The 140,150-nt window shown below is 56.6% G+C and overlaps 6 protein-coding genes across 10 annotated transcripts; 2 read left to right on the top strand and 4 right to left on the bottom strand.

The window, feature by feature from the left end:
• Positions 1 to 6,816: 6,816 nt before the first annotated feature.
• On the bottom strand, positions 6,817 to 19,337 carry ATP6V1F (ATPase H+ transporting V1 subunit F). Its single transcript, XM_009563305.2, has 5 exons — positions 19,060 to 19,337; positions 17,288 to 18,513; positions 14,215 to 14,728; positions 12,838 to 13,962; positions 6,817 to 11,083 (listed from the first exon to the last, which is right to left on the bottom strand). Exons 1-2 carry the CDS (start codon positions 19,215 to 19,217, stop codon positions 18,312 to 18,314), a joined length of 360 nt encoding a protein of 119 aa, XP_009561600.1. The 5' UTR covers positions 19,218 to 19,337; the 3' UTR covers positions 6,817 to 11,083; positions 12,838 to 13,962; positions 14,215 to 14,728; positions 17,288 to 18,311.
• A 904-nt stretch (positions 19,338 to 20,241) lies between these two features.
• Positions 20,242 to 53,552, bottom strand: FLNC (filamin C). 4 transcript variants are annotated; one of them, XM_054083498.1, is made up of 47 exons: positions 52,490 to 53,552; positions 50,287 to 50,535; positions 49,773 to 49,870; positions 48,861 to 49,011; positions 48,180 to 48,298; positions 48,013 to 48,090; positions 47,673 to 47,835; positions 47,107 to 47,307; positions 46,389 to 46,526; positions 44,929 to 45,055; positions 44,088 to 44,224; positions 43,428 to 43,621; positions 43,232 to 43,345; positions 42,519 to 42,662; positions 42,117 to 42,240; positions 41,638 to 41,798; positions 41,224 to 41,314; positions 40,829 to 40,998; positions 40,182 to 40,299; positions 39,525 to 39,787; positions 38,048 to 38,645; positions 37,472 to 37,645; positions 36,688 to 36,850; positions 35,960 to 36,120; positions 35,486 to 35,653; positions 34,890 to 35,013; positions 34,652 to 34,808; positions 34,000 to 34,189; positions 33,252 to 33,275; positions 32,926 to 33,173; positions 32,092 to 32,179; positions 31,856 to 31,996; positions 31,555 to 31,683; positions 31,253 to 31,426; positions 30,641 to 30,802; positions 30,143 to 30,346; positions 29,253 to 29,405; positions 29,006 to 29,128; positions 27,954 to 28,196; positions 25,280 to 25,549; positions 24,737 to 24,874; positions 24,070 to 24,185; positions 23,160 to 23,289; positions 22,559 to 22,735; positions 21,551 to 21,769; positions 20,905 to 21,138; positions 20,242 to 20,504 (listed from the first exon to the last, which is right to left on the bottom strand). In XM_054083498.1, exons 1-47 carry the CDS (start codon positions 52,824 to 52,826, stop codon positions 20,317 to 20,319), a joined length of 8,073 nt encoding a protein of 2,690 aa, XP_053939473.1. In that variant the 5' UTR covers positions 52,827 to 53,552; the 3' UTR covers positions 20,242 to 20,316. The 4 variants fall into 4 exon arrangements, with proteins under 4 accessions (XP_053939473.1, XP_053939487.1, XP_053939478.1 ...); XM_054083512.1 differs by lacking the exon at positions 27,954 to 28,196; XM_054083503.1 differs by lacking the exon at positions 33,252 to 33,275.
• A 7,497-nt stretch (positions 53,553 to 61,049) lies between these two features.
• OPN1SW (opsin 1, short wave sensitive) lies at positions 61,050 to 64,360 on the top strand. Its single transcript, XM_009563300.2, has 5 exons — positions 61,050 to 61,406; positions 61,870 to 62,038; positions 62,467 to 62,632; positions 63,232 to 63,471; positions 64,118 to 64,360. Exons 1-5 carry the CDS (start codon positions 61,061 to 61,063, stop codon positions 64,238 to 64,240), a joined length of 1,044 nt encoding a protein of 347 aa, XP_009561595.1. The 5' UTR covers positions 61,050 to 61,060; the 3' UTR covers positions 64,241 to 64,360.
• A 2,051-nt stretch (positions 64,361 to 66,411) lies between these two features.
• On the bottom strand, positions 66,412 to 83,797 carry CALU (calumenin). Of its 2 annotated transcripts, none has more exons than XM_054076171.1 (7): positions 83,712 to 83,797; positions 77,854 to 78,090; positions 73,545 to 73,738; positions 69,809 to 69,975; positions 69,638 to 69,698; positions 67,936 to 68,135; positions 66,412 to 66,550 (listed from the first exon to the last, which is right to left on the bottom strand). In XM_054076171.1, the coding sequence occupies exons 2-7, from the start codon at positions 78,072 to 78,074 to the stop codon at positions 66,446 to 66,448; spliced, it is 948 nt and encodes a 315-aa protein (XP_053932146.1). In that variant the 5' UTR covers positions 78,075 to 78,090; positions 83,712 to 83,797; the 3' UTR covers positions 66,412 to 66,445. The 2 variants fall into 2 exon arrangements, with proteins under 2 accessions (XP_053932146.1, XP_053932157.1); XM_054076182.1 differs by lacking the exon at positions 73,545 to 73,738 and adding an exon at positions 73,281 to 73,474.
• A 13,590-nt stretch (positions 83,798 to 97,387) lies between these two features.
• On the top strand, positions 97,388 to 102,486 carry IRF5 (interferon regulatory factor 5). Its single transcript, XM_054073654.1, is given in 15 exon segments — positions 97,388 to 97,440; positions 98,250 to 98,408; positions 99,528 to 99,602; positions 99,605 to 99,628; positions 99,631 to 99,672; positions 99,674 to 99,735; positions 99,988 to 100,039; positions 100,140 to 100,170; positions 100,292 to 100,302; positions 100,304 to 100,343; positions 100,346 to 100,561; positions 100,975 to 101,144; positions 101,146 to 101,365; positions 101,807 to 101,925; positions 102,003 to 102,486. Coding segments are annotated over 15 exon segments (1,482 nt in total). The 5' UTR covers positions 97,388 to 97,410; the 3' UTR covers positions 102,234 to 102,486.
• A 623-nt stretch (positions 102,487 to 103,109) lies between these two features.
• On the bottom strand, positions 103,110 to 137,290 carry TNPO3 (transportin 3). The gene is given in 25 exon segments (XM_054073644.1): positions 103,110 to 103,410; positions 103,717 to 103,808; positions 104,786 to 104,898; positions 105,059 to 105,226; positions 105,833 to 105,989; positions 106,162 to 106,256; positions 107,083 to 107,199; positions 108,224 to 108,364; positions 108,821 to 108,881; positions 109,135 to 109,163; positions 109,165 to 109,185; positions 109,187 to 109,213; positions 110,300 to 110,391; positions 111,625 to 111,816; positions 111,918 to 112,057; positions 114,521 to 114,612; positions 114,987 to 115,094; positions 115,657 to 115,803; positions 117,750 to 117,888; positions 121,570 to 121,745; positions 122,499 to 122,642; positions 126,667 to 126,823; positions 128,173 to 128,246; positions 129,080 to 129,280; positions 137,068 to 137,290. Coding segments are annotated over 24 exon segments (2,775 nt in total). The 5' UTR covers positions 137,191 to 137,290; the 3' UTR covers positions 103,110 to 103,410; positions 103,717 to 103,747.
• Between the last annotated feature and the right edge of the window lie 2,860 nt (positions 137,291 to 140,150).

Here is a 140,150-nt window from a genome sequence, read left to right as displayed (position 1 = left end):
TTAGTTCGCACTATCAACATGATTGTGCAGCTTCTCGGTCCTCCTTCATTCGGTCTATTGTGCAGGCCTATGCCTTGCTTGAATGTAGCAATTTTAAAGAGCCATGTCCTTGTTCTTTGAGCCATTCTCCAACAATTCCCCCCCCTTTTTTTTTTTTTTGTACCAAGAATGTTTAATCTGCTGCTTTAACGAGTAGCCGCTTGCAAATACCCATAATACATGTCAAAACAATAGCGCTAACTATCACTATAATAAGCAATATAATTAAAAATTTTAACAGTCCCGAAAGCCACTCAGAGAGATTAAACCAGCTAAAAAACTTGTCCAAACCAAAAAACTCCGTGTCTTCTTATATTCTTTGAGTGCATCCAATTAAGGCTTTTATTTGTTTATGTATGGATTCTGAATGATCTGCCAAATCCATACAACACATGCCTTCAAAACCTTCACACCCATGGCCGTGCTAATACTAAAGATCTATTGCAGCTCTATTTTGTAATGTAACATGCCTAACACTATTAACATCAGCTAACAAGCCACTCAAAGCCATTGAAGTAGCATTGGTCTGCTTACTCAACCAACATCCCAAATTTGTCAGCTTTGTCAAGGCTGCTGCAGTTGCTACCCCAGGAGCTAATGCTGAGGCAGCTACAATTTCTCCAGGTTCCCAGAAAGGTGACTGTAGTCTCACAGTCAGCCCCAAATTGATGGATAGATCATTTATTTTGTTTACTTCATTTCTTGTTATAAATCATAGTGAGATTGGGAGTTAGTAACGTAAGCCATCCAAGGCTACATAGCCTGCAATTAAATTTTGACAATATTCCTCTGCACACTTTACCTCCATTAATCAGACAAAAAATTTCTACAGGCAAAGCAACTGGAAAAGAAAAAGAGCGTGATACTTTAGGAGAGATATGACTACACAAGGCTGTAGCGTTTCTATACACAGGTAAAGTAGCATTTACATTCTGACCCTTTTGAGTGATGTTATAGGTACAATTATACATTACACAAGCATCCATTGTTACTGACCTATTTCGCTGGAACCTATCTTGGACCGCTGTCTGTAATGACACAAACATAACCTCTTCCGGTCATTTTTAGCTCAACAGGTCCTTCCTATTCACCTGAGTCCCAGTCTTTGTATAGTACTTTGATAACTTGCTGGTCCTGGTTATTCAGTCCTGACTCTAGCGATCGGTGATGGATTACAATAGGAGGACTAGTCCTATTTCCAGTTAAATGTAAAAAGTTCAACACATAAGTCGCCTTTGCAATTCTTTCGCTAGGAGGTAACATTTCTTCCCCATTTTTTTTTTTTTTTGCAAAAGTGACTTTAAGGTTGCATGAGAGTGTTCTACAATTGCTTGACTTATTGGTGAATGTGGAATGCCAATAAGGTGTTGCACTCCCATCTGTAAAAACTGTCAGCCCATTTACCGGTGTGGTATTACACTTAGATTTTTCCTCTACACATTCTTGTTGCAAAAAGGTTATCAACCGATGGCCTGGATGATGAATTTTAATTTGTCCACTAAAGTTCGCCAAGGCCACTTGTAATTCTACACTGTTCTGCATACTCCATTGTAAATATCGTTCTGTCATTGGAATGACTATTGTTTCAGGCTCTTTCCCATTCAATTCATCTATCTGATCTTGACCTTTCATGATTAACTGTGCAAACATTTCTACTCTTGTTACAATCGTCTTTGATGGCTGTTTAGATAAGAACTGCCATTATATAATTTTTTAATTTGTCCAAATCGGTTTCAACCCATTGCATTATTAACCCAACAGGCTGAGAAAGCGTTATCGATGATCAAAAAATTGTCAGGCCACCTATATGCTACGTGATGTGCTTGTCTGTTGCTTACTGGATTTTCTTTTTTTTTTTTTAGTTTGGGGAGCTTTACTTTTAAAAGGTACTAATTGTGCTATTAGACCAAATGCCTGACACAGAATAACAAAAACATACATATTGGATGACCATCAAGTCGTCTATGGGGTTTTCTCTGAGTAATGGCTTTTTCAATTTTGCCCAAAGTTTGTTGTGCATCACTCGTAAAAATACGAGGTGCTGTTAAAGCCATGTCCTCCCTTAAGAAGATCAAATAATGGACTTAGTTCTGCATTAGTTATACCCAAATAAGGTTTAACTCGATTGATTGTTCCTAGGAGCTTTTGTAAATTGTTTTAACTACTATTTGCAATTTGGCTTGCTGGGGTTCAATTGTGGCATTCAAAATTTTCCACCCAAGATATTTCCAGGTTTGAATTTTTTCAGGTGCGACGTGAAGGCCTATTTTCTCTAATACAATCTTTGAAATGGTATTAATTGAGCAACACAACTGCTTTGGGTGATATACACAGGTGGGAAAGGAATATAAACCATAGCTTGTATTTGTCCAGTAAAATCAGAATTAATAACACCAGGTTACACAAAAAGAAGCAAGCAGAAGATGACCAGAAGCACAACGTGCAGTATCACTGCTTTTCTGAGCACTCACAAGCTTAGGCAGGTCTGCTGAGCTACAGAAATGTAGAGTGATTTTCCCCGAGTACCAGTACCAGGACAGAGTGTACATGGCCATGTACTCCTTTCTCTGCTGGCTGACCTTTCTTTAGCCTTTTGCTTTCCTTCAACCTTCACTAACAAAAAAAAATTGTTTCTGGAGGAATTCTTACCCCACCCTTACCAATATGTTGCCCGAACGTCCCCCTGCGTGCAACTGTTTGACTGTGTATTTAATGATTAGGAGATTTCTTAAGTCTAGCAACGGACATGGAGCTTTAGAAATGGGCTTTAGCCCAAACTTAGAGTAAACCTTCACTAGGTGACATCTGTAGTAGTAAACATATGGCTCCAGTAGTCAACTGGTACAGTGACACATACCACCGCTGAATCCAGGTGGCTTCACAGAGTGGGTCCTTGGTCCAAGCTACTAGGACTTGTTCCAGGATCAACTTCGCTCCAGAGTAGCAACTGATAGGTCTTTGGGCCAAGAGCCAAAGCACCGATACCAAGGACCAGTCTAACATTACACCTATTTGCAATCTGCCAAGTGGAAAAGTACAGATACCACGTACTAAGTCAGTACGTGGACTTAACACCATACCAGCAAAATAAATTATTCATTTCAGATAGCAGGCTGAATCCTGGTGCCATGTGCAAATAATTCAATAATACATTCACATTTTAGGCCTACGAGCAGCAAAAGATTGTTCAAGCAGTACATCAGCTAACACCTAAAGGAAAAAAAAAATAAAAGAGCAAAAAAAGAGAGAAAGAGCAGCCAATGAGACCTTTCCTGCTGGGAAAGCAGACTGAGAAGGAATTGAAAACTGCAAGCTATGACTTAGTATCATTACCTGCACTGCTCCAGCCCTACAGCTGCTGCCCAAAATTTTCTAGGTGGATTTCTAGGCAGGATATGTATCATCACAAGCAAATTCAGAGCAACTGGAGGGTTTTTTGTTAATCTTTTTGTTTAGATCCAAATTATAAGCTACGAAAGAAAAATCTTTTGGCACAAATTGACTGAAGAAAATATTTCTCTGTGTGTATTTGAGAGACTATGTTATTGCCCAAGTAGTTACTCAGCTATTGCAGAGAAAGTTTTCCTCTGCTGCCAGAGGATGCTTTGCTTAGAGTAAGATAAGGCTTTCTATTTTCTCTTCTGCTGAGCTATCGAATCGCTTCTTTCAGTTAACTCTGCTATATTCCCAAGGGATAAAAATCACATTACCTGAAAAGCATACTGAAGTTAGTCTAAGTCAGAAGAGTTGCACTACAGCTTCATACAAAGATCCCTTTGCAGAGCCTCCCTACCCTCCAGTGGATCCACACTTCCACCCAGCTTAGTGTCATCCGCAAACTTGCTGAAGGTGTACTCAATCCCTTCATCCAGGTCATTGATAAAGACATTGAACAGGGCTGGACCCAGTACTGAGCCCTGAGGAACCCCACTTGTGACTGGCCTCCAGCTGGAGTTAACTCCATTGACCACTGCTCTCTGGGCCATCCAACCAGTTTTCAACCCAGAAGAGTGTGCGCCTGTCCAGGCCAGAGGCAGACAGTTTCTGAAGCAGAATGCTGTGAGAAACTGTGTCAAAGGCTTTACTGAAGCCCAAGAAGACTACATCCGCAGCCTTTCCCTCATCCAGTGGTCGAGTCATTTTGTCGTAGAAGGCAATCAGGTTAGTTTGGCAAGACCTGCCTTTTGTAAACCCATGTTGACTGGGGCTGATCACCCGGTTCTCTTGCATGTGCTGCATGATAGCACTCAAAGTCACCTGTTCCATGACTTTCCCCAGCACTGAGGTCAGACTAACAGGCCTGTAGTTCCCCGGATCCTCCCTGCAACCCTTCTTGTAGATGGGCACAACATTAGCCAGCCTCCAATCTAGTGGAACTTCCCCAGTCACCCAGGACCGCTGGAAGATGATGGAAAGGGCTTTGGAAAGGACATCTGCCAGCAACTTCAATACTCTTGGTTGGATCCCATTCGGCCCCATAGACTTGTGGGTGTCTAGCTGGGCAAGCAAGTCTCTAACCGCCTCCTCTTGGATCATGGGAGCCTCATTCTGCTTCTCTAACTCCTGGGTTTGTACACAGAGGGAACAACATTCCTTGCTATTAAAGACTGAGGCAAAGAAGGCATTAAGTACCTCAGCCTTGTCCTTATCCCCTGTCACTGTTGTTCCTTCTGTATCCAATAGGGACTGAATATTCTCCGTAGTCCTCCTTTTCTTGTTAATGTATTTGTAGAAAGATTTTTTATCATCTTTCACAGACTTAGCCAGTTTGATTTCTAGTTGGGCCTTAGCCCTTCTCCTGATTTTTTTCCCTGCAAAATCTCACTTCCTCCCTGTAGTCAACCCAAGACACCTGCCCCTTCCTCCAAAGCTCATAGACCTTCTTTTTTTTGATGCATCTCAAGATCTCCCTGCTAAACCAAGCTGTTTTTTTCCCCCGCCAGCTCCTTTTATGGAACACAGGGATGGCTTGCTCTTGTGCTGCTAGAATTTCAGTTTTTAATGAAAGTCCTTGTGGGCTCCCTTGCCCTGAAGGACTGTCTCCCATGGGACTTTGCCAACCAACCATCTGAACAGTCCAAAGTCTGCCCTCTGGAAGTTTAATGTGACTGTTTCGCTAATCCTCTTCTTTATCCCACCTAGAACTGAAACCCTATCATCTCATGATCACTTAGTCCCAGGCGTCCTCCAACCATCACATTCCGCCACAAGGAGCTTCTCTACTCACAAACAGCAGGTCAAGGAGGGCACCCTCCCTTGTTGGTTCACTAACCAGTTGTGTGAGGAAGTTGTCTTCCACGCACTCCAGGAACTTCCTAGACTGCTTCCTTTCTGCTGTATCGTACTCCCAGCAGATATCCGGAAGGTTGAAGTCTCCCACGAGGACAAGAGGTAGAGATCTAGAGACTATCCCCAGCTGTTTATAGAAGAGCTCATCAGCTTCTTCTTCTTGGCTGGGTGGTCTGTAGCAAACTCCCATTACAATGTCTGCCTTCTTGCAGGCTCCTCTGATTTTAACCCATGAGCACTCAGTCCCTTCCTTTCCGTAGTCCAGCTCAAGGGTATCAAAGCATTCTTTAACATAGAGGGCTACCCCACCTCCTTTCCTACCCTTCCTGTCCTGCCTGAAGAGTTTATACCCCCCCCCATAGCTGTACTCCAATTATATGAGTCATCCCACCATGTTTCTGTGATGGCAACGACATCATAGTCACCTTGCTCTACAACAGCTTCCAGCTCCTCCTTCTTATTGCCTATGCTGTGTGCATTGGTGTAAATGCACTTCAGCAGGGCTGACGAACCTTCAGCCCTCGTAAAGGGAATAGAGTTCATTCCCAATTGACTGGTCCTTGGAATAACTAACTCCACAGTGCCAGTTTCATTCTTGCGGTCCACAGCTGTACTTGCCCCCTCTTGCTCTGTGGTGGTGTACTGGCAGTCCACTCCAGCACAACAAATCTCAGTCGCTGGAGTCCCACTTCCAGGCTCATTCCCAACTAGCCTGGTCTCCTCCCCTTCCCCCTTCCCATCTAGTTTAAAGCTCTATTTAAGAGCCTAACTAGATTTTTAGAAAGTACTTCAGTCCCCCTTGGAGGCAAGCATGTCCCATCCCTAGTAAGAAAGCCCAGGGGTGCGTGGGTCACTCCATGATCAAAGAATCCAAAGCCTCTCTCCTCACACCAGGCTCGGAGCCAGGCATTAATTAGCTGTTTGTCCTTGACCTCCTGTTCCTTATTTCTTAGTGTTGGGATGGAACTAAACACCACTTGTGCTCCAGAGCCCTCCGTCATTCTCCCTAGAGCCCTGAAGTCTCTTTTGATGGCTTTCAGCTTTCTGCGCTGTAAGTCATCATTGCCTATTTGAAATACTAGCAGGGGATAATAATCCGTTTCCTTCACCAAGGAAGGAAGTTCTCTAGTGACATCCTTCACTGATGCCCCCGGTATATGAATTCAATTATTTTATTTTCATTATGTCAGTAATGATCAGAAAAAAAGCAGTAATGAATTTCAAAGCTTCCAAGTCAGTCAGTTAAGATTTTCTTTTGAAGAGCTTTCAAAATAAGCTTTTTATTTGCTTTTCATAAGTGCTTCAGTGGGTTTTTCTGTGTATTTTAAAGTAAGTTAAAGTAAGAAGTAAAATAAAGACATTGAAAATATAGACAGAAAATATTTTATTTGGTGGTGACATAAGTTTTTAAAACGAGCAATACCATGACTGAAATTGCAAAGTCATATTCATTACTGCATTTAGTTATACACGAGTATTTTATTTATAAAAACATGCTATACAACTAGAAGTGCATAACCACAAAGAGTCTGTCTTTCCATTGGAGTTGTTAACATATTTCAAGTTGTGAACCTTGAACCCTGAGCGAGTATTGATTCAGAAAAACAGTTCATCAGGTCAGAAATAATCAGATGGACCTTTAATTCATGTTTCAGTGCTAGGGGTTTTGTGCACGTATTCACCCCCCCCTCTTCTGTCTTGAAATCTTGAAATCATAGAATGACTAGGTTGGAAGGGACCCACTGGGTCATCGAATCTAACCATTCCTAACACTCCCTAAACCATACCCCTCAGCACCTCATCCACCCTCCCTTAAACATCTCCAGGGAAGCGACTCGACCACCTCCCTGGGCAGCCTGTTCCAGTGCCCAATGACCCTTTCCATGAAAAATTTTTTTCTGATGTCAAGCCTGAACCTCCCCTGGCAGAGCTTCAGGCCATTTCCCCTTGTCCTGTCCCCTGTCACTTGGGAGAAGAGGCCAGCTCCCTCCTCTCCACAACCTCCTTTCAGGTAGTTGAGCCATAAGGTCTCCCCCTCAGCCTCCTCTTCTCCAGGCTAAACAACCCCAGTTCTCTCAGCCGCTCCTCGTAAGACTTGTTCTCCAGCCCCCTCACCAGCTTCGTTGCTCTTCTCTGGACACGCTCCAGAGCCTCAACATCCTTCTTGTGGTGAGGGGCCCAGAACTGAACACGGTACTCAAGGTGCGGTCTCACCAGTGCCGAGTACAGAGAGAGAATAACCTCCCTGGACATGCTGGTCACGCTGTTTCTGATACAAGCCAAGATGCCATTGGCCTTCTTGGCCACCTGGGCACACTGCTGGCTCACGTTCAGTCGGCTGTCAACCAACACCTTCAGGTCCTTCTCCTCTAGGCAGCTTTCTAGCCAGACTTCTCCTAGTCTGTAGCACCGCATAGGGTTGTTGTGCCTCAAGTGCAGGACCCGGCATTTGGCCTTGTTAAACTTCATGCCATTGGCCTCAGCCCAGCTGTCCAGCCTGTTCAGGTCCCTTTGCAGAGCCTCCCTACCCTCCAGCAGATCCACGCTTCCACCCAGCTTAGTGTCATCAGCAGTATTCAGTTATGCCTAAGACACACATATGCTGCCTTTCAGCATCATAAGCCACATCAATAACAGTAGACAAGGAAGGGACAAGGAAGCACTGTCAGAATAATTGCTTTGTACAGTATTCAGCACTCAGATAATTATTACTTTGAGCTGTATTGCACTTCAGGATTATGGGATGCCCTACAGTAAGCTTCCAAAAGAGAACTTCACGCCCAAGCCCTTTAATGCCTGCAATTTAAGTCAAACTGACGAATGCTCAAATACTAAAAAGCCGTAACAATAAAAGGGATAGAAAGGTTATGAAACGCACGGAGCCTTTGTGCACCTTGAGCGGAAAAGGAGTTTGAAACATGCCTAGATCACGCAGACACGTATATTTGGTCAGAGAGGCGGCTCCTTCCCCTCCCAACGGTTTGTATGGTTTCCAGAAGCTCCGCCTTAAAATTGAATTAAGGAAAAAGGAAGCACTTGATATTAATAAAGCCACTGAATTCCAGACTTGAAAATCTGTCATCATTACCGAGAAACTCCTCTTCCTATGGACCGGCAAGCAGAAATTTTGGAATTGGCCTTTCCTCAATGACTAAAGACACAAGACGTAGGCAGATGATCTATATCAGGTCTTAATTATCATTCTTGCTTCTCCCGCTGGTCACTTTCTGATCTTATGATAATCTCTGGCCTCATATCAGTAAAAGGGTCAAGCACAGGAGCAAACTCTCCCCACCTCTCCCCACTGAGGAAAACGGAGCCTATTTAACACATGGTGTTCCCTAGCTCCATGGTAACGTGCTTGCATTATCCATTCCCTCCAGTTATACAATTGTTTCAGTTACTCCCAGTGGGAAATTTTATGTGAGGATGCATGAAATGGACCGCAGGAGCCAGAACCAAACCAACGACATTTTCAATCTGAATTGCAATACACAGTGACTCCAGTGGAAAGAGACAACGTGGATGGGTCTTGCAGTGGCCTCTGCGCTGACTTGCGTAAACCTCACTGCATCATGAGGTGAAAACCAGTTCATCCTGCACAACAGCTACATTAAGTACCTTTACTGAACAGAGATTGCCAGTTGTGTTTAACTGTGCCAAGCCACATCATGGTTTTGGGACAACTTCTAGAAATAGCAGAGACTGAGTTAGGGTTGAGCAATATTTACAGTAAAATTGCAGCAATTTCATTCTGCATCACATTCTGAAATTTCATGTAATGCAATACATAAAACAGATAGCCTAAAAACCATGAAAAAAATACTCAGATTTTTATCCCAAGAGTACTATCAGAAAAGCAATAGAGGAAAGTATTTGGATCAAAGCGTAAACCAAATGATCTGTTTTCCTGAAGTGAATACACATCACAAGAACTGCCGTGATGGAACATGCAGCCGGACACAGCTTGGTGAGGAGGAGCATCTTTCAGTTTCTACTTTCCTCACTTGACCAAAACGCAGTGTTTCTGGACCAGATTCACTCACCCTGTCTGAGCAACCTTAACTCCCCTGCAAGAGCTCACTATTCATTGCTTTTTACACAAGGTTTTCTACATAAAACTATTTGGAACAGTCACCACACAAGTGAAAACATTTTCTAAAAATGAGATAAAAATATTTTTATATATAGGCACTAGATCTAAAATCTCTTACGTTCCCTCTACTCAAAACATTTTCAAGTTCTGAGCAGGAGTTAAACAACAACAGAAAAGCACAAAACAGGGCAGAAATTCCACCCCCCCGCCAATGCTCTCATTCAGTAAGTGCACAGAACTCAACAGTTATACCCATGGTCAAAAAAATCCATACATAGTTTTGGCTAGTGTATAGGAATAGCTTTCTCTTCCTGCTCTTAAGAAAACACCATACAAACAGTAGATAGCGCAGCATCAACCAAATCATACTTACTTACATGGTTGCAGTTTCCATCAAAAAAATGAGAGATGCGTGTGGTAGGATTTCCCCATACAAACACCACACTTATCCATACCCTTTAATTCCATTCTTTGTTACCATTTCTAATAACTTGCCTGGCACAGTTGTCACAGCCTTACTGGTGAATAGTTTACTGACACTACCCTAGGAAAAGTTTTTAAAACCGCTCTCATATTTACCTCCCTGGAGTCCTCAGCTGCTGATGTAGATCAAGCAAAAAAAAAAAATACGCAGCAATATAGGCATCCTAACAGTTTCCTTCAGTATTCCTACAAAAAATTCTGGGCAAACATAATTTTCAACTACTTATGACACAAAACTCAAATTAAATAAACCAGCTCTGGGAAGACCAGTAACACCTATTGCTAAAACTACATTGGAAGTCTCATTTAGGCCATACCTAAATCCTTTGTGTCTCAATATAGCCAAAATAAAAGCTGAAGAATTCCTACTTCTAATAATAAAGAACAATGAAAGACATCATTGACTGCAAATGTTTCTGCTAACACTTCTCTGCCACATTCCAAACCAATTTTACTCTGACTAAAAAGCAAACCCACAAGCAAAATCATTACCTGAAACTCACAGAAGAAACAATGACAGAAGGCTCAAACGCACCTCTAAATCGAGAGGCCTTTTAAGAGACAAATTCTTCACCTGTACCCAATTGCTGACCGCAGGTGTGGCACAGACTTAACCAACCCAACTATTACCTTCAGAGCTTTTTGAACAAGACCCACCCTTTTAATAGCAAAACCAGCATCCCACTTAGGATGGGTAATAAGAAATTATTCCTAAATATAAAATGTTGATGGTTTACTGAAAGTTCAACATAAGACAGCCAGACTTGATTATATAAAATTATCTATGTTATTAAGCCACTAAATGTCAATTATCCTTGTTAAAAACCTGTACAGATTAAAAGATTCCTCCCATGTTCCAGCCGCTGAGATACAGTGCTTTGAGGCATATCGATAACAGTTACATACCATATGCTTTACACAAGCATATTCCCACCCACCATTTAGGTAGAACTGAACTTTTATTAAACTTCCTTGATCTGTCTCGTACAGCAGCAAATTCAGAGACTCCTCCTTCTCAGCAGCCAAACGAGCAGCAAACTCCAAAGGGTGGATTCCACTGTTTCTTGTTGATCCTCTTCTCGCCATTTTTGCAGCAGTCTTCCCATCACATACAGCCATGTCTTATGTGAGTCATAAAGGCTAAAACCGAAGTCCAATAAAAGTGTCATAGAGAATCTAAAAATAAAAGCAGACATAAAAAGAAAGGCTATGAAGCGCCGCCCTCCCCGCGATTCCCCCGGCCTCCGCACGCCGAGCCAACCCCCGCTCTCATGGGGGCACCGGGGGGGAGGGGGCCGCTGTCCCTCGCCCCAGCCTGCATCCCACTGGCCGCAGACGGTGGCGGACGGAGTGGGAGGAAAGGCACCAGAGAGCAGAGCCAAGCCGTGCGAACGGTGGCTGGGCAGAGCCGAGAGAAGCCGAGCCGAGCTTTGAAATGCACCCGCCCGCCGCCCCCCGCCCCTCCCGGCGCTCTGCCGGTGCTGATTGGTCGCCGCTCTCTGATGGATGCGGGGCTCAGCCAATGGGAGCTCTCACTTCAGGACCCGCCCCGCCGGGAGCTCTGCTGTCCACACGCCAATCACATGCTAATCACATGCCAGTAACATGCCAATCACACGCCAATCACATGCCAGCCATATGCCAATACCGTGTCAGTCACACGCCTGTCACAAATCACACACCAATCACACACCAGTCACATGCCAATTACACACCACATATCACACGCCAGTCACACACCAGTCACACACCAGTCACACACCAGTCACAAACCAAACACATGCCAGCCACATGCCAATCACAGACCAATCACACGCCAATTACACACCACACGCCAATCACACACCAGTCACACACAAATGACACACCAGTCATAACCCAATCACATGCCAAGTACATACCACACACCAGCCACATGCCAATCATATGCTGATCACCAATCACACACACCAGTAACAAACTAATCACACATCAATAACAAACGAATCACATGCCAATCACACTCCACATGCCAGTCACACACCAATCACACCAGTCACAAACCAAACACGTCAGTCACATGCCAATCACACACCTGTCACAAACGAATGACACACCAGTCATGTGCCAATCACATGCCAGTTACATGCCAATTAAACACCACACACGCCAGTCACAACCCACACGCCAAACATGAATCATGCTAATCACACGCCAGTCACACAACACACCAGTCACATAACATGCCAAGCACACTGTAGTGACATGCCAGTAACACACCAGTCACATGCCAATCACACACCAGTCACACACCAATTACACTCCAGACACACGCCGATCATACGCCAAACAGCAGTCACACACCAGTCACATGCCAACCACACAGAAATCACATGCCAGTCACACAATTACACCAGTCACATGCCAGTCACATGCCAATTATAGCTCAAGTACACACCAATGACATGCCAATCACAAGTTAATCGCACGCTGCTCACACGCCAGTCACATGCCAATTACGCCACACATGAAAATCACACACCAATGACACTCACTCCACATGCCAATCACACACCAATCACATGTCTGTCACAAACAAATCACACGCCAATCACAGGCCAATCACCCCAGTCACAAACCACATGCCAGTCACAAGCCAATAACACACCAAGCATACATGACTCACTAGTCACACGCTATTCACATGCCAGTCACATGCCAATCACATGCCAGTAATACACTAATTACATACCAATAACATGCTACTCACATGCTAACCACATGCCACTCATGCCACACACAATCACAGAGCAAAAGCCAATCACACGCAAGTCACATGCCAACCACACACAAATCACATGCAAATCACATGCCAGTCACATTCACATGTGTGTGCAGGGTGTGCTCACACCCATGTGTCATGTGGTGCGTGTTCACACGTGTGTACTCACAGGCTGGTGTGGGGCTGCGGCGCCCTTGGCTGGAGCCTTCGGCCTCTTCTTCCTCACCACCACCTCCTTCACCAGCTTCTTCCTCAGCACCCGTGGCCTCACCTGGGGGAGATGGGGGGGAGGTTGGGGGTCATGGGGAGCTGCAGGAGGGATTTGGGGGGGCTGGGGGTCTGAGGAGAGCTAGGGGGAAGGACATTGGGGACCCCTAGCACCCATCACCCCCGGTGTCCCCAGAGCCCCTGGGGCGTCCCTTCGCCAGCACAGACACACGGATGTGCACATGCACATACACATCTGCACACACACACACGTCCACACACAACCTTGCACACTCACATGCAGGCACACACAAGCTGCACAGACACGGCTCTGCACACACACACACACGTGCACACTCGGCCCTGCACACACACAGCCCCAGACACACATTCCTGCACACACTGTGCACACAGAGCTACGCACATGCATTCCTGCATGCACACACACATACGTACACTCAGCCGTGCACACACACACCCTGCGCATACAGAGCCGTGCACACGCATTCCTGCACACACAGGCAGCACACACGTACGCTCAGGCATGCACACACTCATGTACACATTCCTGCACACATCGTGCACACACACACAGCACACACAGACACACACACACATATATACTCAGGCATGCACACACACACACTCGTGCACACACCATGCACACTCAGCCATGCAAACACTCACACTCCCTCTCCGCCCCCAGTCTGTGCCCCCCTTTGCCCCCGCACTCGGGGATGGGGGGGTCTCATCCTGGTTCTTTTGGCGGGGGGGGGCCTGTCCTGGGGCCTTTGGGGGGTCCTGGGGCCTCTCGAAGCCATGTCTTTGGGGGGGTCCCATCCCGGTTGCTTTGGAGGGTCCCGACTCCTCTGGGGGCTCCCGCCATGGTTTGGGGTGTCAGGGGTCCCGTCCCGGTTCTTTCAGGGGTTCCTGGCGTAGCTGGAGGGGTCCCATCCTGGTATCTTTGGGGGTTCCAGCGGTGGTGCCTTTCAGGGGTTCCGGTGTGGCTTTGAAGAAGCCGGGCTGTTCTGAGAGACTTTTGCCAGATTTTCTGTAGCAAGGACATTCTCCAGATTGGCTTTTTTGGCTGTGAGGAGAGAGACAGAGACATGCACAATACGCTAGGAATTTTTAATGCCACCTCAGAATATCATTATGATGCTAACAAAGTCATTTGTCAAGTTACAGGTGACAATCGGAGTTTCAGTACGAAAACAGACAAACCTCTAACGCACGATGAATGATGATGCAGTTAATGACACGACTACACCACTGACCAGGAGTCAGCATCATGTACATCATCGCTCAGAGCCGCAAAGCTGAATATTTCTCCTCTCACCTGAATTTCAACTGCATCCAGTTCACCATAGTTGCCCTCTTTTTCCACCATCAGTGTACAAGAGAGATGGGAAGACTCCATAGTGGTCTGCAAGGACAAGGTACATCTAAGAGGTGTGTCTGCATTTCCCCAAGATACTTGATATATGAATTCTAAAATTAACGTTAGGAATGCGCCAACTGCCCTTCTGAATTTGTTTTACGGGAAATATTTTAACACAAATACTAAAAATAAGTCTAAAAAGATGTTAAGCCTCAAAACATAGGAAAAGGCTAAAGAGATATCCTGTGTAACTGGAAACAGAGAAACTCTAAACTGAGATGGTTTGTAGCAAGTGTAACCAGATGTTGTATTGCTCTAAAACTCTGTGACATGGAAGGGTTTAAAATGCAAAAAATCCTGTTTATAGAAGGGATTTAAAAAAGTTACCTCCCTCCTAATTCTCTCTATACTGACAATATGAAAGCGCTTTCCAAAGCTCCACTTCTCCTTCTTCCTCTTTTCCCCTCCTTTTCTGTAGAAACATTTTATATTAATGAAGGCCACGACGCTCTTGAAGGACCATGAACGGTGCGGTAAGAGGAAACAACGGATAGCAACCGTAAGCTACGGCTGTATGCCCAGAAGCTGAGAGGGAGGTGTTAAGTTAGAAAAGTAGTAATCATGATAACTTAGGGGAAAAGCATGTAAAATATGCAAAGCTAATTACCAAGTAAGCATCTGATCTAGGCGTGCGGACAGTAGCAACTAACCAATAGTAGTATAAACTTATACGCTTGAACAGTTGTTTGTAATCAATCAAACGATGCCAAGTTTTAGATGCAACATAACAATGTGTATATAAGGAGCTCGCTAAGAGCAATAAAGGTCTCCATTTACCACCTCACTAGAGTCCGTCTCGTCACGCATTCCTGCACTTTCCCTCTGCTTCCCCTTCCCCTCCTTCTTTCCACCCCTTTCCCCTCCTTCTCCCCGCCCCCCCCCCCCCCCCCCCCGCCTTTCCTCCTCCATTTTTCCCCTCCCTTTTCCCCTCCCAAGCGGGGATTTCCCCCGCGGGGCCGCACGCAGAGCACAGATACAGCACCGAAGCCCCCGAACGTCCCTGACCCCGAGCCAGCCCCGGGAGGAACGCGAGTCACGGAGAGCGAGCCCGGAGCGGCGCCGTCAATCACAGAGTGCGGGCGCGCGGGCCTAAGGGGCGCGGCCGGCCGTAGAGCGCTCACCCACACCGCTCCCGCCCGCCCTCCCTCCCACTGCCCGCTCAGAACTCGAGCCGCGCCTCTCAGCGCCTCTGATTCATCCGATGCCAGCCCCGTTCCAGCCGTGCATGAGCGGTGCCTGCGCAGCCGCGCCCCAGGTCCCGGCAGGCAGTGGACACGGGCAACGCCCGACCCCCGCTGGAAAAAGAACTCGGCCGCAAGCCGCCGACCGCAGAGCCGCCCCTGGGCCAGGCGAGGCAGGTCTCAGCGCCTCCGGGGCGCGGCCTCCGCTCGGGGCCGGCTCCCGGGACTGAGGTGCCGGTGCTGGCGCCGCCACGTGGCCGCAACGCTGAAATGCAGCCCGCGGGGGGCCGGGAGGGCTGGTACTGCTCGGGGCTGGAGCCGAGCGCAGCCGAGAGGAATCGAGCCGAGCGGAGCCGAACAGAGCCGAGAGGAACGGAGGAGACGAGAAGCAGAAATGAGCAGAAGTCGAACCGAACCAAGCTGAGAGAAGCCGAGCGGAGCCGAACCGAGCCAAGGGACACGGGGCTGTCAAAGGACACGGAGGAACGCGGGGGACACAGGAGACGCGGGGACCCAGGGCAGGGACAGGAGTCACGAGGGGGACACAGGGAGCTGCCTCTCTCCCCCTCCCCGCCCGGATCCCATTGGCCGCAGGCGGGGCGGGGCGGGGCAGGGCCGGCAGAAGGCGGTGCCCCAGTGACTCCTGCCGAGACCCGAGCGGGGCCGATCCCAGCTGATCTTTGAAATCCGGCCCCGCGCCGCTCTCGGCCCCGCCCCCCACTGCAGTACCGCGCTGCGGCTACACGGCGGCAGCACTAAGGTTACAGGTTTCCCGGGCTGGACAACGAAAGTCCGTGAATTGTCCGGAGCAGCAGGAAACACAGCGCTGTTCATGCAACCGTTCAGAGCAAAGCGCGGCCCCGCCCGAGATGGGAGAGGAAGGGGGAAGGGAGTCGCGCATACCCGCGCCTTCGCTGACCCGCTGCGGCGCCGCCCCGAAGCCTCCCAACGGCCGCAGACAGCGGGAGCGCCACACTGCGCATGCACCAACTCCAGGCTGCAGTACCGCATTTCTGTCAACTGGCGGCAGCAGAGAGCAGGTCTGTCGGCTCCACTGCGCATGCGCCAAATCCAGGTGGCAGTGCCCCACCTTGGTCAGTGCAGCAGACAGCAGGGCTGTCCCATTCCACTGCGCGTGCGCATGCTTCAGGCTGCAGTCCCGCTATTCGGTCACCAGGTAGCAACAGAGAGCCGCCTATGCATCCCCCGCGCGCCCCCAGAGTGCTGCAGTACCGCGCTGCGGCCACACGGCGGCAGCACAGAAACCCCGCCCCACTCACACCGGGTTCTCACGCGGGGCACGAACGGGCACCTAATCGGCCGGAGCAGCAGTTCGCACGGCGCTGCCCGCGCAACCCTCACCCGCTGATGGGCTCTGGAGCATTGAAAACCGTGCTTCCCCCCAGGCTGACCCTGACCGAGGCGGATGGAGCGCTCGTGGGAGCATGCCAGCACCCCAAGATGGGGGCCTCGACCCACAGCTGAACCCCCAAACCGTGGAACTCGGCCCCCTCTGACTTTGAGTGCCCACACACCCCCATCCATGCAACCCGGCAAAGCGGGACCCAGCACCCCATGACAGCGGGGCTCCCCCACACCTCTGCCCACAGCGTGTCCTTGTCCCCTCTTGGGCCCCATAGTGTGTTCCTGCCCCCGCACCATGCTCCGTAGCATGTCCCTGTCATCCCCCATGCCCCATAGCATGTCCCTGCCCCTCCCTCCGTGCCCCAGAGCATGTCTATGTCCCCTTCCCATGCCCAACAGCACTTCCCTGTGCCCCCCCCCCTTACCCTACAGCGTGTTCCTGTCCCTCTGTGCCCCATAGCATGTCCCCATTCGATGCCCCTGCCCCACAGATGAGAGCAGCAGCCAGCGGTGACAGTGTCTGTTGGGGACACACATGACACGGGGACACAGGGACACACACCCCAATAAATACCAGTGCCCCCACCCGGATGCTGCTGGGGAGGGGAAAGTGGTGCTGGTGCCACACAGCACTGGGTCCTGGGGGTGCCCTTGGGGGTCCCTAGTACTCCCAGGGCTCCCCTCTGCCCATGCTGGGCAGTAACAGCACTGAGGGGCAGGGTCCAGCAGGGCTGGTGCTGGCTCAGGCCCCGGCAGGATTGGTCACAGTCACTTCCTGTCACGGCCCGCTGAGCAAGCAGCACTGAGTGAACATCACGGGGCCATGGAGGAAGGGGTGCTGGGGCAGAAGGGGCTAAGGGGGGGTCGGTGATCTCTAGGGTGGGATGGGGACCCCCAGCACCACCCCAGGGTGGAACAGGGATCCTTAAGGACACCCAAGGTGGTACTGGTACCCCCCAGCGTTGCCCTGGGATGGAGTCTCCCAGTGATCCCCTAGGATGGGATGGGGACCAACCATCATCACCCTGGGATGGGACAGGGACATCCAAGGACCCCCCTTAGGATGGGACAGGGATCTCTAGGGCAGGATGGGGACCCCCAGCAGCACCCTAAGAAGGAGTGTGGACCCCCAGGGTGAGATGGGGACATCTCAGCATTACCATGGGGTGTGATGGGGACATCCAAGGACCCCCTGGGATGGGATTGGGATTTCTGGGGTTGGATGAGGACCCCTTAGGATGGGATGGAATGTGGACCTTGCAGCATCACCACAGAGTGGGATGGGGACCCCCTGGAATGGGATGAGGACTCCTTGGGATGGGGATCTCTGGGGTGGAATGAGAACTCCTTAGGATGGGGACCTTGCAGAACCACCCTGGGGCAGGATGGAGACCCCTAGGATAGGATGCGGACCCTGTGTGGGCCAGGGACCCCTAGACGGTTTTGGCCCTAGCGGAGGTCATCAGGGGCAAAGAGTCCACGGGCACGGCGCAGGACGGAGTCCTTGGTGGGGTCGTACGGGTGCTCCTTGGAGGGGATCTCCAGCACAGCAGGCAGCGGGCGGGAGTGTGCCTCCACGGCGTGCCGGATCAGCTCCGCCAAGCACTGGCTGATCAGGATGATCCCGATGTCCTCACGTGCCAGGAAGCTCCTGCAGGACAGGGCACTGGAACAAGGGGACATTGGCCCCCCTGGGACCCTCTGGGACCCCACCCCAAGGATCCCCGGCACAGGGAGCCATCGAGACGTCCAACCTTGCTCCAGACCCTCCCGAACCACTAGCACAGGGATGCCATGGGACTCCTTCCCACCAGGATCCCCAGCGCAGGACCCCCTGGACCGCTTCTCGGACTCCTGGTACAGGGACCTCATGGGACTACCCCCCCTCCCGGCCCAGGGTCCCCCGGGGAACCCATCACCACTTTGTTCCGGACTACCCCCCAGGGATCCCCAATTTTCTCCCCTCCACCCTCACTGGACACCCTCAGTGATGTCGTCCCCTCTGCCCCCTGCTCCGAGACCTCCGCCCTCACCCCATGCCCCCCACCACCACCCGAAGGCTTCCTTGATCTCGCTACCCCACGCCCAAGATCCCTCCGTCACCCCGCGAACCCCTGACCCTCGAGACCCTTGGGAGCTTCCCCGCCCGCCCCCTTCCCCCGAAGGCCTCTTCGGCCCCCCGAGTGCCCACACACACCGGAAGGCCTCCTCGATCTCGGCCAGGCTCGTCTCCTTCTCCACCACCAGGAAGTTGGGCCGACGGTGCTTGTCCAGCTCCCCAACACCGCCCAGCAGGAACCCGGTCACCGTGTCTTCGTCCCCCAGCACCGCCAGGAGCTTCCCGCGGCCCGACATCGCGACAGGCGCCCGGCTATCGCGACCGAGACCGCACGAGACCTGCCGAGACCGGTACGGTCTCCGCTGCCGCCGGTCAGGACCCGCTCCCTACCGGCCCCGCCCCCCGACTCCACCAATCCCTTCCGCTGCTCTTGCGCTGCCCACACCCTTCCCAGGACACGCCCCTTCCGCCCCGGCTCCGCCAATCCACACCACTGTTCCTGCGCTGACCCGCCCCACCGCCCCGGATCCACCAATCCCCGCCGTTGCTGCTGCGCTAGCTCCGCCCGCGGGACCCTGCCCTCGCTCTCCCGTGCGCATGCGCAGGGCGCGATGACCTTGATGCGGGGTGGGCGTTTGTGTTTAACCGTGGTTCCGTACAGGTCTCGGCGGTTCTGCCAAAGCGCCCCCAGGGACCTGTCCCAGTGCCCACAGCCCCGCAATTCTCCTAGAGCTTCGCTGTGGGGCCAAGACCCCTTGGGACTCCCAGGACCCCCCCGCCAGCACCCTGGTGCTCTACCCTGGATCCCCCAGGACCTTTTTGAGACCCTCCGGGACCCCCACCTCCTCCTCCTGGTGTCTACAGCCCCCGAAGTATCCCAGTGCTTCACTGTGGGGCTGGGCCTCCTCTGCCCCCTCCTGCTGACCCCTCACCTCCCCATCCAGGACCTCACCCCACAATGACCAGAGCCCCCCAAGTCTGCCAGTGCTTTATTGTGGGGCTTAGGACCCCACAGGACCCTTTTGGGCACCTCCAGCTCCATCCACCAGACCATTTAGAGACTGCCAAGCCCCCCACCCAACAATGACCACAGCCCTCCAAGTCTCCCAGTGCTTCATTGTGGGCCCAGCACCCCTTTGGGACCCCCAGGGCCCCTTTCCACCCCCAGGACCTCTAGCTTACAAAGTCTCCCAGTGCTTCACTGTGAGGCCCAGGACCCCTTTGGGACCTCCAGGACCACAGTATCCAACCTTGGACACCCCCCCTCAGGGTCCCCCAGAACTCCCCAACCTCCCAGTCACACAATGAGTAGAGCCCCTGGAGCCTCCTAGTGCTTTATTGTGGGCCCAGGCCCTCTTTGGGCACTGCAGCCCCAGTTTGGGGGCTTGAGGGGGTTCAGGGGACAGTGACACGGAAGGGGCTGCCGGGGACATTGTCATCACCCCAGCGCAGGATGAGGACATAGTCGCCCTTCTCCTTGACAGTGTAGGTGACATTGTAGATGCGGTTGCCCACATGCTTGACGTACACCTCCTCGCAGGGGGTTTTGGGGCCGTGGACCCCCACCATCAGCATGTTGGTGCCTGGGGGGTACATGGGGCCTCAGCGCCACCCTTGGCACGCTGGAACCCCTCCCAGCTCTAGGACCCTTACTGGAACCCCCAGTGACCCATCACCCATCTCACCAGACCCCCTCCCAGTGACCCATCCCCCAAACCACCAGACCCCCAGGACCACCCAAACCCCACTAGGACAACCAGAACTCCCGAGAGGCCCCCAAGACCCCCTGGAACTCTTGTTAAACCATCCTTTCCCCTCCAAGAGCCCCCCCCCCGGGCCCCACCAATGATCCATCACCTCCTAGACAGGACGTCCAGGGCCCCCCCAATAACCTGTCACAGCCCCCCCAGACCCCCTGATGACCCATTATGTCCCCTCCCAGAGACCCACAAGACCCCCACACCCCTGACCCCCACCACGCACCAGCCTTGCTGCAGTCAACTGTGAAATGGTTCTTCTGGCCTAGGAAGGCAGTTGAAAGCCCGGGCCCGCGGGCTACCACCTTCCCCGCATCCGATGAGAACTTGGGGAGCCCCCCAAAAGCAGGTGTGCCCCGTGATGCCCCCGATGCCGATGACGCTGACGTCCCTCGTGTCACAGTCTCCACCAGCACCGTGGAGGTCTCGTGCAGGCTGTGCCCCCCTGAGAGTCGTGGCCCTGGAGCGGGGGGAACCCATAAGCCCCTCAGAACACCCAGCCCCACCCAGCACTTGGAGACCTTGGGGACCCCCACACTGACCCAAACCCGGGAAACCCTGTCATGTCAGCCTGGGACACCCCTGTGTCACCTTAGGGAACCCCATCACATCACCCCCCCATCTTGTCACCATGGGGATCCTCTACCATGTCACCTTGGGGACCCCCATCACATCACCCCAGGACTCCTCATTCCATCACCTTGGGGACCCTCCACCATGTCACCATGGGGAACCCCATCACATCACCCTAGGGACCCTCCACCATGCCACCATGAGGATCTCCATCACACAACTCTATCGACCCCTCGTCACCCACCTTGGGGCCCCTCTGTCCCACCACCCTGCAGACACAGTGTCCCTCACGTCCATACCGGTGACCTTGGCCTTGAAGGGGCTGCCAACGATATGGTGGGGGCCGCCGTACTTGATGGAGATGAGGTAGTTGCCGGGGGCCATGGGGGTGTAGGTGACACGGTGGCCCTCAGCACACTCCACACAGTCCAGCTTCACCTTGGAGGGGCCATCGATGGTAACGGCCAGCGCACCCGCCCCGGCATTGGCCGTCTTCACCAGGAACTCTGAGCACACGCCTGCGCAGAGGGACATGGGTTGGCAATGCGCCCATGGCCCCACTGCCACCACCCTGAGCCATGGCTCTACTGCCACCACCGTGAGCCATGGCTCTACCCATAACCATGTCCCCATTGCCAGCTCTCCATGGCCACATCTCCACTGCCACCTCAAAGGAATGACGACGTCCCCAGTGCCACCACTCCATGGCCATGATCACATCCCCAACACTGTCCTCTCACAGCCACGGCATTGCCCATGGCCACATCCCCACCACCAGCCTCCCAACATACTGACCACATCCATGTCCAGTACCACCACCTCACAGCTTCATCCCCATGGGCACGTCCCCAGTGCCCCAACCCTATGGCCATGTCACCACCACCACCTTCCCATGGCCATGGTGTCACCCAAGCCCATGTCCCCACCACAGCCATGGTATTGCCCACAGCCATGTCTTCCTGGCTGTGGCTATATCCCCACCACTGCCCTACTACAGCCATGGTGTTGCCCATGACCACATCCCCAGTGCCATCACCCAATGACCACAGCATTGCCCATGGCCACATCCCCAACACTGCCCTCCCACAGCTATGGTGTTGACCACGGTCTTGGCCAGTGCCAACATCTCAGAGCTTTGCTCTCATGGCCCCATGGCCATGTTGCCATCAGCACCTTTTCAAGGCCACGGCATTGCCAACATCCACGTCCCCACCATGGCCACGGTGTTGTTCATATCCACGTTCCCACCACATCCCCATACTCGTGGCCCATCTCCACCCCCTAGTCTTGATCCCCTGCAGTATCACCTGTGAGACCGCCCTCGAGGCCAGGCCCGTAGGCAGTGACAAGCCCTGGGTCACCGGCCTGGCTCTGCTCGCCCACACGGATGTTGAAGGGGCTGCCCGGGACATGGCGCCCGTTGAAGCGCAGGTCAATGGAGTGGACACCATTCTCCCGTGGCAGGAACCCGATTGAGTACTTGTCTGCAGGCACCACAGCGTCACACTGGGGCTCTGTGGCCCCATGCCCCCTGTCCCCGTGTCCCTGTATCCCATGTCCCCATGTCCCACATCCTTGTGTCCCCATTTTTTTGTGTCCCCTTGTCCCTGCATCCCCTGCATCCCATGCCCCCATGCCTCACATACTCATGTACCCATATCCTGGTGTCCCCATGTCCTCGTGTCCCCACACCCCCATGTCCCCATGCCCCATATCCTCATGTACTCATGTCCTGGTGTCCCCATGTCCCTCAGTCCCCACACCCCCATGTCCCCATGCCCCACATCTTCATATCTATGTGTCTCAATGTCCTCATGCCCCCATGCCCCCATATGTTCGTGTCCTGGTGTCCCCATGTCCCTGTGCCCCATGCTGTGTGTCCCATGTCCCTTGTCTATAGTGTCGCACCACTGTCCAGCTCAGACACGTAGCACTCCTCGACGGTGCCGGCGGGCGTGTGCACCTTGGCATCGATGACGCCACGTGCCCCATTCAGCTGCACCGCGAAGGATGCCGGCTGGTTCACCATCACTGTCTCCTGTAGGGAAACCACAGCACTGGCACCACGGAGGACATCAAGGAAACAGGAGTGGCACTGAGAGGGGCATGAGGTGGGAGTCCCAGGGGTGCCACATGGCCTCAAGGTTGCCCAGGAATGACATGAGGTCAGCATAGGGAGCACAGAGGTGGCATCAGAGAGGAGTTCCAAGGATGGCACAGGGGCTCAAGGTGGCCCAGGGGGGACATGGGGACCCAGGGGTGACATGTGGTCAGAATGAGGGGCACAGGGATGGCATGGGGGGAACTGGATCAGCAGGGGGTGAACAGGAGTGGCATCAGATGGGGAGTCCTAAGGTTGCTACATGGGCTCAGGGTGACCCAGGGGTGACACTAAGGGTAGCACAGGGTCAGCATGGAGGGTCCAGGGGTGGCATTCAATGGGGGTCCAAGAATTCCACATGGGGTCAAGGTGGCCCAGGGTGACATGGGGGACTCAGAGGTGACACAGGGTCAGCATGGGGGCCACAGGGGTGGCATCAGAGCAGGTCCCAAGGCTGCCTCAGGGGTTCAGGGTGGCCTGGAGTGACATGGGGGAGACAGAGGTGGCACTGAGGATGGCATGAGGTGGGGGTCCCACTGGTGTCATGGGGCACAAGGTGACCCAGGGGTGGCACAGACTCAGCATGGGGGCGCACAGGGGTGGCATCAGAGGGGAGGTCCAAGGCTGCCATGTGAGCACAAGGTGGCAGGGGTCCTAGGGCTCCCAGGGGTCCTGGGGTGGCAGTGTTGCCCAGGGTGGCAGGGGGTGTCCCCACACCTGCAGGCTGGTGACTGTGAGGCGCCGGGCGTCATCGGAGTGGGAGGCAACGGGGACAATGAAGGGGCTGTCAGGGATGTGCTCGTCATTGAACTTGATGGACACCTCATAGTCACCTGAGGACATGGAGACATGGGGTCACACGGGGGTTTGGGGACATCTCTGTCACAGAGATATGGAGACACAGGGACACCTCTGTCACAGGGACTTGAGGACATACGGACATGGGAACACCCTTGCACAGGGACATGAAGAGACAGGGACAGGAACACCCTCGTGTGGGGACACCCATGTCTGGGGACCCCTTGCACATGGGGACCCCCTTGCACATGGGTCCCACCTTACAAGAGGCTGCACAGAAGACATGGGGTTTGAAGGTTTGGGGGGTTCACGGAGGGGTTCAGGGTTGAGGGGTGCAGGGGGGTCAGGGTTTGGGGGTTCAGGATTTGAGTGTTGGGGGGGGCAGTGTTGGGGGTCCAGTATTCAGGTTCGGGGATTTTGTTTCAGGTTCGGGGGTTCTGGTACAGGGTTTGAGCGTTCAGAGGGGTTTGGTGTTTGGAGGTTCATGTTTGGGGTTCAGGGGGTTTCAGTGGGCTTCAGGTTCAGAGGGGTTGGCTTTGGGGTTCAGGTTTGGGGGTTTGGGGCTCAGGTCAGGGTCCTCCCTTACCGGGCTCCTGCACGAGGTAGGAGACGCCACAGGAGCCATCCTTGTGGTCCTCGAAGCCAATCTCGGCCTTGCTGGGCCCCTCGACCGCGATGGAGAGGCCCCCAGCGCCCGCCTCACGTGTCCAGATGCTGAACTCGGCTGGGGGGCAGCGGTCACCCCAAAACCAGGTTGGCACCCCTTGACTGCACCCACAGCCCTCCTGCACCCCCCAACTGCACCCACAACCCCCTTGCACCCCGCACTGCACCCACAGACACCCCCCCGCACCCAGAGCCCCCCCTACACTCCTCATTGCCCCCCAACTGTACCCACAGCCCCCTTGCACCCCTCAACTTCACCCTCAGCCCCACTTCACCCACAGCCTCTCCATTGCCTCCAAACCCCCCGTTGCCCCATACCCCACCATCCCCTGTACCCCCATTGCCCCCATATTCCCCCACTGTCTCTCATTGCTTCCTCATACACCACTGCCCCTACAACCCCCACTGCCCCACGCCCCTCCATTGTCCCCATTGCCCCCCCGTTACCCCCCTGTCCCCGTACCTGGGATGCCGGCCACAGCACGCTGCAGGCCAGTGCCCCCTGCCCGCACCTTGTGGGCGCCCCCCTCGCCCAGGGGTCCCACAGTGAACTGGAAGGGGCTGCCTGGCACGTGCTGCCCGCGGTATTTAACGCTGACGGTGTGGGGCCCCATCTCCTGGGGCACAAAGCGCACGCTGTATGCTCCTGCGCCTCCCGCCACCACCTCTGCCTCGAAGCGCTGCCCTGAGGGGCTCAGCACCTGCGCTGACAGCTCCTGCGCTGATGCCTCGCCTGCAGGGACATGTGGGCACCCGTCACCACAACACTCTGGAGCCAGGCACCCCAGCACCCTGGCACCAGGACCCCCAGCACCCCAACACCTCTGCACCTGGGCACCCCAGCACTCCAAAACCATGGTACTATGGCACCCCGGCAACCCAACAGCAGGGCACCCCAATACCTTGTACCAGGGCATCCCAACAGCTGGGCACCAGGGCACTCCAGCACCCCGACACCCCGGTGCCAGGGCATCCAAGCACCCTGGCACCAGGGCACGCCACGGGATCATGGTACCAGGGCATCCAAGTACCTCAACACCATGGCACCAGGGTGCCCTGGTACCAGGACATCCCACCACCATGTGTCCATACACCCCAGCAGCAGGGCAGCCCATCATCCTGGTATCGGGGCACCCCACCACCCAGTACCATGCCACCTCATCACTCCATTGCTATGGCATCCTGGTGCCCCAGCACCCTGGCACTGCTGCTCCCTGCTGCTCCCTGCTGCTCCCTGGCACCTTGTCACCAGGGCACTCGAACACCATGGGCATGCTACCAGGCTACCAGGCTACCATGGTACCCCATCACTCCATCACTGTGTAACCATGACAGCCTGGCACCTCAGCATCCTGTCACCTTGTCACCAGGGCACCTCAGCATCCTTGCACTGCATGTCCCTCACTCTGCGGGCAGCCCATCACCATGACACTCTAGCACCCTGTTATCCTGGCACCAGAGCACCCTGGCACCCCGGCACCCCATCACCATGACACCATGGGACCCCGGCACCAGGGGACCCCGTTATCCTGGCACCCCAGCACCCACCAGGGCCCCCTGCACCACCCTGAGGCCATCAGGTCCCACGCACCCTCCCAGTGGGTTCAGCCCCACCCTGTGAGCGTGTACCCTTGTGCAAAGGACATGTGTGTTTTGAACCTTCATGCCTACAAGCACACGCATGCACGCACAGCTCGGAGCATACATACACACTAAGGATATGCGCCCCCTCCATGAGTGTGCATCCTTGTGCGAGGACACGTCTGTGCTCACGAGTGTGTGTTCCCAGCCACACACTCCCATGCCAGCCAGGAGCATGCACACACGCTAAGGACATGTGTACTCCCATGAGTGTGCACACTTGTGCAAGGACTTGCACAAAGGACATGCATGCTTGCACTCATGTACATGCTTGCACACACTTGGAAGCACACATACACACCTGTGAGCTTGCATATGTCTGCTAAGGGCACACACACCTCACAAGCACAACCCCTTGCACACACTTGTACCAAGACCCCCTGTAAGAGCCAGTGCTAATCCCCATTGTGTGTCCCCATGCAAGGGGCACACACCTCTGTCACCACACGTGTGCAAGAGCAGCCCCGTGCAACAGAGCGCATTTCTGAGCTCTGGCACACAGGCACAGGTCCTGGCCTCGTGCAAGGCCATGTGTGAGGGGTGTGCAAGCAGCCCCGCTGGCCGCCGGGATGCACACAGTCTCATGCAAGCACACCTATGGTGCTGTGAGAGCACACACAGCCACATGCAAACATGTCTGTGTGCAAAAGCACACCCAGCCCCTGTGCAAGTACAACCCTAGTGTGAACACACTCCTACGTGCAAGGGCACCCAAGCCTGGTGCATGTGCATTCCATTGCACACATGGCCCCCATGCAAGTGCATGGCCTTTTGCATCCAGCCCTTGTGCAAGCGCAGACCTGGCACATGCATGCTTGCACACCCAGCCCCTGTGCAAATACATCCAGGCCTGTGCAAGTGCACTTCCTAGCACACAGAAGAGCCCCTGTGCTAGAACAACCCTAGTGCAAGCACACTCCTCTGCACACATGTGGCTCCAGTGCAATCGCAGCCCTTTGCACCCCTATCCCCATGAATGCACACTCCCTTGCATGTCCAGAACTTGTGCAAGCACAGCCCCAGTGCACACATGCTCTCTTGCACATGCAGCCCCCCCTGCAAACACACACCCTTGCACCTCTGTCCTTGTGCAAGCACAGACCCGGTGCACGCGTGCTCCCTTGCAGCCCTGTCCCCGTGCACACCCGTCCCCATGCAAGTGTGCTCCCCTTGCACACAAAACATTGGTGCAAGCACAGCCCTGGTGCACAGGTGCTTCCTTGCATGCCCAGACATCCCCCTGTGAGCATGCTTCCCGTGCACGCCCAGCCCTTGTACAAGCACAGCCCTGGTGCATACACACTCCCTTGCACACGTAGCCCCCTGCAAGCGGACTCCCATGTACCCCCATCCCTATGCGAGCGCAGCCCTGGTGCATACACAGTCTCTCGCACATGCAGCCTCCCTCAAGCACACTCCCATGCACCCCCATCCCCGTGCAAGTGCATCACAGGCACACGTGCTCCCTGGCACAAGCACCACAGTGTGACACCCACCCTCCTGGGCGCGGGCGATGGAGCCGAAGGAGCCAAGCCCCTCGCGGGCCAGGAAGCCCCCGAAGACACTGGGGAATGGGTCCCCGCCGACACGCGTGGACTCCTCCACCCGCACCTCACGCGTGGTCTCTCCACCCCGCGTCTTGCTGATCTCGGTGCGCTCAGTGCGTGTGTACGTGTGGCTGCTCCGTGTGAATGTGCGCGTCAGGCGCTCCTGCGCTGACACCATCTGGAACCAGTTCCCTGCCGGCCACACATGGCACGGACACACGGACAGGGGCAGCCAAGAGACATGGCACACGGGATGGACACACGCACAGGAGCACCCATGGGATATGGCACATGGGACCAACACATGGACAGGGCACCCAGGGGGAAGGTGTGGATGGAATCATGGATGGATACAGGGATGGACGGAGGGATGGATAGACACAGGAACGGAAGTAAGGGTGGATGCAGGAGTAGATGGAGACAAGGATGTGTGGAGATAAGGATGGATGGATGGATGGATGGATGGATGGATGGATGGATGGATGAACAGACAGACATAAGGACGGATGGAAACAGGGATGGGTGCAGAGGTGGAAATAAGAGTGGATGCAGGGGTGGAGGGACAAAGGGATGGGCACAGGGATGGGTGAACGCAGGGGTGGAGGGACAAAGGGATGGACACAGGGATGGATGGACACAGGGATGAACACAGGGATTGATGGACATAGGGATGGATGGAGACAAGAATGGATGCAGGGATGGATGCATAGATGGACATAGGGACGGTTGGAGATGGGGATTAATGGACACAGGGATGGATGTGTGGATGGAGACAGGGATGAACGCAGGGATGGAAGCACAGGTGGATGGAGGCATGCCCGGACAGACATGTGGATGGGCACAGGCAGATGCAGATGGACACGAGGACAGACGGGAGAGAAGGAAGAAGGAGACAGAAATCAGAGCTGGAGTGGCTGAGATGTCCCCATCACCAAGCCCCGCGCAGGAGGAGCAGGAGCAGGAGGAGGAGGAGATGGAGGAGGAGGAAGGTCAGGCCCTACCTGGGATTTTGAGGTTGAGGTCACAGGTGCTGCCGATGGTGGCAATGGAGGGTGCCTGGCGCCGGCGTGTGATGCTCTCCTTCATCCGCCCCTCACCTGTCACCTTCACCGTGAATGGGCTTCCTGCAGGTGACAGTCACCTCAGGGACCTGGCCACCACCAGAGGACCCAGGTGTCTGAGCTCCCCAGTGCCACCCCATGTGTCTCCGTCCCCCATGGTTCCCACCCCACATTTCTTGGTCCCCACCTGGAACGTGTTTGTCAGCAAACTTGATGTTGATGATGTAGTTGCCAGGCTCAGTGGGGCAGTAGGTGACCTTGCAGGTGCCATCCTCCACATCCTCGCAGTTGATGTCCACCTTGCTGGGGCCCTCGATGGACAGGCCCAGCCCGCCATAGCCTGGGCAGCCATGGGAGCATGCTTGGAGATGGCCCATGGCTGCTGCCCCCAGTTCTGGCCATGACCAAACCAAGGCCACCCCTCCATCTTGTCTATAGTCATGCCATGGCTACCATCCCATCCTGGCCATGACCACTGTCACCCTCTTGGCTATGGCAGCACCATGGCCATGGTCATCATCCTTTCCTGACCGCAGCCACACCATAGGCATAACCATGGCCACCAGCCCAACCACCATCACCCTCTTGGCTATGGTTGCACTGCAGCCTTGGCCGCCATCCCGTCTTGGCCTTGACTATGCCACCGCCATGGCCACCATTGAGCCTGAGCCATGCAACCAACCATCCTCTCCTGGTCATGGTCATCACCCCATCCAGTGCTGGCCACAGCCATGGCATGGCCTTGGCCACCATCCCATCTCAGCCTTGACCATGCCACCATGCAGCCCCAGCCACAACCATCCCATCTTGCCCATGGTCACTACTCCACCTCATCCACAACCATGGCCACCATCTCATCCTGGCTATAGCCATGGCCTCCACCTCATCCCAACTGTGGCCACCACCCCATCCAGACCATGACCACCATGCCATGCTGGCCATAACGATGACCACCATCTCATCCCACCCATAACTGCCTTCCCATCCTGGCCATGGCTGTGGTCACCACCTCATCCCAGCCATGATCACTCCATGACAATGACCCTCCCACAGCCCTGTCCCCATCCATGGTCTCACCAGCACTGCGTGTGTCCACGATGAACTCTGACACTTCAAAGGTGTGCCCTTCCACCAGCCCCTTGCCCCACACCTTCACCCGGCTGGCATCCCCGATCTCTGACTGCCCCACTAGAATCTTGAAGGGGCTGTTTGTGACGTGCTGTCCACTCTTCTTCACGCTCACCACATGCTCGCCCACCTCCTTGGGCGTGAAGGAGATGCCTGAGGGGGACAGAACACCTTCAGCCACCACCACCACCACCAGCCTTGGCTTACACCACCAGGCCCTGGCCACACAATCCCCCACCCCTTGGTCACCAGCATTGTGTCCTAGCTATGGCCACCAAGCCCTGGGCACTCAGTGCCATTGGACCACCTATCCTTGTGACCAAACACCACTGCTGTCCTCCGTCCCACATCCCCAAGCCCCAAGTCACCCTCTCTGCATGCCCACCACCCTACATCCCATGTGCCACATCCTCCTGGACCCCTGGTGTCCCTGTGTCCCCCAGGCACCGATGTGGCGGTTGGGCAGACGCTTGAGCAGGCAAGGCTCCTCGTTGCCTGACGGTGCACGGATGCTGGCAGTCAGGAGGCTCAGGTCAGTCTCCGTGATCTTCAGCGAGACATCCGTCGAGGTGCCCACGTTGAGTTGGGACGTCCGCATGGAGTCATCCCCTACGGAGATGTCATCAGCTGGAGATGGATGGGGCCTCCACGGCCACATGGACAGGGTTCCCAGGGTCAGGGATGGATGGGCTTCCCATAGGGTCCTCAAGGACATATGGTAAGGTCTCCGTAAGGTCCCCTGGGCCATGTGGTGGGGTCCTGGTGGCCATTCAGAGGTGGACAATGCCATGTGATGGGTCTTGGAGGATGGGAGTGGATGGGGTCCCCATACCAATATTGATGGTGCCCCACGAGGTCCCTATGGCCATGTGGTGGGGTCTTGGTGGCCAAGGATGGACAGGGACACCACAGCTGTGTGATGGATCCCAATAGCCATGCAGGTGTTGCCATGGCTGTGCAGATCCCTTTTTGGCCATGATCATGCAGGAGTCCCCATGGCCATATGCGGGTCTCAAGGGCCACGGTGGGATCCCCAGGACCATGGGCATCCCATCTCACCGGTGATCTTGGCAGTGAAGGGGCTGCCTGGGATGTGCTTGTCATCAAAGCGGACAATGATGTTGTAGTCCCCGGGTGCGGTGGGCAGGTAGGACACTGTGCAGGTCCCATCCTTGTTATCCTGGCAAGTGATCTCTGCCTTGGAAGGACCCTCCACAGCCAATGACAGCCCACCTACAGGACACATAGTGTCAGTCGGAAGCATTGTGGGTCTCCAACCCCTTCCCAACTCCTGTTGGTGGCATTGGAGTGATTTCCAGACCCCTCCTAGACCCCCTTGGTGGCTCCTTGGCACCACTCACCCTCTCCAGCGTCCTTGGTGACAATGGTGAAGGTGCACGGCTTGTTGACCATGCCGTGGCTCAGCCCTGGCCCATAGGCGCTCACATGCCGGGGGTTGATGGCATCCACGTAGAACTGGAGAGGACTCCCTGGGGACATGGGGGGCAATAGTCAGGAACCCCATGGAGACCCCTTGTGCCATGGTGGGCTGCTCAACCCATGGGTGTCCAGACAGGGCAAGGCGGCATCAATATTGCTCAATCACCTCACAGCACCCCCCATTGCCTCCAGGTGCCTCCCAGTGGCCCCCAGTGCCCTCACCAGGGATGTGGTTGCCGTCATAGCGGATGTCCATCTCATGCAGCCCCTTCTCAGTGGGGGCGTAGCGCACCGTTACTGTCCCATCCTTGTTGTCGGTGATGTTGGGTCGCGCTGTCTTCCCCGAAGGCATTCGCACCTCACCTAGGACCACCATGTCAGCCAGGTGCAGCGGGCGGCTGACCCACGCCCCACAGTGCCCCCATGGCCAGGTTCATGTTGCCCCAAACCTCCCGTACCTGTGATCTCGCCCTTCTGCACGGTGAAGGGGATGACCAGGTTGAAGGGCCGGAGGTTCTCAGCAGTGGCAGGGGGCTCGTCTGTGGCCTGACACCATGGGACAGAGTGGGCTTCAGAACCACGGACCCCATTGTGACCCCCCATGGTGACCATCACGCTCTCCAAACCCTATGTGGCCCATCATGGTCTCCCAGCTCTGCCCCATGGCTCCCCATCATGGTCTCCAAACCCCATGGCATCCACCCTGGCCCCAGTTTTCTTCCTCTTGGTGTCCATCACAGTCTCCCAACACCATGGTGCCCACTATGGCCCAACTCTTTGCCCCATGGTGCCCATCATCATGGTCATTTAATCCAGTGATGTCTACCATGACCCCAACCCCATGCTGCCCGCCATGATCTTCCAACTCCATGGTATCCAACCTGACACCAACTCTCTGCCTCTTGGTGTCCATCATGGTCTATCTACTCTATGGTGCCCAATGTGTTGTCCCAATTCTCTGCCCTGTGGTGCCCATCATGGTCTCCCAACTCTACAGTTTACTTCCTGGCCTCCACTCAGTTCCATGGTGCCCATCACAGCCTCCCAACCCAATGGTGCTCACCATGACCCTGACCTCATGGCACACATCATCCAGCCTCATAGTGGCTATCCTGGCCCCAAGTGTCTGTCCCTTGGTGCTCATTGCGATCTCCCCACCCCCTGCTGCCCACCATGCTCTCCCAGCCGCATGGTACCCACCGTGGTCCCAACCCTTGGCACCTCAGTTCCACCACAGCCTCCTGACCCCACCACATCCACCACAGCCCCCATCCTGCCACCAGGAAACCCACCAGGACGTGGAAGGGGCTGTTAGGGACGTGCTCGCCGCCAAAGCGGATGGTGATGACGTATTTGCCAGGCTCAGGTGCAGTGTAGTAGATGTCAAAGGTGCCATCGTGGTTCTCCACCACATCCACGTCCAGCTCAGCCCCGTCAGGTGTGGACACCTTGCAGGTCACCTTGCCCTGCCCAGCGGCCTTGGCATCCACTGTGATCACTGTCTCTTCCCCAATCTGGATGGTGGGGCCCAAGCAGGCGCCTACAGGAGGCGTAGGGCATGGTCAGGGTCTTGGGGACCCCCCGGCGCCCCCCAAGTCCCAGCCCCGGCACCACTTACCCAGTCCGTGACCCCCAATGGAGACTGCGGAGAGAGAGCAGGGAGAGCCATGAGACAGGGTGTGGGCTGGGGTGTGGGGCAGGGGGCCGGAAGGGCCAGGGTACATGTCCTGCTCTGCTCTGGTAGCACCTACACACCCCACTGCACCGTGGGGCAGGGCTGGAGGGCAAAGGGGGTGACAGCAATGGGAAGGGAGGCAGCAGTGGGGCAGTAGGGTGGGATGGGAGGCAGCAGTGGGGCAGGATTGTGGGGGTAGCAGTGAGGTAGGAGGAGCCATGGGGCAGGGGTGTCTGGGGTGGAATAGGATGATGTGGGGCTGCTGTGGGGGAGGATGGGGCAGCAATGATTGCTGTGGGGCAGCAGGGAGATGCTCTGAGGCAGCATAGGGAATCAGTGGGGCAGTGTGGGACAGCGTGGGGCAGCACAGGGATGCCATGGGGCAGTAGGGGAAATGCTGTGAGGCAGCACCAGGATGCCATAGGGCAGCGTAGATGAGCACAGGGACGCTGTGGGGCAGCAGGAAGAGGCCATGGCGCAGGGAGGGAAGGAGTTGGACAGCATAGGGATGCAATGGAGAAGCAGAGGGTCAGTGTGGGGCAGGGAGGTGATGCCAGGGGATGGCCATAGGGCAGCTGTGAGTCACACATGTGACCAGGCACTTGCTGGCATTGCTCGTGAACAGGGTGGGGCAGCAGGGAGGTGCTGTGTGGCAGCAGGGGATGCTATGGGGCAGCCGCGGGGCACACACCTGTGACGAGGCACTTGCTGGCATCGCCGGAGGGCACTGCAAGGCAGCGGAAGGGCGAGCAGGGAATCTCGTCGCCGCCATACTTGATGGTGCTGGTATAGCGCCCTGGCACAGCCGGCACGTAGGCCACAGCGAAGGTGCCGTCCCCATGGTCTCGCAGCACCGTCTCCGTGGGGCGCCCCTCAGGGTCCTGTGGGCAGCATGTGGGGCTCAGCACCTACTGTGGGGCTCAGCACCCCATGGCAGGGGGACAGGGCAAGATACAGGTCACAGCACCCAACGCTGCCGGGGCCAGGTCAACTATGAGGTTCAGCACCCCATGGTAGGGATGCCAAGATGGTGCCTGTTCACCATGTGGGGCTCCGCACCCTGTAGATAAGAGCCAGGGCAGTGTGTGGGCCTCAGAACCCAATGCCATGGGGGCCAGGTCAAGCTATGGGTCGCAGCACCCAAGGTCATCAGTGTCATGGCCACGTATGGAGCTCAGAGATCAACATCATGGGTGCCAGGGTGGTGCCCATGCAATGTGTGGGTCTCAGTGCCCAACACCATGGGTGACAGAGCTACCTATGGGTCTCAGTACTCAGTGCCATAGATGCCAGAGCTACTTATGGGTCTCAAGCCCCCATCCCTTGTTTTCCCCTGGTCTCACCAGGATCTGGACGGTGAGGAGCCCCTCTCCAGCTTCACGGGCATCGATGGTGAACTCGACGGGCAGGCTGGCGGGGATGCCGCTGGCGCTCAGCCCTGGCCCACTCGCCCGCACCTTGCTGGCATCATGGCCTGGCACCACCTTCAACTTGAAGGGGCTGCAGGAGGACATGGGAGTCAGTGGGACCTCCCCAGCTGCAGTGGGTGTCCATCCCATCAAATGGGTGTTGGGGCCTTACCTGCGCGGCACCTCCTGGTCAGCGTATTTGACGGCCAGGGTGTAGGGCCCATCAGTGGCCGGAGTATAGTTAACCTTGTGGGTGCCGTCACCATTGTCACGCACCTCCACCGGCTCTGCCAGGCCTACAGGAAGCTGCCATCAGGGGGGCAGGGCCATCCGTGGGGCAAGGAAGCCCAAGGGGCAGAGCCGCCCATGAGGTGGGACACCCTACAGAGTAGGGGATCCATGTGGCGGGACACTCAATTGAGCACAGGATCTATAGAGTAGGACATTCTGTGGGGCAGGACATCCATGAGCAAGGCACCCCATGGAGCAGAACATCCATGGGGCAAAGGATCTTTGGTGTTGGACACCAAATGGGGCAGGACATGCCCGGGCAAGACCATCCCGTGTGTTGGAGCACTCCATAGAGGAGGACTTGCCATGGCCAGGGCACCTCTTGGAGCAGGACAATCCATGGGGCAAGGCACTCCATGGGACAGGACACCCCATGGAGGAGAACATCCATGGGACAGGGTACCCCACAGGTCAAGGCATCCCACAGGATAGGGTCCCACACCCACCAACAACTCCCCATGGCACATCACCACCTACCAGAGGGTCCCAGCAGGGTGACCTCAAGGGGCGCCAACCCCGCAGCGCTGGCATCCACTGTAAAGGTCTGGGGCACCCGGGCCCTGACGGTGGGTCCCAGCCCTGGGCCTGAGCACTTCACCTTGCTGGGGTCCACCATGTCCTTCACTGGCACCCGAAAGGGGCTCCCTGCAGCAACAGGGGTCACCATGGGGTCAATATGACCAGGGGATCAGCAGGGGGTCAGCACGGGGTTAACATGTCTATGGGGTCAACATGGGCATGGGCACAGCATGAAGTGAACATGTCCGTGGGATCAGCGTGGCCATGGGGTCAGCACGGACAAGGGGCCAGCACAGCCACAGCGTCCCCATGGGATTTGACATAGAGCCAGCAGAAGTCCCTCCATCTGCCAGCACCAAGGACCCCATCTCTGCCCCATGGCCACTCTGGTGGTACCACAGCCTCCCAACTCCCCCCAGCCCCACCACGCACCAGGGATGGGGTGGCCACCGAAGGTGATGTTGACATCGTAGTCCCCAGGAGTGAAGGGGATGTACTCCACTGTGCAGCTTCCATCCTTGTTGTCCTTGCAGGACATCTTGGCCTCGGAGGGGCCCTCGATGGCCAAGCCCAGCCCCCCAGTGCCCGCGCCCCTGGAGACAGGAGACACGTCACAGGAGCTGTCAGGGGTACAGGTGGCATAGCCATGATGGGTGGTAGGTGTCACCTTCATGGTAGGGAGATGCCACCTCCATGGCAGAGGGATAAAGATGTCTCATTGGTGGTAGGGGGACGGAGGTATCACCTCCACAGTAGGTAGAGGGAGTTGCCTCTTCCATGGCAGTGGGGTGGAGATGCCACATTGGTCAGATTGGAAGAGAGGTGCCACCTCCATGTCAGTGCGATGGAGATGCCATGCCGGTGGCAGGGGGGTGAAGGTGGCACACCAATGGCAGGGGGTGGAGATGCCATGTTGGTGGCAAGAGATGGAGGTGCCACATCCACGGCAGTAGGACAAGGATTGGTGGCAAGTGACAGTAGTGGCACACCCAGTGTCAGAGGATAGAGGTGGTACATCCATGGGAGAGGATGGAGGTTGTAGGTTGGTGGACACCTCTGTCCTGTGCCACCTCCATGGAAGGGGATAGATCCCTGAGATCCACAGGAGGGGATGGGGCTGGCAAGGTGCTGGCAGGGGTCAGAGGTGGCCAGGTGCCCACCTGGTCTCCACGGTGAAGCGGTTGGCCTTGCCGACTAGCCCACCTTCCAGGCCAGGCCCATGTGCCCGCACACGACTGGGGTCACAGCCCTCGGCCACTGCCACACGGAAGGGGCTGTTGGGGACTGGCACGTCGTCATAGGTCACCTCTACCTGGTGCATGCCTGGCATAGAGGATATGGCATCACCCCCTCCTGCCATAGGACTGGGGGATCTCAGGGGCTTTGGGGGGACCTCAAGGGGTTTGGGATCCATGGTTGGGGTTTGGAGGGAAACTCAAGGGGTTTGGGATCCATGGTTGGGATTTGGGGGGAAAGTCAAGGGGCTTGGGGGGACCTGAGGGGATTTGGGGTCCCTGGTTGGGGTTTGGAGTGCCCATGTGTTTTGGGGTTCGGGGGGGTGGGAATTAGAATCCCTAGTGGTGTTGGGGTGAGGAGGTTTTGTGGGTCATCGGTTGAATTTGATGGCATCTCAGGGGGGTTGGGGTCCTAAGCTGGTGTTTCATGGCATCTCAGGGTGTATGGGGTCCCAAGGTAGGGTTTGGGGGGATCTCAAGGGGTTTAGGGTCTCAAGTTGGGGTTTGGTTGCATCTCAGGGGGTTTGGGGTCCCAAGGTGAGGTTTGGGGGGGATCTCAAGGGGTTTGGGGTCTCAAGTTGGGGTTTGGTGGCATCTCAAGCGGTTTGGGGTCCAAGGTGAGGTTTGGGGTCCCAAGGTGGGGTTTGGGGGGATCTCAGGGTGTTGGAGTCCCTGATGGGTTTGGGGTCCTCAGGGTGGGAGCGCTCACCCTCCTCGAAGGGCGTGTACTGCACGCGGTAGGTGCCATCGCCACGGTCGGTGATACGAGTGTCAGTGGTGCCACCTGAGGGGTTCAGCACCCGCACCCCCACGTGGGGGCCCCCGGTCCGGGACAGCGCCCGCGTGTCCACCATGAACTCCGTGCCCACCTCACGCAGCACCCCTGGACATGGACACTCAGCACCATCTGGATGGGACCTCAGCCCCCCCCAAACCCTAACATCAGGGGTTCCACCCCCTCTCCACACTGTGCCCCACAGCTAGAGGGGAAGGGTCATGCCCAAAGAGGGAGAATGTGCCCATGGGGAAGAGGTGGGATGTCCATGGGGAGAGGTCCATGGGGTCGTTCATGCAAGTAAAAGGAAGGAGGTGACCATGGGGAGATTCCCAGGGATGGGGATGCCCATAGAGATGAGATGTCCATGGGGAGGAAGATGCCCAAGAGAGTGCCCATGCAAGGTGGAGGTGCCCATGGGGAGGAGGTGCTTGGGATGCCCATGCTGGTGTCCATGGTGAGGAGGTGCCCATGAGGAGGAGATGCCCTCAGATCTGCCCCTGCTCTCACCTCGCGGCTCCACGCCTTGGCCATAGACCTTGACGCCGCTGGTGTCAACCGCAGGATCAACAGTGACGCGGACGGGGAACTTGGGGACAGGGTGGCCACCATACTTTATGGTGATGGTATAGGCACCAGGGCAGGCGGGGGTGTAGGTGATGGCGTAGGTGCCGTCGCGGTTGTTCTGGATGAGCACCTCGGCCTTGACACCTGCCTCTGAGCTGATCTCGATGGTGAGCTCAGCCTCGCCCGCTTGCGAGCAGTCCACCATGAAGGTGGCCACCTCACCGGCTTTGCCGCGCTCCAGCCCGGGCCCGCTAGCTGTCACCTTAGTGGGGTCGAAGACAGGGGTGACCTTGGCCTTGAAGGGGCTGCCGGGGATGTGGCGGTCAGCGAAGAGGATGTTGATGGCATAGTCGCCAGGCTCGGTGGGGAGGTAGGAGACGGCGCAGGAGCCGTCACCGTTGTCCTGGCATTCGATCTTGGCCTCACATGGACCCTCCACCGTCAGTCCCAGCCCCCCGGCGCCCGCGCCCTTTGTGGCAATGGTGAACGGTGCTGGGACCCCCACACGGCCCCCCTGTAGCCCTGGCCCAAAGGCACGAACCTGCGGGACACACGTGTCAGTGCAGGGGAGAGGGGACGGGGGGTCAAGGAGGGAGGGGACATGGGTGCAAGGGAGACAGGGGGGACATAGAGGTCAGAGGGAACATGGGGGTCAGGAAGTTGGGGACACACGTGTCAGTGGGAGCAGGGACACGCATCAGAGCACATGTGCAAGTTAAGCAAGGACACATGCCTGTAAGTGCATCCGGTTTGCACATGTATGAGGGGAGAGGGGGGATATGGGAGTCAGGAGGTTGAGGACATGCGTGTGTCAGGGGAGCGGGGACACACATGTAAGGGGGTCAGGGACATGTGTGTGAGGGGAGGGGAGACACGGGTCAGAGGGGTCATGGTGGGGTTCCAGAGTGGGGGTCTCGAGGTTGGGGGGTCCATGGGGGTTTGAGGGGAGGGGGGGCGGGTCTAACCTTGCTGGGGTCAAGGGGCAGCAACACCAGCTCCCTGGGACAGGGTGGCAGGGGTGGCCATGTGAGGGGCCATGGGGTCCAGGGGAGCCCAGGAGGGTCTCACATTGGGGGGGTTAGGGAGCAGCAACACCTCAACAGCAAAGGGGTTCCTGGGAATGGGATGACAGGAGGAGGCCATAGGGCCATTCTTGGGGTGGGGTTCCATCAGGGGTGGTGTGGTGTGTCTCACCTTGTAGGTGTTGGGGACAGTGACGCCTTGATGGTGAAGGGGCACCCTGGGACGGGACTGCAGTGGTAGGGGGCATGATGGTTCTTGGTGTGGGGGGCTCCGGGTGGGGGTTTGGGGAGTCTTAGAGGGGGTCTCGGGATGGGTATCTCTGGGTGAGGATCTCAGGGTGGAGAGTTGGGGGGGTCCAGGGGTGTTGGAGGATCTAAGGAGGTCCTGAGGATCTCACCTTTGTGGGGTCGGGGGGCAGCGCTGCTTCGACGGTGAAAGGGCTTCCGGGGACTGGGTGGCCATCGTAGGTGACGTCGAGGCGGTAGGGCCCTTCCTCAGGGGGGGTCCAGGACACGGGGTGGGGGGCACCAGGGGGGGCCGTGCCCACCCTGCAGGGCACAGGGCGGCGCGAGGGGCCTGTGATCTGCACCCCCACACGGCCCTGGCCTCCCGCGCCCTGTGTCTGCACCCCGAACTCCTGCACCTGCCCCACCTCTGCCTCTGGAGAGAAATGGGGGGAAATCAGGGGAGGTCACAGACCCCCAGTGCCACCCAGTGCCCCACAGTGCCCTCATTGCCCCCCATCTCCCCATGTCTGCACCCCAAACTCCTGCACCTTCCCCACCTCAGCTTCTTGAGGAAAAGGTGGTCCCTAGGTGCCCCCCAATGCCTACCAGTGCCCCCCACCCCTGGGTCCCCCCACTCCCGGGTGCCTCTCCAGACCCTCCACCCTTGCACGCCCACCCAGATCGCCACTCCTGGGTCCCCCCCAAACCCTCACCCCTGGGGACCCCCACCCCTGAGTCTCCTGCCCTGGACCGCCAGGTGCCTCCCCAGCTCCCTCCCACTGTGGTCCCCCTCTTCCCCCGGTGCCCACCCCTGGTCCCCAACTCACTGTTGCTGAGCCCCTGCACCAGGACCTTGCCAAGCTGCAGGGGAGGGGCCACGGTGACAGGGAAGGGGCTCTTGGGGATGGGGTCCCCCCCATAGGTGACAGCAACGGAGAGGGGGCCCTGTAGGAGAGCAGGGAGCATATCAGGGTCTGCTAGGGGTGGGGGGGCAGACTCCCCAAATCCCCATTCACACCCACCCCCATGCGCAAGGGATGGGGGACATGGGGGGAGAAGACTGGGGGAAGCTCAGGGGGAGGCCAAGAGGGTTTTGGGGGTCAGAAGGGCCCGGGGGCTTGAGGGGGCCCATGAGAGTTGGGGGGTCTAGGAAGGCTATGGAGTGGGGCTCCATGGGGTGCTATCAGGCAGGGGTTCCATGGGGTGAGGGTTCTACGGCGTGTGAATGGGTTGCTCTGGGATGGGGATCCCACAGGTTGGGGATTCCATGGGGTGCTATAGGGTGTCATGGAGTTCCATGGGGCAGGGATTCCATGGATCACCATGTGTCTGAGGTTCCACGGTTCACTATGTGGCTGAGGTTCCATGGTTCCTCCATGGGATGCTCTGGGTTGGGGGGGTCCATGGGGCACTGTGAGGTGTCAGTGGGTCACTGTGTGTTGGGGGTTCCATGGGGTGTGGTGTCGAGCAGTACCTGCTGCAGGGGGGTGTACTTGACAGTGTAGGAGTAATCGTGGTTGTCGATGACCTCGAAGTCGCGCACAGCGGGGCCAGGCCCTGCGCCCCCAAACTGCACCCGCAGGGGGGCCTTGCCCGCGCCCCGTGTCTGCACTGTGAAGTGCGTGGGCTGCCCCACCTCCACCCCTGCAGAGCCAATGCAGGGGTCAATGCAGCCAATGACCCACAGCATGACCCACAGCAACCCACAGGTTCTGCCCCACAGCACCCACAGCCCCGCGCCTGCACTGCCAATTGTGGGGGCTGCCCTACCTCCACCCCTGCGAGGGGCATCAGAACCATAGCTTCCCACTGTGCTCCATAGCAAGACAATGCCCCCCCGACAACCCACATCGCTCCCCATGCCCTCACCAGTGCGGCTCAGCCCAGGTCCCTCAGCCTTGACCTTGCTGGCGTCGTGGTCCGGCTCCACTGAGATGCGGAAGGGGCTGCTGGGGATCTCCTGGGGTGGGGGGACACAGGGACATGGTGACATGGCCAGGGGTCACCCAGGACACAACCCTACCCAGACTCCATCTCCTGGCCAGGTGCCATCCATCCCCCACAAGGGAACCCCAGAGAGGGACCCCTCCCAACCCACGTCCAAGTGGGGATACCCCCAGTTACTCCAGCCAGGGAGCCTCAAACCCCCTAAGATGCCCCCAGACCCCAACCAGGGATCCCAAAACCCCCTGAAATCTCCACAGACCCCAACCAGGGACCTCAAAAGCCACTGAGATCCCCCCAAATCCTGGGGGTGTAGTTTAGGGACCAAGCGCCCAGTACCTGGTTGGCGAAGAGGACCATGATGGTGTAAAGCCCAGCGCCCGGTGGTGTGTACTTCACCGTGAAGGTGTCGTTGTCATTTTTGATGATGTCAAAGTCAATGTCGGCCTCCAGCGGCCCCACCACACCAGGAGCACACTTGATCCCAATGCTGACATCACCTGGGAGGTGGCCCCACCATCAGCACCACATCAGCCCACTCTGCTGGGGTGACACCAGGGGATGGGGCTGCACCAGGACCAGGGACTAAGGACCAGAACTGGGGATGCTGGACTGGGGATGTTGGACCAGAGGTGCTGGACCAGGACTGGGAACATTGGACCAGGACCAGGGGCCTTGGACCAGGAATGGGGATGCTGGACTGGGGATGTTGGACCAGGGACGCTAGACCAGGAACAGGGACATTGGACCGGGACCACAGAACACAAGTGCAGTGCCCACAGAGGGGTCTTCATGGTGCCCCTGTGGTGGGTACCCACCCTGCCCGGCCTCGCTGCAGTCGACGGTGAAGTAGGTGGGCTCGTTGGCCTTCAGCCCTGTCTTCTCCACGCCTGGCCCATAGACCTTCACCCTGCCAGGGTGGCTGCCCTCACCCACGTTCACCTGCAGGCAGGGGATGTTACCAGCAGGCACCCGGGGTGCCACCAATCCCATCCCCACCACTGGCTCCTCATGGGACCCCTAACCCCACACCCAGTACTCTACCACCCCATGGGACCTTCATCTCCGTCCCAGCACACCAGAGATATAGGACCTCCATCCCCACTCTGGCTCCACCCCAGCAACCAATGGGACCCTCCCATGGCCACCCCAGCACCCCATCGGTCTGGCACCTCCCCATCTCCATGCCCAGAACCCCATGGCACCCCTTCAGCACCCACACGGAATGGGCTGCGGGGGGTGTTAACACCCCCCCAGGTGATGATGATGGTGTGCTTGATGGCTTTGGTGGGCACGTAGACGCAGCTGTAGGTGCCGTCCCCATTGTCCTTCACCTTGATGTCGATGGGGAAGCCCTCGGCATCCTGCAGGCACCAGGAGGGTATGAAAGGATCCACTGACACCCAGCGGCATCCACCAGCAACCAATGGCACCCAGTGGCACTCAAGACCCACCAGCACCCACTGGTACCCAACAGCACTCAACATCACCCAATGGCAACCACTGGCACACAATAGCCTTCAACATCAACCACACCACCCAATGGCACCCAATAGTGTTCAACTACACCCAATGGCACCCACCAGCACCTAGTGGCAGCTGGCAACACTCACCAGCCACCAATGACACCCAACGGCACTCAACGGCATTCAACAGCACCCACCAGGACCCAATGGCAACCACCAGCAATGGACAGTCCTCAACATCACCCAATGGCACCCAGTGGCACTCAACAGCAACCAACAGCACCCACCACCACCCAATGGCACCCTCCAGAACCCACCAGCAACCAATGGCACCCAACAGCAACCAATGACACTCAACATCACCCAGTGGCAACCAACAGCAAACACCAGCACCCAAGGGCACCCAATGGAACCCAACAGCAACACCCAGCAACCAGTGGCACTCAACATCACCCAACAGCCCCTACCTGTGCATAGAGCTTGAGGGGGCCTTTCCCGGCACCACGGGTGTCGATGGTGAACTCGGCTGGGTGCTCCACAATGCAGCCAGTGGGCTCCAGCCCTGGCCCAAAGGCCTTCACCTGGGAGAGGGAGTGAGGGGGGTGGTTAGCGCTGCACTGGCACCTCCAGCACCCATGGGCACTGTGGGGCACTGTGGGGCACCTTCTCAGGCCAGCAGTCATTGGGGGCCGGCAGGATGTTGGCGATGAATGGGCTGTCCTTGATGTCCTCATCATCACAAACCACGTGGACAGCATAGGCGCCTGGTTCGGTGGGCCAGTACCGCACGTCACAAGAGCCATCCCCACGGTCATCGCACTCAATGCGGGCCTGCGAGGGGCCTTCGATGGAGAATCCTGCACAATGATACCACAGGGGACCTCAGCCTGTGTCCCCAAACGATCCCAGTCCATGGCTCCATCATGGTCACCCTCAGCCCATATCCACATTCCCATGATGGTGGCCCCAGCCCACCACTCCACGGTGGTCACCCTCAGCCCATACTCATGTCCCCATGACAATGGCTTCTAGTCTGTTCTCATGGTTCCATCATGGTGTCTCCCAGTCCACATCCCTGTCCCCATGGTGGTCACACGTAATCTGTGCCCATGTCCCCATCTTCATGCCCCCCACCCTGTGCCCACATCCCCACAATGGTTTCCCCACCCTATGCCCATATTCCCACCAAGGGGCCCCCACCTCACCCTCACATCCCCACCACACTGCCCCCACTCCATACCCATGTCCTCACCCTGTGACCCTGACTGCACACCCATGTCCCCACTATGGGTCTCTCATCCCATACCCTGTTCCCATGCTCACCCAGGGTCCCCACTTCGGTGCCAATGGCCTCCACCACAAAGTCAGCTGAGCGCCCGACAACGCCGCCCTCCAGCCCTGGCCCCCATGCCCGCACCTTCTGGCTGCCCGGCGCTGGTGCCACCTGCACCTCAAATGGGCTGCAGGCACACACGCGTGTCAGGCCCTCATGTGCCCACAGCCCTTGCATACCCTGAGTGTCCCTTGCATGCCCCTTACACACATCCCTGTCTTGCACACCCCAAATGCCCCTTGCACACCCCTAGCCCACCCCATGCATCCACCTTGCACCTATTGCATGCTTCTTGCACACCTCACTCACATCCCCTATCCACCCACCCTGTGCCTCGCACACCCCAAATGCCCCTTGCACACCCCTCACACACACACCTTATCCCCCCATTCTTTACACAACCCTTGCACGCAGCCTCCATGTGGCTTCCATGTCTCTCGCACACCCCTTACACACTCCCACGTCTTGCGCACCTCAAATGCCCCTTGCACACACCCAGCCCACCCATTGTACCTGTTTCACACTTATCCTTTGCATACTCCATGTGTCTCGCACATCCCCACACTCAAACCCCCTTGTAACCCTTACACACCCATTGCACACTCTCCAAGTGCCTCCCACCTCCCTTGCACACCCTACACCCTCTTTCCCTCACTTCCCCCCCACATCCCCCCTCCCCATGCCTTGTGCATCCCTTGCACGCCCCCCACCCTGGGAGCCTGGAGGCAGATGCAGAGCCGGGGGGAGCGCCTGGCATCTGCCCCCAGCCTCTTTGGGCTCCCGGGATGGGGGACACAGGGAGGGGTCCCCGTGCTTTGGAGAGGCTCTGACCTGCGGGGGATGGCATGGCCACCCCACGTGATGGCCACCACATACTTGCCCGGGACACCCGGGCTGTACTCGCACTCATAGACCCCGTCTCCCATGTCACGCACAGACACCGGCTCCTCTGTGCCCGCTGTGTGAAAAAGGCAAGGGATCAACCTGGGGGGAGGGGGCACCCCCAAACTGGGAGTCCCCCCCACCCCATGGGGCCTCCAACCATGCACACAACTCCCATGTATTCCTAAAACCCTGTACATCCTCCATGGGACCCCATGGACCCCCCCAAATAATGCAACCACCCCCAGGCCCCTCTAAAGCCCACCAAACGATGCCACCTCCCTATGAACCCCCTGAAGCCATGTGGGATGCCCATGGATCCCCCAACCATGCACCCCCTCCCCATGGTGGCCCCCAAGCATGTTCCCCCCCAATAAGACCCCCAACCATGCACCCCCCACGACCATCCCCCCACCACGAGATCCCCATGGACCCCCCAAACCATGCACTACCCTACCTTTCCATGCACCTCAACCCCCCACTTACTCCCCTCCTTGGCTCTGGATCACACCTCCTCACCCCTTGCACCCCCACCCTTGACCCCCAACTTTTACTCCCCGCCTTACACCTCCAACCCTTTCACCCATCCAAACCTTGACCCCCACCCTTACTCCCCCCCTCCCCTTTCTCCCAACCCTTTCACCCCCCAACCCTTGACCCCCACCCTTACTCCCCCCTCCCCTTTCCCCCAACCCTTTCACCCCCCAACCCTTGACCACCACCCTTACTCCCCCCAACCCTTTCACCCCCCCAACCCTTTCACCCCCCCAACCCTTTCACCCCCCTCTCCCCTTTCCCCCAACGCTTTCAGCCCCCAACCATTGACCCCCACCCTTACTCCCCCCCAACCCTCTTTCCCCCAACACTTTCACCCCTCTTTGCACTCCCTTGCCCCCCCAACCCTTGCCCCCCACCCTCGCACCCCCTACTCTTTCCTCGGCTCCCCTTGCACCCCTCGCCTTCCAACTCTTGACCTCCAAATCCCTGCACCCCCTCACCCCCCCAACTCTTGCCCCGTGGCCCTCCCACTCACGAGGTCCCCGTGATGCTGATGCACAGCCCCCAACTCTTGCCCCCCAGCTCCTGCACACCCAACTCTCATCCCCCAACCCTTCTTCCCTGGTGCCCCAACTCACCAGCCCCCCAACCCCTGCACCTCTCACCCTTTCCTCCTCTCCCCTTGCTCCTTCCTCACCCCCCTAACCCTTTGCTCCCCCTTACCACCCCTCTCTGGCCCCCCTGCTCACCGGGCCGCCCTCCAAACCCTGCGCCCCTCACCCTTTCCTCCTCTCCCCTTGTTCCCCCTCTGCCCCCCAACCCTTGCATTCCCCAAACCCTGCCCCCCCGCTCACCAGGCCCATTGACACGCAACCCCCCCAACCCCTGCCCCCCACCCCTGCCCTTCTCACCAGGCCCCCTGACGCTGACGCGCAGTTCCCCGGTGCCAGCGCCCTTGGTGAACACCTTGAAGTCTGCCACCTCGTGCACCCGCACGCCCTTGGGCTGCAGCCCCCGGCCCGAGGCCCGGCACACCGACGGTGCACACGCTGCGCAATATGTTCAGCACCACACCACCACGGCAATGGGCACTGAGGGGCCACCACAGGCATGGGTGGCTGTCATGGGGCACCATGGGTATTGGCAGGTACCATGGGGACACTTGGGAACTGATGGGCATCATGGGCCATCACGGGACCACTATGGACAACGATGGGTGTCATAGGCCATCATGGGTGCTGATGGTTGTCATGGGCCACCATGAGCATTGATAGGCATGATGAGAACATCAAAGAATGGATGGGTGCCATGGGGACACCTGGGAACTGATAGGCATCATGGGCCACTATGGACAATGATGGGTGCCAGGCAGCCACCACAGGCATTGGTAGGTACTGATGGGTGCCATGGGGACACCCGGGAATTGGTGGTGTCATGGGGCCTCCCAAGGAATTGTTGGGTACCATGGGGCCGCTATGGGGGGGTAGGGTCTCATAGGACAACCCTGTGGCTATGGACAACCAACAGGGCACCATGAGGCCACCACGGGCCCTGATGAGTGCCATGGGGCCACCACAGGCACCAACAGATGCCATGGGGAGCAGGTGGGGACCCCGGGGCAGGTCTCACCTTCAGCCACGTTGACAGTGAAAGGGCTCTTGGGGATCTGGGTACCAGCATAGGTGACACAGATGGTGTGTGGCCCCTGCAGCACGGGCCGATAGGTGCAGCGGAAGATGTTGTCTCCTTTGTCCTCCAGCATCACCTCCACCGTGTCCTGACGGCCCTGGGGGTCCACGATCACCACCCCTACATCGCCCGGGCCAGCCCCTGCCGCCACAGAGACATGGGCTCAGTGGACCAGGCCACACCATGGCCATGCCACCATGAGGAAGTGGCCTTAGTGCCACTAGGCCATGCCATGCTCATGCCACCATGAAGATGTGGCCTCAGCACCACCAGGCAATCACATGGCCACCCCACCATGACAACACGGCCTCAGCACCACCAGGCCTCGCCATGTCAATGCCACCATGAGAACATGGCCCCAGTTCCACCAGCCATCCCATGGCCACACCACCATGAAGATGTGTCCTCAAAGCCACCCAGCACCACCATCACCATGCCCCACCTTGGTGCCACTGGGCCACACCACATGCCCACACCTCCTGTGTGTGGTAGCCAACTGTGCCCACCTGCGGTGTAGATGTCGAAGTAGGTGGGTTTGTTGGCCACATTGCCCACAGGCTCCAGGCCAGGCCCACGAGCTGTCACTTTGCTGGCGTCGCCCAGGGCCATGGCCACATTGACCCCAAAGGGGCTCTTGTCAATGTTCTGCCCCGCAAAAAGCACTGTCACCTGCAGATACAGCAGTGTCAGGGGGATCATGTCACCCACCAGCACCCAGTGACACCCCAGGGCACCCCAAAACGCCTTGAGGACCTCAAAATCCCCCCAAACCCCAACCAGGGACACCAAACTCCCCTGAGATCCCCCCCAAATCCCAACCAGCCCCCCCCCACCATGGATGCTCACCTTGTGGAGCCCCCCAACCTTAGGGACATAAGTGACACTGTATGTCCTCTTCTTGTCATTGTTGGGGACCACCTTGGCCTGGAGGTAAGAACCCCAAAAATTCAGAGGGCTGACACTGAGCTGGGCCTCCCCTAGTGGGTCCAGGTGGTCCCGGGTGCTCACCCTACCTCCTCAGTGTGGCCTTCAGGGTCCTCCACGTAGACCAGGACCTCGCCTACCCCTGCCTCCAGGGTCTCCACAGTGAACTGCGCTGGCCTCAGCACCACGTTCCCATGGGGCTCAATGCCTGCGGCACTTGGGGGTCAGGGGGCAGCACCCCACAGCCTCCTCACCCACATCCCACAGATTCACCAGCATTCCATGGGGGGCACCCAGCCCCTGGGGTGCCCTCATCTCCTACAGCATGGGGCCTCCAGGGGGTCCTCAGAGGTGGCAGGGGGACCCAGGGCACCCCCAGACATGGGAGGGGACTCTTGGGGGGCCCTGGGATTGTGTCACAGGGCAAGAGGGGGACCCTGGGGGTGCAAGGGGGTCCCTGGGCATGGGGGGTGGGACCTTAGGGTGACCCTGGGCATGGCGTGGGGAAACTTAGGGGTCCATGGCGGTCCCTGGGCATGGTGGGGGAGATAGGACTTTGGGGTGACACTGGACATGGGGGGATCCCTGAGGGTGCAAGGGGGTCACCAGGCATGTGGGGGGACCTTGGGGTGTCCCCAGGCATGGTCCCCATATCTCCCATCCCCCTGTACCGCTTGTAGCCCCCTGTGCCTCCCATGACCCCAGTGCTCCCTGTACACATTGCACACCCACACGCCCTGTGCCTCCCACATCCCTCACACCCCCCATACCGGGCCCATATGCTCGGGCACGCGTGGGCTGGGGCTGTCGGGCGCGCAGGGGGGCCCCTGGCTTGAGCTTGGCCTTGGGGAACTGGGACAGGTATGTCATCACCGAATGCTCGTCCACGTTGGGGTCCACAATCTCCTCAGGAGCGATCACCTGGTGGGGCAACACCCCAACACCTTCACACCTCGACTCCACCCCAAACAATCTCAGCATCTCCCATGGTTGTGTCATCACCAGGGACCCCCCAAAACCCACCCAGCACCACCCACAGCTGTGTCCTCACCAGGGGTGCCCCAGGGACCCCTCTAGCCCCACCCCCCACCCCCAACACCGACCCAGGGCTGTGTTATCACCGAGGATGCCCCAAGGATCCCCCAAAACCCCAGGGATTCCCAACAAGCCCCACAGCTACATCCTCACTGGACCCTCCAAACCCCACCCCCCCGCCGTGTGTCGGACACCCAACACACCCCGGGACCTCCCAAACTCCCCCAACAACCCCTCTGGCTGCATCCTCACTGTAGCTGCACCAGGGACACCCCCCAAAACCCCAGGGACCCTCCCGATGTCCCCAGTGTCCTCCTAGTCTTCAGGGAGCCCACCCCACCCCCGATACCCAGGGCCCCTCCAAGACCTCCTACACCCCTACAGTCCTTTCTGTGAACAGGGACCCCAAGGACCCTCCCCATGCAAAAGACACCATGGAGACCCCCCTTCACTCCCACATTCCCTCCCATGCCCCCTTTCCAGCTGTGCCTGGGACCAGGGACCCCTCCCAGTGCCTCCAGTACTCCTCCCAGTGCCTGGTGGACACCCAGCATTCCCAGTGTCCTCATTGCCCCCCCTGTGTCCCCAGTGCTCCCAGTAACTGGGAGACACCAATACCCTCTAACACCCCCCGTACCCCCCAGTACCTGGGGGACACCAAGCCAGTCATCCGCCTGCTGCATGGCCTCACGCGCGTTCTGCACCGGCTGCGCAGGGTCCCAATTCTCCCAGTCCGGGCACAAACCTGGGAGCGGCAGGGGGGTGTCACACTGGGGGGTGGCACTCCCTTCCTGCCCTCCCTTTTCTTTGGAGCCTCTCAGTGTCCACCAGTATGTTCCTGTGCCCCCCACTCCGTCTCTCCTAGTGTCCATCCCATTGTCTATCCCCAACATCCTTCAGTGTCTCCCCTACTATCTCCCAGTCTCATCACAGTTTCCCCCACGTATCCCCCATGTCTCCCTAGTGTCCCCACACTCGGGATGCAGTTGTCCTCCAGTGCTTCCAGTGCCCCCATCACCTTCTGTTCCCACGGCATAGTTGTCCCCAGTGCCCTCCATTGCCCCGTACCAGGGGCGCAGCTGTGCACCAGTGCTCCCAAAGCCCCCCATACCTCCCACTGCCTCCTGGCCCCAGGGCACAGCTGTCCCCAGTGCCCCATACCTGGGGCACAGTTGTCCACCAGTGCTCCCAATGCCTTCCCATCACGCCAGTCACGGTGGAAGTTGGTGATGGGCAGCTGGGGGACCTTGTTCTGGATCCAGCCTAGCAGGCGTTGCTTTGGCGTCTGCCGCCGCGCCTCATCCTCCTCCTCCTCCTCCCAGATAGGCATGGAGATGGAGTAGTGCAGGATCAGCGTCCAGATCAGCCCCAGGATCAGCTTCAGGTTCCCATCCACAATCGCCTTGCTGTCTGCAGGAGGGGGTCAGGGCGCCCCAACACCAGAGGGGCACCCCAACACCACTAACATCCCCAAACTGGGAGGGGCATTCCCAAACCAGGCTGGGGCACCCCAATACCCTAGCTCATGGCTGGGGGTCCCTGACACCCCCAAACTGGGAGTGGGTGCCCCAATACCCCAGGGAATGGGCAGGGGTCCCCAACACCCTCGACACCCCAACACTAAGAGGGGGTGCTCCCACACCAGGCAAGGGAACCCCAAAATGGAAGGGCACCCCAATACTCCTGACAACCCCAAACTGTGCTGAGGTGCCCCAAACCCTTGGCCCTCCAAACCGAGATGGAGCACCCCAAAGCCAGGTTGTGGCACCCTGATATCCCAACACCAGGAGGGGGCGCCCCAACACCCACAAACTGTGTTGGGGCACCCCAAAACCCTAAGGCATTGCCCCCCCAACACTCTGGGGTCCCCTCCAGCCCTCGCCCTCCCTGTTGTTGCCCATCCACATCAATGGAAGTGCAGAGGGAGTGGTCCCTGGCTGGAAAACATGGGGCACAGAGGGGGGCAACAACTGGGGAACCCCAACAGCTGGGGAACCCCAACATCTAGGGGCAGGGTGAGCGTAGGGGGCAACGAGGACCCCAGCGTCTGGGCGGTAAATGGGGACAAATTGGGGGCAACATCTGGGGGGACCGCAACTTCTGGGTGACTCCAACATCTGGGGAGGCATGGGGACACATGGCGGACAACATCTGAGGAACCCTAAAAGCTGGGGTGGGCAGGGAGAGTTTGTGGGTGGACCCTGGGGGGGGCACAGAAGTGGGGGTGCAGGGGCACTGGGGTCAGGTGCAAACAGCACCCCCAGTTCAAGGCACATGCAAGCTGGGGAGAGAGGTGAGTGTGCAAGCCAGCATGCAACAGCATGAGCACATGTGCATGAGGGGGTGTGCAGGGGGGCATCGTGCAGCAAGGGGGTCTGTGTCCCCCCTTGTGTGAGCTGGGGCCATATGCAAGGGGCAACTGTGCAAGGGGCAACTGTGCATTCAAAGGCCCATGGCTCCCAAGCTAATAGGGAGCTCAGCGCAGCCTCCCCGTACCGAGCACATCAAGTCCCTTGCACAGGGACCAGGCTGTGGCCCTCACACACTCATCTCATCTTCACATGTCCTCAGCGCTGACCTTGCACACTTATCCCCATTCTGCTCCTCTGCACCACTGTCCTTGCACACTTGCCACACCACCACTCCCCCTTGCACCATCCTTACACTCACACTCAGCCCCATCTCCACTCATCCATCACCCTCCTTGCACACTTGGCCTCTATTCCCACCCCTCTATCACCTCTGTCCTTGCACACTCATTCTGTTTGCGCTTGTCCATTGGCCTTGTTCTTGCACACTCACATCCTGTTCCCACTCCTCCATTGCCCCTATCCTAGCACGCTCACCCTCAAGCCCTATCCCCACTTGTCCATCCCCCCTGCCCTTGCACACTCATTTCCATTTTCAGTTGTCCATTGGTCTTGCCTTTCCACACTCAGCCTCCATTCCCACTCCTCCATCACTTCTACCCTTGCACACTCATCCTCTATTCCCATCCTATCACTTCTGTCCTTGTATATTCACCCCTTCCCACCCCTCCACCCTCTACGCTCACAAACTCACCCCTCCTCCCCCTCTTCCCCCTCTACCCTTGCACACTCATTCCTTCTCACTCCTCCATCACTCCTGCCCTTGCACTTTCATTCCCTATTCTCATTTGTCCATCAGCTTCGCCCTTGCACGCTCATTTCCCATTCCCACTTGTCCATCACTCCTATCCTTGCACACTCATTGCTTGTTCCAACTCGTCCATCACCCCTGTCCTTGTACACTCATTCCCCTTTCTCAGTTGTCTGTCAGCCTTGTCCTTACACACTCAGCCCTCATTCCCACCCTTCCATCACCCCCATCCTTCCACACTCACCGATGGACACCAGCTTGATGTGCTCCCTCTCCAGGAACTCCAAGGCCACGGAGACGTTTTCCAGCTTCATCTGTCGGAAGTTGGGGCGCGGGTGGTACTTGCGTCCCATCTTCTTCTGGCTGAGAACCTCCAGGAGGGCGATGAGGCGCAGCCCATCGCTCAGGTCCCGCTGTAGGTCCCCGATCCGCTTGTGCACGCACTTGAGGTGCTCGTTGCACCAGCGGGTGAAGGTGTTCTGCTGGATCTTCTTCCAGGGAGCATCCTCTGCAAGGTCCTTCTCGGTGGCCGGTAGCTCCTCCGGCTCCTCGGTTGTCTGCACCTCATAGTTGGAGTTCATGGTAGTGGTGGTGGTGGGTCCTGGTGGGTTCCTGCTGGTAGGGCTGTAGACCAAGCTGGGTCTTGGTGTCCTGGGTGAAGGCGCTAGGTCACTCCTGGTGTCTGTAAAGGGGGTCCTGCGTGGAGTCTGAAGTCAATCCCGGTGCCTGGGCTGGAGTTCCTGGATAGGTCCTGGTGTCCCAAGGGTATCCTGGGTCAATGCAAGTGCTCGGGGTGGGGGTCCCAGTTCCTGGTGGCAAACTTGGTGCTAGGGGACAGGGTCGCAGTTCCCAGAGTCAATCCCGGTGCTGGTGTCCTGGGTCAGTCCCTGGCTCGATCCCGGTTCCCAAAACAGGGTCCCAGTTCCCGGTGTCAGTCCTGGTGCCCTGGATCAGTCCCGGTGCAAATTCCCGCGGTCTGGAGTAGAACCCCGAGGGACCTGGGGTCTGGATGGGTCCTCGGACCGATTCCCGGCAGATCCCAGTCGGTTCCTGGTGCAGAGCAGCGGCTCCCGGCGGGGTCCGGACCGGTGCCCGGCGGGTCACGGGTCGGTTCCCGGTGTGGATCCCGGTGCGGGGCAGCGGCTCCGGGCGGGCTGTGGGGTCCGGAGAGACTCCCGGTAGGTCCCGGTGCGGAGTAGGGTCCGGTGGGTCCCGGAGCGAGCAGCGTGGCAGGGTCCGGTGCGGAGCGAGGGTCCGGTGCGGGGTGCGGAGCGAGGGTCCCGTGCAGTCGCGTTCGGCGGTGCCGGGGGCGGCGGCGCTTTAAGTGCTCCTGGTCCGGTCCCGCCCCGAGCGGGGCGGGGGGGTCGGGGGGGGAGCCCTGAGCGCAGCCGCTATTTATAGCCCGGACTCGGCACCCGCGCCCCAACGCAGGCACCCCCAAACCCCAGGAGCCCGAAAACTCCCCACCCACAAAGCCCCAAGCACCGGCACCCCGAAACCTTCACACCGGCAAAGCCCTCAAACTCCTGCACTCCCAAACACCGGGCAGCAGCACCCCCGAACCCCGGCATCCCCAAAGCTGTGCACTCGCAAACATTAGGCACCGGCACCCCAGAACCCTGGCACCCTGAAACCTCCAGACCCCCAAACCCTGGCAGTCCTCGACCCTGAAAACTCCACACCAGCAAGCCCTCACACCTACAAACCCTGGGCACTGGCCCCCCCAGACACCAGCACTCCAAAACCTCCACATCCCCATACACTGGCACCCACAAACCTCTGCACCTCCAAACACTTGAACACCAGCACCACTGAACCCCCACACTCCCAAACACCAGGCACTGGCACCCCTAAACACCCAAGCCCTCAGCACTCAGGGCATCCTAGCACCGTCGCACCCAAATACCCCAGCACCCCAACAACAACGGGCACCCCTATACCGGGCACCCCAATACTTGGCACACCAATGCCCTGACACCCCAGACATCCCAATATCCTGAGCAGCCTGGATTCCCAATACCCAGCACTCCAACACCCCAAGCAGCAGGGCACCCCAATACCTGGCGTTCCAGCATCCCAATACTTGGCACCCTGGCACCCTGATACCACGCATCCCAATACCCAGCACCTTGGGCACCCCAATACCGGCTACCCCAACACTCCATGTACCAGGGCACCCCAGTTCCTGGCAGCCCAATATCCTGGGCAGATGAGATCCCAAATACCCCAGGCACCAGGGCACCCTGATCACGGGCACACCAGGACCTCAGGCACCCCAATACCCCAGACACTAGGGCACCCCCATACCTGGCACCCCAACAACCCTATATCCTGGCACCAAGGCACCCCAATACCTGGGTCCCTGATACCTGGCACCCAGGCGCTAGGGCACCCCAATACCAGGTACTCCAATACATGGCACCCTGATACCCCAGCAGCAGGGCATCCCCGTACCTGGCACCCCAATATCCTGCTCTCCAGGGCACCCCAACACCCTGGCAGTAGGTGACCTCAAAACCTGGCACCCCGACATCCAACACCTCGGGCACCCCAACGCTGGGCAACCCAGCATCCTTGGCACTCCAATACCAGGTACTCCAGCACCCCAACACCATTGTCCCCCAAGACCTCTCGGGATTCCTTATCCAGGACTCCACAAAAACTCCCATAATAACCAACCCCCCAGGATATCATCAAGACCCCCCCATCTCCCTTAGGCCACCCAAACACCCTCAGGACCCCCAGAAACCTCCAGGATCCCACCAAGACACACACTCTGCCCAGGACCCCCAGACACCCCCAGCCCCCATCAAACACGACCCCCAAACGCCCATCGCCCCATGTGCCTCAATTTCCCCATCCCTGTATCTCATGGAGGGGGGGGTCCTTCATGCTGCAGGGTGCACCAGACCACCCCTCCCAGCCCCGCAGTCCCCCTCCATCTCTAATGCCCCCCCAACCCCCCTGGCACCCTGGCAGATGTGGGTCCTTGGGGAGGGTAATGTCCTCTCCCCCCACATCCCGTGACTCAGTTTCCTCCCCCCCGCGCCCCGCCATGGAGGAGGGGTGTGTGAGAGGGGGGCACCTGGGAGCCGGGGGGGGAATCCCACAGGGTGAGAGGGTCAGGGGGTGCAAGTTCCTTTCCCCTCCCGTGACTCAGTTCGCCCCCCCCCCCCCCCCCCGATATGAGATGGGGCGGGGGGGGGGGGGGGGGGGGGGCTGCGCCAGCACCTAAAAATACCCCAGGGAGTCAGAGGCACCAGGGATACCAGGAGAGGACGACACCGGAGGGGCACCCATGGGGGTGCCCCCACCCCAGGGACCCTCGTAGAGATGGCAGCTGGGAGGGGGGAACAGCTGGGGCAGGGGTGTGAAATGAGGGGGTCAGGGTGTGGAGGTTCAGAGGGGTCAAAAGGGTCAAAATGGTTGTCAGGGTGAGGGGGGTCAGAGGGATCAGGGTGTAGGGGAATCGGGGGGGGGCAAAAGGGAGGAGTCAGGGTGTTCTAGAGGGGGACAGGGTGCCAGCCCAAAACCCCAGCCCCCCTCAGAGCCCTGCACCCCAATCCCCCAGGCTCTGCTCCCCCTGAATCCTCAGTGCCCCAAACACCGGCATTCTCACACCCCCAGACTCTGCGCCCCCAACCCATGAAATCCCTGAAACATCGGTGCTCCCAAACCCCAGCCCCTCAAAAATCAAAGGCGGCTGTGCAGGGGGGAGCTTTATTGGAGGGGTCAGGGTGATCAAGGGGGTGGGGGGCAGGATGTTGGGGGACTCAAGGTGCTCGAGGGGGGCTCAGGGTACTGGGGGGTCAGGAAGATGGGGGGGCATCAGGGTGCTGGGGGGGTTAGCATGTTGGGGAGAGGTCAGGATATTGGGGGATCAGGATGCTGTGTGGCGTGCAGGGTGTTGGGGGGTGTGGGGGCTTAGTGGTCCCTCAGGTAGGGGTAGAGGAAGATGATGGTGGCAGCCACGACGAAGAGCAGGAAGGGAACGAAGCTGCCAGTGGTGTCCTGGGGGAGGACAGGGGTCAGGGCCACTCCCGAGTGGACCTCCTGAACTCCCAGTGTCCCCCCCGCCGATCCCTGTGTACTCCCCCGGGCGTACCTGGCTCGGTGTCCCCTCCAGCCACTGCAGATCGGGGTCCTCGGTGGAGAGACCCACCAGGGTCTCAGGCGACCTGGAGGAGAGCAGGGGGTGCAGGGGACAGGGAGACAGGGGACATGGGGACGGCGGAGTGGGGGAAAGGGGACAGGGGACAGGGTGGGACATGGGGACATAGGGAGAGGGGAACAGAGGTAAACACGGGGACAGGGGTACATGGGGATGGGGAGAGAGGGGGACAGCGGGGACAGAGGGACAGGGGGATGGGGGAGAGAGGGACATAGAGACAGCAGGACAGGGAGACATAGGGACAGGGGGAGAGAGGGACATAGGGGCAGGGTTACCGGGGACAGGGGGCTGAGGGATTGGGATCCCGGCAGGCACAAGGGCGGGGACATAGGGGTTCCAGGGAGTCTTGAAGTCCCATGGGGCTGGGGTCCCTGGGGAGCAGTACCGGTGTCGGGGAACATCGGGGTGATGGCAGATGTGGTGGTGGCACTGCAACAACTCCCAGTACTTCTCGTTCAGTGCCTTCCGCTGCGCCCGCAGCCTGGCCAGCTCGTCTGTGGGCACCAGCAGCTAAGCCCCATGGCACCACGACCCTGCCTCACAGCACTGTGTCCCATCCCACTACGCCAACATCACGAGCCTCTGGCCACCACCCCACCACTCTAAGCCTACCATCCCACCACATCATGGCCACCACTCCACGTCTCCATTCCATGACCACCACCACCACAACACGCCATGGCCACCATCCGATCATGTCATGTCCAACAACCCACCACACCATGGCCACCATTCTACCACACCACGGCCACAAACCCACCACACCATACTCACCACGCCATGGCCACCATCCCACTATGCCATTCCCACCAAACCATGTGCAAGAACCCACCACACCATGGTCACCATCTCACCATACCACGGCCACCAAACCGTTATTCCATGCCCACAAACCCACCACATCATTGCCATCATCCTGCCAAACCATGCCCACCATGCCACGGTCACCATCCAGCCCATCCTATCACACCACGGCCACCAACCCTCCACACCATGATCATCATCCCACCACACCACAAGCACCACCCAACCACACTGTGGCCACCATCCCACCACACCATCCCCAACAACCCACCACATCCTGCCCACCATCCCAGCCCATCCCATCACGCCATGACCACCATCCCAAGACCACCATCACGCCATGCCCAACATTTCACCACCGCACCACGCCAAGCCCACCAACTCATGCCACCATACCATGCCCGCTACCCCATGGCTCCATGGCCTCCCCACCATGTTGTTACCCTGGAGCCGCGCCACCTCGGCACTGGCATTGCAGTGCTGGGTCTCCTTGAGTTGAGCTTTGGTGCGCAGCGCGTTGGCCTCCAGCTGGTACTGGGCGCAGAGCTCCTGCCCACGTCGCAGCTTGGCCTGCAGCCTGGCCAGCTCCTGGCGCAGCCTGGTGGCCACCATTGCCTGCTGCCCAGCCTCCGCCTGCGCTTCCGCCCGCTCTGCCTGCGCCCGTGCCAACACCTGCTCCAGCCGCCCCAGCTGCGCCCGGTGCCCAGCCTGCAGTGCCCCCAACTCGGCTTGCAGCGCCTGCAGGTCTGCTGGGAGAGGGCACCGGTGGGCACCGACGCAACCAGGGCACGGGCCAGATCAGGGGTGTCCATGCCCATGGGCTGCCCATCACCCATGGGATGCTGGTTCCCAATGGTGCCCATCCATAGGGTGCCCATCACCTCTGACAGCCAGTTCCTGGGGCTGTCCATCTCCATGAGTTGCCCCTCCCCATGGAGTGTCTATCTCGTGGGTGCCCATCTTCATGGGGTGCCCATACCTGGAGTGCCCATTTTGGGGTGCCCGTTTCTGGAGGTGCGTATCAGCCCTGGAGTGCCCATCACCCTTGGAGTGCCCATTTGCAGGTGTGCCTGTCCTTGGGCGTGCTCATCTTCATGGGGTGCCAATTCTCGGTGTGACCATCCCAGGGGTTGCCCTTCATCATTGGTGTGGCCAGCCTGGGGGTTGCCATTTGTAGGGTGTCTGGTTGTGGGGGTGCTCAGTTGTGGGAGACTCTGTTTGTGGAGGCTCCCCAATAGTGGGTGTGCCCGGTGGGGTCTCTGGTTGCAGGGTGCCCCTCTGTGGGCATCCCAGTTTTGCGGGTGCCCATTTGGGAGGGATCCTGTCCATGGGGGTCCCCATTTGTAGGGTGCCAGATTATAGAGGTCCCCCATTTATGGGATCCCTGGTTATGGGGGTGCCCATTTGTGGGGGTCTCTATTTGCGGGAGTCCCTGATTGTGGGGGTCTCAGATTGTGGGGGTCCCCGGTTATGGGGGTGCCTAGTTTTGGGGTGGCCCCATACAGCCCCCCCCCCCCCCCGGTTTGAGGTCCCCTTTTCTGGGGTGCCCGGTTTTGGGGTCCCCCAGCATCCCCATTTTTGGGGTCCCCGCCCCACTCACTGCGCGCTGAGGGGGACCCGCACGGCTCCATGGCGGCTCTGTTTCCGGAGGACCCCGCACCCCAACGGCGGCCCCGGGGGCGCCCGGGCCTGCGATGGCGTCTCTGGTTGCCATGGAAACCGCCCCCACGCCCCACCCCCGCGCCATGGCTGGGTCAGGGAGGGCCCTGCCTGCTGCCCTCTCCCACTGCCTCGTAGTGCTCACTCCCAGTGCTCCCTCCCAGTGCCCCTCAGCTCCCTCCCAGTAGCCGCACAGTCGCCTAGTGCTGCCCATCCCTCCCATTGCCACTGCCCCCTTCTAGTACCCCGCACTACTCCCTCCAAGTGCCCCCCTGGCCTCCCTCGTGCCTCCTCCCAGTGGCCCACAGCGCACCCTCCCAGTACCCTACCCAACCACCCCCGTGCTGCCGCTCTCTGCCAGTGCACCCCCCCCACTGCCCCCAGTGCCCCGCAGCTCCCTCACAGTGTCCCCCCTCAGCCCCCCCCATTGCTGCAGCCCCCTCCCAGTACCCTTCCCCCCAACACCCCCAGTACTGCCACCCCCTCCCAGTGCCCCCAGGCCTCCAGTGCCCAGCCAGTGCTGCTGCTCTCTCCCAGTACCTCAGGGGAAGTACAGTCCAGCACTGCCCAGTATGGCCCAGTATGGCATGAGATATCCCATTATAGCCCAGTACGGCATGAGATGTCCCATTATAGCACAGTACAGCCCAGCATTGCCCTGTGCAGCTCAGTACGGTCCAGTATAGCCCGGAACAGCCCAGCCCAACCCTGTACCACACAGCACAGTCCAGTACAATAGAACACAGTGCAGCCCGGTATGACCCAGTACAGCCCCATATGGCACAGTACAGCCCAGCACAAACCAGCACAGCCCAGTACAGTGCAGACGAGTATGGCCCAGTACAATACAATCTGATCCAGTACAGTCCAGTAACACACAGCACAACCCAGTACAGCCCAGCACAGCCCAGTGCAGCCCAGAATAGTACAGGTAGGTCCAGTGCAGCCCAGTACAGACCAGTACGGTCCCTCCACTCCACCTGCCCTTTTATAGGCACCCCCAGCCCAGGGCAGGGGGGGCTCCAAGCGCCCTTAATCCGCCCCTAAGCAGCTTCTGCTCATCCTTCCTGCCCCTGCTACTGGGGGTGCAGAGTTGGGGGGGGGGGCAGGAAAGGGGGTGCAGGGCTAGGGGGGGCAAGAAAAGGTTTGAACTCATCCGGGATTTGAACCACAGACCCCATATACCCCACGAGAGGATCCTGGCCGGAGACCAGCAAGCAGGTGGAGGCACGGGGTGGGGCTGGAGCCAGAGGGGACCCTAAAGTGAGCACAGTCCCCTCGTCCCCCAAACAGCTCCCCCAAAGTGAGCGCAGCCCCCCCCACCTCCCAAACAGCTCCCCCAAAGTGAGCACAGTCCCCCTACCCTGCACATCCAAAAGTGCCTCCCCCAGCACTCTTGTCCAATGGGGTGTTCCTCTGCCACCCAGAGTGCCCTTCAGCACCCCAGCCACCCCTGCCCCATAGGAACCCTTCCTTGTCCCATAGGGTCATGCCCCCCAGCATCCCATTCCTCCCACCCCATAGGGACCTTACCCCACCCCAAAAGGTCCCCCCTGTTACCTCATACCGCCATCCCATGGTGACCCCCACTCTTGTCTCGTGGGGTCCCCCTCCAGCACTCCATTCCCTTACCATCTCATAGGGTTCTCCCAGCCCCCCCTGCCCCATAGGGACCTCATTCTGCCCCCCAGTGCCCACCCCCCAGCACCCCATTCCCATAGGGACCTCACCCTGCTGCATAGTGCCAACTCCCCAGCATCCCCTGTCCCATGGTATCCCCCCTTATCCCATGGGGTCACTCCTAGCACTCCATTACCCCCTGCCCAGTAGACTCCCCCCCACTCCATATGGACACCTTCTTGTCCCAAGGGGTCCCCCCAACACCCTCCCTGTCCCATGACTTCACCCTACCCCATAGGGGGTCCCCCCTCTGTTCCCGCCCCATAGTGTCCTCCCAGGTCTGGGGGCACCATCCTCCACCCACCCTCCCCCCCGCCACCAATCGGCTCGGGGGGCTCAGGGGAGCTCAGGGCGCTCATCCTGGCTGAGCCCCTCGTAATCCCTGAGTTTGCCGGGGATGAGGGCCCTGATCCCCCTCAGCCCTGTAAGCGGCTTGGCCAGCGTAGGGTATATCAGAGGGGGAGGGTGGGGGCCACCGCCACCCCCTCCGTCCCCACCACCATGTCGGGTGACGAGGAGTTCTACCTTTTCAAGAACGCGTCCTCAGTGGGGCCCTGGGATGGCCCCCAGTACCATATTGCCCCACAGTGGGCCTTCTACCTGCAGACCGCCTTCATGGGCTTTGTTTTCCTGGTGGGGACACCCCTCAATGCCATCGTCCTGGTGGTCACTGTCAAGTACAAGAAGCTGCGGCAGCCACTCAACTACATCCTGGTGAACATATCCTTCAGTGGCTTCATCTCCTGCATCTTCAGCGTCTTCACGGTTTTTGTCTCCAGCTCCCAGGGCTACTTTGTCTTCGGCAAGCATATGTGTGCCTTGGAGGGCTTCGTGGGGGCCACTGGAGGTAGGCAGGGGTGGCCACCAAGGGTTGGTTGGGCTGTAGGAGCTGGGATCACCACCATGGTTTGTGGTGGGGCTGTAGGTAGGGTTGATCATCATGTTCTGGTAGGGCTGTAGGAGCTGAGGTGACCCCACCATGCTCTTGTGGGGCTGTAAGAGCTGGGGTGACCATCATAGTTTGTTGTGGGGGTGTAGGTAGAGTAGACCATCAAGGTCTGTGGTGGGGATGAGCACTGTGGTCTGCAACAACTCCATCTCCAACAGCTGTTGGAGTTGAGGTGACCATCATGGTCTGGTGGAGCAGTAGGAGTTGGGGGTCACCACCATGGTTTAGAGGGGCCATAGGTAGGGTTACCCATCATGGTTTGTGGTGGGGCTGTAGCAGCTGTGGTGACCACCTGGTAAAAGTGCCTGGTAAAGTGGTGGGGATCCGTGGGCCATGGGTTAAGATCCTGATGTCCCCCCAGGGCTGGTGACTGGGTGGTCCTTGGCCTTCCTGGCATTCGAGCGCTACATCGTCATCTGCAAACCCTTTGGCAACTTCCGCTTCAGCTCCAAGCATGCCCTCATGGTGGTGGCAGCCACCTGGGTCATTGGCGTCGGCGTCGCCGTGCCCCCTTTCTTCGGCTGGAGCAGGTGGGGGGCACAGGGTGCTGGGCGGGGAGGCATGGGGTGCCATGGGGTGCTATGGGATGCATGGGGTGCTATGGGATGTCGTGGGGTGCCATGAGAAGCCATGGGTGCTGTGGTGTGTCACTGGGTGCCATAGGAAGCCACGGTGCCATGGAGTGTCATGGGGTGCCACGGGGTTCCACTGAGTCCTGTAGGGTTCTATGGGGGTTCCATTGGGTGCCATGAGGTGTTATGGGATGCTGTGGGAAACCATGGGGTGCTATGAGGGTGCCATGGGATGCCATGAGATGTCATTGGATGCCATGGGGTTCCATTGGGTGCCATGGGATGCTATGGGGGTGCCACGGAGTGCTATGGGGTCCCATGGGCTGTCACTGGGTGCCATGGGCACCCCCCATCCCGGAGCAGAGGGTGAGCACATGCCCCCACAGGTACGTGCCCGAGGGGCTGCAGTGCTCCTGCGGCCCCGACTGGTACACAGTGGGCACCAAGTACAAGAGCGAGTACTACACTTGGTTCCTCTTCATCTTCTGCTTCATCGTCCCCCTCTCCCTCATCATCTTCTCCTACTCCCAGCTGCTCAGCGCCCTGCGTGCCGTGAGTCCCTGCCGTGCTGCCCACTCTGGTGCCACCCACTGGCCAGGGTGGGAGGGTAGAGGGGAGGAAGGCAGGAGGATGGAGGGATATGTGAAGGGATGGAAGGAGGGGTGGAGAGATGGAGGGTGCACAGGATGGTGGGAAGGAGAACAGGAGGATGGAGAGATGGATGGGGATGGATCAAGGGATGATGGATTTGAAGGATGGAGGGAAGAAGGGATGGAGGGATGAAAGGATGGAAGGTTAGCTGGAGGGAGGGAGGGAGTGGTGGAGGGAGGGTTGGAGGGATGGAAGGAGGGAGGGTTGGATTGATGGAGGAGTCAAAGGATGGAAGGAAAAAGGGAGGGAGAGATGAAAGGATGGAAGGTTGGATGAAGCGAGCAATGGAGGGAGGGATGGAGGGAGAGATGGAGGAATGGAGAAATGGAGGATGGGCTGGAGGGGTGGAGCATGGACAGGATGGAAGGAAGCAGGGCAGGAGGACAGTAGAAATGGCAGCATGGTGGGATGAAGGGAGGCAGGGCTACTGGGACCAAAGATGAAGGGCAGGAGGCTTGGCCAGGCACCAAGGCTGGGCCCTGACCCTGCTATGGGTGCAGGTGGCAGCGCAGCAGCAGGAGTCAGCCACAACGCAGAAGGCAGAACGGGAGGTATCTCGCATGGTGGTGGTGATGGTGGGCTCCTTCTGCCTCTGCTACGTGCCCTACGCCGCCCTGGCCATGTACATGGTGAACAACCGGGACCACGGCATTGACCTTCGCCTGGTCACCATCCCTGCCTTCTTCTCCAAGAGCGCCTGCGTCTACAACCCCATCATCTACTGCTTCATGAACAAACAGGTGCCTCGGGACACCCTGGGACATCTTGGGACACCTGGGCAATGGGGAGATCCTAGGGCACCCAGGTGATGGGGAGAAACTGGGACACCTGGGAAACTGGGACATCCAAGAAACCCAGGCAACAGGGACACCTAGGACACCCTGGGCAATGGAGAAAAGGATGGAGCCTTGGGCAGCCTGATTTAGTGGGATGTCCCTGCCCGTGGTGGGGGGGGGTTGGAACTAGATGATCTTTAAGGTCCCTTCCAACCCAAACTATTCTACGATTCAATGATTCTACGATTCTATGAAAACCTGAGACACCCAGAGAATGGGGAGATCCTGGGACACCTGGGGAATGGGAAGATCCTGCAGACAACTGGGTGATGGGGACAGCCAGGGTGGTCAAGGACACCTGGGGACCAGGAACACAGGGACCAGCATCATCCAGGGATGCCTAGGAACACTGGGGACACATGGGGAACGGGATGCCTGGGGACACCCAGATGTGCCCATCTCCAAGCCTTGGAGGTTCCATCTTCCCAGGGACAGGAGAGGGGGCCATGGTAGCACCAGGAACTGGGGCCAAGGTGGCACCAGGGATGAGAAGTGTCCCAGGCTGGGGACAGGGGATCCGGCGCTGATCTGTCTGCATTCCCATGCCCAGTTCCGCGCCTGCATCATGGAGACGGTGTGCGGGAAGCCCATGACGGACGACTCAGACATCTCCAGCTCGGCCCAGAGGACAGAGGTCTCCTCCGTCTCCTCCAGCCAGGTCAGCCCCAGCTGAGGAGCCGCCAGCGCCTGTCTCAGCCCCAGGACCCCTGCTGTGGGGCTGGGGTCACCCCAGGGGTCCAGGGCCTCCCCTTCTGGTGGCCCGGGGTATGGGTGTGGTAGGACAATAAAAGCCACCACCGCGGTGTGAATGCAATGCCGAGCCTGCGTCCGTGCTGGGGACCCCACAGTGCAGTTGGGGGGTGGGTGCTGAGGGGGGATCAGCCTCACGGCGCTATGCTCCACAGCTGCGCAATGCAACAGACCCCACACCCTCATCAGGCACAGGACCCACAAGCGATGATGGGGAAGGGAGCAGGGACACAGCCTCCAGCCATTGGGGTGGGGCTGAGCCTCCTTCCATGGGGCTGGAGTGGTGCTGAGTCACCTTCTATGGGGCTCGGACCCCATTTATGGGCCTAGGGTGGTGTCCCCTTTTATGGGGCTAGGTCCCCATTTGAGGGGCTAGGCTGGTGCTGAGCCCACTTCCATGGGGCTTGGGACTCCATTTGTGGGACATGGGTGGGGCTAAGCCCCCTTCTGTGGGGCAGGGACCCAGTTTGTGGGGCTGGAGCTCAGTCCCCTTCTACGTGGTTGGGATGGGGCTGGGTCCCCATTTGTGGGGCTGGAGTGGGGCAGGGCCCCTGTTTTGAGGTGAAACGGGAGCGATCCCATCCCAAGCGAAGCCCCAAGGCAGCGGATTGGGGTGTAAACGCGTTTATTGGGGCCTCTGGCACAACTGCCACACTCTGGGCACCACAGAATCATCCAGAGAACACGGAATTGTCCAGAGAATACAGAATCACCTGGACATGGACTCATCCCAAGGGAATAAATGTGGGGAGAGGGGACAAAATTAGTGTCTGAGGGCAATGGTGCCACTTCCGAGTCCTTTGGAGGGCGGAAAGCCAAGCGGCAGAGCTGGGAATGGGTCAAATGCTGGGGAACTGGGGCCAAGCACGCCGGAGCTGGGAATGGGGGCAAGCGCCAAAGCTGGAGCTGGGAAATGGGTTCAAGTGCCAGGGCGCCAGAGCTGGGGCCAAGCACGACAGAACTGGGAATAGAGGCAAGTGCCGAAGCCGGAGCGGGGAACGGGGGCACGCGCCAGAGCCAGTGCCAAGTGCTAGAGCTGGTGAGGGGTTTGATGTGTGTGGGGAAGCAGCCAAGGCTGAGAGCATTTGCCATGTGCCAGCGACTTATCCTGGCATTCCCCTCTGTCCAGACATGGGAGCGAGCACCACAGGCCCATGGGGATCGCACACCAGATTCAGGATCCACCACTGCATTACATCAATCTCGTCACAGGGGGACGGGTACACAGAGTATGAGGTTTATACGTGGCACCGGCTGTACTTGGGATCCTCGGAGCCCAATTCCCCAGAGATGCTGGGGCTTCCCTGCAGCACCGAACTCTGTGCGCTGCCGCTGGAGAAGGATCTGCAATGCCGCAGGCTGGTGTGACCCATGTGAGCAACAAGGGGTTAAAACCAAAATACATCAGGTTAATAATTCCGATAAACGAGGAATTCTGGGGGTTCTGGAGAGCGGTCGTCTGTCCCCCCTGACGCCAATCCAATGTCATTTTGGGTGGTTTCAAGGCACTTTCAGCAATGCCTGGAGCGGGAATGGGTTTGAATGGGGAGAGGACGGACCACACTGGCTCCTGTTGCCATCCCCGCTCCGGCTGATTAACAGGCTCATTAATTGGGCTGGCACAGGTAGGGGATTCCGGTGCCAGAGCCCCTGAGTGGGAGGGAAGAAGGACGATGTGCTGAGCCGGAACGCATTTGCAGATCCGAAGAGCAGGGCCAGCGGGTTTGGTTCTGGATTTTTCCTTGATTTTTTTTATTTTAAAACCAAGTCCAAACGAACAAATCAAGGGGCAAGCGGGGGGGGTCCATGCCCATCGCTTCCCAGGATCCGCCCCGTCCGGGACCAAAACGAATACAAAAATAAACGGAACTCACTCGGAGCATAAAACAACACGGAAATCTAAAAAATAATGAACCCGTGGTGCTGGGATGGGAGGCGGCGCCAGGCGCAGCAACTCCAGTCCCTTCAGAAGAGGGAAGAGGGGATGAAAAGGACGGGAAGAGATCGTGGCTGTGGTTCACCTCGCCGCCTGCACCAACAGTCTTGGGAGCAGGAAATGTTTTTCTTCCGATAATCTCAGGAATGGTAAAAAATAAATTAGGTGGGGAGCGGCATTGCGGCGCGGCGCCTAGAACTCATCATGCCGCACCAGGGCCTCCCCGAAGTCCGTGGCCTGGCTGCCCACGAACAGGTCGTACTTCTCCACAATCTCCTCCTTGCTCAGCTTCCCATCCTGCCCAGAGAGGAAAGTCCTGTTATCCACAGGATCAGAGAACTTCCCAAGTTGGAAGAGATCCACAAGGACCATCGAGTCCAACTCCTGTTCTTCCACATAGCACAATCCAATGTTCACACTTGGCCAAACGCTTCTGGAACATTGTCAGGCTCAGCGCCCTGGCTGCTTCCCTGAGATCTGGTCCACTGCTCCACTGCCCTCAGGGGGAAGAACCTTTTCTTGATGTCCAACCTAACCCTCTCCTAGCATCTCTCTTCCATTCCCTCGGGTCAAAGAGAAGAGCTCAGTGCCTGCTCCTCCTCCTCACCATGTGAGGAAGCTGCAGAGCACCATGAGGTCTCCCCTCAGCCTCCTCTTCTCCAGGACAAACAGAGACGGGAACTTCAGCCGCTTCTCATACGCTTCTCCTCTAAACCCTTGCCCAACTCCTTGCCCTCCTCTGGACACTCTCCAGGAGCTTTGGATTCTATTTATCCTGCAGTGCCCAAACCACCCGCAGTCCTCAAGGTGGGGCTGCCCCAGTGCAGAGCAGAGTGGGACAATCCTCTCCCTCACCTGGCTGGAGATGCCATGCTGGATGCACCCAGGACACGGTTATCCTCTTGGCTACCAGGGCTCACTGCTGGCTCACGGTCAATTCGCCATTAACCAGGATCCCCAAGCCCTTTCCGCGGGGCTGCTCTCCAGCCTCTGCTTCCCAGGCTGTCTGTGCATCCAGAGCTGCCATGTCCCAGGGGCAAGAGCCAGCGCTTGCCAGTGTTGGACTTCATCACATTGGCAACTGCCCAGCTATCCAGTTGGTCCCAATCCCTCTGCAGAGCCTTCCTGCCCTCCATCCACGGATCCAGCCTGGCCAGGTCCCTCTGCAGGCCCTCTTTGCCCTCAAGACCATCAGCAGCTCCCCGCAATTTCACATCATCAGCAAACTTGGTCAGTAAACCTCCAAGTCCTTCATCCGGGTCATTTACTGACTGCATGGTTGCTCTGCTCCTCCAACCAGGCTCCCAAATCCCAACCCCTCAGAGAAATAGAGCACGGCACTCAGGGAGCTGCTCTGCTCCTATCCCAGCTCCCAAATCCCAGCCCCTTGGAGGGATGGAGAGCGGCACCCGTGGAGCTGCTCCACTCCTCCTATCCCAGCTCCCAAATTCCAGCTCCTCAGAGAACAGAGCACAGCGACCAGGGGGCTGCTCTGTTCCTCCCAGCCTGGCTCTCAAATCCCACCCCCTCTGAGAGACCAAGTGCACAGGGAGCCCGGTTCTTAATGAGGGAGCCTAATCAAGGCACTCGCGCTGATCATTAGCGAGAGGAGGACTCCTGAGCCAAGAAGCCGAAGGCTGCCAGCCCGGCCCCACCATACCCAATACCCTCGCCATCCCCACCTTGTTCTGGTCAGATTCGTAGACAAGGTGCCGTGCTTCCGCCTCAGCATGGTCATAATCTGAAGGGAGGATCCAATCCTTGGTTTCCTCTTTGTCCATTTTGCCATCACGGTTCTTGTCTCGGAACTCCACGAACTGCTCCCGCTCCGTCTTCACCCACTCGGGCTCATCAGCATCCCCATCCTGGCTGTACATGTCACCTGTATGGCACATGGTGGGATGCACACCACGCCACTGGATGCATCCCGGAGGAATCCCAGCAGTGGGACATATCTGCACATCTCCATCATTCCATGGGAGCGTGGATCACGCTAGGATCAGTGCCCAGGCTGCTGCTTTCACAGAGCCATGGGATGGTTTGGGTGGGAAGGGACCTCAAAGCTCATCCAGTCCCACACCTCCCCCTGGATCAGGGGCTCCAAGCCCCATCCAACCTGGCCTTCAACACCTCCAGGGATGGGGCAGCCACAACTTCTCTGGGCAACCTGGGCCAGGACCTCCCCAACCTCACAGCAAAGCATTTCTTCCCAAGATCTCATCTCAACCTCACCTCTTGCAGATCAAAACTGTTCCACTCGTCCTATCCCTGCACTCCCTGATCAAGAGCCCCTCTTCAGCTTTCCTGGAGCCCCTTTCCATGCTGGAAGCTGCTCTAAGGTCTCTCCACAGCCTTCTCTCCTCCAGGCTCAACAACCCCAACTCTCCCAGCCTGTCCTCACAGCAGAGGGGCTCCAGCCCTCGCATCATCTCCATGGCCTCCTCGGGACCCATTCCAGTAGTTCCTGGTCCTTCTTATGTTGGGGACTCCAGAACCGGACAAAAGCTCCAGCTGCAGTCTCCCCAGAGCAGAGCAGAGGGGCAGAATCCCCTCCCTGGCCCTGCTGGTCCGAGTGCTTTGGATGCAGTCCAGGACATGGGTGGTTTCTGGGCTGGGAGCATACGTTGCCAGTTCATGTGGAGCTTCTCCTCCCCCAGCACCCCAAGTCCTTCTCCTCAAGGCTGCTCCCAATCAACATCATCCTCCAGCCTGCAGTGACACCATGGACTGCCTCGACCCAAGTGTAGGACCTTGCCCTTGGCCTGGTAGAACCTCATGAGGTTCTCACAGCCCTACTTCTACAGCCTGTGCAGCTCCCTCTGGATGCCATCCCATCCTTCTGGTGTGACACCTGCACCACTTAGCTCGGTGTGATCTGCGAACTTGCTGAGGTCACATCCTGTTTCCCCACCGGAGCTCCCCATTCCCACTGGAGATTAACTTGAAGCCTCTCTATTTCCCTAAATCCTCCCCCAAAATCCTACAGCATCGCTCTGGATCTGTTAGGAGGAGGCGGTCTTGTTTCTCCTGACACATTTTGGAGCCTGGCATGCTTCCCAGCCCATCTCCCCTGCCAAAGCTTCCTATTTTCAATACAGAGTGTCAGAATGGGTGGCTGCTCCTGCATTCCGCTGCTCCTGAGGGAGGAGGCCGGGACCGGCAGCCCCTGCTGCGTTACAGAGCAGACACTCCTGGATTTGAAGCAGACGCTCCCTCCTGCCCTGGGGGGCTGGACACTGCCCTTCCCTCCCTGAGCCTCCAGCGCCTGTTGCTGGGTTCAAAATTTAACCCAGAGTTGGGAAGTGGAGGGAGATAACGGAATTCCAGGAGGGGGAGGGTCAGGAAAGCACATGCCAGCGGCAGGAAGGGGACACAGCATCTCACCTATGTACTCCTCCAGGTCGATGAAGCCATCCCCATTCTTGTCAATGTCCTCCATGGTCTCCTGCAAGGAGTGGATGGTGTTAGCCAGGCTCAGAGTTGATTCCCAACCCTCCCCATCCACTCCTAACACCACATTCCCTGCGGAAGCATCGCCAACCAGAGCGGGCCCACCTGCACAACGATGTCCTTCATGTAGTCGTACTCCTCAGGGTGCAGGAAGGCAGTGAACTCCTCCTTGGTGGCAGTCAGATCTCCATCCTTGTCAGCCATCTTGAAGCGTCGTTCATCTCGCACCATCATTTGTTTGTAATTAAATCCATCATCAGGGTCTGGGTCATCTGGGAGTGGGAACAGAAGAGGGAGCACCCCAGGTCAGCTCAGGCAAGGGAAGATGCCAGATGGTCCCCACCAACCAACCCAACTCAACTCAGTCTCAACTCAACCTCCTCAACCCAACTTCAATTTAACCTCAACCTCCACAACTCAACCTCAATCCAACCCCATGTCACCCACTTCAAATCAACCTCCTTAACTCAACCTCAATTCAACCTCAACCCAACTTCATTCAACCTCCACAACCCAACTTCCTCAACCTTCCAACACTTTGCCCTGCAGCCTGACTTTTAGATACCAGTGGCTTGTGGGTGTTCCTTCTCCACCTCCTCTGCCAGCAGGAAGAGGAGGAGGAGCTGTCAGCTGCCAAGGGACACCAGCATACCCAGGCACAGTGCCCCCAGGACACAAGGCTTAGGGTTTTTTTGGCTGGAGCAGCCCTGGCGGCTCAGCCCGAGCTATTTCGGGAGGAGAATGTGTAAGGGGACACCACTCCCCACTGCTGGGGCGGCTTCAAAGCTGGCTAAACCTCCCCCAGCGTCTGTCGCAGTGGGAATATCTGGGCACACATGGCCACTAGATATAGTTCTGCCGACAGCTCTGGATAAGCTCTGGGATGCCGAGGCCAGCTTTGTTCATCAGCCTACAGAGAACTATCGATGGAGGAGGACGCAGCCACCTCTCTGTGGGGTTGAGCAAAGGAGAGCCAGGCTGGTCTAAAAAAAGGCTCTCTGCCGTCTCCGTTTACAGCTGGGACAAAAGACTGGGATTAGAGAGGGACATACAAGCCCTGATGGGAAGGAGTTCTTTAAAGTCATCTCCAGGACACAATTAAACCTGAAATTCCCTATCCTGATTCTGTTCCTATTCCTATCCCCAAATTTTCACTGTATGTCAAGAGCTCAGCAAGAGCAACCAAAAGCCTCAGAATCAGCCTCAGTTTGCAGGAAAAGCAGAGTAAATCCGAGTTAAAAGGCAATTTCCTTTAATCCAGCCAATCCCACTCTTTGTCCAAGCGGCTTTAAGCAGCAGAGCGCGGGGCGACTGCTCAACAAGGGTCAACTCCACCCAAAAAATGCTTTGTGTTTTGGTCCCTGACCTTGGTGAAGTATTTCACAGGGCAGATTGAGGGGAGTGAGCTCAGAATGGCTTGCAAGCTGCAGGCAGCAATACCACAGCAACACTTGTTCACCTTTCCGAGTGATGGGAGCAGGAGAACCATGAGCATTTTGGGCTTCAGAGCTCGGAGCTCACTTGTGGTGACCTTGAGGCCACCAGGGCTGGAGGACAAAACAACCAGCATTGTGGTTAGGATATTCTCATTTTTTAGGGAGGTTTTGAAGGGAGTTTTTACTTTAAGATGGCACTCTTGGGTATTTATCGCTCTGTAAACTTGCTCTCCCCATGGAAAGCAGGATTTAGGTGCGTGCTGAGTGGCTTTATCCCGGCACTACGTACAGCCTGTGACTCAGGCAGCACTGGGGGGGGTTAAATAAACGGCATTTCATGGGGATGACAAAATGCAGCGGGTTTGGAACGCTAGGCAGAGCAGCAGAGGGCGCGGCCTTGGCTCCCACGTGCCTGGAGAGGGATGTGCTTAACTCGATTAAGGGATCAACCAGCCTCTTGGCCATGCATCAAGCTCTCTAGAGGCAATTCGAGCGCAGTTCCTGCACTGCCCTGGGCGGAGAGGGGAGAGAGGAGAGGGGAGGGGAGAGCCTGGTGGGAGGGATAGGAATGTTTCAGTAAAAATGAGCTAGAAAAAGCAATTCCTGCTAAAAAGAGCAGGGAGCCAAGGCATGGGACAGCATGGCACTGCTGGGCAGAACCCGGGGCATAGTGGGGTCATGGGGATCCTCCCGGCATTTCCTAAAGACAGAAGTCCCAGGGAGCAGCTTCTAATGAGCTTTTTGGCTTGGCCTTGGACACCAGTGCCCAGCTCAGGCTGGTGGGATCTTCCCTGTGGATCATCCCTCACAGGGGCCAGGCGGTCCCCTCTCCTAAAATTAGGCTTGAGAAATGGGTTCTGGTTAAGGTTTCTCCTCATAAAAGGTTTTTCTTAGCTACTCCATCCCTGCAAGACACATGTCCCACTGTGTGGGCACGACCTAAGCTCTCCTAGGAGCTGCTCTCCCTGGAAGGGAGGATTCTGACAGGCAGACAGGCCAGGCTTTCCATAACTGCATTCCCGAGGCAAAAGGGGAGCTCAGCAGGACCTGTCCAGAGCTCCGGAAGCTCATTAATCCCTGACAGGGTCCTGGGGTTGATTTCCACCAGCACGGCAAACTCCAGTCTCCCTCGAGCTTTAACTGACTCTTTTAGGAGAAGCCAGGAAGAAAGAGGGTTGAGCTCGGAGCCGGAGCCTCCACACCTCCTGCAGAGTATTTGACTATCTTTGGCAATATTGAGTGAATTAAGCTTTAATTCATGTTCTCAGCCTGTAGCTCGCCCTACCACATCCCTCCGTTTTCCGGGGGGCGGAGGCAGCTGGCAACGGGAGCTTCTCTAATAGTTTAACCCCACAAGAGCTACTCCTCATCTCACTACATGGGTTGTCTGGGTCCTGAGAGGCCAAAACCTACAGGATCTGGGGTCTAAAGCTAGAGCCGGGACATGTGGAGAAGCCGGGATGGGCACAGAGGACTTTGGGAGGGGATTAAAAGATTCTTTGACAAATGATCTCAGACTGAGATGAGATCTTAGGGAGAAATGTTTTCCTGTGAGGGTGAGGAGGCCCTGGCCAAGGCTGCCCAGCTGCCCCATCCCTGGCAGTGTTCAAAGCCAGGTTAGATGGGGCTTGGAGCCCCTGATCCAGTGGGAGGTGTCCCTGCCCATGGCACGGGGTGGGACTGGATGGGCTTTGAGGTCCCTTCCAGCCCAAATCATTCCATGATTCTATGATCTGCAGGGGCTTAGGAAGGGGGCAGGCACCTTAAACCACGGTGCCCACAGCCACTGGTCGGTTGGCACCTTCCTGTGGGTACTGAACGCCACCAGTGGCTTGGAATTTCAAAGCTGGAAGGGAAAATCCCATTACCCGTGGTGCTTTAATCACATCACTGCTCATGAGTGAGATCTGAGCTGATTGTCACAATCGGGTGCATCAATAAAGCAGAGTTAACAGAGCTGCGTGCTGACCACACGCTTCACCAGTGGGGTTGTCCAGGTTTTTCCTTCAATTGTGATCGGAAGGTGATCTGGGGGGGCTTATCAGTCAACAGCTTTGGGGCTGAGCCGGGAGCTCCCACTCTGCATCGCCTCTGCTTTATTGATCCAAGCCCAGCACGGGATGGGACAGCTTGCCCCTTACCGAGGTAAGTGCCATATGTCACGTTCCTGTACTCATCCCAGGAGATTAATCCATCTTGGTTCATGTCAAACTCCTGCCACTGCCGCTCCACACTGTCATACACGTATTTCTTCTGGGCCTTCTTAATCCAGGCTTTCAGCTCCCCCTCCGTCACAAACCCATCCTTATCCGTGTCTATCTTAGCTACAATCACTCTACAAAAACAAAACAGCAAGTTTCAAGTGCCAGCTTTGTACAGTTTTCATCCCAAGAGTTGGGACCTACCTAGGATGTAGCCGTAGGTGGCATTTTTATACTCCTCCCAGGAAATGAGGCCGTCCTCATTGAGGTCGTGCCCCTTCCACTGCCGCTCTACATCCTCGTATATCCAGCGCTTCTGGGCAAACTTAATCCAGGCCTTCAGCTCCTCCACCGTTACCAACCCGTCCTTGTCGGCGTCTATTTTACTTACAATCTTTCTGTGGGGAACGTAGAGAAATCCAGCAACAGGTTAAGGGAAATGCAGCTCGTGGGCCAAGCATGGCTGATCCCGACACCGCAGTGAGCAGGGCATAGCGTTCCTGGCCATCTGATCACACCAACAGCTCAGCCTCAAAGCCAGCACGGGGCTGAGATGCCAGAACACTGGCTCACTCGCTCCTGGGATGCTCGGGTTTGGGTTTGGTATCCTTCAGGAATCACATGCCTTAGGGGAAAGAGTTTTGGTGTTAGACCTGAGGGAATGCAAGCACAGGAACTGGCAGCAGGCTGATCCCAAAGCCAGAGTGAGCAAGGCAAGGCGTTCCTGGCATCTGACCAAATGGCCTCAAAGTCAGCAAAGGGCTGAGGTGACAAACACTGGCTCGCTCACTCCTGGGATGCTCGGGTTTGGTATCCTTCAGGAATCACGTGCCTTAGTGGAAAGAGTTTTGGTGTTAGACTTCAAGGAATGCCCAGCGGCACGTTTTCCACCAGGGAAGTGAAGCATAGAGGTGTAACTAGGGTAAAAGTGGGCTACAAGGAGCAAGCCTGGACTCACCTGCTCACCCAAGCCCACTGAGAGGAGCGAGGAACAGAGGGCAATGTCACATCCCACCCGAGGACAATGCCCACCCATGTCCCCAAGGAGAAACTGGAGACGCGTGGTTTGGAAACCCTGGAGTGAGGCCGCATGCCGCCTTTATTTTTAGCAGCAGCTGTGAAGAATTCCGGGAGGAATGCTGAGATCCAGGGGCAGATGCAGGCCCCAGGGAGGGGAACATGGCACAGCCGGGAGGAACGCAGAGATCCTGAGGCAGATGCAGGCCCCGGTGAGGGGAAGGCAGCACAGTCAGGGGGAAATGGCTGTTTGATCCCGGCTGTTCCCTCCGAGCTTACTCCAAGGAGCGCTCGTGGCATCCGCACAGGCTGGATTTTGGGTTCAGCACTGGAAACAGGCAGGTTTGCACTCTCCCTGGCAGCACCAGGCAATTAATGCCGGGAATGACATCCCAGAACGTTTTGCTTGGTCAACCAGTATCAGATTTAATTCCTTTTAACAGGAAAGTTTAGTCCAAAATCAGTTCTGTCAAACTCCGTAAACTTTAACTCCTTAGCTGAGGGATTTTAGGAGATGGCATTTTGAACCACCACACGACTCCTCAAATCCCAGAGTATCCATGGAAAGTGGAACATCAAGGGCAAACTTGGCCTGGTCAAACCAACTGGAGATTGGAGCCACCCTGTGCTGAACTCCCAGCTTTTACTGTTCCATAATTGCTTTTAAAAATCAAATCCACAGTTTATTCCATGGCACAAAGGACATTCCTAAGGATGGAGAGCAGAGCAGACTGAACAAAACAGCTGCTTGCCTTCCAGCTCGATGCTGGATGTTACCTGCAGGAGGGGGCAGCTTCCAGGCCGGGCACGGTATTCCAGAGGCATTTTATAGCCACATTAAGAGCTGCTATTCCAGGGAAACAATTCCACTTTCATGTATTGCACATTCTCACTGCAGCAGGACTGCAATTTTGCCAAGAGAGACAGCAGCGCTCATGGGACATGGCCTGGCACAGGTTAAACTGTGAACAGGAGTTCAGGGCTGGGCTGGCAGGAGACTGCTGGAATGGTGGGCAGTGTCCATCCCAGCTTCATCCCAAAGCAGCCTCCAAGGACCGGATCCCATTGAGGTTTTAGGGGAAAAAAAACACCGGAATGAAGAACCAGAGCCCACATCAGCGTGGCTTTTCCAGGACAGGTTTCCAGGAGGGGCAGCAGGGGGTTTAACCAGAGAGCAGCTTCCCTTTAAATTGCCTTCAGGGAATGTTCAACTATTCCCACCTGGAGTGAGCTCGGCTCTGCTGGGACACTTGGGCACCTCCTGCACCCCTGCCTGCAGCTGGTTCAGCAGATCCATGCCAAACCCGGATCCCTGTTGGCAGCTTTCCCAGGGCCAAAATCACAAAACCCCTACAAAATTCCCAATTCCTCCCATTTTGTCACCCAGCACCGTGGGGAGGGGCTGGAGGGGGCACCAGATGTGCTGTGCTGGTGGGCAGCTGGAGCTGCCGGTCTGCATTCCCATTCCAGGCATCCCAAGAAGCAAGAGGATACCACAGGCTCAGCACCAGGAACCTGGCAGAGCCTTTAAAGAAAAATGAAGCAGGGCACAGGATGTTGTTCCCAAATCCCAAGAAACAGGGATGTGCAAAGAGCAGCACGGGAATGGAGCTAGGAAACACGGAGCCAGAGCTCTCTCCCAGGTCCTTTTAACAGCCAAACATCCATTAAAAACACATTTAGATAACTGTGCACTCAAAACAGGTTCATCAAAACAGTCCCAGCTCAGGAATGCACCAGGAATTCACCTCCGACTGCAAAAATGAGATGGATTCTGTTGAGGGGCAAGCACAGTCCGGAATGGCCTCGTTAAAACATCCAAGTGGAAACTCTTACCCAGTCCCGCTCCCACTGCCAGCTTTTTCCAGCAGATAACTCAGCAGAACAATGAAATTAAAGCGCGCAGCTGTGACAAAGCCCTCGGATCAGGGAAACAGCGCGGGGGGAGGATCCCCAGCAGCTCCGTGTTCCCCTCTGCATTCACTCCTGCTCTGGGATACTCCACAGGATCTCTCTGAGCTATCTCCCTCGCAAAAGGCAGCCAGATCGTGTTATTCTGCTGTCTGCGGACCTGCAGGGGCCTTGCTGTAGTTGGTCCTATGATCCAAAGAGTTTCTCCCAGTTTCAAGAGTCCCCAGGGAAATCAACTTCACACTCCAGGCTCCATCAACGGCTCCATTACGGCAGACACAGACATTATCAAAGCAAACCACTCAGAGAGAGGCCAGCAGCTGGGATAGTCCCTATGGATGTTAAAGCATGCGGACAACACCCTGACATCGCCCTGCCCTGCAAATCTGACTGCATCCACCTGGTTCACCTTGCTCCGGTGGCATTCCCTGGGTACCTACATCTGGTTCAGCCTTATCTTCCCATAAGGAAGCCCCATGCTCCTTAAAACCCCCCAGTTTCCATCCTGGTCAGCAGCAAGCACTGCTCCACATGGGTTTGAGATGGACAACCATGCCAGCAAGCCAAGCAAGGCACCAGGAAGAGCAAAGCGTGCCACTCCGCCAGCCACCCACCCTCAAACCCCAGGAAAATAGTAGTTCAGGGGCAGTTTGGACCATCTGGAGTCAGCCCTTCCACCCGACACCTCAAGGAGCATCCCAGTCTCAAAGCCCAGCACACCATGGAGATGCCAGGCGGGAGCACATCGCTTGGGAGTCTCAGACCAAGTCTCCTTCAAGCTGAACCTCCCAGGTTTAAGCCTTGCTAAGCCCAGCAGGAACAACTGCGCCGGCAGCTGCTGCCATGTGCACAAAGGCACGCGCTGTTGGGATCGCCAGAGCCACCACAAAGCAATCCCTGCCAATAGACCATTCCGAGGGCTGCAAGGAGGATCAGCGCCGGAGCAGAGGTGAATTCTGGTTTCACCCACTTGTGGCTCTGGTGTTCCAGCTGCTCCTCCAGTGGGAAGGATAAGGAGATGGGAAAACAGGAGTGATCTCCTTAGGCCTGGAGACTCCAGCAGGAATCAGAGACCTGCCAGCTCCTTTTGACACAGCTGGAGAACAGCAAAGAGGAAGATGCTTCTTTCCACTTAGAGTTTGCCTTTTTGTATAGTCGATCATTTGGAGTTCAGAAGTGAGCATGTGCATTTGGAATGGCTCAAGGTTGTGGCTGCCCCATCCCTGGAGGTGTTAAAGGCCAGGTTGGATGGAGCTTGGAGCCCCCTGATCCAGTGTGGGGGGCTTGGTGGGACTGGATGGGTTTTGAGGTCCGTTCCAACCCAAACCATTCCATGGTTCTAAGGTGACTTTGTAGGCTGGGAGCAAAGTCCTCAGCAAGAAGAACCAAGTTGCGTCACTGCTTTTGGGTTGGTTGCTAAATTTCAGCTACTGCTGCCTTAAAAATTGCCTTTCAAGGCTCTGGGTGAAGCCACCTCTGCACCTGGAGGCGCAAAAGAACATATGCAATCCTGCGGGGCACATTTATGGCCAGCACAATCCACTACGGACTCATTCCCCCCTTAATCCAGTTTTTATTTCCTTACCCGAGTCTCTCCTTGCTTTCCTCCGGTGTGAGCTGATCAAAGGTCTTGGCCTCCTCAGCACCCAGGAAGGCATCATGGTCGTAGTCGAAGCTCTGGGCATCATCGTGGACCTTGTCACTGAGCTGCGGGTCGTGGTGCACCCGGTCCTTCTTCTCCGTGGGCTTGCTGGAGATGCAGAGCATGGAGAGAGACAGGCACAGGAGAAGCTGCGCGATGGTCATGGTGGCTCGGATGCACCTGCAGTGAGTGGGAGAACAGGGATTCAGGAGCATGCACTGCAACAGGGATGCTGGAGCAGCACCATGCTGGTTCCAGGATCACCAACAGGAATGCTGACACTAAAACGGGGAGAATGATGAATTTATACAGATTATGGGCCAAAATAACACAGATTCTGGGGCCAGAGCCATGAATTTGCACAGATTATGGGGCCAGAGCCGTGAATGCGCATGGATTGTAGGGCCATAGCCATGAATGTACACGGATTATGGGGCCAAAGCCATGAATGTGCACGGATTATGGGGCCAAAGCCATGAATGTGCACGGATTATGGGGCCAAAGTGAGGAACTCACATAGATCCTGTGTGAATGAAGCAATGAATTACGACAGATTACATGGCCAAAGTGATGAATTAGAAGATTATGTAGCCAAAGCAATGAATTAAACACAAGTTACAGGGCCAAAGCAATGAATGCACACAGATTATGTGGCCAAAGTGACCAATCAACACAGATTATGTGGTCGAAGTGATGAAGTCGCGTGGATTCTGTGGCCAAAGTGATGAATTCACACAGATTTTGTGGCCAAAGTGATGAATTCACACAGATTCTTTGGCCAAAGCGATGAATTCACCACACAGATTCTGAGGCCAAAGTGATGAATTAAAGGATTATCATAGAATCATAAAATCACCAGGTTGGAAAGGACCCACTGGATCATTGAGTCCAACCATTCTTAACACTGCCTTAAACCATGTCCCTAAGCATTTCATCAACCCGTTACTTAAACACCTCCAGGGAAGGTGACTCGACCACCTCCCTGGGCAGCCTGTTCCAGTGCCCGATGACTCTTTCTGTGAAGAATTTTTTTCTGATATCCAGCCTGAAACTCCGCTGGCAGAGCTTCAGGCCATTCCCCCTTGTCTTGTCCTCAGTCACTTGGGAGAAGAGGCCAGCTCCCTCCTCTCCACAACCTCCTTTCAGGTAGTTGTAGAGAGTAATAAGGTCTCCCCTCAGCCTCCTCTTCTCCAGGCTAAACAACCCAAGCTCTCTCAGCCACTCCTCATAAGACTTGTTCTCCAGCCCCCTCACCAGCTCCGTTGCTCTTCTCTGGACACGCTCCAGAGCCTCAACATCCTTCTTGTGGTGAGGGGCCCAGAACTGAACACAGTACTCAAGGTGCGGTCTCATCAGTGCCGAGTACAGAGGGAGAATCACCTCCCTGGACCTGCTGGTCACACCGTTTCTGATACAAGCCAAGATGCCATTGGCCTTCTTGGCCACCTGGGCACACTGCTGGCTCATGTTCAGTCGGCTGTCAACCATTACCCCCAGGTCCTTCTCCTCTGTACAGCTCTCCAGCCACTCTTTCCCGAGTCTGTAGCACTGCAATGATGTAGTCAATGCAATGAATAAAACACAGGTTACAGGGCCAAACAATGAATGCGCACAGATTATGTGGCAAAAGTGACCAATTCACACAGATTCTGTAGTGAAAGCAATGAATTTGCACAGATTTTGTGTCCAAAGTGATGAATTCAGACAGATTCTGTGGCCAAAATGCTCTCTGAGCCCCACAGCGCCTGCAGAGCCTCTTCCTTGCACATCCTCGGAGCAGCTGCCTGCTCCCAGCCCCTCAACTGAGCCCCTCCAACACTGCTGAGCAACAACTGCGTTGGTTGGAAGGAGAGCCAGCGCGGCGAGGAATGCAAAGGATGCGTGGCAAACGCGCGGCACATCGCCCGGTGCGCAGCCGCTTGCAGCCGTGCTGGCTGCCCTCTGCTCTCACGTCCTTCTGCCTAGTTCCCTCCCAATTCCCTGCTTCCCAGTGTGGTGTTTTATCCCTCTCAGTGGCTGCAGCTGCCCTGATGCAGATAGAAGTCTCACCCACACAGCTTTCACCATCGATTCCAGTCACCTGGGCTCGCTGGGCGCAGCAGTAACCCAATTCCAGGTGATGGATGCACCGGACAATGGATACACTCGGGATGTGGCCATTTATCACCAAGATTGGCACTCACACAGGAATTCTGCAGCATCAGGAATGGCAGAAAAAACTGGATCACAGTGCGAGAACCGCACTCGGCCACCGGACAGGAAGCATTCCCCATCCTCATCTCTTTAATCCAAGTTTAAAACAAGCAGCTGCACTCTTTGGCGCAGCGGGATCACATTGCCTTGCCCTCTCCATGCAAGCAGAGCTCCTCCACCTGCACATTCCTGCCTGGAAAACTCCAAAAATGCCATTTTACCCTGTAGAAACCAGAGGTGAGGGAGTTCCTGCAGCTAAAACCACTGGCAGGGTTAAAGGTGCAGCCAGCGGGGAAAAGAACTGGCATGCAAGACGGGACAGTAACAGCATGAGGGCAGCTGGGCAGTGCCTGTGGCAGCAGGGCTGTACCAGGAAGGAAGGGGAAAATCATGGAATTTTGGAGCAGCTGAGCACAGTCCTGCCCATGACTTCTGTGTCCAACAGACTGCTCTTCCACTGGCTGGTTCGGAGCAGGTCAGCTGCTCCAATGCACTGATCTGTCCCCATACAGGCAGAAAGGAAGGCCCTTGCCAACCACGCCAAGATCTCTGAGGGTTCTCAGTGCATCGGGACTGAGGGAGTGCGATGAGGCACACAGCAGGCTTGGCACACACACAGAAGCCCTGCCTGGCATGGGGTGAATCCGTTTCCAGCTCCAGGCTCCAGGGAATCCCTATGGAGCAAAGCCTTTAGCACTGTGATAGCACAGCCAGCATATCCAAGCCGTCCTTCCTTCAGGATCAGGAAGACCAATAGAACTAAACCTTGCAGAAAACAGAACTCCAACAGTTTTTCTGGAGAGAATTCCGAACACCACCACTCTGCTGGGAAAAAAAAGAGGAGCCCCCCCCGCTATGAACGCATCCACCACCGTGGGATTGCAAAGGAAGAGTGAGCGCTCCGCAGTGGGAAGGTATGAGGGGCTGCGGATTCCAGTCATACACAGTAAACGTGGACGCACATTCCAGTCACACACGGCAAATACGGATGCCTTGGGTGTTTGGTTGTTAATTACTCCAAATGAATGGGAAGGAGCTGGAGAGGTGCCTGTATGAACCTCACGAGGTTCAACCAGGACAAGGGCAAGGTCCTACACCTGCATCGAGGCAATCTCAAACTCAAATCCAGGATGGGCGAAGAATGAATTGGGAGCAGCTCTGAGGAGGAGGACTTGGGGTGCTGGGGGAGGAGAAGCTCAACACAAGCCGGCAACGTGTGCTCACAGCCCAGAAACCAACTGTGTCCTGGGCTGCATCCAAAGCCATGAGACTTAACAGGGCCAGGGAGGAGATTCTGCCCCTCTGCTCTGCTCTGCTCTGGGGAGATCCCACCTGCAGCCAGTTCTGGAGTCCCCAACACAAGAAGGAGATGGAACTGTTCAAACTGGTCCAGAGGAGGCCATGGAGATGATGGGAGGGCTGGAGCACCTCTGCTCTGAGGACAGGCTGAGAGAGTTGCAGTTGTTCAGCCTGGAGAAGAGAAGGCTGTGGGGAGACCTTAGGGCAGCTTCCAGAAGAGAAAGGGGATCCAGGAAAGCTGGGGAGGGGCTCTTGATCAGGGAGTGCAGGGACAGGACAAAGGGAACGGTTTTGAGCTGAAAGAGGGGAGATGGAGATGAGATCTTATGGAGAAATGTTTTCTTGTGGGGGTTGGAAGGCCCTGGCCTAGGTTGCCCACAGCAGTCATGGCTGCTCCATCCCTGGAGGTGTTGAAGGCCAGGTTGGATGGGGCTTGGACCTCCTGATCCAGTGGGAGGTGTCCCTGCCCATGGCAGGGGTTAGAAATGGGTGGGCTTTGAGGTCCCTTACAACCCAAACCATTCCAGAATTCTGTGATTCCAGAGGCATCACCCTGGAAACCTTACTTGCACATCCCACTAAAGGAACTGCGGCAACACCACGAAAATTCATCCGGGCTTGGAATAAAACAGGCACTGGGGAAAGCTTTAAATGCAAGAACACTGCCTTGTGGATTCTGAGAGGTCACAGATACCTGGAATCTCCCTGGGAATCTCCCTGGTAACTCAATCCTTTCCCCATCTCCTGCCTAGATCTAACTGCCACTCCCACCAGCGTCCAGCCACGTGGAAGGATCTTCAGAGGCACCAGTAGCTGGGGTGGGAAAACGGCATCCTTCTGAGGCCGGGAGGATCAGGAAGGAAATGAGGTGAAAAGCAATGCCTGCGGGGCCATTTGCAATTCAAGCTGGATCCTGGTGAACAATTCCCAACCTCCAGCCCCCTCTGATGAAATCCAGCATGTCCATGACCTCAGCAGAGCAGGAACAATCCCCCAGGCAGTGTTTAAGAGGAGCCCCATGTTTGTATTTGCACAGGCAACCAGATTCTTGCTCCTTTTGGAGCACATCCCAGCACTGTAGATCTGCCCAACTGCCCACAAACCCTGTGAGCAGCCCAGCCTGAAGCACAGGGTGACCTGGAATGGGTGCAAATCCACAATTTTATCTCCTGGGCCCACACCAAGTGGATAGAGGATGTCGAAAAGGACAATCTGACCTCAAACACAGAGCCTGGCATCACGCCATGTGCCACTGAACCGCAAAAGGTGCTGCTCCAGTACTCGCTGGGATAAAACAGACCCTGCACCTACCATTATCCATAAGTAATTCCTAGCAGGAACAGCATTTCCTGGCCCGCTGCTGCCCTAGTAGTGGGGCTGACCCTCAAGTTTTGGGAACAATAAGGCTTTGAGCAGGATTCTATGTGCCCCTCTGCTCCCCTTGGCTCGTTCACCACATACCACTCTGGAAGGGACATGAGGGAGTTCCTTGTTCTCTAAGAGAACACGGTCTGGGAGGCAAACCACCGCAAAGTCAGACGCAGCAATCAGCAGCAGGGCAGTGGGAGGGATTCCCTCTAAATGGGGTCTCGTGGGAATACAGGTGATAGAGGAACCAGGACTGCAGTTGGGTTAGCAGCAAAATAGATGGAGAAATGCAGGATGCAGCACTGGGCTTGGCTTAACAGCAATGTTTGGAGTCCTCTGGAAGCACATTCCCACCCAGGAACGGGTTTGCCTGTTTGGAACCCCTCTGAAAGCACATTTCCCACCTGGAAGGGGGGATACAGGGATGCTGGGAACTCAGGAGACTGAGAAGAGAGTATGTGGGGATGCCGGGACCTCAGGGGAGCAGGAAAGGGAGATGCCGTGATGCTGAGACCTCAGAAGAGCAGCAAGTGTGGATGTTGGAACCTCAGGGGAATGGGAAGGGGAAATGCAGGGATGCTAAGACCTTGGGTGAGCGGGATGGGGGGGGACGCAGGGACCTCAGGGGAGCGAGAAGGGGGGACGCAGGGATGTTGGGACCTCAGGGGAGCGGGAAGGCAGGATGCAGGGTAGCTGGGACCTCAGGGGAAGAGGAGTTCTGAGGATGCCTTGAAGAGGGGATCCGGAGATGCTGGGATCTCGGGGGAGCGGGAAGGGGGGATGTAGGGATGCTGCCCCCCCGGTTACCATGGCAACCAAGCCCGGTGCTGCCTAGGCCAGGCCCAGCCCGGCCGCTGCCATGTTCCCGCCTCACCAATAACGTCGTTCAGACCGGGTACCCCCGCCCCCCCCCCCAACTCACGAGGAGGCCCGTCCCTCACCTTCCCTCACCGTCCCCACCGTCCCGCTGCCGCCGCCGCGAAGACCGGAAGCCGCTGCCCCGCCACGACGCAAGCCCCGCCCCCCGCGCCCCGTGCCGGCCAATTAGCGCGCCCCTCCCGCCCCTGTGCCGCCACGCACAGCACGTTGATTGGTTAGTCTCTCCCCGCCCCCGCCCCCGAAGCCCCTCCCCTCGAAGCCCCTCCCTCCTCATTGCTAGGGAGGGGCGGTTCGCGCGCTGATTGGTGGGAAAGCGCCACGTCCTCAGGCGCGCGCCGGGCGCCTGGTCACGCCCACCCGCGCTGCGCGTGTGCCGAGGGGGTGCGCCGGAGGGGGAGCGGCGGGAAAAGGCGGGAAAGGGGGTGGGGGGAGGAGTCATTTTGTGAGCGTTTCCTGCAGCCCCTGTTGGTAGCCAGGGGTGGGGAGCTGCGGGACGTGACCCTTGCCCAGTAGGGGGGACTCCCTGCTCTGTGAACTTCAGAATGAGTGAGGTTGGAAAAGAGCGTTAGGATCATGGAATCCAACCATAAACGTGACACTGAGTGGCCAACACCAAACACTGACACGCCCAGCCCAACACTGACAAGCCTATGCCTAAACCATGTCCCATCATCGTCATGGATGGAGCTGATTACAGCCATGGAGTGTCACTGGAATCAGCAAAATGTAGAAGCTGCTGTGGCAATTTCACAGGCATCTAAGATTGTGAATTTGGCAGGTTTTGTAGCCAAATTACAGAAGTTATCCTTCAAACAATTCCTGCTGCTGCCATGGTGTGAAATCAGGTCAGGGCTGAAGAGAAGCTGGCTGACATGGCACCCAGGCACTGAGCAGGTGATAGTAATGGACAGAACACAAGTTGAGCCTGGAGAAGAGAAGGCTGTGGGGAGAACTTAGAGCAGCTCCCAGAATGGAAAGGGGCTCCAGGAAAGATTCGGGGGGGGGGCGTTGATCAGGAACAATCAATAGGGCAACAGGAAAGGGCTTCAAGTTGCACCAAAGGAGGTTTATATTGATATTGGGAAAAATTCCTTCCCTGACAGAGTGGTGAAGCCGTGGCAGAGGCTGCCCAAGACAGTGGTGGACTCCCCATCCCTGGAGGGTTTCAAAACACATGTGGATGTGGTGCTCAGGAATAGGGTTCATTTGTCTTGTTGGGGCTGGGCTAATGTTTGGACTGGATGAGCTTGGAGAGTTTTTCCAGCTTTTATGATTCTGTGGTTAATGATTCTATGACTCCGTGACCCCTACCTGGCTCCAGCCTCCTTTAAGGGTGCAGTGGAGAGTGATGAGAGTTCAACACTCGGGTGACCCATCAGGTTATTCAAGAGCCATTTAAGGCACTTGCTCTTCACAGACTCTACTCCGTCTGTCTCTGCTGAGTTATTGCAACCACACACGGTTTGTGCAGTAATGGTTTCCTTCATCGTTTCACCACATTGCTCGATTAAGGCATCGAGCTGCAGTAGGCTGGCTGCTGCCAACAGTATCTCTCTTCAGCCTCCTCTTCTCCAACCCCACCGTGCCTGCTAAACCATGACCAAAAGTGCATGTGCACCTGTGTTTTGAAACCCTCCAGGGATGGGGACTCCACCACTGCCCTAAGCTGCTTCAGCCAGGGTTTCACCGCTCTTTCCATGAAGGAATTTTTCCTGATATCCTATCTCACCCTACCCTGGCACAGCTTGAGGCTGTTTCCTCTCATCCTGTTCCTTGTTTTGTGGGAGCAGAGTCTGACCCCCGTCTGCCTTCAACATCCTTTCTGGGAGCTGCAGAGAGCGATGAGGTCTGTCCTCAGCCTCCTCTTCTCCAGGCTCACCAGCCCCAGGGCTCTCAGCCACTTTCATAACTCTTGTTCTCCAGCCCCTTCCTCAGCTCTGTTCCCTTCTCTGGATGTGCTCCAGCCCCTCAACGTCCTTCTTGTTGTGAGGGTCCCTGCTGCACTGCCAGACGTGCCCCAAGCAAGCACATTGTGACTTCATTGATCCCAAAATAACTCGGAGCAGCTCAGGGATCCTGTGCCAGGGAGCTGACAGCAAGCTTTATAAATACATTTCAGTTTGGGCTTAGAATGCTACGTGGCATTTTAATGACTTGCATTTAAAATGACTGCTTTGCAGCAAGCCGTGATCCCATTAGGAGGGAATGTCTTGTACAGCCACCATCCCGTTTTACTGGATCCCCTCAGAGCAGCATCACACTGCTATTTAATTCCAGGCCGCATCAGCACACCATGACACATGGAGGTGTCGCAGCCAAATAGCAGCATGGCTGAGGTCAGGCCTTTGCTGCCTTGGCTGCGGTTCAGCCGATGAGATGTGCACGTCTACATCTGTGCTGACTGCCTCGGAGTCACTGGAAAGAAATGGGTGTGATTCATCCCGTCCGAAAGTAAATGCCTAAATTAGGAGTCGGACCCTCAGAGTGTGTTTCTCTCTGGTCTCCAAAGGGAGCTGAGCCGCACCATCCGTGGCCGATGCTCACAGCAGATATTTACGGTGCGCTGATATAATTCCCACCCTTTGGGTCATGGTAAACAATTTGAAGAGCTGCCTCAGTGCACTGACCTTTCAAAACTCATCCCAACTACTGAGTCATGAACTGAAAAAAACCTAACAGGAAAGTTCCTTGAAAACAAACACTTCATCTTTCTCCTTTTGTCTCTTGAGAGTGGAAGATGTCAAGAAAAGAACCACACATGTGAGGCTGTGCCCCTGTTCTTACTGCGCATTCACACTGGTGATGGGTCATGCGTGGGATGGCGAGTCCCATGTCAGAGGATTGGGAACAGAGTTGATGGCTGGGGGCTTGTTAAATAAAAGCTGCCTTGGGAGGGGGGTTATTCACAACCCCAAGCAGCTCCAGGCATGGGGAAGAGCAGTTGGAAAGCTGCCTGGAGGAGAAGGACCTGGGGGTGTTGGTTCACAGTGGCTGAACATGAGCCAGCAGTGGCCCAGGTGGCCAAGAAGGCTAATGGCATCCTGGCCACTGGAAGCTGCTCTAAGGTCTCCCCCACAGCCTTGTCTTCTCTAGGCTTAACAACCCCAACTCTCCCAGCCTGTCCTCACAGCACAGGGGCTCCAGCCCTCGTATCATCTCCGTGGCTTCCTCTGGACCCGTTCCAACAGTTCCAGGTCCTTCTTATGTTGGAGACTCCAGAACTGGACACAGGCCCCAGGTGGGGTCTCCCCAGAGCAGAGCAGAGCAGAGGGGCAGAATCTCCTCCCTCCCTGCTGGTCCCAGTGTTTTGGATGCAGCCCAGGACATGGGTGGTTTCTGGGCTGCGAGTGCATATTACCAGCTCAAGTAAAGCTTCTCCTCCCCCAGCACTCCAAGTCCTTCTCCCCAGGGCTGCTCCCAATCACATCATCCCCCAGCCTGTAGTGAAATTGGCAATTGCCTCAAGCCCAGTGCAGGACCTTGCCGTTGACCTCATGAGATGTTTCCTTCCTGCACAAGCCTCGTCTTGCTTTGAACCTGAGCAAAGAACCCAATTCATCTGTAGAACCAGTGATAACTTTGCACAGTGGTAAATCACATCCTGGTTTGTGAAAGTGCTGGATTTGGATCCATGACACCTTCAAACTCCTCCAAATGCATAGAATTAGGAGAATGTGTTACTCATTAACCATCTTTCCAGCTGCAGCCTGGTTTACCTCTGTCACATGCCCCTGACAGTGGAGGAGCTCAGGGGAAGATTACCTTGGGGTCTGGGCAAGGAAGAGTGTTTTTTATTCATCTGTTGGCAGACAGATCATCCCACCCACAACTGCAGCCGCTGCCAGGTCACAGACACTATTTGGGTGCTGGTTTAATCTCATTTTTGTGAGTCCCTGGAGAGACATCTCTGGGAAAAAGGCGAAGGAGCTGGAGAGCAATCAATGCCATGAAGACATCCCAAATGATTGTTAGGTTGCACAGTAAGACCAAAACACACATTGGGAGCAGAACAAGACACAACTGCTCGCTGGGAACAGAGTGAGACCAAAACGCTTGCTGGAAGCAGAGTGGTACCCAAATGCTCATTGGAATCAGTGCAAAACCCAAATGCTCATTGGGAGCAGAGCAAAACCCAAATGCTTGTTGGGAGCAGAGCAAAACCCAGATGCTCATTGGGAGCAAAGCAAGACCCAAACACTTGCTGGGAGCAAAGTGAGACCACACGCTCATTGGGAGCAAAACGAAACCCAAATGCTCATTGGGAGCAGAGCGAGACCCTAACACTCACTGGGAGCAGAGTGAGACAAAAAGCTTGTTGGAAGTAGAACGAGACCCAAACACTCATTGGGAGCAGAGTGAGACCCAAAGGCTCATTGGGAGAACAGTGAGACCCAAACGCTTGTTGGGAGCAGAGCAAGACCCTAACAGTCATTGGGAGCACACCCTTCTTCCCACCCTCTCTCCAGGTCATTTTCCAGGAGCTGTAACCCCACCAAGTGTAACCAAAGCAAAGTGCACAAAATTTCCTACTGGGAGCAGGGCAGCAGCATCCCTCTGTGCATCCAGGCCATGGATGAGCTTGTGGACCTTCAGCCGGGGGGATTCAGATGGGAGCGAAGGGGAACCAGGCCAGACCAACCTCTCCCAAGAGTGACATCAGTGGTGTCTGCTCTGAGGGAGGACCACAAGTTGTCCAAGATCCCTCAGCAGAACAGCAGGTCCAGCTGGGGTAATACAAGAAGGGCTGCTCCTCTGGTGGCATAGAATCATAGAACAGTTTGCGTTGGAAGGGACCTTAAAGCCCATCCTTCAACACCTCCAGGGATGGGGCATCCACAACTTCTCTGGGCAACCTGTTCCAGTGCCTCACCACTCTCATAGTGAAGAAATTCTTCCTTATGTCTAGTCTAAATCTGCCCCTCTCCATTTTATACCTGTTCACCCTCGTCCTATCACCACAAACCTTTGTAAACAATTCCTCCCCAGCTTTCTTGTAACCCCTTCAGGTACTGTAAGGTCACTATAAGGTCTCCTCTGAGCCTTCTCTTCTCCAGGCTAAACAACCCCAACTCTCTCAGTCTGTCCTCATACAGGAAGTGCTCCAGCCATCTGATCATCTTTGTAGCCCTCCTCTGGACCCATTCCAACAGTTCCATATCCTTCTTATGACGAGGATTCTAGAACTGGACACAATACTCCAGATGAGGTCTCACAAGAGAGGAATAGAGAGGCAGAATCACCTCCATCGACATGCTAGCCATGCTTCTTTGGATGCAGCCCAGGACACAATTGGCCTTCTGGGCTGCAAGCACACATTGTTGGCTCATGTCAAGTTTCTCATCAACCAGCATGCCCAAGTCCTTCTCCTCAAGGCTGCTCTTAGTCACATCCTGTATTGAAATTGGGGATTGCCCCAACCCAGGTGTAGAACCTTGCACTTGGCCTTGTTGAACCTCATGAGGTTCACACAGCCCCACTTTGCCAGCCTGTCCAGGTGCCTCTGAATGCCATCCCATCGTTCTGGTGTGGCAACTGCACCATTCAGCTTGGTGTCATCGGCAAACTTGCTGAGGGGGCACTCAATCTCGCTGTCAATATCATTGATGAAGATGTTAAACAGCACTGGTCCCAGTACGGACCCCTGAGGGACACCACTCATCACGGATCTCCATCTGGACTTCGAGCCATTGACCACTACTCTCTGAATACGACCATTCAACCGATTTCTTATACACTGAACCATCCACCCATAAAATCCATATCTCTCCAATTTAGAGAGAAGGATGTTGTGGGGGAGAGTGTCAAAGGCTTTACAGAAGTCCAGATAGATCACATCTGTTGGTTTACCCATGTCCACTGCTGTGGTTACCCCATCATAGAAAGCTACTAAGTTGGTCATACAGGACTTGCCCCAGGTGAAGCCATGCTCACTGCCATTAATCACCTCCCTGTCCTCCATGTGCTTTAGCATGTCTTCTAGGAGGATCTGTTCCATGATCTTCCCAGGCACACAGGTGAGGCTGACAGGTCTGTAATTCTCAGGGCTGTCTTTTCTACCCTTTTTAAAAATGGGCATGTTACCCTTCTTCCAGTCACCAGGGACTTCTCCTGATTGCCATGACTTTTCAAATATCATGGAGAGTGACTTGGCAACCCCATTGGCCAATTCCCTCAGGACTCTGGGATGCATCTCATCAGATGCCATAGATTTATATGTGTTCAGGTTCCTCAGGTGGTCACAAACCTCATCCTCCTCTGCACTGGGAGAGGGTTTACCCCCCTGGTTGCCATCTTATTGTCTTGGCATCCTGAAGGGTGGAGGACATGCAGCTGCATGTGGGAGCACAGGGAAGAGGGAGCATGAGGAATGGTGTAGGAGGCCAGAGGATCCCAAGGAGGAGCAGCAGGAGCTGGACTCCAGTTCTATGGGCAAGACAGCCAGCCCTGACCAGATTGTCAGGAGACCACTTTGGAGGTGTGACATCAAGTGTCCTGGTGGGAACGACCAGCTTGCTCTCTGCCTCAGTTAACTTCTGAACATGGGAAGATGGCGTTAAGAAACCAGAACACTGAGCCTTTCCATACTGATTCCCACACCTCATTCCTGATTCATTTCAGCCCTTCCATGCCATGTTCTGACCGGCTGTGGCCTCCATGGGACCCAAACAGGGGCACAGCCTGGTGGGTCTCACACAGCCTGGTTCCTATGGCCGCTCTCCCAAGCAGGGCCACACGGCAGCACCAACCCCTTCCCATGGTGCGCATCTGACGGAACCTGGACCCAGAGCCAGGTCCTCGGCTCCTCCCAGGAGACCACGTGGATGTGACTATACTCCAGCCAGCCCCGTCATTGTGCTGCCATTCAGGAATAACTCTTCACCTTGCTGGGCACTATAAATACCCTCTCGCACCACCATGGCTGCCAGGAGGCATGGAAAAGGAAAAGCCCTGTCATCGTGCTGACCTAGAGTTTTTGGGAATGTCTTCACCTGGCTGGGCACTATAAATACCCCTGCACTCTGCCAGCACTGCCAGGAGGCGTGGGAAGGGAAGAGCACCAGCCTCCCCTCCAAATCCCAGAAGAACAACCCAAACGGACTCAGTGTACATGAATCCCCTTGGGGTTTGGAAGCACAAGGTGGAGGGAGGAGCAGGAATCCCGACCCCCGGCATGAAGGACTCGTGGTGAAAAGCAGCGCATTGAGTGCAGGGATTTGTGTCGGGATGAGCAACACATCCTGGGATCGACGGCCGGGGCAGGGGAATGCCCCAGCTAATCCTTCTGCCCCACAGCCGGCTATTTAGGGAAGTGAGGGCCATGCAGAGCCAAAGGAGGCCCTGCAGTCAGTGTCCTGGCATTCCTCCACGTCCCAGCTGGCTGCTCTCACAGCCCTTCACCCACTCCTCCCCAGCTGCTCTGGGGCAGCCATCGGCAAAGCTGCCCCGGATGGCTTTGGGAAGGGACAGACAGAGCTGTGCCTCCATCCAGCAGGCACGACACCTGCCTTGAGTTCCTCAGAGCTGGGGAAAATCCATTGCCAGCCAGGAGAATCCATTGCTGCTCCTCCTTCCTCGTGCTGTGCTTTGGGCTGTTTTCATGGGCTTGGCCGTGGCACTGGGAGCGGAGGGATGAGCTGCAGGGAAGGCATTCGGAGTGGTGATCTCAGGGAGCAGCAACGCGCCAGAGCTGCCAAGCTGGGCTGCAGGGGAGCGTAAGCCCTGTGAGTGCAGCTGCTGCCAGCCAGCATGGACAGCGAGAAATGTCTTTGTCCAAGCACGGCTCTGTAATCCGGCACCATCGTGAGAGCCAGTGGGCACACACAGGCTGGTGCGGAGGGCAGGTGGCAGGTGGCTGAGGATGGGACAGTGGCCTCAAGGCCCCATCCTGGGGACACACACGTTCCCACGGGGAAGTGGGCATGTACCGAAAGGGCACATCTGCCCTGGAGTAGCTTGGGCTGCCCAGTCCTGCTGGGATCCAGGGCTGCCAGCTGAGGGAAGGCACAGCCTGGGTGCTTCAGATGCCAGGAGTGTGGGCTGGGGTTCGGTTGCTTGTGTTTTAAGGAAGAAAAGTGGTTTCTACTCTCAAATGCACCAAGGAGATCATATAATAAAATTATGGAACCATGGAATCGTTGAGATTGGAGAAAGCCTCCAAGTTCATCTGGTCCAACATCAGCCCAGCCAAACTGTACCAACTGAACCCTGTCCCAATGTGCATGGGCACACGGTGTTTGAACCTCTCCAGGGATGGGGGCTCCACCTCCGCCCTGGGCAGCCTCAGCCAGGGCTTCCACCACTCTTTCTGTAAGGGAATGTTTCCCAATATCCAATCTAAGCCTCCCGTGGCACAACTTGAGGCCATTTCCTCTCTTCCCATCCCCTGTCACCTGGGAGAAGAGACCAGCACCCACCTCTCCACAACCTCCTTTCAGGCAGTAGTAGACAGCGATGAGGTCTCCCCTCAGCCTCCTCTTCTCCAGGCTAAACAGACCCAGGGCCCTCAGCCACCTCTCAGAATCCTTGTTCTCCAGCTCCTTCCCCAGCTCCATCCCCTTCTCTGGATGCGCTCCAGCCTCTCAAGGTCCTTCTTGGAGTGAGGGGCCCAGAACTGAGTCCAGGATTCGAGGGGTGGCCTCCCCAGGGCCGAGCCCAGGGGCACAATCCCTGCCCAGCTCCTGCTGGCAACAGTGTTTCTGGTACAGGCCAGGATGCTATTAACCTTCTTGGCCACCTGGGCCACTGCTGGCTCATGTTCGTGTTGTGCATGGCCAGTAGCCCAAAGTTCCCACCACCCCTTTGGCCCCCCAAACCCATCAGTGCCTTTCTGCACCATCGTTCCTCAGAGCTGCTGGGAGGCGGGGGTGTCTGACTCCAACCAGCTCTTACACCGTCCACAGACCCTCCAGAACCTGCAGCTCTCGTGTCAAAGCAGGCGCTGTGGGAGGAAGATGGCAGCTCCACACCTGGCACCCAGCTATGGAGGTGCCTGCGGGGAGCCAGGGCTCCAGGAGAAAGTGGACACAACCTTCCCAGCGTGGGATGGAAGGTTCCTTCCTGGGGTTGGATGCAGTCCCAACGCTGTTGGAGCATGACACAAGCTCCTCTTTTCATGCCTGGGTGTTGAATTTTCCCAGATCTCTGTAGATTCAGAGAGCTTTAGCCAAAAACAATGGTAAAAATAAAACAGGGAATTCCTGTTCCTGGAGCAGATTGGTTTAGTTAAAGCTCTTTAAATCATTAAAGTGAACCCTGAGTTAAACCAACAAAGCGAGGAACCTTAAACTAATCCCATCCTCTTTGTTGGGGTTTGTATTTGTTTGTTTTGATTGTTTTCCCCTGTTATCAAGGAGCAGACACTGGGACACGGATGCATCCCAGCGTGAGCCCGTTATGTGGATGGGAATTCCTGGAGGACAACCATAGAATCATTTGGTTGGACTCAATGATCTCAAAGGTCTTTTCCAACCAAACGATTCTATGAATCGTTGGATGGAAAAAGACCTTTGAGATCATCGACTCCAATTGTCCCTGATCACTAACTGAACCATCCCTGAGCACCTCGTCAGCCTGGCTTTTAAATCCCTTTAGGGATGGAGAGCTCCACCACCACCTGGGCAGCTTCTGCCAGGGCCTGAGAACCCTTTCTATGAAGTTTAACGCTTTCCGTGTGTCCCCTAGTGTCTGTGGGGCTCTTGGACCCCATGTGTGGCTGTTCTGACACCGGTGGCTTTGCTGCAGGGCAGCCCGGACCCAAACATGGGGCCAGGTCCCGCTCATGTCCTCTTCCAGTCCTGTTGCTCTTCCCTGGGAGCAATAGCCAAGCCCTCGGTCTCTCTCTCCTGGAACCCAGCCCATTTCCCGCTGCCTAGCAGGTTTCGGCTCCTCTCTGGCTCTCAGTCACATGCTGCCCTGAGTCATAAGACCCTAGGGAGCTCTTCTTGCCTTGGTGGCTTCCAGCTTGTCCCTTAGCAGCTCTGAAGGGGAACATCCCGTTACCGCTACCACTCCGTGAACTCAGCAGCACTCAAATAGCGCAGCGACGGCATGGCCACAGCAGAAGACACCAACCGTGACTCGGCACTGAGCACATCCGTCACATCGCTGCTGGCCGCTGCAGTCCTTCAGATGATCTTACAGGCTGGGAAGTTCCAAACAAGCTGCTCTCTGCCCATAAAAAGCAAAGGACTCTCAGTGTGGAATCATCGAGGCCAGCAGGACCTGGCAGTGCACGCAGGCAGTGGGAAAACGCTCCCGGGAGGCATGGGAAGAGGGGGAGCGGGTGTCCAGGGCGTAGGCCAGAGCCCCAAAATGTAGCTCAATCCCAGCCCAGATCCTCGCAAAAGATCCATAAAACACATCCGAAGCTTCCCTGCCTGCCATTCTTCCTGGTCCCTACAGGAATACCCTCATGCTACCTTGAACACATCCCATTCCAGTTTTTAGAAAGCAGTGGCAGTCACTTGTTTCTCAGATGGGTCCCACATTCCCAGCTATCCCGTGCCACCAGCTATGGAGAGCTGCTCTGGCCGAGATGCAGAGAACACCGAGCACACCCATCAGGTCTCCAGGGAGAATCTGTCCCCTCCTGGCTGAGGGAATCAGGTTCCCCACACCAAACACTCCCAACAACAACATCAGCTGCCAAGCCCTCTGAGAAACTGGCCAGCTGCACCAGGAGCCTTTCCCAGTGGAAAGCCAAGTTTTCAGCCAGGAAAAGGGACAGCATCTCACTACAGACACAGCCCAGATGTGGACTTCCATGGGTTGGCCAAGGAGATTGTTTGCACAAAACAAATACACGAACCCAATCCCACTGACCCATGTTGCCCTACGTCCCAAACAGTAATACAGGGTGGTACCATTTCCTGCACCCTCTCAGCACCAGCCTCCCTGTGCCACAGGCAGCCTCGCTCTCCTCCATTCCCATCAGGAATCAGCTTTTTCCACCTCCCCTTCTTCCTTCACCACAAAAGATCCAGCCTCAGCCACTGCGAACATCCCTAAGATCTGTCCTGCTGTCTGGTTGGTGGTTGATCTCCACGCATTTGATGGCGAGCAGATGCCAGCCAGGATGTCCCGGAGCAGGTCTGTCAGGGCCAGGATGTCCTGGAGTGGGTCCATTGGGCCAGGAGGTCCTGGACAAGGTCCATCAGGGCCAGGAGGTCCTGAACAAGGTCCATTAGGTCCCAGATGCCTCAGGGGATCTTCTGCTGGAACAGTAGCAGAGGACGCAGGAGGCTGCTGAATGTCATCACTAAGGGCTTCAAAACATGATCGCTGTCAGCAACCTGACCCCATCTCCTGGAGGAGAAGGCAGATCTGGATTAAAATGCTTGGGTTTGGCGAATATTTACCATCAGAGGTATGGTGGAGACCCAAGTGACTCACAAGGATCCCCTCGCTCCTTATCAAGATGCCAAAAGCACGGGCAAGATGAAGAAATTCCACCATGGGAGAAGTTTGAGAGAGTAGAGAACCTGGACTTTCTCCTCCTAGTGCTGATGTTTTGGGGTGGAACCACTCAGAGCAAGGGAAGCAGAAAGTCTATGTCCAGGGTTGTCAGGACGTCAGCTTCCTTCAATTCCCTCTTCTTCACCTCGTCCCCATCCGGTGATCCCAGCCCAGGCATTTTGTTGGCAGAAGGGTTTCTGGTGGTGTGTCTGGAATGGAACCACAGGTTTTGGAGCACAAACCTTCTGAGTAAGGATTAAGTACTCACATTTCTCATGGAACCCCACCTCCACCATCAAAATCCAGTGTTTCTGACCTTGGGAGGAGTCTGGCCTCCCCACAAACAAGTCCACCACAGAGGTGGGATGAGCAACCAGGATTCCTCGAGGTAAATGGGCATGGAAAATAGCAACATAGATTAAAAAATGCAATGGGAAAGCCGCGATTCAAGGTCGGCGAGCCCGACAGCTCCTGACATATCTCCTCTTGGCGACAGGGAAACCAGGATGGCTCACCTGGATCATGGACTTGCCGAGGCACCAGCTGGACGAGGAAGACCAGGAGCCATGGGATGGGGAAGGATTCCCTCAGCCTTCCCTGAACCGTCTGCTCAGAGCAGCTGTGGAGAAACAAACACACCAAAACAGAAGAGCGATGGCTGGGAGTCACCCTCCCTGGCATGGCAAGGCTTGACCGACAGCAAGAGGCCCGGCTACACTCTGGCCACGAAAGAAAATCCATGGAAATGACATGTCCTCATGTTCAGCCCCCTTCCCAGCAGGCTGGGAGCAGGACAGAGGACTGGCCTGGCATGGATCTGGCACTGCTCCGGCACCGCTCCAGCACCACTCCCGTATGCCAGCTCAGCACATCCTTGGAGGAGGCCAACAAGTGATGGATGAGATGGAGCTGGGGTCATTGCACTACTCAGGGCAGGTCTCACCCCCCTCATTAACTAATGAGCAACTAATTATGGAATCTGAGGCAGACAGAGCTGCAGAGGTAGACATGAAGATTCCCTGTCCGCCGTGTTTCCGGGAAGGCTCTCCCTGCACCCATGGCCAAATCCTGGCTGGAGGAACCCAGAACTCCAAGAGGCCGGTGTCCAGATGGGGCTGCTGGCCGGGGGCCCAGGAAATGGTGACTGAGATTCCAAAAGCCCAGCTCCGGGAAACCCCATCCAACATCACTGCCGTGTCTGCAGGGCTGAGCACTCCCTCTCACGGCAGCCGAGAATGAGGCCATCCTGGGAGTTCCAACCAGGAAAACGAGAATCATGGAATCATCATAGAATCGCTTGGTTGGGAAAGACCTTTGAGATCATCAAGTCCAACCGTCCCTCTCCACAACCGAGACATCCCTGACCACCTTGTCTGCCCGGCTTTTGAACCCTTCCAGGGATGGGGACTCCACCACCACCTGGGCAGCCTTGGAGTCCATGTAGCTTGTCACATGTATGAGTGTGTCACACGTGGGGCTGAGCCCTTCCTGTGAAGAGTTTCTTCCAGATATCCAATCTGAATCTGCCTTGACACAGCTTGAGCCCGTTTCCTCTCATCCCTGTCACCTGGGAGAAGGGACCAGCAGAGGGCACGGGAGGAGACAGGAGGGGGGACAGGGTACACGGAGTAGGACACAGGGAACACGGAGTGGGGTGACACAGGTGGGGACAAAGGGTGACATGGTAGAGTGGACATTGGGGGACAAGGGTAGGGGACACAGGGGGACATGGTTGGGGACATGGGTGGGGAGACATGAAGGTTGCAGACACAGGAGGACAGTGAGTACACGAGGCAACAGAGTGGGGGGGGGGGACCTGGGTGGGGACACGGGGGGGACACAAGGGGACAGGGTCTGGGGACACACATGGAGAGGTGGGGGATACAAAGTGGGGACATGAGGGGGCAGAGTGTGGGGGGACATGGTAAGGAAGAGACACAGGGGACACTGGTGGGGGAAGAGACCGGGTGGGGACAAGCAGGGACACAGGGTCACAGGGGGTAGGACAGGGGGGTACAAGAGGTGGGGACCCAGAGGCGTGGTCGAATGGGCGTGGCCAGCGGTGCTGGGGCGTGGCCATAATGTTTGGGGCGTGGCCAGAAGGGGTGTGACGGGCGGCCACGTGGGCGTGGCCAGATGTGTGCGACCAGGTGGGGGCGTGGTCGGGGGAGGTGGGGGGCGCGAGGTCAGAGAGGGTGTGGTCATATAGGGCGTGTAGAGGAGCGTGGCCATTGGGGCGTGTCCAGCAGGGCGTGGGGGGGTGGGGGCGTGGCCAGAGGGGGAGTGGGCGGGCGGGCGCGGCCCCGCATGCGGAAGCGCCGAGCGCAGGTGCGACCGGTACGGAGACTGGGGAGGGGAGCTCGAAGGGGTTGGGTCCGGGGGAGGAGGCGTGGAGGGTTGTCCCCCCCCGCGTGTCCCATGGGTCCGCCTCACGCCCCCTTGTCCCCTCTCCCTTTTCCCTCTCTGTCTTGCGTGTCCGTGTCCCCTTCCCACTTCCTGTGTCCCCTCTGTGTTCCCCCCATCTCCCGTGTCCACTCCGCTTCCCTCCTTTCTCGTGTCCCCCTCGCGACCCCCCATGTTCCCTGCCCTGTGTCACACGTGTCCTATGTCCCCCCCGAGTCCTCTACGTGTATCCCCCCACTTTGCCCTCCCCACGTCCATTGTGTTCCCACCGTGTCTCCTCACACGTCTCCCATGTCCACTCTGCTTACCCTCCTTCCCCGTGTCCCCCTCGTGTCCCCCTCCCTGTGTCATGTGTCTCATGTCCCCCCGTGTCCCCTCCCCATGTCCCGTGTCCCCCTGTGTCCCTCCCACACGTCTCCCATGTCCACTCTGCTTACTCTCCTTTCTCATGTCTCCCCCCATGTCCCCCTCCTTGTGTCCCACATGTGTCCTGTCCCCCCCCCCCCCACCAGTGGTCCCCGGGTGGGTTTTGTTCCCCAAATTCCACCGCAGCTTCTGCTTTCGGAGGGGGGAGGAGGGACAACACACACGGGGAAGGCACGGGGGTGGGGGGCCACCCATGGTGTGCTCTGGCAACAGCTGCTCTCACCCGTGTGGACAAGCCTGTGAGGGCTCAGCCCCCATCTGTGGACAAACAACTCCCCCGTGTGCCGCACTATTCATGCTCAGCCCCTTGTCCTCAGCCTATGGACACCCCATCGCGCCGCGTGCGCCTCCGGCCCTGGCTCGTGGCCCAGGTGAGCAGCGGGCGTTTCCCGGGGCTGCACTGGCTGGACCCTGAGCGGCGCCGCTTCGCCATCCCCTGGCTCCATGCCACCCGGCACCTCGGCGCGCCCCCTGACATCCGACCGAACCATCTTCAAGGTGAGGGGGGACAGCAGGGGAGTGGTAGGGACAAGAGGGATGTGTGTGGGTGACGAGAGTGATGCAGGAGGATGGGGGGACACAGCAGGGAATGTGAGGATGAGGGAAGGAGGACAGGCAGTGATGGGGGGACATGGGAAGAGGGAGACATGAGGTGGTGGGGTTTTCAGGGACAAGGGGGACGGGGGATGTTGGGATGGAGTGCTGGGAAGACATGGAGTCAAAAGTTAGGGTGATGGGGGGACATGGAACAAGGTACAAGGGGGACACGGAGGGGAGAAAATGGGATGAGGACAATAGGGTGACAAGGGGAACATGGGATGGGGCCCGTGTGGTGACAAGGGAGTTGGAGTAGTGAGACATGGGGATGACAGATGGCTTGATGGGGAACATGGGATGGAGATGAGGCGGTGGCAAGGGGGGCATGAGGTGAGGAGACATGGGGGACAACAGGGTATATGGGATGAGGGTGATGGGGACATGGGGGATGGGAGTGCCGGGAGGACCTGGGTATGAGGATGAAGTGACAAGGAGGACATGGGATGGGGAGGGATGGGGACACGTGGCATTAGGGAACAAGGAGGGGACAGGGATGATTGGGAGACATGGAGCAGTTGGATGTGGGGAAATGGAATGGAGTGATGGGGACACATGGAATGGATGGACAAGTAGGGGACAGGGTGATGGGGGCACAGGGGATGGAGGGGATGAAGTGAGGGGGACAGGGGCAGGAGAAATGGGGGAACATGGGAACGTGGCGTGGGGTGATGGAGATGGGAGTGGGATGGTGGGGGGACAGCTGAGACATGGGGATGTGGGATGGGGTGGTGGGGGAACATGGTGCAGGGAGGATCAAGGAGGATGTGGGGATCTGGGGATGCTGAGTGCCGGGGGCGGCTGGGGGTGCAGGGTGCTGGCTCCCATGGGTTCTGAGAGTCTAGGGGTGCTGGGGATCTGGGGGTGCCGGGGGTCTCGAGGTGTGGGGCGGGGGACCTGGGGGTTCTGATGCTGGGGATCTCGGGGTGCTGGGTGGCAGCTCCCAAGGGTGCTGGAGTCTGGAGTGTGGGTGTTTTGGGGTCCGTGGGTGCCATGCAAACTCCCATGAGCGGCCTCGCAGGCGTGGGCAACGGGACACGGGCCGGTTCCATGAGGGTCGGGATGCACCGGACCCCTAGCACGCTGGAAGGCGACTCTGCGCTGGCGCCCTCCAACAAGAGCCGCGAGTTCCGACTCGTCTTGGACGGGGCCCCGTGCGGTGCCCCCCGTGCCCTACCGGGTGTACGAGCTGTGCCTGGGGAGCAACAGGTATGAGCACCCCAAAACCCAGCCCAGCCGGGTGTACAAGCTGTGCCAGGGGGTGACAGGTGCGGGGACCTCAAAACACAGCACTCACACGGCCCCCAGCACCCCATGAGATCCCAGCACCCCGTGAGGTCCATGCAACCCAGAAGTTCCCGGCACCCCACGAAGTTCCCGGCACCCCACAAAGTTCCCAGCACCCCACAAAAGCCTCAGCACCCCACAAGTCCCAGCACCCCAGCTCATCTCTCCTTGCAGATGAGCAGACGAGGATGACTACGACTATGGAGAGGAGGGGGATGTCAGCCAGGTACCTGGGAGGAGGCCGGGGGTGACCCCCAAACCAGGGACCCCTCAGAGGGTTGAGGGGAGGATCCCTGCCCCCATAACCACTGCTCTCCCCCCACCAGCTCCAGAAGATGACATCTCTGAGTATCAGTGGTGAGTGAGGGGTGTTTGGGAGGGATTGGGCAGATGAGGGGTGTTAGGTGCACCAGAGCCGGTGCTTTCAGGGGTGGTTGGGGGGGCCGTGGCCACCCTCTGACCCCTCGCTGTGCCCCAGACACCCAGCATTGGGGGAGACCTGCTGCCCCCCTACCCCTGGCCCAAGGAGGAGCCCCCCTTCTAGCAGCGGCTGCCCCCGTGGCATCCTTTGCACCGCCCCCTCCAGTGCTGCTCCCCAGGGAGGTGGGGGGCACCCACGGGCCGCCCGAGCTGCCTCCCACGGCCCTCGCCGAGCCGGGGCCCCCTCTGGCCCCCCCAGCCGCCTGCCCGCTGGTACCCATGGAGCAAGTGATCCCTAACCTGCTCATCAGCCCCCACATGCTGCCACGTAAGGACCGGGGCGGGGGCATGGTGGGTGGATGTGGGGGTCATGGGCATCAGGGGAGTGCCTTGGATGGGCACTGGTGTGGGTGGCCATGGCTGTGGGGTGGTTGTATGTGGGATGGCTGGATGGGAGTGGCTGCAGCTGTGGGGTGGCCATGGAGTTGGCTGAATGGTGGTGTCCATGGCTGTGGGGTGGTCACAGGGTGGCTGGGTGGAGGTGGCCGGAGGGAGGTGGCCGTGGTTATGAGGTGGCTGGATGGAGGTCGCCATGACTGTGGGGTGGCTGGATGGGGGTGGCCATGGCTGTGGGGTGGCCATAGGGTGGCTGGACAAGGTGGCCATGGCTGTGGGGTGGCTGGACAGGGAAGGCCATGGTGTGGTCCCTGGCAGACAGCTCACATCCCGTCCCTCTGGCAGTGACCGACCTGGAGCTCAAGTTCCAGTACCGGGGCCGCCAGGTCTGCGCCCTCACCATCAGCAACCCCCACGGCTGCCGCCTCTTCCATAGCAGCCTAGAGCCCACGCAGGAGCAGGTGGAGCTCTTTGGGCCGCTGACACTGGAGCAGGTCCGCTTCCCCGCCACTGACCGCCATCCCCAACGAGAAGCAGCGGTTCTACACCCACCAGCTCCTGGACGTGTTGGACCGTGGACTCATCCTGGAGCTGCAGGGCCAGGACCTCTATGCCATCCGCCTCTGCCAGTGCAAGGTCTTCTGGACGGGGCCCTGCGCCTCCCATCACACCGGCCCCAACCCCATCGAGAGAGAGAAGAAGACCAAGCTTTTCAGTCTGGAGGGGTTTCTCAATGGTAAGAGGAGGGTGGGGTGATCCCTGCACCCCTTGGGATGGAGGATCACTGCTGGATGGGATGGAGGGGTTGGCTGGGATGGGGGGACACCAGGCACCACACTGGAATGGGGTGAACTACGCTGGGATTGGGGGAACATCAGGCAGCACATGGGGACCTGATGGGATGGGAGGACCACACTGGGGTAGGGGGGAGAAGCTCCTGTGGGGGGATACCAGCTGACATGTGGGGACTTAATGGCACAGGGCAACCACACTGGGATGAGGGGACACCAGGGAGCACATGGGGACCTGATGGGATTGGGGGCACCATGGTGGGATTTGGGGACACCAGCCAGCCTGCAAGCTATCAGCTGGCATGGGGAACACCAGCCATGACAGCGGTGGGACAGGCTGATGCAAGGCCCCATCGTGCCCCTCACTGTGGTGTCCGGCCCCGCAGGCCTCATCCTGTTTCAGAAGGGCCAGACCACCACCCCTCCTCCCTTCGAGATCTTCTTCTGCTTCGGTGAGGAGTGGCCGGACCAGAAACCCAAGGAGAAGAAGCTCATCACGGTGCAGGTGAGGGGACAGGGATGCCCTGGGCTGTCCCCAGGTCGGAGGGACATGGGTGGCTGACGCCATGGGGCCTCTTCCAGGTGGTGCCAGTGGCAGCACGGCTGCTGCTGGAGATGTTCTCGGGCGAGTTGTCCTGGTCGGCTGACAGCATCCCGCTGCAGATCTCCCACCCTGACCTCAAGGACAAGATGGTGGAGCAGTTCAAGGAGCTCCACCAGCTTTGGCAGAACCAGCAACGGCTGCCGACAGCACAGCCAGAACCCAGCCCCGCCACTGGCCCCTGGGCACTGCCACCTGGGTCCCTGCCTTAGTGATGAGGGGGGCACCCAGCACCCACCACTGCTGAGCGCTGTGAGGTGGCCTTCCCTGCTTGGTCATCCCTGTTCTGTCACCTAGTGGCCACCCCTGGCCACCCAAACTGGTGGCATTGGGACCACCCAGCACCTTCTCCATGCCCCTGGAGGGCTCCAGGGGAGGACAGGGCCGTACTCGCGACCCGAGGAAGCTTCACTAGAGCTGGAGCAGAGGAGAAGCTGGACACCCCCAACCTGGAGCCCTTGACACTGCGCCAACTGGGGGCTGTGGACACACACCTACTCCCCACCCTCAGTTTTAGGGGGAAACAGCAAGAAGATGGAGCCAGGATGGGGCTGCACTGGATCTGGACCCCTCCTCCCAGGGATGGGGCACCCGGTACTGTTGGAGCCAATGGTGGGGATGCAGCTCAGGGCCCCAAAGGAGGCAAACCAAGAAGAACCAGGCCAGGACTCGGCTTTTTAATTTATTTTTTTTCAGTTTTTGTTGTTTTCTCTCGTTCTCGCGGTGGCTCCGACCCCTGAGGGAACAGCACGCGCTCCAGCCCTGTGCCGGCCTCTCCCAGCCCCGTCCCCACACTCGCTCGAGCCATCTCCTCCCTGCGCGCTCCAACCTTCAAATAAACCAAATAAAACCCCAAAACCAAAAAAACAAACTAAAAAAGAAGAAAAAAAATAGAATATTTATATTTCAAGAGTCCATCCCGCCTGCGGCGCCATCGGAGGGCCCTGGGGAGGGCAGCGCCCGGAGTTCCCGCTCCTGCCCACACTGGAGGGTGGGCAGGAGCCGGCAGCCGCGGGGTTTTTGCTAAATCAATTTCAAACCCCATCTTTTTTTTATTGTATTTCTCGTTTTTTTCTCTCCTTTTCACATAAAGTTTTCTCCTTGGCGCTTGTTTTTCGCTGCTGGGCAAATCCATTTTCAGACAGCGTTGGGTTTGGGTTGGGTTTTTTCTCCGCCGTTTGGTTTGTTTTCTGTTTCGGCAGCTGATGGTCGGGAAGCGAAGCCGCCGGGAAAGCAGGATCTTCGAGCTGTCCTCCTGCGTGCGCAGGTGGCACCAGGCCCGGCTCTCGGGCTGGAGCGAGTGGAAGCCCTTGGCCACGATGAACGCTGCTGATTGTGGGACACATTCTTGGTTTTCTTCGTTTCCTGTCTTCTAATTAAAAGACATTCCTGGGAGAGGGAGAGAGGGTGGGCAGGCCCTGGCCCAGGTTGCCCAGAGAAGCCGTGGCTGCCTCCATCCCTTGGGAGTGGTTCAAGGCCAGGCTGCATGGGGGCTTGGAAACCCCTGTTCCAGGGGTAGGGTGTCCCTGCTCAGGGCAGGGGGTGGAACTGGATGGGATTTAAGGTCCCGTCCCACCGCAACAATTCCATGAGAGTAAGGGATTGGTTCTCTCTCTCTCGGGCTTTTCCCAGGCTGTGGTCCCACCGGTGTTGTCGTGAGGCAGGGCCACTCATGGTCCCATTGTGGGCTCTTACCTGGGAGATGTGCGCCGTGCCGGAGCAGGAGCTATCGGAACAAGCGGGTGAAGTCCCTCAGAGCCCAGCAGACTTGTTTACATTCCTCAGCACTGTGGGTGACAACAAGGAGGACATCAGCGGGACTCTTGAGAAGCGGGGAAGGTGTTCTTTGCTGTGGTGGGGGGGGGACCAGGACCAGCAACTCAGCGTCTAGATGTTGGGGGAGATGGGGGAGCAACCATGGCGGGAGAACGGCCTCGGCAGCCCCAGGACTGGGATGGAGAGCGCCCACGTGCTCCCCTAGAGCCCATCAGGAGACTCCGGCTGTGGGATTTTCCAGGGCTGGCTGCTCACTGAAACCGAGCTGGGCAGAGGGCAAGAGAACATTTTGGGGTCATTTTGGCAAGGGACAGCATTTTGGTGGAGCGTTTTGGCCCTGACCCCCCCAAAGTGGCCAGGGACCCAGCTGGTAGCAGCACAGGTAGAGGGTGATGGTGGGCAGTTGTAGCCACCCAGAACAGCCTGCGGTTTGCCACGATGGTGCTGCTCTCACACCAGGAGCGGACACAGCCCAGGCCAGATTCTGCCATTGGAGCAGCACAGCTGGGAACCAGTGACGCAGAGCCAAGGAGATGGAGGGCAGGCGGCAGGAGTGCTGGCAAAAGCTGCCTATGCCTAGGTAGGGAGGGATGCAGCTCCACAGGGCTCAGACAGGAGCAGAAAAACCTGTTCCATGATGTAAAAGGCAACACCTGGCCTCCAAAGCAAGGCTTTCTGCAGCCCGGGAACACCCTGGATGAGGCATCCGACTGGGTTTGTGCACAGGGGCAGGAGGCAAGGTCCAGTCAGCGGGCTCGCTCTTAGGGAGATGCTAGAGGACAACTCATGGCATGCAGCAGAGAGTACACCAGGGTGGGAAGGGAGCTCTCCATAGGGAGCCATTAGTGTTAGGATTAGGATCAGGCTTAGGGGCAGAACTGTCCCCACAGAGTTGTCCTAGACCTCATGGTGCAAAAGGGTGCAAAGCCCGTGTCCCAGAGAAGCGTTCGCCATCCTGGCTCTCGACATCACACCCTGCCCTGCTCACCTCGTGACCTGCTTGTGGAAGTCGGTCAGCTGTTTGTGTGTGACTTGAATGGCTCCTCCCGTCGTTTCCTTTGGTAAACCCTTCAGTGAGTTCTCCAGCCAGCGGCAAAATGTCTGCAGGAAGGACGAGAAGGGAGAAGCTTAGGACATGAAGCCAAACCCAGCTCCTGCATCCTGGTGTGGGAGAGGCTCTGGCTATGTGAGCCCATGTGGATACCAGGACAGCTTGGGACTGAATCCTGGACCCTTTTGGGCTGCATCCTGGCCCTCTCACCGGCCGGTCGATCTGCATTATCTCCCAGAGCACCTCGGCGACATCAGGCAGGGTGTAGGGTGGCAGGCAGAAGCAGCACGTGTGCAGCAGTTGGTTGACAAGCTGCTGGCCCAGCTGGTTCATCACCTGGTTGATGAGCTCCTTCCGCACTTCAAAATCCTCCTCATGCTGCAGAAGGAAACAGACATACAGGTGAGCAGCACCTGGAGACCGGGGCATGGGAGCAACTCCATAGCATCTCTGCTGGCAAAGGTACAGTAAGTGCAGCCAGCTTGGCTACCGCAGATGAGGATGGCATTCCCAGAGGAGGCCATGGAGATGATGTGAAGGCTGGAGAACCTCTGCTCTCTGAGGACAGGCTGGGTGAGTTGTCCAGCCTGGAGAAGAGAAAGCTGTGGGGAGAACTTGGAGCAGCTTCCAGTACGGAAAGGGGCTCCAGGAAGCTGGGGAGGGGCTCTTGATCAGGGGGTGCAGGAACAGGATGAGGGGAACGGTTTTGAGCTGCAAGAGGGGAGATTGAGATGAGATCTTAGGGAGAAATATTTTGCTGTAAGGGTGGGGAGGCCCTGGCCCAGGTTGCCCAGAGAAGCAGTGTCTGTCCCATCCCTGGAGGTGTTCAAGGGGAGGTTGGATGGGTCTTGGAGCCCCTGATCAAGTGGAAGGTGCCCCTGCTCATGGCAGGGGGTGGCACTGGATGGGTTTTGAGGTCCCTTCCAGCCCAAACCATCCCATGATTCTATGGCCCCCTCTGTGCAAAACAACCCCCTCACTCACATCGTTGGCCACGCCGGTGTGGATGAGATCACGCAGGAACTTCATGACACTGCAGTTGGCATCCCGGTGATCCAGGGTGGTGGCAGCAATAGCCCACTGCAGGATGGGGATCATCACCTGGCTCCGCAGCAGGGTGACAGGGCTGCGCTGGATAAACCTGAACAGAGGACAGACGGACATTATTGCCACTTCCCAGCCTATCCCTGTATGCCAGCAGGAAAGCAGGAGCCTGCCTTCTCCCACCCACCCACAGAGCCAGGAGCCCACAGGGACCCCTCAGCAAGGGGAGGGTGGCTGGGCGTCTTTGCACGGCAGGGGCATGTGGATACCTGGCTGCGAGTCGGAAGAGGTCGTCCACGGTGTCCGGGTGGTTTTGAAGGCCGTTGGGCTGCTCCAGCAGCTGAAAGGTGGGGATGCAGAGCGCCTAGGAGAGGGGTTGGGGGGGCCATTAGCACGGAGCTGTGATCGCATTCCGAACTGCCCTTCACTCTGCAGGGAGATTTCCAGCACAGAGAGCCCAGCTTCTCCTCTGGAGAGCCACATCACAGCTGAAAGGGCAAGGTTTGCCCTGAGGCAGCAGCGCCTTCCTCAAGGATCAGTTCCTCCAGCCACCCTCCAGTTCTGCTTTAACCAAGCCCTTCTCCTCGGCTGCCAATGGATGCAAGAGCAGAGGTAGGCTGGGATCGCTGACACTGGCACCAGCACCCTGTGGAATCTGCTCAGCTTCACACAAACCTGGGCACCCACAACACAGCACAGAGGGGCAGTTACTGTGCTGGCACGTGGAAAGCAGAAGTGGAACAGAGCTGGGGAGGCATTTGGAGCCCAGGGGTTCTGGGAGCGGCTGAGGGACCTGGGGCTGCCCAGCCTGGAGAAAAGAACGTTGAAGGGAGACCTCATTGCTCCCTGTAGCTCCTGGAAAGAAGGTTGGAGCCTGGTGGGGGTTGGCTCCAAAGAACAAAGAACCAGCCCCAAGCTGCACCAGGGGAGGTTTAGATTGAATATTGTGAAACATTCTTCCAGATAAAGGGTTCTCAGGCACTGGCAGAGGCTTCCCAGGGCAGTGGTGGAGTCTCCATAGCTGGAGGGGTTCAAAAACCATGTGGATGTGGTGCTGAGGGACACGGTTCAAAGGTGGGGGTGGCAGTGCTGGGTTCGAGGTTGGACTCCACGATCTGAAAGGCCTTTTCCAGCCTCAATGACATGGAATTAGAGAGTGAGGAACCAAACTCACCCCTCTTGGCACCCACCTGCAGCATGTCAAGCAGACCCTGCCGGCAGCCCTCCTCCATGCCGTACTCATCCACCAGGATGCTGCCCAGGTAGAGGAAGCAGGAGTGCTGGTGCGCCCGGTACACGTTCACCATCTGCAGGAAGACACGGGTGGCATGGCACCACGAACGCTTCTGCCCACCATGAACACTGCTGCCCACTGCAAATGCTGCTGCCCAGTGTGACCTCTTCCTGCCCACCACGAATGCTCCCTGTCCACCACGAATGCTGCTGCCCACCGTGCCCTCTGCCTGCCTACTACAAACACTCCTGCCCACTGCGATCCCTGCCTGCCCACCGCGACCACCGCAGGCAGCGGCACTTCCAGCCCAGAAACCGCTGTGGCTGTTGCCACCAGACAGGTCCCTTCGTGCTGCTCGCTGGGGCCCCTCAGCTGCAGGATCCATCTGAGAACCTGACAGCTCTCCTGCCCCGGCCAGGGATGTCCTGGGCCAGCCCCACACTTTCCTAAGGGCTGGACCTACCAAAACCCCCACAGCAGCTGTGCCCCATGGTCATTTTGGCTCCCTGCTGCCCCAGCTCCACTCTGCAGGTGAGGCACGGAGGGGTGAATCCTTGCTTCCCACCGTCTCGGCCAGTAATGCTTCCTTCTGGATCTGCCCAACAGTCCAGTCTTCTCTCTGCTCCCCTTGTATACCCCCTGCATATATTGGCTCAGGGCTGATCTCCCACTTGGAAGTGTCTCCTCAAGCTGAGGCAGCTTCCCCTTGGTTTGGTGTTGCCATAGCTCGGCGCAAGCACCAAGCAGATCAGGGGACACCTTGCATCGGGCTGAGAGCCCACTTGTCAAAGAGCTTCACGCATCCCTTTGAAATCAGAAGCACAACTGCAGGGCTCTCACAACCCACAGAGCAAGGACCAGGCAGAGCTCAGCTCTTCCCTATGGCCCAAAGCACTCTCTGCTCCGCACAGCTTTACTGGGAACTCTCGAGGCCGCCACCATTCACCACAGCATTCCCAGCACTGGCTGCTGCCTGGCAGCTGCCCACAAGATGTGGTGGCCTGTCGATGCCAGCGGAGAGTTTTCTGATGACAGTTCGAAGCCCAGCATCCCCACAAAGGCTCCAGGAGCCAGGATTGCATGTGGGAGCTCCGTACCTGAGTGACAAGCGGCTGCAGCAGGGCAGCAGAGCCTTTGCCCACGCAGCGCACAGCAAAGCGCAGGCACCGGCAGCACCGCTCCACGATGCGGTTATCGGCACTGTGTTTGTTCAGGGTCTCTGACAGCACGGGCCAGATCTGAGCACCGAGAGAGAGGTTAGAGCTTGACCCAGGACACAGCGTATCCCACCACAACACCCCACTCCTATCCCAAAAGCTCCCAGGAAATCCCACCCAGGCCCCACAAACCACAGGCACCTGCGTTAGGGGATGGGAAAGGAGTGAAGCACTCAGAAAGGCTCAAAAGCCTCAGCGCAGTGGTGCAATCATTACAAGGGCAGGGAAATAAAAGCGCCTGAGATGTTTGCAGAGCCAGGTCTGCTTCCAGGGGTTGAAAAGCCAATTCCCACATCCCCACTGATCCCTGTTCCAGACAGGAAGGTGCTCCCCAGTAGCTCCTCACCCTCACAGCACGCAGACCTGGGCAGAGGTGCTAGACCCAGCCTGATAGCTGTAATTGCCACTGAACCAACCCCCCAGTGACCCCTGAATCCATCCCCCTGCACAAATCCCCTCCCTGAATTCCGCTCTTACTTCCTGAATGACTTTTTGGCACGGATGGATCTGTCCGTTTTCTACGATGGGGTTGGTGTGGCTGTGAAAAGCAGCAAAGCATTAATGCTGGGGTTTACTGAGCAGTTGAGGGTTGTGTTCAAAGCCAAGGAAATAGGTTGGAGGCTCAAGTGCCCACTGAAGAATCAGGAAGGGGACCAGCAGCTTCCAGCCCGTTCCTCTTGGGCCCAGGGGAAAATGAATTGGGACTAACTTGGTTTTAAGTCTCTGGGAGAACAGCTTGGACTCAGGCACTCACGAACCCCTGCCCAGGCCATCCCAGCCTCCTTCCTCACCGGAATATGACAGCAAGTCGATCCAGGGGGCACAGTAGGGTCAGAGGAGAGGGCCGTTGCTTGGCTCCTGAGAAAGCAGCTAGAAAATAAGGGAAAAAGATGGATTTCAGAAGACCAGGCAGCTCAAATAAACACTACATGGCCCAGATCCCTCTGGCAGCACTGTCCCGGAGCAGGGACCTCTTCCAACCCTGCCTTGGACCTGAGCAGGCTCCTGCCTCAGCCACACGCACACAGGCTCCACAAAAAAGCTCAGAGAGCCTTCGTCTTTCGTCTCCTCTGCATTCAGAGCCCACTCAAAGGGGTCTCTGAAGAAGGAAGCAGGGGGCAAGGTGGAAGAGAAGCTGCCAGGGCACGAGAGCAGTAAGGAGCAGGCAGTGCTGGCAAGAGTAACTCTCTCAAACCACTCCTGGGCAGCTATGGATCATCCCAAGGAGACAGACGACATGCACGGCCCCTTCTCCAGGCTGCCCTCCTCTTCCCGAGATTTCTACCCTGCACAAGGAATAATTTCTTCACCATGATAGTGGTGAAGCACTGGAATAGGTTGCCCAGGGAAGCTGTGGATGCCCCATCCCTCAAGGTGTTCAAGGCCAGGTTGGATGGGGCCTTAGGCAGCCTGATCTAGTGGGATGTCCCTGCCCATGGCAGGGGGGTTGGAACTAGATGATCTTTAAGGTCCCTCCCAACCCTAACTATTCTATGATTCTATGATTATCCCGGTTCTCCATGAAAAGGCCACTAGGGCCACCATGGTGTCGGGACAGTCAGAACGTGACATTCTGGGGCCATGTGCCCCACAGGGAAGTCGAGTTCCCATGTTCTGGACCTGCAGGGTGAAGGCTCCCTGATGCGTTCCAGGGAGGTTCAGGAAGGCTTACTGGCTCCTGACACGTGAACTGACTTCTGGAGACTGTTTTCCTCTCATTTAACCCATTACATGCTCTACCAGCTGGGTATTTCTTAGCCAGGAGAGACTCAAGGTCAAGTTTGGTCTCGGTCCCAGATTCCTTGCACACCTCTGGCTTCGAGGACACACAGTTACCACGGCCAATCAAGCCACTGGGCAAAGACAGAGCCATAGCAGCTCGACAGCCTCCAATCTGTCCCATACAAACCAGTGGCAGATGCAGAGCACATTGAGGTAACTCCTACCAGGACGTACCTTCCTCAGCGCCATCACTTGTACAGCACAGAGCTCACTGAGGCATTCTGCTATCTTCTCCAAGGGGAGCCTGGCAAGGACCAAGGCTGTTCCTGAAAAGCAAGAGGAGACAGGCTTAGGGCAGGCGTAGGAGTGTTCTCGGTGACACTCAGCAGACTGAGGCTCCCAAACAGGCCCTCCCACCAGCCCAGCCTGTGTGGCAGCACAGAGAGGGCACGGCTCTGGGGCAAAGACAGCCTCCCAAGACTGGGAGAGGGTTCTCTCCAGATCAAACTCGACTCCTTGATTAAACCAGCCACCAAAACGCTTTCTGGGAGGCAGGGAGGAGGAAGAAATGCCAGCATGTGGGAGTGCAGGGATGATCTAAACGCAGACGGACCTGGCAAGCACATCTGGGCACCCTGGCATGTCCCCACGATGTCCTCGCCCCTGCTCAGCAGCACCACCAGGCCCAAGGGAGCTTCTTTCAACCCACAATTAAGGCGTTTCAGGGCTCCCACAGAAATGAAACACAAAGGGGAGCGCTTGAGCCACTCCCCACTGCCACATCACAGCATCCCACCCTGAGGCACGAGGAGCACCCACCCCGCGATGGAGCTGCTGGCACAGCACGGGGCTAGGGAGAACAATGGGGGAAATTCTCCTTGGATCATTTATTCATGATGTTATTTTAAAGGAGGAGGAGAAAACACTTTGTAGCAGAGAGAGGAGCAGGTCAGAAGCATGGCTGCTGCTGCCAGCATCAATGTGAGGGCAAACATTGATGAGGTTTGTCTCTGCAGGCGCACGCCCTGACCATACAAAGCTTCCTCTGCATGGGCTCCAGAGCTGCCCTGGTTTTAAAGGTTCCAGAAGCGCTAGAATCCATTGGGAATCTCTGAGGTTCCAGCAGGAGTCCTGCACCTCCCTGAAACCAGCCAGGTTGGAGACACACAGCACCCACAACTCCTCAGTGAGGAGCAACTGCTCTGAACACAGGCTGGAGCTGAAAAACCACATTCTTGAGCTCAGACTGTCTCTGAAATCATAGATACTCACAGTTTTCCACTCTGTGTGTACACAGCCAGTTTCCAAGCGCTGGGACAGAGCAGTAGTAACCTACTGATGGCTTAGCTGTGAGCATTTCACATGGTTTCTCCCTGCATTTCAAATCCAGAGCATGGAGACAGCTCATAAAAACAGAAGGGATCTTCGACCTCCTGCTCTATGTGAGCTCAAGAGGACTTGGAATGCAAACACACAGAGCCCTCAGGACAAACTGACTCCTGTCTAAGAAAAATAGGTGAGCGCCCCACCAAATACTCAGACAGCTTTTCCATACGCACCTTTCAGGAGTCCCACAGCTGCCTCTGGGGAAAGTGTGAAGGAGTCGAGAGAGCGGGCTATCTCCAGCAGCCCGTTAAAGTGCTGAGCCATGTGGTCCCGGCACACAGAGCAGATGTTGTGGATGGCCTTGGCCGCGGCCGATGCCAGCCGCCTGTCACACAGACCTTTCATCAAGTAACCCAGCACGGGATCTGCGGAGGAGAAAGCTGGGGTGAGGAGAGGGCCTGGGGGCCAGGCAGCTGCACGGCAGAGGGGCGGCACAGAGAGTGCTGCCACGGCAGTATGGACTCACCCAGGAACTGGGGGTTTCTGTCCACCACCTCGCTCATCTCTCCCACCAGCTCGATGCTGGTGTAGCGGACAGCAGTGTGCACTGTCTCAGGGAGGCGAACCACTCCCTCCAGCACCTCCACCAGCGTCGGGTTGTTCTCCCTGCAGGGAAGACGCAGCCAGCTCAGCTCCAAGGTGGCTCCAGACCATTCCCACAGAGCACCTGGAATCCTGGAATGGCTTGAGCCAGGAAGGGACTTCAAAAACCCACCCAGTTCCAACCCTGCCATGGGCAGGGACACCTCCCACTGGATCAGGGGCTCCATGCCCTATCCAACCTCAACCTTGAACACCTCCAGGGATGGGGCAGACACTGCTTCTCTGGCAACCTGGGCCAGGGCCTCCCCAACCTCACAGCAAAATATTTCTCCCTAAGATCTCATCTCAATCTCCCCTCTTGCAGCTCCAAACCATTCCCCTCATCCTCCCCCTGCATTCCCTGATCAAGAGCCCCTCCCCAGCTTTCCTGGAGTCCCTTTGTGTATTGGAAGCTGCTCTAAGGTCTCCCCACAGTCTTCTCTTCTCCAGCCTCTACAAACTTTCCCAGCCTGTCCTCATATGGGAGGTGCTCCAGCCCTCCCATCATCCTTGTAGCCTCCTCTGGACCTGTTCCAACAGCTCCATTTCCTTCTTATGTTGGGGATTCCAGAACTGGACACAGGGTTCCAGGTGGGGTCTCCCCAGAGCAGAGCAGAGGGGCAGAATCCCCTCCCTCCCTGCTGGTCTCAGGGCTTTGGATGCAGCCCATGACCCGGGTGGTTTCTGGGCTGCGAGCGCACGTTGCCAGCTCATGTGGAGCCTCTCCTCCCCCAGCATCCCAAGTCCTTCTCAGGGCTGCTCCCAATCCATTCTCCACCCAGCCTGAATTTGTGCTTGGGATTGTCCTGACCCTGGTGCAGGACATCATCATTGGCCTGGCTGGACTCCATAAGGTTTGCAAGGCCCCACCTCCCCAGCCTTCGCAGGTTCCTCTCCATGCATCCCTTCCCTCTGGATTACCTCCCATCCCTCCAGCGTGTTAACCATCCTACAACGGGTAGGTGTCACCAACAAACTTGCTGAGGGTGCCCTCAATCACCCTGTCCATGTCTGGACAAAGATGTTCAACAGCATCAGTCCCAGCCACGGTTACTGAAAACAATCAACTCCTGTGCTGCCCAGAACCCCCAAGGCAAAGCACAAAGCTGAACTGCACTCGGTGTTGGAGAATGGGGCTGGCGGGGGGCTCAGGGATAGTGGAGCTGGGATTTGATGCACAGCAGCCTCTGGCTTTACCAAAGAGTGCAGAGGAAACAAAGCGGATCCAGCATGAGTGCTGATGGCACAATAACAAAGCAAATCAACCTCCAGAGAGCCAGAGTCCCCAGCACGGGACAGTGCAACCGGGCAAGTTCCCGGCTGCCCATGTTGATGGCCAGGCTCTGGCTCACCTGGCACTGCCTGCACTCCCACAGGATGAGTGGAGCCGAGCTCAGCAAAGCCCCATGGCGAGGAAGAGCCCCTTGGGACACGCTGGCGGGAACAGACTCCCCTGTGTGAGGCCATGAGAGGCTGGCGCTCTCAGAAATAAAGCAGAACCAAAAACTGAAGATAAACCCCAGCAAAAGCAGCCTTGACAGAGATAACAGGAGCCAGCAAGCACAGGGCAAATGCAATGACTTCCCCAGCCTCCTGGGAAGGCAGGAATGGCACCCCCAGGCCAGCCAAGGCCAGCCGGGCTGTCCCACCGCTGTTGGCACATAAGAGGACTCACAGCACTGATACCGCCCTGGCCAGCAGCCGCCGCCGCTTCCACTATCGCTAACTGAGGAGGAAAGGCACTGCCAGAAAGCGATTTAACCCTCCCTAAGGGTGCCTGGGAAAACTCTGCCTGGAGGTCAAAGGATTTGAGTGCAAAAGGACCCCCGCATGACCAGCCCAGGCAAAACTGCTTTGCTTTCAGGAGATGAAGTCAGAGGAAACAAACCCTTACCCTGTTTTACCAGGGTTGAACTCAAGCCTGTGGCATCAGAGTCTGATGAGACTGGATAGAAGGAAGAAATGTTGTCCTATGAGGGTGGAGAGGCAGTGACATGGGTTGCCCAGAGAAGTCGTGGATGCCTCATTCCTGGAAACATTCCAGGTCAGGTTGGACGGGGCTCTGAGCACCCTGATCTGGTTGAAGATGTCCTTGCTCACTGCAGGAATTGGACTGGGTGGGCTTCAATAGTCTCTTCCCACCCAACCCATACTGTAATCCCGTGAGATCTCCAGGCAGGCAGAAAAAAGCTGAGAAGGTCCAACTGCTTCAAGCAGTCCCAGCTCCATTCTGGATCTGTATTCCTGGCCAGGAAAAGAGGAAGCCCTCAATCTTTGTGCTACAGGACTTCCTCACTAGCCAGGGGTGCTGCCCTGCTGCAGGACAGACCGGGTATGATGAGGACTACCTGAAATACCGCATGGGTTTAAACATTCCTGCCTGGGAAAAGATGTTCCTAGGAGTATCCTCCGGATGTCCTCAGCATCTCTGCAACACCTGACCACTCCACAGCCCTCACAGACAGGACCAGGACAGTCAACACTCACTGGTCAACACTCTTTGCTATGGAGGCCATGATGAAGAGGACAGCTTCCGTCACCTCCCAGGGTGGATTCCCGTCCTTCAGAGTCGCATAAAGCTGCAAGAGAGAGAACCAGTCACCAAAGAAACTACGAACACAGCTCAGGAGTGCGCAGTCAAGAATGCCACCCTGTAAGATTGCCAGCCACTCCTCACCTCCTCCCATAGCCCTGAGATACAAGGATCCAGGTGTGGACCTGCACAAATTCCCACGTTCCACAGGTCACCCTACTATTTTGAGACCCAAGCAACGTTCCCCAGCAAGTAACCTCCATGTGAGGCCTCCTGCTTCTCCCAGAACCATGATTGCTTCCTTGTGCATGAAGAGAAGGCATGTGTAACATCCTTCCCACCCCAAAGGCCACCAGCGCCTGGCTTCCTTCCACACCGCGACAGATTCAAGTGTACCTTCTGACGTTCCCACTGACCCACCTGAGCAAAACACTCCACTGATCCCACCAGGAAGATCAGGTCTTTCACCAGGTCCGAGACCCGCATCCTGAACTCCCCAAAGTCATCCGTCTCCTCTGGGACACCCTCCTAAGAGAGCAGGAAGGGCAAAAGGGTGAGAATGGCTGGATTCCTGTTGACCCACAGCTCAGACAATACAAGAGATCCCCTTTTAGAGGAGGGATACATCATTTCCACCCTCCTCTCCCTAGATCAGGCTACTGAAGAGGATCTGAAGGAGAACCCTGCACTTATGCCACTGGACAGACGTGGTGTATTCCTGGGGATGGAAATCAAGGGGATGAGGAGCACAGGCAGAGATGGAAGAAGGATAAAGCATCCCAGACTGGAAGAAGGATAAAGCATCCCAGACTTCAAGAAGGACAAGGACAGCAGTGGGGCTTGCAAGCCATGCAAGCTCAAATCTAACAAAACTGCCCTGAGTAGGGAAGAACACATCTCTGTGCCACTTGGAGCGCGAACCTCCCAGGGGAGGCAGGAGAGGGTCATCCTGCAGCATTGAGATGCCAGAACACCCTGTTAGAACAAGAACTGACTTAATGAGAAGTGGTTTAGTGCAGCGCTTTTAATTACTCTGGCCCACCCTACCACCCCACTGCCTCCAGAGGATGCACAGCAAATGTTGCCTTACATGGTCCGAGTCCAGCTGGCAGTGTCTGGCCAGAGCATGGAGAAGGCGTTGGATGTAGGCTTTGAAGATGCTGTGGATGACGGCATCATCTGTCTTGTACAGGTGCTCCCCCAGTCGGTACCAGAAGTTAAATGAAATTTCTACCACCTGTTGGAAAGAAAAAATTCATTCTTGTTATCACCAGAATATCTTTTTCTCCTCTCTGCTGGTGCTCCTGACAGAGATATCTTCTCTGGGGTGCCTGCAGCATGGGGTTCTGCAGTTCTCATGCAATGATGTGGACTGGTTTGCTCAGCTTCACTATCTCCTCTGCTACCGCTCTCTTACTGAGGGACTTTAAACCCACGGAGTTACTTTGGAAACCTGCCATCAGCCCTCAGAAGTGAATTCTCTTCTCCACAAAATTAACATTAAACCATAAGAACCACAGAGATGATATGAGGGCTGGAGCCCCTCTGCTGTGAGGACAGGCTGAGAGAGTTGGGGTTGTTCAGCCTGGAGACAGAAGGCTGTGGGGAGACCTTAGAGCAGCTTCCAGTACGGAAAGGGGCTGCAGGAAAGCTAGGGGGGAGCTCTTGATCAGGTAGTGCAGGGACAGGACGAGGGGAACGGTTTTGAGCTGCAAGGGGGAAGATTGAGATGACATTTTAGGGAGAAATGTTTTGCTGTGAGGGTGGTGAGGCCCTGGCCCAGGCTGCCCAGAGAGAAATGGTGGCTGCCCCATTCCTGTAGGTGCTCAAGGCCAGGCTGGATGGGGCATGGAGCACCCAGATCCAGTGGGAGGTGTCCCTGCTCATGACGGGGAGTGGGACTGGATGGTCTTTGAGGTTCCTTCCACCCCAACCACTCCGTGATTCTGTAACATCTCTCATGTTAAAGCGTGGCCACCACCTCGTTCACACCAGACAAATTGCTGTGGCTCTCACAGCAGCAGGTGCTAAATTCCCAACCTGCCCTGAGAAGTTCCAGGGCGTTTTGCTGCTTGCAGGTGGGCTGGTGTCACCAGAGAGCCCTGCCCACCCAGAGCCATCCCCACTGCCTGTGACTGTGTCAAACCATCCTGACGGCCAGCGCAGGGTGCACACAGGCTTGGGCCAAGGATGAGAGCCAGACAAGAGCAAACACCTCCAAGAGAGCAGCTCAGGCTGGATGGGGATGTCACTCCAAATCCTGCAGCCTCTTTCTAAGTGCGGTTATTGCAGAAAGATAATAAGTGCAAATTTTTTTCAGGAGCAGCTACGGAGCTTCCATACCCCCTAAGCACTGTGGACACAGGACAAGGTCATAGCCAAGGTGATGGAGCCCAACAGACTTGGAAAGGGGACTAAAAGAGTCCCTGAGTCCCAAGCGAGCACCACAGAGACCTGACAAAGCACAGCTATTCCACAGTTTCCATGGCAAACAAGCCTGAACAGGTTGCAGCCCTTGTTTCGTAGCTAACACACCTGCCAGTTCTCAGGTCCGACGCACTTCCAGGCTCTGAAAGCGTCTGGAAACCCTTGTCCTTGAGAGGACATCAGCTCATCCAGACCCACCTCCCATCCATCGCTTTAAGGAATGCATCCCTCCCACAGTGGGATGGGGGGAAGGAAGGGAGCATACCCAGCAACCCCAGCAGTCAGCTCTGCATTTCCTGTGTTGGATTCAGGACAACCAAAACACCTCTGCCCGTTGAACACAGCACCAGTCAGCCAGGATCAGCTATTGGGATTCCATAACAGGTTTGAAAGAACAAAAAGCGGGGCTAAACACATCATTCTGCATTTCAGAGAGGAGGCAGGGAGCTCTGATGCTTGGAGGACAAAGTCACGCTGCGATCCTTGCAAAACTCAGCTCAGGATGAACACGCAGAAAGAAAATAACAACGGCTTTTAGAGCCATCCTCGCAGTCCCACCCATCCAGGATGGTGGGAAGCTGAGCTGGATTTCTGCATCACGAACACTGAGCGGGCGTTGCAAGGCGGGCAGATCACAGGAACTGAAGCCTCCCAGCCACTTGGCGACGTCAGAGAAAGGTTTTTCCACTGACTCAACTCTGGACAAGCAAGGTTTGGTGCTGTGAATGAGGAGAAGAATGGGTGAATCCCACTCACCTCATACTGTGGGTGACCGGCACAGATCAGCAGCAGCTCCAGCGTCCGCAAGTCACCCAGCCCCTGGCCGGGCGTGCAAACAATTTTATCTAGGAAGGTCTCACACAGCTCGGTGAAAACACGGCAATAATTGAGCACCCTGGTGAAGGAAAGAACAGCACACATGTCAGAAAGACCTTCCGCACAGGACCAAATATCTCAGTGCAAGGGAGGGTTGGTCCATACAGGCACTGCGCTCCAGAGCCTCAGCTCAGACCAAGAAACCCCCACTTCTGCTTTGGCTTTCTGTCAGCAACATTCAAACAGGGGAACTCGGCTTTGTTCCGACAGAGGTGAAACCCCTGGGTTCCAATAAGCAAATGTGACAAATGCACCAGCCCACAGCATTGGAGAAACCTTCCTCAAACCTTCAGTGCTGGGCGCAGGGCACAGCATGTCTGCAGCCAACCAGCCCAGCTCAGCATCTGGAGTGTGCCCGGGTTCAGAAGGCAAACAGACAAACCCAGCTGTAACAGAAGTCAAGGATGTCCCACTGCTACCGCAGGGACAGCGCTGTGGAGAAACAGCTGCTCCCAAAGTAAAACCAGTTCAGTGGCTGAGCTGAGATTTACTCCACTTTGAGAAGAGGGAATGTCCCAGAACCACAGCACACAGCTGGCAAGGATTCAAGCCAAGGACTGCTCCTCACAAACAAACCACCACCAGATCAGGAATTTGAGGGGAGAGGCACAAGAGAAGGAACTAATCCTGGGTTTGGACGTTAGTATTCCTGTTCAGGAGAGGAACAGGCATGCAGGGATGTGCTGCAAACACCCTAGAGCCTGGCAGAGACAGAGGTACATTTCCCATGGGAGGTTCCGTATTAATCACAAAAGTCTTCTCCCACCACACAACCTGGCAGCTCCCAGGAGCAGATCAGGCATGATGAGATGTCATCAGCACTGTTGGCAGGGCCCCTGACAAGAGCTGGAAGCGTTTAGAAAGCCCACCTTCTCCAACAGAGATGGGGGGAACAGGTGCTACAGGTTGTACCATGCCCCAGCAGCTTCTGAAGGTGAAAACTTCCAGGTTTGTCAGAAATCCACAGGCTGAGGAGATGTAACTGCGGAGTCAAGTCACAGAGAGGATGCTACAACGAACTTCCACGCACGTGGCTGACAACTGAAGACTAATTCTGTTCCTGTGAAACAGACGGATAAATAGGAACAGACGCTACTGATGTTTTCAAAACAGCTAAATCTGAGGAGTAACTGCTCATTTGGCTCATGGGAATTCTGTAGGTTCACTGCTTGCTGGGAGAGAACATGATTGGGAGCAGCCCCGAGGAGGACTTGGGGTGCTGGGGGAGGAGAAGCTCAATATGAGCCAGCAACATGCACTCGCAGCCCAGAAACCACCCGTGTTCTGGGCTGCATCCAAAGCCATGGGACCAGCAGGGCCCTCTGTTCCACTCTGGGGAGACTGCACCTGGACCCTGTGTCCAGTTCTCGAAACTCCAGCATAAGAAGGACAGGAAAATGTTGGATCAGGTCCAAAGGAGGCCACGGAGATGATGCGAGGGCTGGAGAACCTTTGCTCTGAGGACAGGCTGGGAGAGTTGAAGTTGTTGAGCCTGGAGAAGAGACGGCTTCGAGGAGACCTTAGAGCAGCTTCCAGTACGGAAAGGGGCACCAGGAATGCTGGGGAGGGGCTCTTGATCAGGGAGCGCAGGGATAGGATGAGGGGAATGGTTTTGAACTGCAAGAGGGGAGATTGAGGTGAGATCTTAGGGAGAAATGTTTTGCTGTGAGGGTGGGGAGGCCCTGGCCCAGGTTGCCAAGAGAAGCTGTGGCTGCCCCATCCCTGGAGGTGTTCAAGGCAAAGTTGGATGGGGCTTGGAATCCCTGAAACAGTGGGAGGTGTCCCTGCCCACGGCAGGGGTTGGAACTGGATAGGTTTTGAGGTTTCCAGCTCAAACCTTTCCATGATTGCATGAATTTCATTTAATGCAGCAGGGGCTCAAAATTCCCTTAAGTCAAAAGCACAGACATTCCCTGGGCTTTGCGCCCCAAGCTGACAGGAGGGAAGGGGATCCTCGAGGAGAGAGGGATGCTCATCACGTCCTGGAGCATCCAAGAAGTCATGTGCCTGCAAGTGGCCAGGGGGCCACAAAATGCGCTGGCATCTGGCAATGGGGACAGCGGCTCTGGAACACCTAGGGCAATGAATCTGACCTCAGTAGCACAAGCAACAGCCTACATGATTTCCAAATGCATGGAAATTGTAGGGGAATGAGCTGCAGGCAACAGGCATTTCCTGTAAACCTGGGCCCACTTTATTCCTATCAGGAATGTTTGAAAACTGGAGAAAAGGAGCAGAGCTTGTCATGGCAGCACAGAGAAGTTGGTGATGGCTGGGACAAGGGGATCAAGTGTTCCCTCAGTCAGGTTGCAGTGACACGAAGAGATGAAACAAAACGGCCTCAAGTTGCACCAGGGGAGGTTCAGATTGAATACTGGGAAATATTCCTTCATGGAAAGAGTGGTGAAGCACTGGCAGAGGCTGCCGAGGGAGGTGGTGGAGTTCCCATCCCTGGAGGCGTTCAAAACACATGTGGATGTGGCACAGGGCACCGTTCAGTGGTGGGGTTGGCAGACCTGGGTTTGCAGTTGGACTGGATGATCATGCAAATGATTCCATGATTCTGTAGAAAAGCTGGCTATGGGGCAGGGAACGGGTTGTGCGGAGGAGGAAACACAGCTGGGTGGTCAGGAGGTTCCCAATCAATCCCACAACTGATCCCATCAGTGACAGCCACATAAAAAGGAAGAGCGAGCGCTAACAGTGCTCCCTGATGGAGCTGGGACGCAGAAACTGTGCAGAAGAATGAGAATCACCTGTGTCTGAACAGGAAGAGTTGTCCATTTGGACAGCTGTGGATGGACTCAGCAGTCACCAAAAAGGTGATGAAAACACTGGCACTGCAAGAACGCAGGAAAGGCAAGAGATGCCAGGCAAGGTTCTCCCTGCAACTGGTGATGCCACAATGCCAAGAGACACGAGTGAGATCCAGGCCTGGAGCAGCACCTCCAGGCCCTGGTGCTCAAGGAAGATGAATTCAGAACGGGAGCACTCAGATGACCCAGGGAGAAGAAAGCTGTCTCGGGACAGAAAGAGCTGGACTTGGCTGCTTCCTACCTACAAATGCATGCAGGAATAACCACCAGCTGGAAGGTATCCAAGGGAAAAAAAGAACAGGGATGAAGCGGCCTAGGATCAGCTGAGGCTGGGGAGCAGAGGCTGGTCAGAGCAGCCAGGTTTTGTAGCAGCCAGCATGCATCAAGCACTGGTTTCAGTGCACTTTGTCAAGAGACAAAGGCTAGAGCTTCTTGTAAGCCAAGAACTGTTGACCCAGCCAGCTCATCCAGTCCTCTTACCACCAGGAAGAGCTGACCCAGGTACAGACATTTGTAGGGAGGAGGCAATAGGAGTAAAAGGTTGCTCTGAACTCTGTCTGGAGGCTGGCAATAAGCAGCCCCTCAGGGTTCTCCCCTGTGCTCTGCCCATTGCCAGGAAGCCAAGCATCCCAGCAAGCCGAGGCAGGGGACAGTCAGATTCTGTCCACGCCCGAGCTGAGTGCTTGCACCCAGAACACAAAGCGATGCGCCAAGGGCAAGGAAGTCATTGGCTCACTTGTCTTCGTCTGACAATCCCTTATTTGCACAAGAGAGTTCAGAGCACTGCAAGCAAACACCACATTCCAAAAATAACAGTGGATAGACACAGTGACAGCTCGTTACTGCATCTCTCAGGGCACAGACACAGCTGCGAGCTCACTTACTTGTCCAGGTCCTCTCGTGCTACAGCCATGTGATAGGCACTCTCAAGCGTGAGGACGCCCTGGAAGAGCTGCAGGGCCAGGGGAAGATTTGTCTCCACATTCTCAATGGCGTAGAGGGCTGAGCACACGCAGTCCGAGGCTGCTTCGTGGAGGTTGGATGATGTCTTGTCTTGTTGCTGCAAGGAACGAGAAGAGCCCAGGGATTATATAAGAAATGAGATGGAAATTAAAATCTTCATGGGCAATCTCCACTACCCCAGGATTCCCTTGGCCTCCTTGGCCAGCAGGGCACATTCACGGCTCCTGGTTGGCTTGGTGTTCACCAGGATCCCAGGTCCTTCTCCACAGAGCAGCTCCCCAGACTTTTAGCCCCAACTTGTCCTTTACATGGGGTTGTTCTTCACCGGGTGCAGGACTCTGCACTTGTCCCCACATCACAAATGCCAGACTAAGGACTTGGCACACAGAGAGAGGAAGCCCTTTCATGCACTCCTGGTTTCACCCTGGAAAGATGAGCCAACATCAAGTGTTCCTTACATGCTGCTTTCTAAGATTCCCAGGGCAAACAGAAGGCAGGGAAGGTGTGTGGGAACTTGCAGGGACAGCCAGAAGAGGACACTTGCTCTGTGCTGCCGCTCTTCAACTGCCTTCTAGGGCGGAAAACCAGTATGAAAGGAAGATCCGTTTTCTGTGCACAGAGCGCTTGCCCTTCCTCACGGCTAGCAGAGAGGGACAGCCTGCTCCAAGGAGCCAATCAGGGCAACTATCAGAGGGTTCCTACATGGGACAGGAAGGATGGAACTCACCTCCCAGAGCGCACATGGAAATGCAGCGTTGGTCCTCAGTCTCTGCTGGATTTTATACTGACACCACCCTGGTACCCATCCCCACCACCACCTCTGAAGGGAAGGAACTCCAAGAGCACTCACCAGCACCTCAAAGAGGAGCGACAGCAGCTTGCTGTTTGCCATGAAGGTGCTGTCCAGGACACCCAGGTTGAACCAGCTCCCCAAGCACCGGAAGATTTTGATGAGCATCTTCTCGTCATTGCCTGCTTTTTCCACACACGTCATCTACAACAGAACCAGGAAGAACTGCTCTGGACCCTAACACCAAACTCTTGGAAAGCCAGCCTAGAGCCCCCACAATTGGCACCAAAGAGCTCTCCCATGAACCTCAGTGAGACACCAGGGCTGGGAGATGCAGCAGCGATCCCTGCAAGACACACTGACGCAGCAGCGCTGCCCCTCCTTGGAAGTAGCACTTGGAGCAGAAAATGCCCATGGAAAACACCACCAGAGAGGAATTCAGCCTCTGCCCAGGGTAACCCTGTTCCCACCCTGGTTTGTAATCAGGAAAATGACAGTTCTGCATGCTTTCATGGGCACGGGGACTTGTTGACTGACAAGAAGATTGACAGGAGCTGGCAACGTGTGCTCGCAGCCCAAAAACCACCCCTGTCCTGGGCTGCATCCAAAGCCGTGGGACCAGCAGAGAGGCGGTGAATTTTGCCCCTCTGCTCCACTCTGGCGAGACCCAGCCTGGAATCCCCAACATAAGAAGGAGATGGAGCTGTTGGAATGGGTCCAGAGGAGGCCATGGAGATGATGCGAGGGCTGGAGACCCTCTGTTGTGAGGACAGGCCGGGAGAGTTGGGGTTGTTGAGCCTGGAGAAGAGACGGCTGCGGGGACACCTTAGAGCTCCTTCCAGTACAGAAAGGGGCTCCACGAAAGCTGGGGAGGAGCTCTTGATCAGGGAATGCAGGGACAGGACAAGGGGGAATGGCTTTAAATTGGGAGGGGGAAGATCTAGATTAGATCTCAGGAAGAAACTTCACGATGAGGGTGGGGAGGCCCTGGCCCAGGCTGCCCAGAGAAGCCGTGGCTACTCCATCCCAGGGGCGTTGAAGGCCAGGTTGGATGGGGCTTGGAGCCCCTTGATCCAGTGAGAGGTGTCCCTGCCCATGGCAGGGGTGGAACTGGATGGGCTTTGAGGTCCCTTGGAACTCAAATTGTTCCATGATTCTAGACTTGGAGACCTCTCGGAGTCCACATGAAGCCCACTCAAGAAAGGAAATGGCTTCCACCATCCTGTGCCCAAATCAAGCAGCTCTGGGCTTTGTGATGTATGGAGAACACCAAAAACCTCTCAGTCAACTTTAGCTGCCGTCACAGAAATGAGAGAAGCAGCCTGAGTGCTCTCATTCACCCTCAGCCCACCCGGTTCCTGCACGATCCTGTCTCAGACTCGTGGAGCACGGACACGATTGAGTTTCATGCGTGACAAATCCCTAAACACACCCAAACCTCCATTTTCTGTTCCTTACTACCAATCAATCGCTGCTGAAGAGATCAGTTCTGACAGTCAGACCTACCCCAAGAGCTGCCTCGAGGCCAGCATGCACTCAGCATCGCAGTGTTGGAGATGGGATGTGGATCTGGCAGCAATGGCCAACAGTTCTGAACATGAGAAGAGCATGAGGAAGACAGGAATCACTGTCTCTTGGTACCCGAATGCCTTTCTTCTGAGAGATGGAGAGACATCTGTGGGGCTGGAGAGCACGAGCCAGCAGTGGCCCAGGTGGCCAAGAAGGCCAATGGCATCCTGGCCTGTACCAGAAACAACATGGCCAGCAGTAGCAGGGCAGGGATTGTGCCCCTGGACTCGGTGCTGGGGAGGCTGCCCCTCAAATCCTGGGTTCAGTTCTGGGCCCCTCCGTCCAAGAAGGACTTTGAGGGGTTGGAGCGCGTCCAGAGAAGGGAACAGAGCTGGGGAAGGGGCTGGAGAACAAGGGTTCTGAGAAGCATCTGAGGGCCCTGGGGCTGTTTTGCCTGGAGAAGAGGAGGCTGAGAGGAGACCTCATCACTCTCCACAGCTCCCGGAAATCAAGTTGGAGTCATGCAGAGGTTGGGCTCTGCTCCCAGGGAACAAGGGATGAGATGAGAGCAAACGGCCTCAAGTTGGGCCACAGGAGGTTTAGATTGGATATTAGGAAAAAATCCGTCATGGGAAGAGTGGTGAAGCCCTGGCTGAAGCTGCCAAGGTTGGGGGTAGAGTCCCCATCCCTGGAAGGGTTCAGTAAATGTGTGGATGTAGCACTTGGGGACATAGTTCAGTCGGCACAGTGGGGTTGGGCTGAAGTTGGACTGGGTGAGCTTGGACGGCTTTTCCAAAGTCTATGATTCTGCTGCTCAACAGCACCCAACCGCAGCCCTCATCATCCCTCATCAGGATGTCCTGACCTTGCCAGGCTGAGGGAAAGGATGAACAAGCGGACAGGCAGGACTGGGAGGAGGATCCCAGCTTCCCTTCTCCCTAGAGGAGAACCCAAATGTGCCAATCTTGCACGCCAGGGCTTCAGAGATCTGTGCTCCTCGCTCAACAGGAGCTTCTGAAGGAGGAACATTGCCCTTCACCGAACAATTCCTTCAAACTCAGTCTTGTAACTCAAGAAAGTGAAATTAGCATTTAAATCCTACACGGAAAAGTCAAGTGCTAAAAGCCTGTCAGGACACAGTGGAAGGTGTGCCTGCTCATGGCACAGGGTGGAACTGGGTGGGCTTTGAGGTCCCTTACGACTCAAAGGAAGCTTAAAATCATTCCTTCAGGCAAGTGGTTAAAATGCCCATGCTGGGATCTACCACGCCAGTTCCAGGCTGAGCAGAGGAGTCTGAACAGAGTCTTACAACAAGGCTACTACCCTTGGTGATCCAACACGGGTGCCTCGCAGCGTCTCCGGTGAGGCTGCGAGCAGCCAGGGCGAGGTGACGTTGCCTGTCTCACTGATGTGACAGCCAGACTTCTCGAGATGTCCTCAGAAGGGAGTGGGGGCTGGAAGCAGCCAGGAGGGATGGTATGGCACAGGGATTCGAGGAAGGTGAAAGGAGTTTCAGAAGTGAATGAGGACTCATTTGAAGCCAACCAAGCCTACAGATAATGTGGAACACAGCTCCCCTAACGGCGGTGGTGTTGATGGCACAGAGCTCTCCTGTGACAAACATGGTGTGGGGGGAAGACAGACTGCTCAACTGAGACTGAACTGCTGCCAAGCAGAGGAACGGAAGGAAATGGCCTCAGGTTGCACCCAGAGAGTTTCAGATTGGATATTGGGAGAGATTCCTTCAGGGAAAGGGTTCTCAGGCCCTGACGGAGGCTTCCCAGGAGGGTGATGGAATCCCCATCCCTGGAGGGGTTTAAAAGCCATGTGCATGTGGTGCTAAGGGACACAGTTCAATGGTGTCAGGTGTCAGGTTTATGGTTGGACTCTATGGTATGAAAGGTTGGTACAGGGCTGTTTAGCCTGGAGAAAAGGAGGCTGAGGGGAGACCTCATTGCTCTCTGCAGCTCCCAGAAAGGAGGCTGAAGCCAGGTGGGAGTTGGGCTCTGCTCCCAAGGAACAAGGGATAGAGAGGAAATGGACTCAAGTTGTGCCAGGAGAGGTTTAGACTGGATACTGGGAAAGATTCCTTCATGGAAAGAGTGGTGAAGCCCTAGCAGAGGCTGACCAGTGGAGAAGCTCCGTGCCTAGAGGAGTTCAAACACTCTGTGGTCATGGCATACAGGGACACAGTTTGGCCTGCACAATGGGGTTGGGCTGAGGTGGACTGGATGAGCTTGGAGGGCTTTTCCAATCTCAATCATTCCAAGATTCTCTGATCTATATACCCCCATAAAGGGCTGAATTAATTTCTTGCTTCACCCCCAGAAACCCCAAGCTGCCACAGCCTGTCAGGGATCTGGTCCCAGCCAAAGGCTGGACCAACAGCCCCGGAGATTGAAGGCCTTTCCCGAACTTTGAGCATTCGGCACCAGGAGACATTTCTACCACTCCTAAAACAATGCCATCCGCACTGGACAGTCTGGCTGAGGGGATGAGAATATTGCTAAGGTTCCATAAACAGCTCCACACTCAATCCAGTACCTACAACAGGAACCCAGCTGCGATTTTGATCTGCTTGGAACCAAAATGTACAAAATCAGCTTTTTGATCACATCCAACCTGGAATAACCTGGATCAGTGCTGCAGAGGGGGAGAAGAAGCTGCCTGAACTTTTGCAGCAGCTGATCAAGGCTCAGCCACTGGTCAGTCTCCTTACCAGCAGAGAGACAACTGTGCTGGAATAGTATGCCAGATCCTCGATGATTTCAGTCCGGCGGTTGGCTCCGATGCGCAAGGATCGGCTGTGGACTTCTTCTGGCAGCACCGTGAGGATCTCCAGCAAAAACGGCAGGGACGTGACATCATTGCTGTACCTGGGAGAGCAGGAGGGAAGGAGAGTGCATGAGGGAAGGCAACAGGCCGAACACCTGGGAAACCGGTTAACAGTGCAGTGAGAACTGGAGGGGCATGGGCTGGATCCATGGATGGAGGCAGGAAGGCTCTGCCGAGGGACCTGGCCAGCCTGGATCCATGGACTGAGACTAATAGCATGAGCTTCAACAAGGCCAAATGCCAGGTCCTGCACTGGGGACACAACAACCCCAAGCAGCTCCAGGCTCAGAGAGGAGCAGCTGGAAAGTTGCCTGGAGGAGAAGGACCTGGGGTGTTTGTCAACAGCAGCAAAATCTTTCCTAGCCCTGAGCCCATCACTTCTAGAAGCCATCACCCACACTATTTGCATTCCGTCCTGCTACAGAAGAACCAGGGACCAAACACTACACAATCTGCCCAAACCAGGCCATCTCAGCATGCAGCATCCAGTGTTGGCAAACTCTAGATACCAGAAATGCTGCCCTGCAGAAACCAGGCATCAATGCACCGGCCATGGGACACGAAAGCAGCAGCCGCTGACTCGGCCTCGCTGCTGAAACCTGCGCTACAGCTGGAGCCAAGCAGGATGAGGGATCGGCACAGAACAAAAACAGGGATGAGGAAAATCGCTGACTCTCAGAAGCCATGGCAGCAAGCACAGCCTTGGTGTTACAGAGCCCCACCTCCCCACCCAGACCAGTTCCCTGCCCTGATCCAAACCACTTCAAATTATTGGAATCCTGGAATGGCTTAGGTGGGAGGGGACCTCAAAGCCCATGCAGTTCCATCCCCTGTCATGAGCAGGGGACATCTCCCACTGGATCTGGGGCTCAAAGCCCCATCCAACCTCACCTTGAACACCTCCAGGGATGGGGCAGACACGGCTTCTCTGGGCAACCTGGGCCAGAGCCTCCCCACCCTCACAGCAAAACATTTCTCCCTAAGATCTCATCTCAATCTCCCCTTCTGCAGGTCAAAACCATTCCTCTTGTCCACTCCCTGATCCAGAACCTCTTCCCAGCTTTCCTAGAGCTCCTTTCCATACTGGAAGCTGCTTTAAGGTCTCTCCACAGCCTTCTCTTCTCCAGGCTCAACAACCCCAACTCTCCTAGCCTGTGCTCAGAGCAGAGGTGCTCCAGCCCTCACATAATCTCCATTGCTTCCTCCAGACTCGTTCAAACAGTTCCGTCTCCTTCTTACGCTGGGGATTCCAAAAAGTTGGAAAGCAAGGAAAAATGCTCCCCATTGCTGGGCTGTTCAGCATCCCATGCCTTTGGCCCCATGCAGGCCCGCCCACTCCACATTTACTCAACGACCAAGTTAGAGTTTAAGGATATAAACAACCACTTACTTTTCCACAAGTGTTTGCACGCAGCCCTTCCAAGAAGCCATCTGGAGGGCCAGGTCAGCTATTGCTAAAGCGAGCTGGAAGGGGAAGAGGGGAGAAAACACAGCTCAGCATGGTGAGGGAGGAAATACACCCGCAAGCACAGGTAATGGGTACTGCTGCCGTCAGCCCAAGCTCAGAATGGTGCAGGGAATGCCGAGCCCACACAGGCAAGGTGTTGTTTCACTCCATCCTTGTTGTGTGCACAGTTCCCAGTGGTTAACCACAGCCCGCCCCGACGGGGTGATGTCTCCGCTGGGCTGTTTCGGGGCTGAACCGGCCCCTTCCTCTGTGCAGTGTCAGACAGCCCCGTGCCGTAGAAACGTGTGGGTAACAGGAATGCTGTATGGAAAGGGAAGGGGTTTCCAAGAATGCCATTGCTTCAAGAGAAATCCCCTTGGCCAGACAGGGCACTGCTGGGCAGATCAACGCTTTGTCTCCATTACAGAGCACAGGGAAAAGCCCTGGAGGAGCCATTCCTCCTCTTAGCCTCTCCAAACAGCGACCAACGGGATCACATTAATGGTTTAACCAAAGGAGGGCAACAATTCTGTACTGGAGACACAACCAGGGTGGCTGTAGGCATCACCCCTCTTTGTTCTCCATGCTGGAGGAAAAGCAACCAAGGAAAACCAAGGAATTTGTCTTGGAAAAGGTCAGAAGTGACAAAAGCTGGAGCTGGCCACCATCAGCGTCACCTGCAGCACCCACTCTTCCTCTCCTAAGGAGGCAATTGCCTTAAGGAATGGCCCTGGTAGGGCTGTGCCACGAGCCTGGGTACTGGCCTGCTCCAAATGGCAAGCGAGGAGCAGCCTCCCGCACTCACTAACCCTCACGGAGCAGCTCCCTCCACCCTCTGTTTGGCACGTACCTGGGTGACGATGACCGGTGATAGGTCCTTCAAGTTCTGGATGTGGGACAGCAGGGAGTCCCGTAAGGAAGCGTGGGAGTCCGTGGGGAGCTCATAGAAGGAAGTCTGTATCTTCATCTTCATGGTCTGTGCCGCAAAGTAGCATGACTCCACATCCTGACGGATCTGCAGCAGTTGGTCAGAGATCTCCCAGGCATGGACCTGCAGCAGAGCACAGCACAGTCAAGGAGCAGCGAGGGAACACAAAGCACACTGAGGAGAAGCCAGGAGCCTCTATAGGGGCTTCAGAGAAATCACCGCTTCAAACAGATGAAAACCAATCCTCCTCCCTCAAACACCCCCAGATTCATGGAATCATAGAATTACTTGGTTGGAAAAGACCTTGGAGGTCATCGAGTCCAACCATCCCTGTTCACTACTGAACCATTCCTGAGCACCTCGCCTGCCTGGCTTTTAAACAGCCTCTGCCAGTTTCTGAAAACCCTTTCCGTGAAGTGATTCTTCCTGATGTCCAATCTGAACCTCCCTGGCACAACCTGAGACCGTTTCCTCTCGTCCCATCCCCTGTCACTTGGGAGAAGAGATTAGCACCCACCTCTCCAAAACCTCCTCTCAGGCAGTTGTAGACAGCAATTTAGTCTCCCCTCAGCCTCCTCTTCTCCAGGCTAAACAGCCCCAGGGCCCTCCGCTGCCTCTCAGAACCCTTGTTCTCCAGCCCCTTACCCAACTCCAAGACCTACTCCAGATGTGCTCCAGGCCCTCAAGGTCCTTCTTGGAGTGAGGGGCCCAGAGCCGAGCCTAGGATTAGAGGTATGGCCTCCACAAAGCACCACTCTCACAGCTCACACAGCAGAGCTCACTAACCAAGGTGCCAGGGCCAGGACACCCAGTTGGGCACTGACGGAGCAGATCCGCTTCCAGCGCAACCTGTGCCAGGGTCCCCCCGACCCTCATGGGAAAAAAGTGAGAATTGAGCAGCAGAAGCAGGAGCACAGAACAGGTCAGCAGCCCCAGCTCCAATCATCACTGAGCTCTGACGATCAACCCAACTCAAAGGGTTCCTGGCCGATAAAAATCCACACCCAGCACTGAAGCACAGCAGAGTTGCAAGGTGACATTTAACGCTAGTGTTAAACCCGAGCTCGGTGTTTACATGGCTCTACCAAGGGAAGTGATGGAAACAAAGCCTCGGGACCTTCTTCACACACAGAATAAACCCTTCCAGCAGGAAAAGCAGTGCTTCTTTCCATTTTAACCAACAGGGACTCGAGGAGCGGTTCATTACAGACAACTCAGCGCATCAGAACCTCAGAAAATCAGAATTGAGATGATACCAGAAAATTGAGAAGATTCCAGTACGGAAAGATGCTCTAGGAAAACTGGGGAGGGACTCTGGATCAAGAAGTGCAGAGATAGGATGAGGGGAAGAGTTTTGAGCTGAAAAAGGGGAGATTGAGATGAGATCTTAGGGAGAAATGTTTTGCTATGAGGGTGGGGAGGCCCTGGCCCAGGTTGTCCAGAGAAGCGGTGTCTGCCCCATCCCTGGAGGTGTTCAAGGCTGGAATACAGAACATGCTGAACAAAAGCCAGCAGTGGCCAACAGCATCCTGGCTTGGATCAGCCATGGGGTGGCCAGCAGGAGCAGGGCAGAGATTGTGCCGCCTGGACTGGGAGGCCACCCGTCAAATCCCAGGTTCAGTTCTGGGCCCCTCACTCTAAGAAGGACCTTGAGGGGCTGGAGCACATCTGGAGAAGGAAAGGGAGCTGGGGAAGGGGCTGGAGAACAAGGGTTCTGAAAGGCAGCTGAGAGCCCTAGGGTTGTTTAGCCTGGAGAAGAGGAGACTGAGGGGAAACCTCATCACTGTCTACAACTGTCTGAAACGAGGTTGAAAGCAGGTGGGAGTCAGGCTCTGCTCCCAAGAAACAAGGGATGGGATGAGAGGAAATGGCCTCAAGTTGCACCACAGGAGGTTTGAATGGCTACTGGGAACAATTCCTTCATGGAAAGAGCGGTTAAACCCTGTCAGAGGCTGCCCAGGGTAGGGGTAGAGTCCCCAACCCTGGAGGGTTTCAAAATATGTAGATGTGGCACTTGGAGACAGGGTCTGGTCAGCATGGTGGGACTGGGCTGAGGTTGGACCAGATAAGCTTGGAGGTCTTCTCCAACCTCAATGATTCCATGATTCCATGTGCCACAGTAACCTTCAGACATCCCCTCACAGCACACCCTCATGCACGCACGCTCAGCGCAAGCGGACAAACACCACAATAGACAAAAAAAACCGTGAGATCAAGGCCAGTAGCCCCATCCAAGGGCCCCTGGGATAACCTGTGCCCTTGTGAATCCTTGTGAACCCAGGGATTTCTCATTTACACACGGCTTGCCAATGGCCTGAATCACAAATTCTGGGTCAGGCTGAAACCTCCTTGCCCAGCATGATTTGAGCAACAGCTGCACTATTGTTGACGTGGGACCAGCTCTGAGCTGGTGGATTGGAGACCCTCCGAGGTGACCCTTCCCATCATCCTGTGATGTCATTTTGGAGAGGGAAGGTGGAATGTTGTGGGACTTGTCCTTGTGGTGCGAGACTGCCAGGGCAGACAGATCCCAGGTTTGGGATGAAGGATCCCTGTGGGTTGGACAACCCCAGCCCATGCCAGCCTGGAAGCACCAGGCAGAACTAAACCACACACGCAGAACCAAACCACACATGCAGGCAAAGGATGGGCGAACTGATGGCACACAAACTGATGCTGAGACACCAAAACCAATCTCCAATGTCTGTTTTTACCCCTTCGAGGCACTTGGGAGGGGACGGGAAGAGCTGACCACATCAGAAGCTGCATGCCACCCGGCTCCCACTGTGGACCTGCACCAAAAGTTCCCTCCACCACCTGGCTGCAGGGATTTTACATGGAATTATCTCCTCATCACCCTAAAATGAGGAATCTCTGAATGGTGTTGGTGAAGAGGAGGGCAGCCAGCAAGCACCTGCCTTTTGAGGATCCCAGGATCTCTTTGTGGAGACGGATCGGTTCCTCGTGTACTTGGTGGACTGACTCCTCTCCACACACGCCCTGATCGCAGCCATGAGAGCAGCAAAATCGTGTTTCCCTCGGGAAAGGATTCCAACAACCATTTCCAGTGTGCTTCAACTGGTAAAAGCTGTTTGGTTGGGGTCTTTAAATCTAATTAAGAGTTCTACTTCTATCCAATATTATCAATATGTTAATTTTATAGACAGACCAAGGGAAATCCGTATCGGAATCAGTCACTTCCATAAACCCTGCCTGGCTGCCAGCCACGGACAACTTCCACCTCATGGAAAGCACTTTATGAATTGACATTAAATCACAAACCAATCTGCACTCGATCCACACCAAACAGACCCCAGGCACCAGCTTGCAGCTGTGCATCCGCACTGAGTATTTTCCCACCGCTCCGCTCCACAGCCCAGCGAATGGAGGAGAAATCAGGATCAGAGAGCTCAGCACACTTGAAACCAGGGTCATCCCCGCACTCAGTCTGGCTCTTCTGCATCAGAGAAACTCTGGCTGCTCTGCAAGGAGCTTTTCTGCAGCTCCCAACACCCAACGCACCTTGGAAGGTCCTGGAACTATGTGCTTCGAGTAAACTTTTAGCCAGGGCCAACCTTAGGTGTCACACAAGGCACAGGTGAGGTCATGACTGCTCCGCCCTGAACACCTCATGCCCCACACACCTCACTCCCCTGCAATAATGAGCAGTGAAAAGGCAAGGAACACAGGGGAACAGAAGGACAAACCTGAGCCACTCAAGCCGACCACCACCAGTGGCCTCACTGACACCTCCTAAGCACAGGCTGGCAGCGCCACAGAGCCATTCCAGCACACACAGACCTTACGGCTTTGGCTCCTAGCCCCCACGATGGCTCTAGCACATGATGACCACTCTGACAAACACAAGATCATGGACGGAATCACAGAGGCACTTAGGTAGGAAAAGACCTTTAAGATCATGGAGTCCAACCATAAACCCAGCACGGTCAGCCCCACCGCTGAACCCTGTCCCTAACTACCACATTCACATGGATTTAAGCCCCTCTAGGGATGGAGACTCCATTGCTGCCCTGGCTGGAGAAAAGACCTCAATGTCACAGCTCCAGAAATGGAAAAAACAGGGCAACCCAAACCCAACAGCCCATCCCAGCAGAGCCAAACGGTACGGAGCCAACGGAGGAGCCACATGGATGCCAAGCAGGCGCAACCAGCGCAGAGACGGGTGATCCCCGGCTTTGGGGATCGGGAGGGGACACCTCCCTGGTTGCTGTGACAGTCACGCAGCTGAAGTGGAGAATCAGCTCCTTCCTTGTGGACACACCTAGATAAGTCAGGCACCGAACTCCACCATCCTCTCTGCTTCCACCCTTATCACCCACTGGACACAGACTCCTGCCGGGAAGCCCAGCGCTGCGGCTGTGCCTTCCGGAAAGCCGACACCTTGCACACCGCAGCACAGGAGCACGGTGTTAAAGAGGGAGTAGGTGCAGAATGGCAGCCAAGGAGTTGGATTTCCTATCTTCTCCCAAACACTGCAGCTCAATGAGCCGGCTGCGGGCAGGACACAGCCCACAGCTGCCTCAGCTCCTTCCTCAGCACTGGAGGGAGGACACAGAGCTGTGGGATGGACAGCAGCCAGTAACCTCTCTGTTACACATGTACAGTCCCTACATATGTCATAGCTCTGTTTATATCTCAATATACAAATACCTGTGCCTTCAGCAGCGCCTGCTGCAGTGGCTAATGAGGTGTGTTAGGAGGAAAGGCCTTAATTTCAGGAATCATCTTCCAACCTGACAGCTGGCCAGGCAGCTCCTGCCACAGCTACAGCAGGAATTCAGATTTCCATTCATGGGAAAGAGGAACGCAGCCACTGAAACACCTAGGTTTGGTGTCTCTGCACAAAACAAGACGCAGAAAGACCTTTCCCTCACAGACGCTCACTCCAGTGAAAGTCCTGCAGCAGACAATGAGCAACCTTCTCCCAAACCCTCCACTTGGACCCCCAAGGCACATGCAGAATTACCTGCCTTTACAGAATCATGGAATGGTTTGAGGTGGAAGGGACCTCAAAGCCCACCCAGTTCCACCCCCTGCCATGGGCAGAGACACCTCTCACTGGATCCAGTCACCTCAAGCCCCATCCAACCTGGCCTTGAACACCTCAGGTGTGCGTCAGCCACAGCTTCTCTGGGCAACCTAGGCCAGAGCCTTCCCACTCTCATTGTGAAGATTTTCTTCCTGATATCCAGTCTAAATCCACCCTCTCTTAGTTTAAAACCATCCTCCCTTGTCCTGTCATGACAGCCCTTGTGCCCCTCTTTCCTGCCGGCCTTATTCAGTACTGGACACTCCAATTTGCCATGGGCAGTACTGATCCCACAGTGCCAAGCCGATCATGCCGCTGCCAGGAATGGAGCCGGCACTGCTTGGCACAAAGCAGCAGCCAGAGCTGCCGTTATCTGGTTAATGAAAAAATTACATTAAAGGACACCTCAGCCCCGCAGCTTTAAACCCACGGTTGCACAGAACAGGTTTATGTTGAGCTCCTGTTTAGGCATGGAGATAGCGCACCTCGGACCCATAAGGCTGAGAAGCAGCTGTTTTAACATGGCCAGGGTGCACTCGCTCTGCTGACCATGGGTCACAATCCTGCACAGCACCACCAGGCTCCACACTGCTTTGTTAACCTCGAAGAGTCGTTATCTTCTCCCATGAATGAGGGACCTGACAGCTCCCAGGCCTTGGGTGATCCAGGTTCCTTATCTGCTATGGTGTTAATGATATCAAAAGTGCTCACCTTCCCCCAGCTTGCGCCTGAAAGGTGAAACAAACTCAGCATTTAAGCAAGCTGAACGTGCTGAAGGCACCCACACTACGTTCCAGGGCACACAAACCTGGCAAATAACAGGAATTAATCCTTAGATCCAGGAAATAAATCCCGGGAAGGATCAGACCAAATGAACCTAAACAAGATGTGAGGAGAAGTGCTGCTGAGCTGGAGTTGAGCCCGCTCACCGCTTGCGTGTGAAACCCCCTCGTGCACAACAGAGCAGGTTCTGAGCCGAGAACGGATTTCTGGAGGTGTTTCTCTGGAAGAGCAGAGGGATTCCCTGTGATTCCCAGTGCAGGAGCTGAGGTGCTGCACACACACTCTCAGGTGTGTGATTTGTAGCAAAACTAACCAGAACATGGAGAAGAGCCCAACGGAACGGCAGTGGAGCAAACTGCACCCCAGGGCTTTCCAGAGGCAGGAGATCCCATCCTTAGGGGTGCTGGGGTGTTGAACATGAGAAATGAGTCCCCAGTACCTCAGGCTCTCCTATTAAGGCACGGTTTGTCCCAGGTGCTGGCACGGTGCAGCGGCCAGAGCCCTCAGGCTGCTCCTGGCCCTCTGGGGCAGGGACTCCTCACACAGCAATAAACAGAGAGCAAGGGGGACGGGAATCTGGCTCCTCCAGAGTCACAGCAGGTAAGGGAAATGGATCAGGCTACTCCTGGGAAGGTGTCAGCACCCAGGGAAGAGTTTGCGGGAAGAGCAGAGCAGGGAAACGGCACACAAAGGGCATGGTAGCCACACAGGAAGCGAGGCACTGGCACAAAAGGCGACAGGAAGAAACAACAGACATAGGAGAGGGGAGAAAACAGAGTCACCCTGGGCTTCACAACAGAGAAAAGCCAAATCTGCCTCCACTCAGACAATGCAAGGCCAGAAAATAGATGCTGGCTCCAACATTTAGTCCCAAGGCTAAAGTTTAGAATCATAGAATCGTTTGGTTGGAAAAGACCACTGAGATCATTGAGTCCAACTGTCCCTGTCCACGATTGAACCATCCCTGAGTACCTCATCTGCCCAGCTTTTAAACCTCTCCAGGGATGGGGACTCCGTCACCGCCCTGGGCAGCCTCTACCAGCACCCGAGAACCCCTGCCGTGGAGTCTTCATGATGTCCAACCTGAATCTCCCCTGGCACAACTTGAGCTTGCTTCCTCTAGTCTCATCCCTTGTTCCCTGGGAGTGGAGCCAAACCCTCACCTGGCTTCAACCTCCTTTCCGGAAGTGGCAGACAGTGATGAGCCCTCAGTGTCCTTCTTGGAGTGAGGGGCTCAGAACTAAGCCCAGGATTCAAGGGGCGGCCTCCCCAGTGCCAAGTCCAGGGGACAATCCCTGCCCTGCTCCTGCTGGCCACGCTGTTTCTGGAACAGACCAGGATGCCATTGGCCTTCTTGGCCACCTGGGCCACTGCTGGCTCATGTTCAGCGGCTGCCAACACCCCCAGGTCCTTCTCCTCCAGGCAGCTTTCCAGCCGCTCTTCCCCATACCTGGAGCTGCACAGGGTTGTTGTGTCTCCAGTGCAGGACCTGGCACTTGGCCTTGTTGAAGCTCGTCCCGTTGGTCTCAGCCCACGGATCCAGCCTGGCCAGGTCCCTATGCAGAGCCTTCCTGCCTCCATCCATGGACCCAGCCTGGCCAGATCCCTCTGCAGAGCCTTCCCACCCTCAATCCATGGATCCAGCTGGTCCAATCCCTCTGCAGAGCCTTCCTGACCTCAATCCACAGACCGAGACTGGCCAGGTCCCTCTGCAGAGCATTGTCTGCTTTATTTTACAAAATGGGTTCATAAGACCAGTAAGACCTTAGAGCAGATTCCAGTATGGAAAGGGCTCTGGGAACGCTGAGAAGAGGCTCCTGATTAGGGAGCGCAGGAACAGGACATAGGAGAATGGCTTTAAATTGGAAGGGGAAGATTTAGACTGGACACTGGGAGGAAATTCTTCACTCCGAGGGTGGGGAGGCCCCGGCCCAGTCTGCCCGGAGGAGTTGCGGCTGCCGCACCCCCGGAGGCGCCCCAGGCCGAGCTGGATGTCCCGGGGCCTACGGACAGTGTCGCCGCCCCCGCCGGGGGCGGCGCGGCCCGGGTTCGCGGTCCCCGCCCGCCTCCGCCTCACCGATCGCTGCAGCTCGCCCAGCCAGCAGCTCGCGCGCTCCTTCCCGCTGGGGTCCGGGTCGTGGTAGAGCGCCTGCACGGCCTGGTAAACCACCTGCAGGCTGGGCTTCCCGCCGCCCTCCATGGCCGCCTGTCCCCGCCGGCCTCAGCGCCGCCCCGCGCCGCCCCGCGCCGCCGCCATCTCCTCCCTCGCCCCGGCCGCGGCGGCGCCACCGCGCAGCGGCCCCCCCGGAAACAGCGCCCGCCGTGCGCCCCGACCACCACACAACGTTCCGGTCGCCATACGTTCCGCCCCCTGCGCATCAGCGAATGTGATCGGGGAATCGCTTGGTTGGAAAAGACCTTGGAGATCATCGAGTCCAACCGTCCCTGACCACTGCTGAACCATCCCTGAGCACCTCGTCTGCCCGGTTTTTAAACTCCTCCAGGGATGGGGACTCCACCACTGCCCTGGGCAGCCTCTGCCAGGGCCTGAGAACACTTTCCATGAAGTGATTTTTCCTGATGTCCGGTCTAAACCTGCCCTGGCACACCTTGAGGCTGTTTCCTCTCGTCCCATCCCCTGTCATTTGGGAGAAGAGACCAGCACCCACCTCTCCACAACCTCCTTTCAGGCAGTTGCAGACAGCGATGAGGTCTCCCCTCAGCCTCCTCCAGGCTAAACAGCCCCAGGGCTCTCAGCCGCCTCTCAGAACCCTTGTTCTCCAGACCCTTCCCCAACTCTGTTCCCTTCTCTGGACGCTCCAGCCCCTCAAGGTCCTTCTTGGAGTGAGGGTCCAGAGCTGAGCCCAGGATTCAAGGGGCGGCCCCCCCCAGCGTCGAGTCCAGGGGCACAATCCCTGCCCTGCTCCTGCTGGGCACACTGTTTCTGGTACAGGCCAGGATGCCATTGGCCCTCTTGGCCACCTGGGCCACTGCTGGCTCAGATGGTTTGGGTGGGAAGGGGCCTCAAAGCCCATCCAGTCCCGGTAAAAGAGAGAGTTACTGATACAAAAACTGGAATATTTTGATTTAAGCCAAAGCAGAGTTAAGTTTTCATTGAAGTAACTGTATGTTTTGAAAATTAAAAAGAAGGTCCCTCTGGTAGTGTGTGGATTTTGTAGCATTTTTTTACAGCATTCTTTTGAGCATGTTTATTCAAATAGTGTTTTTCTAGACACTGTTCGCTCTTTGGAGATCAAAATGTCTTGTGTTCAGAGTGATCTGTGCTGAACAGATGTGTCTTCTTCTGCAATGCTTTCTGTTTGTAGCCTTCCCCCATCTCAAATGCAAGATCAGACAGATCTGGCTCCAAAGCTGCAAAGAGCAAGAGATTCAAAGAGATTTGCTGTGAAGCTCACAATGACATTCTAATGAGTCCTTGCAAACTAATAGAATACGCATAAGATTTCTGGGAAAATTTATATACATGTGTAAGTGGGAAATCTCTTCTGTCCCAGCTCTTGCCTCACTGCTTGGCATTGATGGAGATCGCTGCCTCGTGGTGTCCAGGCCTGATAAGGGATGCTTGCTTTCTAAAACTACAAAACGAGCCTTAGAGAGTTTGTCTGCCAGCATTTTCGGCAGGAGTTCTGTGCTCCTGCCATAGGCAGGGACACCTCCCACTGGATCAGGGGCTCCAAGCCCCATCCAACCTGGCCTTCAACACCTCCAGGGGTGGGGCAGACATGGCTTCTCTGGGCAACCTGGGCCAGGGCCTCCCCACCCTCACAGCAAAACATTTCTGCCTAAGATCTCATCTCAATCTCCCCTCTTTCAGCTCAAAACCATTCCTCTTGTCCTCTCCCTGCACTCCCTGAACCAGAGCCTCTCCCCAGCTTTCCTGGAACGCCTTTCTGTACAAGAAACTGCTCTAAGGTCTCCCCACAGCCTTCCCTTCTCCAGGCTCAACAACCCCAACTCTCACGGCCTGTCCTCACAGCAGAGGTGCTCCAGCCCTCGCATCATCTCCATGGCCTCCTCTGGACCAGTTCCAACAGCTCCATCTCCTTCTTATGTTGGAGATTCCAGAACTGGACCAGGGTCCAGGTGGGGAAATCTCACCACCGATTCCTTGGGATCCAGGATCTTTGTACGTCACAAAGCCTTCACCTTCTGCAGGTGGGAGGTTTGCAGTCCTTCACCCATAGGGATGCAACAGGCAAACTGCAACAACCGCAAACATAGTCTGTTGAACTGGGTTTTTTGACCCTAAAGCAGATTGAAGAAATGCAGAATCACAGAATCCTGGAATGGTTTGGGTTGGAAAGGACCTCAAATCCCATCCAGTTCCACCCCCTGCCATGGGCTGGGACACCCCCGCTCCATTTGGCTCCTTTCAGCTCCGTTTTGCCCCGGTTCGTCGCCTTCCAGACCTAATGGGGCAGCCGGAACCAAAGCCGCCCGGAACGATCGTGCCGGGGCAGGGTGGGTGAGGCGGGGAAAGGGGCCTGGTGCGCGCTGCCCGACGGGGTGGGGGAGGCGGGATCGCAGGTCTCTGCGAGTACCCTCCGAGGGCCTCCGGTCGAGAACCACTGGCATCCTCGCGCCCCCCAGCGCTACCCAGTACCGTCCCACCGGGTTCCCAGCATCCCCCAGCGCCACCAGTCCTGTCCCACAGGGATTCCAGTGCCTTCTCAGTCCCATCCCACCGGGATCCCAGTGCCCCCAGTGCCATCTCATTGGGATCCCATCTCCCCCCAGTGCCCAGAGACCTGTCCCACCTGGATCCCATCACCCCTCATTGCCCCCAGCCCCATCCCACTGTGATCCCATCACCCCTCAGTCCCATGCTACTGGGATCCCATTTCACCCCAGTACCACCCCACTGGGATCTCATAACCTGCCCAGTCCCATTGATGCATCTGAGGGTCCCTGTCACCATCCTGACACCATTCTTGTCCCCAACCCATCCCTATCCCATTCTACCCCCACCCTTATCCCATCCCGTCCCCATCCCATCCTGTTCCCATCCCCTTCAGGCTATGGGTCTGATGGGGCACACATGAATCTGGTGGGTTCTCAAGTGGGTCTGATGATGTATGTGTAGATGGGATGGGTGCACGTATGGACCTCATGGTGGACATAGACTTCATGGGTGGAACA

This window comes from Cuculus canorus, chromosome 1 (genome assembly GCF_017976375.1).
Source record: "Cuculus canorus isolate bCucCan1 chromosome 1, bCucCan1.pri, whole genome shotgun sequence".
Lineage (NCBI taxonomy): Eukaryota > Metazoa > Chordata > Aves > Cuculiformes > Cuculidae > Cuculus > Cuculus canorus.
The sequence above is the reverse complement of the archived record's forward strand: the minus strand, read 5'-3'. Positions and strand labels throughout refer to the sequence as shown.

Bases quoted from the DNA above. Each gene is read 5' to 3' on its own strand.
- FLNC (XM_054083498.1), bottom strand. From the start codon at position 52,826: ATGAACTCCAACTATGAGGTGCAGACAACCGAGGAGCCGGAGGAGCTA. The intron at 48,091-48,179 runs GTAGGGTGAGCA...TCTTACCTCCAG, and splicing joins CTGAAGGCCACACTGAGGAG to GCCAAGGTGGTCCCCAACAA. The intron at 29,129-29,252 runs GTGGGGACCAAG...TGTCACCTGCAG, and splicing joins TGCTGACAAACACGTTCCAG to GAAGCCCATTCACGGTGAAG.
- ATP6V1F (XM_009563305.2), bottom strand. From the start codon at position 19,217: ATGTCGGGCCGCGGGAAGCTCCTGGCGGTGCTGGGGGACGAAGACACG. The intron at 18,514-19,059 runs GTGTGTGTGGGC...CCTGTCCTGCAG, and splicing joins GAGATCGAGGAGGCCTTCCG to GAGCTTCCTGGCACGTGAGG.
- OPN1SW (XM_009563300.2), top strand. From the start codon at position 61,061: ATGTCGGGTGACGAGGAGTTCTACCTTTTCAAGAACGCGTCCTCAGTG. The intron at 61,407-61,869 runs GTAGGCAGGGGT...ATGTCCCCCCAG, and splicing joins CTTCGTGGGGGCCACTGGAG to GGCTGGTGACTGGGTGGTCC. The intron at 62,039-62,466 runs GTGGGGGGCACA...ATGCCCCCACAG, and splicing joins CCTTTCTTCGGCTGGAGCAG to GTACGTGCCCGAGGGGCTGC.
- CALU (XM_054076171.1), bottom strand. From the start codon at position 78,074: ATGACCATCGCGCAGCTTCTCCTGTGCCTGTCTCTCTCCATGCTCTGC. The intron at 73,739-77,853 runs GTAAGGAAATAA...CGTTCCCCACAG, and splicing joins GAAAGCAAGGAGAGACTCGG to AAAGATTGTAAGTAAAATAG. The intron at 66,551-67,935 runs GTGGGGATGGCG...CTCTCTGGGCAG, and splicing joins ACGAATCTGACCAGAACAAG to GATGGGAAGCTGAGCAAGGA.